Raw genomic sequence first — 127,746 nt, 5'->3', positions numbered from 1 at the left:
GGGATCCTGGTTAAGATGTTACATTTTTCCTACCGTGGGTACCTATATTGTTCCGGCGCCAGAATAACGACTAAACCGACCGTGTGCGCATGTGATTTCTCATATTTTCACCGCGAATGCAAAAAGATATTTTGCCATCAATAAGTATTAAATCTACTGTGTGTATAATTCATCAAGTGCCCCTCCTTCCTGACAGCAAGGTTGGATCGGATCCTGACTGCCGCGACAGAAGTACCAGCAATAGAGGTGCCAAAACCTAGAATAAGGTAGGAATTGCAATCATTGTATTTAGGGTTCTGTAGTAAAGTGAACAAAGGATAACGCATCTCGCGAATCAGCAATTTTCGAGCGTGCAACTGCTAACGGGCAAGTGGCGCGATCAATGTTACTACATTAAATCACGTCTGAAGAAACATCTCCTTTCTCTCCCTTATCTCTCCTCCTTTCCTCTTTCCTCTTTTTTCCTTTTTCCAATTGAGTAATGGTATTGACTCAATTTAATTTATATACAAATACGTTTATTTCTATTTTTAAATATCTTAAGCTTTTTTTTATCTTTATTTTCTGTTGAATATGTTTCAACTTGAATAATGAAAATAAAACTGTTATTTTATTGGTTGGTTGGAAAAAATTGCCATTTGGTAATAAGCCCGCCAATGTACAGTTAACATTTTGTACAAAAAGTTAAAAAAACAAATGTAAAAAGAAGGTCATAAAACTATTACTAATCAAAAGTTCTGCAGTGAATGTTTTTTGTGTAAAGATAATTATATTAAATATAACCTACCAGCAGTTTTGTTCTACAGGTCGCGTATATTATAGTATGCATGTTCTTAACCCATTAAAAAAAATTTATACGCACGACCCTCTAATCTAACGCGGATTTTGAAAAAAGATAGCTCATTTTGATAATATTTAGTATAACCTTTTTAAAATTCTTATGGACTTCATCTTTAGAAAGTCGATTCCACTAGATCGAGGAATATCCATCTCCCCCTCCCAAAAACTCTACGACCTAGAGTATGGCGATGGTGCGGTTATAATTGACGACGAGTCTTTAGGCCACTGTAGATAATCTAAGTAGGTACTTCGCATGCATGGGTTTAAAAATCAATCATACAAAAACCCGTGTACTGTGTAATACTTCGTTCCTTGATGATCAAAATCCCCTGACTCTATGAAACCAAATCATCAACCAAACCAAAGCCATATACTGCGGATACCTTCTGAAAGCCTTAACCACGCTTGCCTACTTTACAAGGCATCGGGTTCTCGACGTCCTGGACGTCCATTGCTGACAGTTTGCCGGCAGTTTATTTCAGAACTTCGGGACGAGAACCTGACTTAGGAGGAAGAAAGGAGTTGGGGGCCAACAGAGATGCATGGAAGCTCTTTGTGGATACCATATGCCCAGCTAGGAAGCGGACATGAAATGATGATGATAAAATTAACATCCTGTAGATTTTAAAAGCCGGCCAGCTCTAATTAATCGACCAGTACCAGCGCTGATCGGAGAAAATCTGGCTTGTCTCGTTTTCGTTGTGTGGCAGTTAGTGGTGTGTTATGGCGATTGTGGATACCCTTTTTCTGGTGCTACCAGAGATGTCCATAGTTCTATCAAAATGAAAAAAACATTCATTGCCTATTATTACTATTACTGTGTAAAATAACTTATATGTTTTGACTCTACGCGTGACGTCCAAAAATGTTATTTGATATTTTAACTGTAGAAAAATAAAATTCACAATTTTTTAACGAATTTTTTTGGAAGATTTCATTTTCTATTGCTGACAAGATAAAAAATAAAATCATTTTTAAATAAATTCGTTAATAAATTTTGAAATACTGTAACATTTTATCGCAGTGTTCAGTTAAAATAATTTATAACGCATTAAGCTCTCGGCAATAAAAAATGTTATGCTCAGCCAATAAAATCAGTTTTTTTTTTTATGTTCAGCCATTCAAATACGAACGTCATAAAAAAATATGAACCCAATAGAACAGAGTTTTTTTTTGTCCGTTTTAATATAAATGATCATTTTTTTATTTAAAATATTTCAATCTAAATAAAGGAGTTCACTATTCACAGTAACCACTTTTCGGTAGTTTTTTAAGGTTTTTATTTAAGAAGAAAAAACTATTATCGTTTTTGTTATGTACTTAAATATTTCCGTTTTTGGTGGTCTTTTTTTAACGAGTCGTAAATAACTCACGATTAGAAAATTTAAATCATATCGGGGCAGAGCGAGGTTCGAACCTCGGATTTCTGATCCGTAAGTACGCAACACTAGCCACGGGACCATAACCCGATTGTTAACATGCGTATCTTAGAACTATTAAAATGCTTTATTTTTATTACATTTTTATTTATTTATATTATAAGCTGATTTATTTTTTTTATTATTTTTAGCACCACAACAGGCCAGGAGCCCCAATTACAGTGGTGAATTATATCACAGAACACCCAGGGTTGAGAAAAATCACATTTACTTTTGTGTCCTCACCGGGAATCGAACCCGGAACTTTCCGTGTGTGAGTCAAGCGTCTTGACCGCTACACCACGGAGGCCGCCTTTTTATATTAATATTAATTTGAACTCAATTAATTCTTACTATTACTTCATTCTACTCAAGAAAGCTACTATTTTATTTAATTTTTTAATTATGGTGTTCCTTTTTTAAATTTTTATTTGATTTATGTTTCATAATGATATGTAGGTGATGATATATTTATGATAAACAAATTTTGTTATAAAATCTTGTTTTTCTAATATTTTTTTCTTCATTTTATCCTTCGTGCTATTGGTGGGCATAATATGTGTCAAAATTACCATAAAATATAACTCCTTGGTATAAATAAACATTCGTGAAGATTTTATAAGTTTTTTATGTTTAAAAGTAGCTTCCTGTAAAATTGCATTTTTCGAGATAATACGTTATTTATTTTATTTATTTATTCACACTTATTATCAAAATACAATTCCATATTCACTTTGCCCAGCTAACAAGGGTACATACCCCGTTCCAAGCTAGGCAATTACATTTTAATATATTATAATACTTAACAAATTAATATAGAGCACAGACAAACAAAATATAAACTTATTCGGATACACATTTTGATTCATATACATACAGACATACACATATATACACACATGTATATATAAATATACACATATATACATATGTACATACACACACACGTTCATACACGCATGCGCATACACATACATACATTCATAAAAACATAGACAATTTATTTATGCGAAACTTCATGGTTGTCATCTATAAATATATATTTTTTAAATTATTCTTTATTTTTTATATTTTATTTTTGACATCCAGTAAGGTTCTCCAATCCGTGGCATGCATCAACTTTTCTGACTCCCTACGACCAATGTCATGAAAGAGCGAAGTCAACACCTTCCGTAACTTGACAACACTCCCGTCTTTCCACGATTCTGGCAAAAGGTTATTCTTGCAAAGAAGCGATATGCTTCAATTAAAGACAATTTGTTCCCAATAATGGCTCAAATAAAACTAATTATCGGTTTTTTGTCTCATGTGAGTTATGTTTTTTTCATCCCCTCCCTGATCCAATTGAACGTAGTTATGCAGAAATCAGCCAGTCCACAATTTTGAAAAAACGAGATATTTGTGTTATCGGGTGCAGTAAGGTCAATTCTACATTCTGCTTAAATCGGTCAAGCCGCTTTTATACAAGAAACTGTAATGATCATCTTTTGAAAATAGTGTCTCAAAAACGGCATTTTTTTTTTTTTTTTTATTTATTTAACTTTTTGGACATAATGTTATTTGTACATTGGCGGGCTTATTGCCAAATGGCAATTTCTTCCAACCAACCAATAAAATAAAAGTTTTATTTTTATAATTCAAGTTACAGAACATATTCAATAGAAAAAAAAAGATTAAAAAGTGAAAAATATATAAAAATAGAAATAAACGTACTTAAATTATTTTTATTATATTAATTATTATTAAACCTTATTTTTCAATTCAATTATAATTTTTCAATTTGCAGAAAACACCCACAGCTCTAGAAAAATTATACGGTACTTTAAAACTACTACTTAAACTAGTCAAATACGTAATTAAATACTTTTCTTTTAATTATCTTTTTTTTTTATTGTTTATCATTTCATCGCGTTGAGGAAACAAGGTTCTATGTAGATTATAATTTTTTTGAGACATTAAATTTTGAAATAAAGACATTATTTTATCTAATATTTCTTATTATTATTATCTTATGCAACTTAATAATAATTAAGGACTGATTTTGTTTTTTTTTATATTGATGCAGATTGAACCGATATTTAAATATAAATATAGTAAAAGTTTAACGTAAAAAAACATATTTAGTTAGATAGAACCTTATTTCCCTAACGCGACAATTTGTGAAAGTCAAAAATTTTTTACACAACTTACACTTTTTTTAAACTTTTATTTATACTTGTACATCCTTTTTTTATACAGAATAATGTTCCTTCACGGGGGTGTCCCGTGCCGAGGGAAACATTTTACAAAATGTGAAACATGCCTAAGATTAGCTATTTAACAAAGTTAACATAATTAAAACAATTAAAAAAACGTAATTAATCCAATAAACCTAATTATCACAAACATAATAAACTAAAAAAAAAAATAATCAAAAAAAACATAACCAATTTATACAGACGAATAGAACAAATTTCATACACAGTACACACATTTTACCTATTTGGCTTGATCCACTCATCGATCCGTGTGCAACCCACCTCCACTATCCATTTTTTGATAGCGATTTTATATTTTGAGAACTTACTAATTGTCCTTATGGATAATAGAAGTAGATTGTACACTTTAACCGAGTAGTAGGCCAATTCTCTTTGACCGAAGGTTATTTTTAAATTTTTTTGCAGCATCAGGGTGGAGTATCTAGTAACTAGTAACTCTTGTATTTGTAACGGAAGGTACAGAATAATGTTTACGTGCGTATAGTAACAAAGCTTTTACATAAAGTTGTTTTATAGATTTTACATTAAGATTTCCAAATATACCGAGGGAGCTAGTTCTGATTAAGACTCTTAAGATAATTTTTATTAAAGCTTTTTGTGCAATTATTATTTGCTTGATCGGTGTGTCATTTGCACATCCCCATCCAATTATCCCATATTACAAAACTGTTTGAGTTATTGCGTAATATATTTTTATAAGTTCTTTCAGGCTAATTATATTTCTTATAGTTTAAAAAAGTAAATTTGATCAATTTGATTAGTTCATCTTAAATTCCCATTTATATAAATTCCCAAATATTTAATTAAATCTATTCTGTCCAACAATTTACAAATACATTTAATATTCGGAGTTTAGTTATTATAATTACAACTGTTATTCACTCTTTTTACAAACATACCATTTTCTCCGTTTCACTTTTCTACGGCTTGCTGCTTTCTGCATAACTACGTTTAATTGTCGTACAAAAATATTATTTTAGAAGTCTTAAATTATTTCCACAAACTTCCTCGTACATGCTTCCAATACTATAAATTTAGATATTTTAGGCTTAGACATTTCAATCCGGGCAGAACATGGCGATATAACTTTCCGTGGATTATTTTCCGCGGTTTCGTCCCGTATTTATATTTCTGGTGTCGCCATTTTGTGCGCCAATTTCACCCGCTATAAATAAAATCAGCGAAGCCACTTCAAGCGGAAAAACTCGACGAACTTTTCCATGCGATTCATCAATTATTCATATCAATTTTATGACATGGGAATCAAAGCTTTGATTCTGAGGGATTAAGTATTCAATTATAGCAATTGAAATCTATGGGATTTCAAATAAGGAGAATCAAATATATAGTCATTGTCACATTTTTTTTCCAAAAAAATACCGAAAAGTTCAGTACCTACTTTTTGTAAAAATTAAAAATCAATTTTTAAAAACATTTAATGAAATGTTAGACCACAAAGTAAATGCTTTGAATATTAATAATATGTAATTTAATGTTAATTTTTTGTGTTAGATACTCCTTACTATTTTGCAATATATTATGTGATTTTTTGAAAAAAAAAACAAACCGACACAAGCGTTGACTTAGAGATTACACGACTGCGAAAACTTAAACATGTTCATAATTGTTAATTGTGATCGCTTAAATGCTTGGCATGTTTTTAAGCACGTCAATAGTTGTTTGTGATTGAGCTACTGGAGCTTAATTACAGATGTTTATCACGTCGATTAAAAGTCCTTAACCAACACTTGTTCATGAGAAATTATTATCGCGTCGGTAATTACCGACAAGTGCGGCCATTGTGTCTGAGCCGCGACTACAAAAGCTATCTTCATAGGTATATTTAGACGGTAAAAATAAAATCGATATTTTTGTACGAAAATGTCTTTATTTAAAATTAATAAAAGCAACTTTGTTTTAAACCACTTTTTTTTCTACCGACCGGTTTTAAAGCCATACAAACTTTTTTATCAAGGTAATTTCTTTATTTATTCAATGCACAATTTTATCATAGAGCACAATTTTATTTTTTTTATGTCCCGACTTTCGTGTTAAGTCGGGACTGCGGTATACTGAACTAATGAACTCTTTTATATTTTATATTATCCATGTTTTCTAAATACTACATATGAAGCCAATAAATCCAGTATTTTTGTCTTGTAAGGATAGGAAGCGTAATATAATTTGAAAACGATCTTTAAAACTTGACAGGAGTGGACTAAAGGAAATGTTGTCAATTAGTTTTGTTTTTATGAATCGCCTTTTTTCATTTGAATAGTTAAAAATAAGTTGTTTATATTTATTCTACAATAATGATTACCACAAAGTTAGTGCTTGAAATATACAATTTATATGTTTGAAAAAATTTTAGGTCAAAAGAAAATTGTGCGTATTATATTATTCAAACAGATGATTTTACTTTGTAGATAAAATTTAAGATAAATTTTAATTCTTTTGCTGCCAACTTGACCACTATACTAAGAAGCCGAGATATTTCCACTCAAATTTCCTAATTAGAATTTTAGATATAGACTATTAAGGTTCCGGTTCTATTTTACAAACTGATCCGTATTCTTTATCAGGCTGAACATAGATAAAATTTACTCATACGTCAGTTCTGTTTGTTAGAGTGACATGATTTGATAAAAATAATAATTTGTATATTTTATCATTTCCTATCATTTTAATAAAATGAAAGATATCAATTTCAAATCTTTCCCAAGATGAGAGTTATACACAAAATTTAAAAATATATCATTACCTTGAGACAGAATTTATTTTCTCGTGAACGAGAAAACATGAGATTAATTTTAAAAATTCAGCGCTTTTGAAATATGACGTAGGCGCGGTAACAAATCTTCCATCGCATTTATTGATTTCCATCAAATGATTGCATAATAATTTGTATACAATATTGAATTAGATTTGTCAATACTTGAACAGAGATGAAGAATCACTTTTCGAAGGGAATTGGGAATTCTAGGCAATCAGAGGTCATATATCACAAAATCTTTATTATAAAGTAGGCAAGCGTGGTTAAGGCTTTTGGATAGCATCCGCTGTATATTATGGTCTTGACAGACAGATCGCTTCCGTTTCACGCTAGTTGTCAATAAAGATTCACTTCGTCTGTTTTATTATTTTAACCCGAAATAAGTTCATAAATAAAAAAACTATTATTGAACCGTGAACAGTGTATGCCACTCTTTAAGTACAAGAGCTGGTGTCTTTTTAGGAAGTTACAGTTATAACATCAACATAATGAAAAGGACAACTCGGCAAACCTACCAATACTGTGGCAACAATACTTCGACATCATATGGTAAAAATGCAGTCATCAATAGACTTCACTCTCTAGGCAATAAGTACCAGGACATTGGTGACTCATTCCACATGAAATTTATTACATATAGAACGGCTCTTTTTCTTTATTTTATTGGTAATAGTTCTAGGTAACTATTTGTTACTTTTGTTAAAAATTTGTTTTAAACTTCTTTATTAGTGTTTTTTTTATCTTTTTTCGTTTCTTTTCTTGAATTAATTTACAAGTAAAAAATATTTCTCTTTTTATTTTTTTTTTACATCATTATATATTTTTATACATAAACATATACTATTTACCTAAATATTAGTTTTCAATAATAATACATATATATATTTTTTTAATGTTATTCAAAATTGTCTTCTTAGTGTTTTTATAACTGGTTCAAAGTATTTCTAATACTAAATTATCTTTTTTTATCGATAATTCTATAACTGGTAATATTTTATTATTTTATTTAGTTTATATTTCTTAAACTTTCTAAATTAAAAATATTGTTTTAAATGCTCTGTATTACTTATGCTTACATGTATGTATATTTAATTGTATTTGAAACTAATATGTAAAAGGCACTAAGTGCCGTTTATTTCAATAAAATAAATAAAATAAAATAAAAATAATATAAGAGGGTATTGAAAGCAAACCCCAAAAATGGAAAATGAGTTATTGATGCCAAAATAAACTGTACATAAAAACCTACCTACTTAAATGATAGCGTAATTTAAAACCGTCTCTAAGTCTTCCAAAAACAGATTTTAATTATACTACTTGTCACCGTAAACTAAGCATTCTCCATTGAGTTAGTAAAGCATAATTAAAAATCGAACATCTTTACGAATCTTGGCGTCATAATTATTGTCGATTCCAAACATGTCGCGTTTTAGAAGGGACATATTTTTTAATAGTTTGATTTTTACAGTTTTGCATGAAAACATTTCCCTACAATATCCATATTGATTTTAAAAATACAACAAATACTCTTAATCCATTTCACTTATTCGTAGAAAGTGATATTTACCTATTATACCATTTACTGTTTCAGAATAACAATAATAACATATTTTCAATAAAACTTTCGTATGTATAGACCACACACGAGTGTAATATTACGACACAACTAGTTTCGGGTATTCTGATTACCCATAATCAGGTGTAACTAAAACCTGTATAATGTTGTGATGTTTTGGCCTTAAGGTTCATGTTTCCGGCCCATATAAAATAAATAACAACCACCTTTCTAGCCATACACCAACTGATTTAAATAGGAATAATTGATCGAAAATGTAAATTTATTCGATGTGCGTTCTTTTGTGTTCCAAATTATTTTGAATTATACAATCGACTTAGCGCAAAGTTGAAACAAGTTTAAAATGAATTTCTTCTCCTGTAAATTTTATTCCAATTTTAATCTTATTTGTTCAGTAGTACGAGACATTACTTTTAAAAGCGCTGGGAAACATTTCTATGATTACAGAAACATGAAGTTTCTGCCGAAGTAATTTGAGATTTCAAAGGGTTATTTTCCACCATTTAGATGTTTAGACGAAAACGAAGGGTTGTCAGTTTATGTTATTTTTAAACACGTTAATAAATCTTTGTAAATATATTTCAGACATCTATCAGTCAGCGACAGCCGACTGTTTTCTGTTAGTAATTAATAAATCAAATAAATTATTTCACCTACTAGGAAACGCCTGGATATAATTACTTGTTCATTTTTACACTTCGGTTATATTTTTCAACTTTTATTTCATTGGTTGGTTAGAAGAAATTTCCGTTTCGCCATTATTCCGCTATTATGCAAATCTACAAGTAGAAAAAACAAATAAATAAAATAAAATAATAGCTTAAAATGTATACAACTAATATTTGTAGTGACCGTTAAAATGTTATAAATTTATGTAAATAATGTTTTTTAGGGCTATACCGCAAAATTTCAAAGAAACATTCCTAACGGTAAGCTTTAAAAGAAATCCTTTTAAAAAGATTTTTTTTTAAATATGTAATCTCAAAATGGGGTAAATCTTTAATTTCTTAGACTAGCATCCCTTCTATAAACCCCTACCCCTCTTCAACAAAAAACTGATATAAAACCGTATTTGACCAATGAAACGATACGCACTAGACGCGGACAAGTGAAGCGGCTGGGTAGAAGAGGGTTGGGGTTTGTGGAGAGACTGGTGGTCCAAGAAATTAAGGACTTACTACATTTTGAGATCATGAAATATTTTTTTTTAATGACTTTTTGAAAAAATTCATTAAGATTTTTTAAAGCTTACCATGAGAAATGTTCCTCTGAAGTTGTCCGATCTGGCCAGGACTTTCAGGAAAACCCTGTATAATATGTAAGTTTATAAAATAAACCAGCCATAAGAAACTGTATCCCAGCGTATAGTCTTCAAACTCAGTGGGTAACCTTTTTATATATTTTTTTTTTCTGTACGTGTGATGTCACCGAACTCCTTCTAAACGGTTTAACCGATGTACGTGCGGTTTTCAGAGAAATATAGATCTTTGCGCTGTGCATGTTCGTAAATATTAAAATCTTCAATCTCATATGTAAAAAAGAAGTGAGGAGCATAAATGTTTTATTTATCAATCTACCAGGGTTGTATTTGAGTAGAATGCATATAAAAAAAAAACAGAAAGAAGTTGTTTTTTTTGTGTTTAAATAAAGTTTGTTTTTGAATGTTTACAAACAACATTCGCTTTTTACGGATCCCAATCAGATTTTTTCCTTACATTCTTTATAATATCTTCATATTTATTTCTTTTTACTTAACTTTTGATAATACTAAAATAATATTAATTGACATTCAATACATGTTTGAAAATGGCATTCATGAATAAAGTGCACCCCTGTTGGAAGGAAGAGCCGAGTTCGACATTTGCAAAAAGAATTCTTTATTTGAAAACTAATTGTTTTATGTTTAAGAATTCAGCCGTTGTCAAGTACCTAGGAACCTACTTAAAATCAATATTTGAATGGTAAAAAAAATCCGTTTTTAATTTAATAATAAATAAGTACCTTAGTACCTACTTATCAATGAAAAGTCTTTTTCCATGCTAATAGCAAGCAAGCCAACGTTCAAGTAGGACAAAGTCTGTCAAGTCCGCTAGTTTATTATAATATGAACGTAGTTATGCAGAAAGCAGCCAGCCATAGAAAAGTGAAACTGAGATAATAGCACCTTAGTGAAATGGGTGAATAAACAAATCTACACAACAGTTGGAATGTTTTTGACTTTAACAAATGATAAACGATGAATGTATTAGTTTTTTTTATATTACAAACAAGAATCATATTATATGTCTGAACAAGCTTTAATAATTTTTAAAATTTGTTAAATTTTTCTAGTACTGTGGGTGTTTTCTGCAAATTGGAAATAACGTTTTTGTGATGGAAACCATTTTCAAAAGGTGATTAAAACAATTTTTTGAATGAAAGCGGTCGTGTTGTTTATAGCAGGACACAGTATTGACCTTACTGCACCCGATAACATAAATATCTCATTTTTTTCAAAATTGTGGACTGGCTTTTTTCTGCATAACTACGTTCATATATTATTAAAAATACTGAACAAACGTACTTCTGCATCACTGGATCTGGAAAAAATAAAGAAATTTAAAAAACTTTTTTAATTTTAGAACGGAGCAGGTTCATAAATCAAATCATGAAACGAGAGACGATGCCGCGATTGTAAAAAATAAAAAGCTATTTCAGTGAAATTTTGAAACATCCAGAAGTGGAATAATTTCAAATATTTACCCAAGAGTTGGCAAGTGAGTTAATATCGCTACGTAATAGAAGAGTTATATTATAATATCTACTAATAAATACATATTTATTTTTAATGAAAAGTATTGTCTATCTCTATTACTGTTGATAAATTTAAAGAATTTAATGACTAACTTTAGCCTTAAGGGAAGTTGGATACAATAAACGTTTTCTTGCGCGCGGTAAAAATTTAAGCTTTAATTTGTAATGCAAAGTTTCCTGAAAATGTACGAAAAAAAAAATTGTTAAAAACTTCTTTGAACGACGTCACTGGTTTATATGAATAAACCAACGATGAGAGGGTTATGGAAGATTTACGGTTTGCTTGCCGTGAATGGACCAATCGGCAGAACTGATCGAGATTAAGCGGAGGATAACCTCTGACGTCACACGCGGAGGTATTTCAAAAATAGAAAACTTGAAAAAATCGTAGCGCTGATAATACCATACATAAATATTTATTTAAAAAAAAACTTGGTTTAGTTTAATAGTAACAAATATTTAAAAAAAATGTATTTACGGATATTTGTATTTGCAATTATGGATAGTATGTTACTTTTTTTTGTAATATAATATTATATTTTTACATATTTTTTTTTTTAACATTTTTTTTTGCACCACAACAGGCCAGGAGGCCTAATTACAGTGGTGAATTACATTACAGAGCACCCAGGCTTGAGAAAAATCACATTTTAATTTTTGTTTTCTCACCGGGAATCGAACCCGGAACCTTCCGTGCGTGAGTCAAGCGTCTTGACCACAACACCACGGAGGCCGTATATACTGTATAATGAATGAACAAATAAATCAACTGCAAACAGAACAATAAAATAGTGAAAATTGACGTGCGGCGCGGCGTAGCTTTTAATTGTGATAAAAATATAATAAAAAATATAAATTAAATAAAAATATAAATTATTTAAGTTCAAATAGCTTAATGTTGAAACATAGTGTATCTGTTTTGAAAAAATGTAATTATAAACAATTTCCTAAAATGCATTTTTAATTGGTTTTGAAAATAACATGTTTTTTTAGTCAGTCTTCGTGCACATCACAAGTATTGTTACAATTTACGTTGATGTTTTGATGAACAAAAAACAAACATTTATCTATTTATTATTTATTTATCTGGCGGCCTCCGTAGTGTAGTGGTCAAGATGCTTGACTCACACGCGGAAGGTTCCGAGTTCAATTCCCGGTGAGAACACAAAAAATACATTTGATTTTGCTCAAGCTTGGGTGTTCTCTGATGTAGTTCACCACTGTTATTGGGCCTCCTGGCTTGTTGTGGTGCAAAAATTAAATAAATTACTATTACGTTTACGGCTTAAGCCAATTATAACGCTTATATGAAACAAAACATAAATGTTTAAGAAACTGAATAAACAGAACATAAATTTATTAAAAACGGGAGGATCAATCCCAAAAAACTCCAAGATTTACGACGATATGACTTATCTACACGTTCTGGACATTGGGGCATAAAAACACAAGTTGCTCTTAGAAGATTTGACAAATAAAAAATTCTGACTTCTGGTGACATGGTTGGGAACATAAAAAGAAATTGATTGCAACAGAGATGGAGCATCTCTTGTATCATCAAGTATTTTTACAATGGATGTACTGTCCATCTCGTTGCAATTATAATATCAATGCATTTTCCTATGCACTTTTTGGTACGGTTAAGAATTTGATGACGACGCTTTTAAAAACATGGTATTTTTATTTCTGAATTGGTTTTAATACAATGTTAAAATATGTCCAAACGCTAGCTGACTGGATGGATTTCCTTCCAAGGGAGTAATTCATCTTTAAATTTGTTGCAACAGAGAGGGAAAACATTTTGAGAAGGGAATATGAAAGTCTAGGCATTTACAAAGCGTATTTGTGTCGGCCTCGTGATGTAGTGGTCAGTATGTTTATCTACCATGCAAGAGATCTTGGGTTCGATTCCCGACATGGTTGACATGAAATATTTATTTAAAATTGTGTTTTTACACTTGAATATTTTATAGTATCTGGACTGGTAAGACTGATCATCTTTTTTTCTTTATTTTTATATAAATTTGGACCCCTGTATTTAGTAGCCTTACGTGTCATGTACAAGGCTAAGGTACTCGGAGAAAAAAAAGTTTTTGTTTGTCTTGGAAATGGGATGTTCGATCACCGATTTCGGTTTATTACCTTTATGAGTCCAATCACCATTGTTGCAAAGTTCAAGAACAATGGCGCGTGATAACTACTTTTAACTACAGTGTGGATATCTGTTAAGAATATTCCATCTTTCCTGTATTCTGCTTCAAGATTATGGCGTTGCAAACTGAAAAATGGGCACTGAAATAACAGATGTTCTATACTCTGTGAAGAAATATCATCGCATGGACAATAGTCATCATTCCTTAATTTAAACCTATATAGACAACTTCTCATAGTTCCGTGTCCGGTAAAAATTTGGGTCGTTTCGAAAGTACTTTGGTGATGATGACGGAAGTTTGCTGCATCAGCCAGCGTTGGTAAAAAACTGATCATCTTACCTTCATGTTTAAAAAAAATTGTCAAGTTTCCCTGTGATTAGTGTATCAATGCAGTGTTCTATGCACCATTAGGTGTAGAAAAGGAATAATGAATGAATGTGGGGCGTCAATTCACTTACTAGGCAACGCCTAAAAACATTGCCTAGTAGGTGAATAGTTCAGCCAGATGAATCTCACCCACACGATAAAGGTTTCCGCTCTTTTACTTCACAAAAATCAACAGATGGAAGAGTTAAAAAAATGAGGATGTTAAAACATAGGCAGAATGGCAAATGTTACACAATGAATAAATTAGCCACTTAAACTAGCCAATGACAGGTCATAAGCCCTGTAAATGCCCAGACTTCCATATTCCCTTCTCAAAAATGTTTTCCCTCTCTGTTGCAACTAATTTAAATACGGTTAACTTCCTAGGGAGGAAATCCAGTCAGTCCGCAGGCATTTGGACAGACTCAAAACATTGTTATATTAACTACCCGGTAAAATAAAAGTAAAAAAATAGGAGAATTATTTTCAGGCTTTGCCTAGTAGGTGAATTGGTTCAGCCGGATGAATCTCGCCCGCATGATAAAGGTTTCAGCTCTTTTACTTCACAAAAGTCAACAGATGGAAGAGTTGAGGAAATGTGGATGTTCAAACATAGGCAGAATGGTGAATGTTAGACAGTGTGTAAAGCCTTTTTAACGCCTCGACTTCCGTATTCCCTTCTCAAAAATGTTTTCCCTCTCTGTTGCAACAAATTAAAAAGGTTTTAAGACACTTTAGATAATTGGGAACATAACCTGGTGCATTATTACGATATATTAGTATAGTTTGTTAGTAGTTGTTCATCATTAAACCTAGCCGTAGTTTAGTTGAACAAGCAATTTCACCAAGTAGCTTGTTCAAAATTTCCTACCGGCAAGTTTGTTACATTCTGAAATTATTTACTTAAAATCGATTTCTAAATTACGTATTGCGCTTACATAAAAAATCCCTGAAAATAAATTTTATTTTATTTTATCTTTTACTTATAAACTCGTAAAAAGCTTCTTTTTTTTATAAATCAAAATATTTTCATAAATGGTACATCTTTTTTTATTCTAATACAAATCTTTTATACACATAGAATCAACTAATTAATCAATTAAATAATATTTTTAATCATATCATCAGAAGAAACAACATATTAAGAATTACAACTTTAGGCAAAATTATTTAAATGATCAATCATCATCATCACTAGTTGGAGCAAATGGTATCCACAAAGAGCCTCCATGCATCTCTATCGGCTGCCAACTCTTTTGCGTCCTCCCAAGTCTCAGAAAAAGGTTCTCGTCCCGAATTTTTGACATAAACTGCCGACGAACAGTCAGCAGTGGACGTCCAGGACGTCGAGAACCTGATGCCGTAAAATAGGCAAATATGGTTAAAGCTCTCAGGAGGCATCCGCTATATATGACCTAGCCAACCCTATCGCCTCCGCTTGACGATAGTTATCACCGGAGTTTGCGTATTTTTTTATTATTTTTTTATATTTTTTTTATTTTATTATTATTAATTTGTTGGGGATATCACAGTAATACATATAACAAAAATACAACAAACAAAATATACAGAGAATAAAACCAATGACAGATATCCACAGAAATATACGTACAACACATACTAGTGTGTTTGTGTGAGTGTAAGTGAGTGAGAGGGTGGGTGTTATATTGGAATGAGGGTGGACATGTGTGTACATATTGCACAAGTGTCAAGTGTCGAAAATATAAATATATTAAAAATATTAAGATTTAGAGATAAAATATAAAAAAATAAAATAAAATAAGATAAAATAAAACTTTATTATTAAAACTAAGTATAAGACAAAAAAGTATGTTTTAAGACGCGCATTTTAAATATTATTTTTTTACAATCAACTGGATCAATAAGGGGAAAGTTCAAATTATATTCACTAGCAAAACGTATAAGTGAAGAGTTCTGGACATAGTTCGTACGAACTGCTGACACATGAAATAGAGAGCTCGACGTGTGACGGGTGCGGTAGCCGGGGACATTTAATGATAACTCCGACAAAAGAGCCGGACTATCAAGGCGTCCACTAAGTATGTCATGAAGCACCCCCATGTCCAACAGTAGACGGCGATCTTCTTAAGTAAGCAAGTGGAAAGACATATAATTGAGATCGGTATACCTGCATCTCCAGTTAAGATGTCTAAGAAATGTCCATTGAATTTTCTCGAACTTTACTTTATGTGTGACATATTGTGGAGACCAAACAGAAGAAGCATACTTGAGCAAACTGCGAACATGAGCAAACATTTGTTTTAAAAAATCAACATCATTATAATACCAACCAATTTCAATCAATAATAAAAAGAGGTACATTTGAGTTTTCCAAAAAATCACTGTACCTGTCAAATATTATTTTATGTTCGTATTTTGTGTTACTACATGTTTTTTCCTTATATTATTTTTTATCGAATGCAAAAAAATACCTTAGAAATTATTTTCAATTTTAAGTTTCAATTTTTTTTATTCATTTAAATGTACATTAGAAAATGGAATAACTTTATTCATTCAAATAGAAATAAGTATAATAATTAGGTAAAATTGGGTATATATTAAAAAAAACACATAAATTTACTTAATATCCAGAGAATAATATGTTAAAAAAGTAAGATAATCGAAATACTCCCTCAGAGACGGGAAAAATGTCAATATCCAAAGTAATATTGTTCCACATAGAGATAGTCCTTCCAACAGGCATGACCATTGGCAGGTTGGTACTGTATATTAGAATGTGAAACAGTCTATGCTGACGCTGTCTAAGGTAATTATCCGGAACATAAAAGCTAATGCTCCGCATAATTTTAGGGTTGTCAATAATACCGCGCAACAATCGAAAGAAGTGCGTTGTTAAATACACATTCCTTTTAGTCTTCAAACTGCTGTAACCGAGCACCAGTGGGATAAAGTCATGGATAATATCCGCACTCCCTCATGTAGAGAAACCGAAGAAGTTTCTTCTGAACCTTTTCCATCATGAGAGAGTACTTCAACTCACACGGTCCCCAAATCATCGAGCCACTCTCGAGTCTACTTCGCACCAACGAGTTATAAAGAGTTCTCAGTACTCGTGTACTACCAAAAACCCTGGCAGTACGCAAGACGAATTCTAACATCTTCAACGAACTACTACAAACTGTTTCGATCTGATCATGAAAAATGTCAGGAAACTCATAAAAGTTATGCCTAGATCTTTAACCTTCGCAATCCGCATAAGATTCTGCTTCATCATCTACTTCATCATTGCTAACTATCTCAGAACAGTTTTTACCTAAGGAGATAGCTAGAACCATACTTACATTTCATAAAATGTATTAATTTTACCTTTTATGAGTATTAGTAAGAATGAAACTGAACTCAATTATCTAATAAACATCGATCTTGTTTGCACTTGAATTTAAAAATTAAAAAATCGTTGATGTTTATAATTACTCAATTCAAAAATCTAAATATTATTTAGGCGTTGCGCGTTGCCTAGTTTTCGGAATAATAATTTAGTCAAATGAATCTCACCCGCACCAATAAAGGTTTCAGCTGTTATTTTACTTTACCAAAGTAAACAGTTGGGAAATTTAAAATATACGAACGTTCAAAAATAGACAGTATGGCTAATATTACACAGAGCTTAAAGTGGCTACTTAATCCAGCCAATGACAGGTAATAGGGTCACTTTCAAGAAATGCCTGAAACATTATGGCCAATTTAAGAAATTGAGGGTGTATTTGATTAATCTGGTAATATTTCTTGCAAGATAAACAATTTAGCGGACCCAGGTGACGTAATTAGAGAAGGTCTAATTACAGAAATATTATCACAGTGGCAAAAAAGCGCTGAAGTACGGTGGCAATGGAGTTTTCGCAAGAAAAGCTTTTACTTTTCAAAGCTTTTTTATGAAAGCTTCTTCATCTTATCGTTCATTCATTTTTCCATTTTTAAGAAAACACTTTTTTGCTATGAAAAATCTTGTTCTCACTTTACGGTACCAATATCTTTTTAATTTCATTGCAAAAAGCCTTTGTTACGGTGTTGATTAGTGGTGTAGTAAAATGTTGGCGGCTCGGCGCCGTGCCGTGTGATCTTTTTCAAAATATTCGTATTACGGTTCGTACTCAAACTTGCAGTTTTTGTCTAGATCTGGACTGCGAAAGACGTATTCTCAATAACAAGAGAAGAATACGTCTTTCGCGGTCCATGTCTAGACAAAAACTGCAAGTTTGAGTACGAACCGTAATACAAATATTTTGAAAAAGATCAACTGCCGAGCGGGTGCGTCGTGAGCCGACCCGGCGCACCGTACACGACACGGCGCCGCGCCGTAACACGGTACGGCGCCGCGCCGTGTTGATGTGTCTAGACCCTAACCTCTGGATTACATAATATACCTCTGGATCCTGGCTCACTTGTACGTACTTATGCAGAGAGCAGCCAGTCCACAATTTCGAAAAAATTAGATAAAAAAAGTTTTCGGGTGCAGTAAGGTCAATTCTATGTTTTGCTGAAACAGCCAGACCGTTTTCATATAATTAAACTGTAATAATCAACTACTGAAAAAAGTATCAAACACAAAAACGGCGTTTCTCAATTTGCAAAAAACTCCCACAGCACTAGAAAAATCTGACGGTACTTTAAAAATCATTAAAACTAGTTTAATACATATTTATTTTCTTGTTTGTAATGTAAAAAAAGTAATGTATTCATTATTTATCATTTTTCGAAATCAAAAACATTCCAAATGTCGTGAAGATTTGATAATTCACTCGTTTCATAAAGGTGCTATTATCTCAGTATCACTTTTCTATGGCTGGCTGCTTTCACTTCGTCTCTACGTATTTGTTAATTTATTTTAGGTTAACTATTCAAAAAATCCTAGCAAATTTGTTGATACTTAATCATAGATGTCTTTTTTACTTTTAGAAAAAATATAGAACAACTGTAGAAGAACTGTAACATTTACATAAGTAGAATAATCTAGGGAGATAAAATTATGTGTTTCAATAAATGGCTGTTTTTTCCTCAGTAAACCCGTATAAAGTCATGATACTATCCGGTTGTGTTGTTTCCTGACCGCATTCCATAAATTTTATCTTTGGGAACGTAATTATGTAAAATATCTTATTAGGAAGAAACTTTTTGTATGTTGGAGGACTTTTACGGGACCTTTATCAAAGCTAACCCCAATAAGGGCGGCCGCGGCCCTCATTAGAACTATTCTTGTCACAACTCTCCGTGGTTATAGTGGCATTATAGAATTGTTAACCAGAGAGAATTTACGTTATTTAAAATATATATATACTCGTTTATGGTTATGTAACAAAGATACATACTTGAAAATAAACTATTTGTAGGTGAATATCGATACAATTTCATATGCAAATTTGGAAAAAAAATATATTCCTGAATAAGCGTAGACTAGCTGGAAAAACTATTTTTTCAAAGTGGTTGAGGTTTTATTGCTAATACATAGAATTACACAAAATAGCCTACATTTATAAACTATTGTGCATATTATCCAGATGTTCATTAAAATTTGTGTTTATGTAATATTTTTTAATTTTTAGTATTCTTTAATTCGTGTCATATTTATGCTTCCACTTCTTATTATGTTGTATCCTAACTCAACTCAGCCTCATAGAGTTTGGTATACGTTATTTTTATTTTATTTTTGTAACATGTATTTTTAAATAAATAAATAAATAAAAACAAAACGTTGGAGTAATTGTTTTCTTTTTTTGTAATTTCTTACACACACCTCAATATGCAAAATAAGTTGTTCAGTATGGTGAACTAATTAATTAAGATTTATTCCTATTAGATTATATAATCCATTTGAAAATACCAATGATATTTTTTTAATATTTTTTTCCTGACTGCTTTTTTTATTTCTTTTGTTCGTTTTATTACATTCAGGGTTGGTCTCTTCTATTTGACCTCCGAGGAGTCGACACCTAGCCTGACCTCTGACTTACAACCCAACAACAGCCCGCGTCATGCAACAGAAGCCTTTTAGAAATAAAGGAAGATCTAAATAACGCAATCTGTTTTTATTTAGAAGAAACATCATCACCATAGTCCGCTGCTCTAACAATCTTCTTCCCAAAGAAAAACTTTTTTTTAAAAATGAAATTCCAAGCACATCAAAATATCTCAGTGTTGCGTGTCACACATATTTACATACTTATAAAATGTATACATATTATGTTTATTTATGTAATTGGGAAATTTACATTCAGTATTATTATTCGTTGTAGGCAGGCAGCCTTTGCTGATGCGCCTATATCTCGTGTACCGCTTTTTGTCTAAGTTCTTCTTCCTTAAAAAAACATTCAAACGGTTTTTGAACTGGCTGACCGAAATAGAATGGACAACTAGGCTTAGCAATTTATTCCAGTCTGAAACTACCCTGCTGGAATGGAGGTTTTTCTGTGGATTGAGGTGGAATTGGGAACGATAGAGCTTCCAGTCATGATTTCGTTTATAGTTAGGATTTAACTGATACATGGCATCTCGTGCAGGGGGCTGTCATAGTAATCATTGAGTATCTTATAAGTTTCTATCTAGTCCCCTCTCTTTCGTCGTTCCTCTAATGATGAAGTCCTAATGCTTTTAATCTACCGAGGTAAGACATCCTTTTGAGTAATTTGGAGATTTTTATAGCACATCTTTAGCCTTTTTCCAGTAGCTCAATGTCTTTAGTAAAGTAGGGACTCCATATTTGATATCCATATCCCAACAAAGGTTTTGTTTATTTTAAGAAATATCTCAAGAGTAATATTTTTGAACGCCTTTTCAATCAAATAAATTATCTTAATAAAAATATTTTGAAATTTTTAATTGAATGTTTTAATTTTCTTAACATAAACAATTGATTAATGTGGTTTAAAAATAAATATTTTTAATTTTAGCTTAAACTTAGTAATGACCTGGATAGTAAATGACTTTTTTTAAATATTATGTTAATAAAATTTTAATAAAACCACTCACCGTTTTTTGTACCGTACTCTCACCGTACTTTGTTTTATTTTGTGATGTCATTTTTGTTAGTTTAATTTGGAGACGAATTCTCAGGCTTGCGGTTTTGATTAACTAAGACATAGGGTTTAATAAATTACCCTTATTATGTCACCCTCGTATTACGTTTCATGGTTAACACATCACCTGTACTGAATGTAAGCTGAAAAGCCGAAATTAATTTCACAGAAACTCCGACATAATTAGCGGTGAAATTCTGAAAATTTCCTTCCTTCAAAAACTTACAAGATTTATAAAGACATTTAAATTATTCACTCGCACGAAAATTTATGTTTTAAATCTGGACACGTACATCGGAATCTGAGAAAATATCAAGAGACCAAAAAATCTTGAAAATCAAGTTTGATATAAATCCGCCTCGTGGTGCAGTGGTCAGCGCGTTTGCCTTTGTAGGTTACATGGTATGCAAGAGGTCTCGGGTTCAAAATCCGAAATCCTCGGGAATAAATAAAAAAAAACTGATATTTTATTAATTTACTTGAAAATCCCATTCCATAATGAAGCAAACGTCGTAAGTATACTTAATAATGTTTTATCTTGAGAGTAAACGTGGTCTGACGTATTCTCGTATTTTCACCCTGAATTATGACACAATAAACATTTACCATCGGCGTGTCTCAATACTTTTGAATTGAATAGTTTGCTATGGGAACGAGAATCATCCAAAAACCCATAAAAACGTCCTGTTTTATCTGCGGTCAACGGGCGCGCGGTACACAAATGTGATAAACGTTTTTGAAAAATACAAAGCGTACTAAGACAGAAAATTTCATTTTGATGCTCGATTTTAAAAAAACTTACAAAATCGGTTCAGTTTTGAGGTGCGGAAAATAGGACAGCAAAGTGTCGATTTTAGTTAGGCATAAAAGCTATTGCATCACATGTTATTATAATTTAATTAATGTTACCGTATATTTTATTGTTAATTAGTATGGCTTAACACGGACACAGCCTTAAAAGCCTTAATGAGTTTTTGAATGTGTAAACGAGTGTAGGTTTGAATTAGTAAATAAATAAAGATTACAAGCCAAGATTCTTCATTACTCAATTATTAAATTATTTTCAATTGACTACTCATAAAAAAAGAACATATTACAGGTTTTATTTTTAAATTGTACATATATTTTTTATGTTTTATGAAATTGAACATGTTAAATACTTAGGACTAACAATAGACATACAATTAACATGGACAATTCATATCAAAATGACATAAACAGACTACAAAGACAACAAAATAAAATATTAAAGTTAGTATACGACATTCCCTTTTTAACTGCAACTAGAGAACTTTTTAAACACACTAAGCAATTAAATATAACTGAACTCTTTCAACTAGAATCATTAAAATTTATCCATAAATTAGCCACTAATGTAATTGTAGACGAAGAACTAAAACTTGTAAAAAATTGTAGTCAACATGGACATAATACGAGAATATCAGACAAATACATATACAACTTTCTAAAACAAGACAAGGACAATCAAGACTAATGAACCAGCGACTGAAATTATACAATAAACTACCAGGCAAAACTAAACAAAAGACTCAGACAAACTTTTCAAAAGAAGTAAAAAATATTATTTTGAACAACAGAGTATGAATGAAAAATGTATATATTTTTTTATGTTAAATGAATGTTATAATCCTTAAGGGTTTATAAATAAATTTTCAAATAAAAAATAAAAAAATGATTCGGGTTCGCAAAGCGTAAATCCCTCGCCACACACAAAAGCCTGACTGTTTTTTTGGCAAGACTGTCCTGAACTATACATATTTTTGTGTTTATGTTTAGGTTTTGTGACTTTATTAAGTAATGTATTTTTTTATAAAATGCCTCTTAGTGTTATGAAAATATTTATTTTGATAAGAATTTTTAGTTACTATTGGTACGCAGAACCGTTTTTAATCAAGAAATTTGATTGTCACGAAATTTAAGTGAGAATTTGTATTTTTTCTGTAAGCACCACGGGATATCTCATTTAATCTTCTTAATGTTCGCCAAACGAAAACACGTCATTCAATTTAAAAATAATATCCTTGAAAATGGCTTTGTTTATATTATTTTCAATATTGTAATAAATTACGAAATTCTGGAAAAACATTTTGATAAATTGAAAAATATTTTTTTTTTATTTATTAAACTGTCAGCGTAATATATGAGTGTTAATGATTCGAATGTTAAGCGTTTTAACTAAAATAATAGATAACCCTCAGAGTAATAATGCGCCAAGTTACAGAGGAGCCCAAACGTAGAATAATCATTCTATGACTATTGGGTATTAAGTTAGCTACAGTTCGCAGAAAAACAATGGGCCGTACTGAGGGCGAAAATTTACAAATGGATATTAATTTGCATTGTTAATACTTATAAATATGTACCTGTGTATTTATTATTGCAGGGTTATTCCAATTTATTTTTCTATAATTCGCCTTTAAAACAAAAAAAAACATGTGTGTTTTTATTTTGTTATTTATTTATTCATTTTATTCACAATGTACTCATATTAAATTTATTGAGACATAAATCCCAACTTCATGGAACCAAAGTCCTGTGTTGAGTTTGTTTGTTTGTCCGTCACATTTCCGAAACGGCGAGTCATAGCGGCCTGAAATTTGGACACGTCATTTTAAATGCGATTTCAAGGTTAACGTTGCTATTTTCAAGTAAAATTTGAATCAACCTCTACTTGATAAAGACTCAAACTTTATATGAACGCCTAGTGCGTCCCTGACATATTGCCCATAATCAACTGTCATTATCAACAGTAAACATACTTTAATTCACAAATTTATCCCCTTAATTGAGAAAAAATATTATCTGAATTAAATTTGTTGATATAAGGAATGTTTTTAGGCAACATAGTATACGTGTCGGGACAATAAATGCTAAAAATCAATGTAAATCATAGGAAAATATTCGAAATCAATTACCTGTGAAAACTGTCTGCTTTAACACCTTTGACGCTCTTACTGTTGTAGTCAAACATACTGCAATTCACAATTTTCAATTTTTATTTATTCAAACGTAAATATCCAAGTTATTTACCAATTCAGCCAAGCACAGCGACAAAAGCATCCGATAGGACCGTTACACGTATGTTTTCAAACAAAACAAAATTGTCGCCAATTTGTTGCTAACCAACATCGCTTGCGTCCTATGAAACAAAGTAATAGGGCTTTTCTATAGGTTGACGCATTATTACTCTGAGAGATAACCAACATTTTGGTACGTCTACATTTTTATGGACAAATATTAGATTTCATTGACCCTCGAAAAAAAATATATCAAGATTGAGATTAAGTTTAAACTATAACATGTCAACGTAATCAATGAGTATGAAAGCACATTTTATTTGCACCGGGCATCTATTTTTTAGCCAGGAGGCCCAATTACAGTTTTGATTTAAAACACAGAACACCCGGGCATAAAAAAAATAAAAAAAATAATGTCCGGGAATCGAACCCGGAACCTTCCGTGCGTGAATCAAGTATTCTGGCTACTTTTTTATGTTACAAAAATGGTTTCTAATCCGAAAGTTGTCACCGGCAATATGCACGATTCATATACTTGTCTGAAATGTGAAATCTGGTACAGAAAAAAATGGTGCAGAAAAACATTTTAATTACACCACCGGTAGTTTTAGTCCCTTGACTGGCACTCAAAACGTAAGACTGATCTAGAAAATAATATTAATATAATCTTATCAATTGAATCGGCATTGACTTCGTAACATTTCATTATAAATTAAAAACTATTATAAAACTTTATTATCTGTGTTACACAATTTTATTATTTTACAAGAACACTGCTACCTGACTTCAGGTTCCATCACTAATTATTATATATAAATTTGTTTGTTTGTATAGATTCGATAATGAAACCGTGAAAAATGTTCTGTACTATTCGTTTTACATCACTCGTTGATGGGAAGAGTACTCTCCCGAAACTTTAATGGCGTTCTTGTGAAAGAATAAAATTGTGTAACACTGATAACAAACTTTTATTTTCATAATAATATCAAGGTTAGCTGCCATTGGGGTAGCAATCAGGGGTGCAGAAAGGGGAATAATGATTTATATATTTTAATGTTTAAGTTAGTTTCGATTAAAACAACGCAAGGGTTGTATGTTGTCTTCGTGAAATTTTAATTCTCAAAGTTAGGCTAGCCAAAAAGGCTTTTCTTCTACCTGTAACTTATCTTATTTCCAATATTAAGTAGATCCTTATTAAATAAAGACGCTTCTCTCTTCGTAATGCCTACTTCGGCGTAAAAGCTTCCCACCCTCGATTGTTAGGAGGGTGCATTTGTGTTTTCGACAGAACTTTTTTAATTGAGCTACCCACTTTGGAAACTTAATGTTCTTAAAGCAAAATTTTATCTAACAATTAAAGGAAAATTTAAATTAAGGTTCTATTAAATATTTGTACATAATCACTTACCGACTTTCCTATGTCTACCGGTTTTGAGACGTACCCGTCTTTTCGTCAGGACACCAATTACACAATTATTAAAATATGATTTTTCTCAAGCCTGTGTGTTCTGTGATGTAATTCACCAAAGTAATTGGGCCTCCTGGCCTGTTGTGGTGCTAAAATAAATGAATAAGTACAACATCTTTTAACGAGAACATGCAAAACCCACAATACATCTTCACCATAGTTGTTGCATTAAAATATAAAACCAACACGACATGCATTTTAATAAGCACGTGCACTGATTAGAACAAACATGCACCGTTTATATTCTGAAAATATTTTATGTTGTTTAAGAAATAGTTGAAAAAAGGGAGACGGGATGGAAGGAGAAGCTTAAGTTTATTAGGTTTATGGTGACCATTACAATGGAACATCGTATAACGGGCTATATTGAAAGGTTGTTTGAATATTGAACAAAGGAAAATTATTTTTCAAAGCTTTCCTAATGTGAAGTATTTCCATATTATTTACTTTTAACCCTTAATTATTTGTTTGTAAGATTTCAACTCCTGTATTTTTATTAAAGTCATGATTAAAATTGATTAAGTGATTTGCGAATTCGTAATTAGTAAGCGGTTTTACACAAATATTTAATAATATACGAACTATCGGTGGCTTGTTTAAGTGGCCACTTTACGCACTGTGTTATATTTATCTTTCTGCTAATGCGTAAATATCCACATTGCTAAACTCTTCCATCTGATGACTTTTGTAAAGAATTGATTAATCGTTGCCCTAGTTCTTGATGTTCAATTTAACAATTTTAGAAAATTGAGTTATGAATGCCAATATTTTCATTATATTATAACGCGTTCATGTGGTTTTTAAGAAAACTGTTATCGAATAGGATTTTGAGAATTTTTTGAGTGCCAATCTCCACTTACTTATTTGACTATAAAAACAAATGAAATGTCTTTCGTAAAATTTTTAAAATAGTCTATTGAACAAACAAGTTTTTTATTGCTTTCTTCTTGGCATGAACACTTGACCAATTTACTACTATGCTCTATTTTTTATAATTTTTTTGATATTGTTTTAACTTGGCTGGAATCCCACTCGTCCATGCGCTTTGTAGCTGCACGATGATTGGTTATCTAGCTTTCATATATCAACTTTAAAATACCAAAATTTTGTAAATGGGGTCTAGAATTCCAACCGTCCATGCGCTCTGTAGCTGCAAGACGTACTGGGATATTTATTAATTGTACAGCGCCCTTGAGGTGATTTTCACAAAAATGGCGCTATATAAATTATCCAACTATATATATACAATAACTAGAGCAACGTAATGTCATGGTAATTCAATTTGTCTAGGCAGATGAATAATACAGTTTTTGCTATTTTCGACTCGATTGCTGCTCTCGGGCAGAAATCCTAAATAAAAAATCGTGCTGAAAAAGTATGTATCATTGCGTAGTGGTTGACGTGTTCGCCTACCATTCTTGAGGTCTTGGGTTCGATTCCTGACAGGTTGTTTGAACTGCAATATTTTATTGTTCTTGGACTGAACCATAAGACTGATCACATTACTTTCACGTAAAAGATTATTGAACTACGCTACACTTTTTCCACCAATACAGTGCCGTATGCGCTAAGGAGAATGATGTTCATTTCTACTACTACCATCGCGTCATTTTCCCGTAGGGGTAGGTAGAGAGAATGGACCGCCGCACACGTCTATCCTTGCATACATTCTTAGCTTCTACCACATTCATACATCTTGTCATACATGCCCTTCGGTTCTGTCTGCTTTTGACATGACCAGACTTAAGATTTTGGTTTATCTAATCATGCCACGTCTTCCTTGGTCGTCCTCGTTTCACGTTGCCGTTCATTTTCGCCATGTATACTTATTTTACCATTCTTTCGTCGTCCATTTGTTCTACATGACCAAACCGTCTCAGAGACCCTACCCTTTCTTAATCTTATCAACTATACTTGACTCAGAATTACACTTTCGCCTGATTTCATCATTCGTAACCCTGTCATACATTGATTTCCCACACATTCGTCTAAGCGACCACAAATACGTATTTAAATAAAGATGTCGAATTTCAACCGCGTTCACTCGTTTTTCATCCTTCCTCTGCCAGTTCCATGTTTCACTTTCATACATAAGCGTTGGGACTAAAACTCCGTTGTGCACTACCAGTTGAGCTTCGATTGACTTATTTTTATTAGAAATTACTGTGTTTAATGCGCCGTTTATTTTGTTACCCGCATTCATTCTTCTTTCAACATCCTTTTCTACTCTTCCATCTCTTGAAAACATGCTTCCCGGATACACAAATTCTTCTACTTGTTCAAGACATTCGTTGTTTACATTTATTATGCAGTCAGTAACCTCACTTCCCCATTCGAATTCCATCACTTTCGACTTACAATGATAATTATGTATACATTTTTTAACATAGTCTTAATTTAACAATATTTTAAGTTTGTCCAAATTTTTGTAGACAAGGACTGGATTCAACCACCTGGGAAGCTGAATATATTAACATATTACAACAGAGACGAAGAACATTTAAGGGAAGGTAATATAGAAGTCTAGGCATCTACAGGGCTTATGACCTGTCAATGGCTGGTTTAAGTGGCCACTTTACACACTGTGTAACATTCACCATTCTGCCCATATTTGAACATCCATATATGTTGCCTGGTATGTGAAATAATTCAGTCAGATGAATCTCTTCACAACAATAAAGGTTTCAGCTCTTTAACTTCAGTAAAATCAACAAATGGAAGAATTTAAGAAATATGGATGTTCAAACATAGGCAAATGGTGAATGTTACACAGTGTGTAAAGTGGCTACTTAAACCAGCCAATGACAGGTCATAAGCCCTGTAAATGTCTAGACCTCCATATTCCCTTATTTGAGGTATTCTCTATCACTGTTGTAAATTGTTATATGGATGTGTTATTTTGTTATTTGAATTCACTTATCTATATTGAGAAAAAATTGATTCTCATCACAGTATCTTGGGCAGATGTAACTAAAAAGGTTTTGCCTAAACGCATGAAATTCCTAGCTAGTCGGAACCTGAAACAAAGAACCTCTGTACTTGATATAAATTAAGTTTATTTTATCTTGGAAATACTAAATCTTCTTAGAAGGGTACCTTTCTCTATAACGTGAAATCGAATACATTTTTCCCCTCCCTGTGCTATTTATAAAAGGTTTAGGATAAAATATAAGCATATGAAAACAACAAAATAACTTTCTAAATACGCCAGTTCTCTCTACCCCCTGTTGCCGTGGTAACAAGCGCAGGAACTGTGGGAGGGGGTGGGATATGTTAAAAATAAATAATTCAGCAAAGGTCCTCCCCGCCATTATGCCTCTGAGTATTATTTTAGTGATAATGTTGTAGACGAGACCTTCAAATATAAGTTTGCCTAATGGATGGACATTATGAGTGACATTTTTTTATTTTTTGGTAATAAATTGAGAAGGAATATCATTAAATAAAATAAAAATAATTAGTAACATATTTTTTTACTAACTTAGGGGCAAGTCGCACCAAAAAAATTGTGTGACTAAAATCGTAGTATAACCTTCATCGATTGATTCATCATTTTATATCTATCTGAACCGTATATTGCGTAGAGCACTTCATTTGTTCATTAAGTCGTTAAAAGCGTGATCATAGATTGTTTCATATTCCAATGTACTGGACCAACCTGCCGAAAGTTATGCCTGTTGGTAGGGCTACCGCTATGCTGAACAACATCGCTCTAGATGTTAATCTGTTCCATATTTCCGAAGTGGTTTTCCGGAGCAGAGTTCTCCTACTACTTGACAAGAGTCTCTTAATGTATTTTTTGTTTTTTATAATAATTACGTCTCGAATTTTAGTTTGTAATGTATGTATTATTTTTAATACATGAATTGAATTTTAATAATATCAATCGTCAAACACCGAAATCTCCTGACTCTGTCAAACCATATCAGCGAAAAGATAGAGAGTTTCAAAGAGGCTAGGAGTAGCAAGCGCCACATTCAAGAGCATGGAGGTTTTCTGAGGTTCGGATATCCTCAGTGAAAATCGAATGCCGCGTATATAACGCCTATTCGTGACACCTCACAAAAATTGAAAACAAAGGTTAACTAAAATATTCACACTTTACTTTGAACAGAGGAGAGGAGAGTTGATAGGATTGAAAAAAGAAGGAGAAAAGAACAACTCAAACATTTAGATAGTGACATTTCAACCTTGATTTAAATGTGAATATAGAAGAGGTGGCGTCTTTAACACTAGTGGGTAGATTATTCCACAATCGACAATTAAGGGGATAAATAAAATAAAAAATATAATCAAATGTAACCAACAATGTTAAATATACGGAGCTAAAGATAAAAAAATATAAGATTACTAATGAGGAGAAAAACAAAGTCTCAAAACTCATCATACAAGGTATTGAAGATGGACAATGAGTTACCTGAAGAAACAAAAAAAATAGAAAGCATTGAAATATTTTTAATTAATTTTTAAAAATACGTTCTTAATTTTTTTTTATAAAAATTGTAATAATATTAAAAATCTATATCAGTCCTTATTATGTTTTATACTAAATTAATAAAGCATAAATAAATAAATAAACGCGCTGGCGGTACGAGGTGGACCCATCTCCACTCGATTTCCTTATTCAGAACTTTTATATGAAAACAGCTATCGAGTCGAAAGCACTCGTCCAGGATTTTGGCTCTTTTAAATACACAAAACGGTATTCTTAATCCGCCCGAACACAGACAATTAATCAATTACTTAAAAGTAATAATTTAGATGCGTAAAACAAACAAAGATAAAACGTCAAATAAATCTCTTTTTATGAAACTAGTATGATCTCGGCCAGCCAATGACCGATAATCAACGATGTAATTGTTGACTTCCAAAACCGTTTACCTCCCCGTTTCTGTCGAGATATTTTATTATTAATGTTTCAAATAATCTTAGTAAAGAAATGATACTTATGACAGGAGACAGGGTGACGAAGAAGGGTCCGACACCCTTCAAAACGTTAAGTAACACTTAAACTAAAGTTATACGTTTCGCAATAATTAAAAGTGTTTCGAAGTGAAAGGGGATTAAATTACTTAGTAAAATAAATCTTTTGAGTACATTCAGTTAGTTATTGTACTTTTTTTTTCATAAAAAACAAAGCATATTATAGAATTAATACAATGGTTTCAATATATATATTTAAAATAACACTTTTGAATTTTAAAAGGCAATTTCCAATCTTCAAATTGTAATACCTAAATAATACTATGTTGATTTCAATTGTTTACCGTTTATTGACTTGTATCTGTATTCTAAATAAGTTTTTTTTTTTTTTTCTAATTTTAAGATTATTTTAATATAACCTATACGAAAAAATGTACTCCTGTTCTCCACTGCAATATATTTATGTATTATTATGTATCCCCATGGATGGATGCAGAAATAGAGGAAGACCGAGAAAGACATGGCATGACCAAATCCAACAAATACGTAAAGATGGACATGTCAAAAGTCGGAAGATCGGCGCGCGTGCATGAGAAGATGTATGAATGTAGAGGAATCGAGATCTGTATGCAAAGGTAGAGTGTTGTGGCGTTCTATCCTCTCTGCCTACCCTTACGGGGAAACGACGTGATGGTTTGTTTGTTTGCCCATATATTTTCTACTAAAATGTTTTTTTTTTTTCTTTCTCTTCTTAATTCATTTTTATATTTTGCTCCTTTTTTGTGTAAAATGCATTTCTGTCTTCATATTTGAAAATGCACTTCTGTTCTTTCCACATTTATACTAAATATGTAAAGATGATAGTTTTAATATTTTTCTTTTTCTTTTTAAAATCATTTATATATTTTTTTGCTACTTCTGTGTAAAATACATGTCTGTCTTTATTTGTATAAATTAATGTAAAAAATGTAAAAGCCTAAAAGGCGTTTAAATAAATATGTAAAATACAAATAAATTAAATAAAATATATCTGTGGTGAAAAATATATAATATAATGTATCCTTATTACATTTAATGAGTGTAACTTTTATTGTAACGTAAACGTATATATAATTGTATATATATGCGTATATATCAATATGTGTATACTAGTGAGTCAATTCTTTATTTGTCTGTTCTTTCTATTAGCTTGTATATTATTATTATGTTTTAAAATGTAATGAGGAACTTCAGCCCTACGAGAAATTGGATACAATAAATGTTTTCTTGCGCGCAGTAAAAATTGGAGCAATAAATTGTACTACAAACTTTTTTGTAAATCTACGAAAAAAATAATAAAAACTATTTTAATAAAAACAAGTTACTTTAAATGACGTCATTGGTTTGTATAAATCAACCAATGATAAGAAAGGTATGGAAGATTTCCGGTTTGCTTGCCGTCAATAGACCTATGGGTGGAACTGATCGAGAATAAGCAGAAGAGAACCTCTGACGTCACACGCGGAGTTATTTCAGACATACAAAACTTGAAAAAATCACAGCGCTGACAATACGATATATTAACATAGAAAAAAAAAATTTGGCTTAATTTAATAGTCTATTAACAAATAAAAAAAATTAAAAAACCACTGAACTTCCCCATTGCTTAGCTTGGAACGGGGTAGGTATTTACCCTAATTACCTGGGCAAAGTTTTTAACAAAAAATTTATGAACGATAAAATGTAAAAACAAATAATTAAAAATAACATAACTCTCTCGGGAACAAACACTTCAATAACCAAAATATACACTACTACTACCACCATCACGCCATTTCGCCGTAGGGGTAAGCAGAGCCACACACGTCTATCCTAACATACGTTTCTAGCTTTTCCGCATTCATACATCTTGTCATATATGCCCCAAAGGGCCGAAGTTCTGCCTGCTTTAGCTATGACCAGATTTATGATTTTGGTTTATCTAATCATGCCACGTCTTCCTTGATTGTCCTCGTCTCACGTTACCAAAATTTATATTTATTTGTTATAACTTTATCAAACATCAAGAACCAATTATTCTTAATTTTTTTCATTGATTATTGAGTTTCTAGTATTTTCTTTTGTTTTATACACATACTTACGGCCTTACTTATAAATATAGTATAATATTACGCCTAGGCATAGTGGTAAAATTAGGGGAAGAATACCATCCTTATTCTACCACAATAATAAGTATGGTATTTCCATCTTTATTATGCCACTATGCCGAGGTGTAACTTTGTTAAGTAAAGCCTATGCATTTTTTTAAATTTTAAATTGTATATTTTTATTCGTTTATTGTTTATAACCTCTGTTTATGTAAAAGCCCTTTAGGCGTTAATAAATAAACAAATAATAATATCCGTGCTTAGTCCTTGCTTTGGTGTATCAGTGTTATTATTGTACATGTTAGAGAGGGTGGTTTATATACAGGGTGTGTGAATTTATGTATGTATGTGAGAGGGAGGGTGCGTGTGTGTGGGTTCGTAAGTAAAATATGTAAACACATTTATAGGGAAGAGGATATAGGAAAGGGCATGGTAAGAAGTTAGATTCTTAAAAAATATATTTATACTTTCAATGTGATGTTAATATTGCGGGGTTATTACTACATAAAGGTGAGTGGACGAGTGTGAGGGTGCGTGGTTGGTGGGTAAGTAAAAAAAAAATGCATATTTATTGGAAAGACGGTAGGTATAGAAAAGGGTTTGGTATGTTGTTTGATTGTTAAAAAATACGTTAACACATTCAAAAGTTAAAAAATAATATTATTGAAGCCAATGCGAGTGATATATTATATTTGAATAATAATCAATTCAAAAAGGAAATCAGCGACGGCATGCAGGCATTTTAGTCGTGGGTGAGTAATGATTGGTAAATACAATATTATTTTAAATAAAATAAATAAAACAACTTTGTTTTTAACCACTAATTTTTTTATTTTTTTTACCTACCGGTTTCAGAGCAAACAGTCTTCTTCGTCAAGGTTTTCGTAACTAATGAATTGATTCCTTTTTTATTTTTATAATGTCCACTAAATACTACACGTGAACTCAATAAATCAAGTCGTTTTTTCCTTACACGGGTGGTAATTTGATATAACTATTTTCGAAGTAAGACAGGAGAGGACTAAAAGAAATATTGTTTGTTTGGTTATTAATTATTGTTTTCTTATTATAAATCGCTTTTTTAATTTCTAAGATTTTTGAAGTTGTCTAATTTAAATATTTAATTTTTAACATGAAGTACTTTTAATCCAGTGTCTTTATTGAAGTTATAATTATTTTATCAAATGATTTGCGAATTCAGAAAAAAAATATATATATGGGCATCTTAAGTGTTTTTACTAAAATATTAACGTTTCTTTTAGTTTTTCCAATGTAGATTGAATCGCAATAATTTCAATTTAATTGGCATATCCCAGATTTATTATATTTATAGACTTTGTTTTTGTGATTTTGAATATAAGGTTAATATTATGTACAAACTAAATAAAAATGTTTTCCAAATTCTATTTTTGAACAGTATAACTTACTAATGACATATTACGTATATTTTTTATAAGTTTGAAATCATTTTTAGTCTAGTAAAGTAAATATTATACTATAACCGTATTATTATGTGTATGACTCTAGATATAAATAACTAATTTTAAAACATGAAAAAACTATTTTCTTATCCTCCATGGATACTACAAATAGACAAGTCTTGCATTCAAATCACCATGACATGATTTTTAATGTATCACGCCTTCCCCTTTTGTAGCATTCATGAAGATAAAAATATGTATTTTTAGTGGGTAACTTAAATATTCTGATTTTGAAGATACCTAGTTGATTTCACCCCACTTTGTTTGGACAAACTTCGTTCATTCTGCATTTTTACGTCTAGAAAAAATCTTAACAAATTAGCATAAAATAACAAAGTGGTTTGTACATACATAATTAGTAATAACGTTCCTACCTCTCTAATATAGTGAAAACTCATGTTTGGAGAGTTTACGGTTTTACATTTACATTCATACATATATAAATGGTATCTATACACACATGTTTTATATTTTATTTACATTTCATTTACTATCAAAAACAGATTCCTTAAAATTAGATATTATATTCTAAAATACACACAGTTTCCCACTGAATGGAGTTCAAGATAGGGTGGGTCTCGTGTGTGTTTTTTTTAATTTAGATTAAAATGTTTTAAAACTTGGTATTGATTTTAAGATTTCTGAAGATTATCAATGTTTTTTTTTTGACATATGAATAATGATTTACAGATGCAGTTGTAATGCATCTGTGTAAAGTTAAATTATTTGGAAATCTAGAGTTTCGAGTATTTTGTAAATAAGTAGGTTTTTTTTCTTTGAAAATTTGTATAATAAATGCTTTTCTAAAGATGTCATCAATTGAGGGTATACCTAGTTTTATAATATAATTTTAGCGGTGGTTTTTTGAGCAATTAAAAGTGGACGTAAAAAATTGTCTTGTAAGCTCCTCCCCAGCCTATGATTCCATACTGCATAATAGACTGTATGATTGCATAGTAAAAAGTTTTTATATTTATAATTTAAATATCGTTTTTATTTTTGTATCCATATTTTTTTTATAATTTAGGATATATGCATATTTTTATGAATTTTTTTTGTCATTGTATACCTGATATGAATTAAATATTATATACATTTCAGCACGACACAATTTTTTAACTAAAGAGCTGAGATGTGTTCAACCCAATGCAACTGATTTGCATTTAGTATTTGAAAAAAACAAAATCTACAAATAAATGCAAAATGTAAACACTTATTTATTACGAAATTTTTATCCAGAATAACTGTTTTTAATAACAAAAAGAAATACGTTCTTACAGCTAAAAGTTCGTTATGCTGTTCCGTCACAAGTATGGCAACCTCGCACTGTAATGGCGGACATCGAATCAAATATTTAAAATGGCGTCGTGTTTGCTACTAGCGGCGTGCATTTCAGAACAGTTGCTGGTCTATTCTGATTTTACACGGAACACCACTATGCGCATTTGTGTACAAAAAGTAATATTGCCAGTTTTGTAAAAAAAATACACTATTTCTATAGAGTTTCCATCGGTTTGGTATTTCCAAGATGTAGGGAAATTTCAAATGAAAATGTAAACTAAACCACGTAGTCAGAATGACCTTTTTTAAAAGATAAAGTATGAAGAGCTGTAGATGTATTGGTATCAATTAGATGCTGCACCAAGCACCTGACTTGTGTTCCATCCAACATAGGTTCCGGAACTTATCTTGTATTCGGTGGAAAAGGGCGTTTTTCCTTGTATTTCATTTTGCTCATTAAATTTATTCAATTGTCTATTTTATTTAACACTTATTTATTTGAACTTGAAATGTTTAACAATAAAAACGCCTAATTTTGAGAGTTAAAACGTTACATTTAACCTATTTAAATTAGTTTCGGTTTCTGGCGGAACTAAAATAGAAGCCGAAATTCGGTTTTGATTTCGGCTGAAAATCTTGTTTCGGTCGGACACTAATAATATCTTAATGATTACGTTTTTTGTGTATAAAATTCTAGGCATTTTATCGCTTTATGATCTATCTTAGACTGGTTATAGAGATCAATTTACAAACCTTTGATGTTCAATATTTTTTTATGAAATTAAAGACAAGTGATACTTAATCCACAAATTTGGAATATCCAGTGACCGGTTTCATTGCTTTCGCGACTCTTCGAGACTGGTGTCTTCACTATGAAATTAAATGTATTTATATAAAACAAAGGTAATAATAAAGAATTTAGACAGTAAATTAAATTTAATTGTTTTTGTTTTTAGGATCATTAACACAATTTTTTGGGTTAATTAATAAGTTTATGTAATGATATTTTATTGAGTTTAAATATTGTATATACATTATTTTTACCGTCCCATCCTGCATGAGTTTGATTGCCGTCAATTATGATTTATAAAAAGTAAAGGATAAAAAAGTAATTAGGAAAATTATTACAATGGGTATAGTAATGAAGAATACACATGTGTTAGCTGTCATTACGTAATTCTAGGTCAGGCTTATTTTTTAATCTGTTAATTTCGATAATTTCCCGCTCGTCAAATTTATGGCATTGAGGTGCACCATTAATTAGTTTTACATTGTTTTTTAAATGTATGAAATGCATATGTTCTATTAAATAATTGATAAAATTTGAATTATCTTTATTATTTGATCAGGGTTGTAGTTAAATTAAAAGTTAAATTAAAGTATAAACTTAGAAATATCCACCAAAAACGGAAAATGAGTTAGTTATGCCAAAATAATATGTATGTAAAAATCCTACCTACCTAAATAATAGCGTAATTCAAAAACCGTTTTTAAATCTTGCAATAACAGATTTTAGTTATAATACTTGACACCGCAAACTTAGCATTCTCCCTTGAGTTAGTGAAACATAATTAAAAATCTCACAAGTCTTTTTTAAAGTTTTTCGCAAATATCTCAGTTACTCCTTCAATGGAGATTTCTAAGTTTGCTTCTTACACCCTCATATGTTCTTTTATACGTGTTTTAAAGGCTCTACTTGTTTGGCTTACGTAGCGTGTATTTTTACAATCATTACAATTAAGAAGGTAAGTTCCTCAGTTGGACTTGGACACTCGCCTCTTTTTCAGGAATTTTCACTTACAATCTTTGACATTGGTGACTCATTTCACATGAAATTTATTACATATAGAACGGCTCTTCTTCTTTATTTTATTGGTAATAGTTCTAGGTAACTATTTGTTACTTTTGTTAAAAATTTGTTTTAACATCTTTATTAGTGTTTTTTTCTTTTTTCGTTTCTTTTCTTAATTAATTTATAAGTAAAAAATATTTCTCTTTATCATTTTTTTTTACATCATTATATATTTTTATACATAAACATATACTATTTACCTAAATATTAGTTTTCAATAATAATACATAATATATATTTTTTAATGTTATTCAAAATTGACTTCTTAGTTATTTTTTTAACTGAGAAATTATCTTTTTTTATCGATAATTCTAAAACTGGTAATATTTTATTATTTCATATAGTTTATATTTCTTAGACTTTCTAAATTGATAATATTGTTTTAAATGCTCTGTATTACTTATAATTATGCTTACATGTATGTATATTTAATTGTATTTGTAACTAATATGTAAAAGGCACTAAGTGCCGTTTATTTCAATAAAATAAAAATAAAAAAATAAAAAAAATATTCACCATTTATAGGTTCTTAAAATATCTATATATATAAAATGAATCGCCGTTATTCGTCTCGCAAAAAGTCTCCAGGGTTACATTGGACTAAAGTGCAAATATTGAAAAATTTGGAGGATGTTGTTTTCTTGTTTATTCAAAAAGTTGGTTTTCTGACGTTTAAAAACATCAATTATTTTGAATGAATACTGAGTTGATAAGTTTCCTTAAAAATTCTTAATTTTTACATATTATCTTATTTTTATTGGAATTTTAGTAATGCTTAAATAATTTTAACTGAAATTTGATACATTTTTTAAAAAACGTATTCTTACGCAAAATGCACCACTGTTAGTAAGTAGCGCAGATTTTGACATTTGCAAAAAAAATCGATATTTGAAAATGAATTATTTTATGTTTTGGAGTTCTACCATAAACACGTACTTAGGTACCGAGTAAAATTCAATCTTTGAATATTAATAATTTTTAGTTTTGGAATTCAATCATTAACAAGTACCTAGGTTATATTACCGATGAAAAATATTTTTCACGCTTTCGCGACACAGTAATTTTTATATTCTTTTGGTTTCCAATCAAATGTCAATGTCACGTCAAAAACCGAATGACTAAATTTGCGTTGAGCATGAGTTGAGTGTCATAATTTTAGAATGCTCAGGGTAAAACGTGGTCTAACTTTTCTTCATTAACACGTATTCTCGTATTTTCTCCATGGATTATGGCACAAGAGTAGTGATTCTAGCACGACGAAGACTCTTAGCCAATCACACGTGGAGATAAAACGAAAAACAAACCCTTATTACGAATATTTAAATAGCTCAAAAATTACAAAATAAAAAACGTGTGTCCTTATTTACGAAAAATGTTTGCTCAACCAGCTAATAGCAGGCAATCCAACATTCAGGCAGGACAACGTATGTCGGGTCCGCTAGTAATTAATAAATATTGTTTATGTACATGAATGGTTTTTGTAATTTTTTATCATAAACTTGAAAAAAATATAAAATTAAAAATCGTTGAAGAATTGCGTAACAGGGAATCAGAATAGGTACTGCAGGTTACCTGTTCGGGAGTGTTTGATTAAAACAAGAACGTTCCTTTTATTGTTTCCCTCCTGCTCCTACTTCTGTATTCCGGGTTTCCCTTGTTTGGTGTTCAAATAGGATATTCGAGAACTTCATTGTTGTTTGCATACTGAGAGCACTCGGCGGACATTTTAAACAAAACTACTAATTATTATGACCTGTAATTTCAGAATTCATTTTGGAAAAGGGTTGTAGGTAAAATGTCACATTAAACAACTCGACTTCTTCATTAATTTGTTCAGCTTAAAATGTACTTTATAGTTTAAACCACATGTTTAAACTTTTCAAAAGTGTCTATTATACGGTGGAGATTTTTTTTTACGTTTACTTATTTTGAATATTAGATTTAGAGTGTCCAATTACTAAAACACCCACACTACGTCATTCGAAAGTAAAATTTCTGGTCTACTAGATATTATGTGTGCTTTTATGGAATATTATTTTTTTTTATTACAAGCTTCAAAAAGGTATATCAAAAATACGAAAGTGAGCATTTTCGACACCTCATTCTGTTAGCGTTCAACCAATGGAATATTAGAAAATATTAGAGACAGGTGCCGTGGCGCAGTTGGTTAGACGGCCAACTGTGAAACTGGCGTCGCGGGTTCGATTCCCGCCAGTTGCAAGAAAAAATCCGAGAAAGATCTTTTTCTCAATTGGTCTGAGTGTTGTGGTGTATTTTTCATTACCTCTTTCCAAATCCCCACAATCCCACCTGCTGACAAGCCTCAAAATAAAAGCCTAGCGTGTTATTCCTTTTTTTTTTTAAAGATACCAAAGCTGCTCTCGATATTTGGGCAGTGTACGTTGAAGATGCTATGAATGAAATGGTACTTCGTCGATGGTGTTTGCGTTCTCGAGTTTTCAAATTCATCGAATTTTTGGCGCTGGAACTTTACTCCGCGTTCAATGCTAATTTAAAAAATATGAATTTATTCATTCAGACAAATACATACGTACTATCCCAAACTCTATGAGACCAAGGGCCCTCTGTGTTGAGTTGGGTTACAACATAATGGAGCAAAAATTAAAATGTTATATTATTATATAAACATACATATATTTAAAAGAGCATCTGGACAACACGCTTAGTAGTATATAAATCTATGCAATATCTCGCAGCAGTCTCCTGCAAAAAAAATAAATAATTAAAATTAACGTTCCCTCTTGTATTTTAAATAGGCTTCTGTGATAAAAAGAAGCCACCTGAATATTTTTAAAATTCAAATAAATCGTAATTAAAGCAATTCATATTCCCTGGACTGGTACCTAAAGCGTAAGACTGATCATCTTACCTTCATTTATAAAAAAATAAACAAGATACGATGCGATTGGTGTACCAATGCACCATTAGGTGCGGAAAGGGAATGATGATGATGATGATGAATTAAAGCAAACATTTTTTGGTGGAACAATTTTTTTTTATTATTTATTTATTTTAAAGAAACAAACAGTCGTCAATGAAATAATATCATTTTTTTAAAATACGGTTTACAGACAGACCAGCAAAGTTTCCAAATAAAAATCATACATATTATTTAATTGTGTTACAACAAAATGATGTGCTTATGTGTATTTGTATGAGAGTAAGTGTACATGTGTATTTATGTGTATTAGTGTGGGAGTAAGTGTTCAGGTGTGTGCATCATTAAATAGTAAGTGAGATCGTATCGCAGCCAGAATTAATAAGTCTTAGTTTATTTTTAAATAAATTAGGGGGCATGTAAAATATATCAATAGATGAAAAAAACATTATATTACTATAATGTTAAGATATATAACGAGCAAAAACGATAAAAGAAATAGTGTTGTGCATAGTTAGTGCTACAAACTAGCTGATGGAATAAATACTTATTTCTTGTCACGCGAAAGGGGACATTAAGGTTAATTTTGGAGAGTAAGTTAAAAGAGTCTACTTTATTATTTAATAATTTATGTAAATGGCATAATTCAGATACAGTGCGTCTATTTTAAGGGTAAAAAATCCGTTTTGTTTGGCAGATAAGCTGTAAGTACAAAGCGTTTTGTTGTTGTTATAATCTAGGTATTTTAAAAATTTTTGTTGAACATTTTCAATTCTTTCTATGTTTGTTATTTATTGTGGGCTCCACACAACGGAAGCAAACTCCAAATTACTGCGTACAAGAGTGTTGTATAAAATTTTTAATGTATTTGGTTTTTTAAAAGGTTTGGAAATTCTTACAATGAAGCCCAGCATTTGGTAAGCTTTTTCAACAACAGAATTTATATGAGACCCGAACAGCAATCTATTATCAAGAATGCGTAGATATGTGTGCCATGGGGTACTTTTACCCTTGGCCTAGGTACGGTATCGATGGACTCACCTCAAAACTTGAATATACAGGGTAGGTAGTGCTTCTTTGTGATCGCTGAATATACTGATATAGTGAAGATATGTCATTTCAATGCGTAGATATGTGTACGCGTCCCGTTGGTACATATCGATGCGCTTACCCAAAATTTGAAGATGTATGGTCGATAGTGTATTTTCGTGATCGTTCGGGAGATTTTATCTTTAACTATACCTTCCGATTATAATTGTCCCCCCCCCCCCCAATTCCTTAAGGTATCGCGCTATTATATAACAGGTAAGCGCCTTAACACCCTAAGGCTTAATTATTAACCAGTGGTCCACCTAATTTAATTTTATACATTAAACGCCCGGAGGGCTTTTACAATAACAAATAGCTTAAATAAAAACAAGCTTACAAATAATAGGTGAATCGGGTTGTGGTCCCGTGGCTAGTCTTCGCCTCAGTTCTTTTTTATACAACAGACCTAAGCTCAAATCTGCAGAAATAGAGCTTTTAAGTTTTTTTTTACGAAATAAGTATTAATAATGACCCCAATTTAAGACAATTTTAAGAACCCCTTAGACAATAAAAAAAATATGTATGTAAATAAAGGCTTTCTCAATACTCTTGTTTACTTTACTTGATATTGATAACTCTTAAAAGACTGTGGTAAATAATCCCTTTGCGCGCGGTGATGTAACGTCGTGTTACCACGAGTAATTTACTTATTTTTTGCTTTTTTTACATTTTTCTAAATATTATTTGAAAACGTAAATTATACGTACTTTTCTTTTCGCTCCTTATATTTAAGTTAGTAGAAATTATTATAATACAACTATGTAGTGTTATATGTTTTAATGTAAAGGATCTTTATTTATTTATTTATTTATTAACGGACATTGTCCGTGTATACAATTTATAAGGTTTAATAACACAATAAAAGAATAGTTAAAAACATTTAAAAAAAGAAAAGAAGCATTGACAAACATAAGGGACATCGAGACAAGATCTGGGCTATTTATTTAGTGCTCGTTTAAATCGTTGCAAACTTAAACCAAAAAAGTCCAGATCTTGTTTTGAGTTAACAATACGACAAAGACGGGTCATTGGAGAATTAAGGCCATAGTTTGTTCTATGCTGATCGATGAACAGTACTTCATTGTTTCTCAATCTTCGAGTCGGAATATTGAATTTTTCTTGCCCCAGTAATGATGGAACATCGATTATACCATTTAGTATGCCGAACATATATATGGAGTCAATATTAGTTCAACGTTTTTGTAGACTAGAAATATTTAACATTGACTCTATTTCAGCATAAGAATAATTATCTCTCTTTAGTCCAAGCATCCACGCTATTTTTCAAAGCAAGCGATGTTGGACTGATTCAATGTGATTTATGCGATTGACATAGAATGGAGACCAGACCACGGAGGCATATTCTAGAAGAGGGGGAACAGTTGAGCAATAAAGAGTTTTGATTGTACGGATATTAGTAAAATCAAAGGATATTCTGTTAATGAAGCCAATTAATCTTTACCGACAAGCCATAATTATTGGCTTGGTGAGTCCTATAAAAAAAAAAAATTTTTTAATGTTTTAAAAAATAATAAAAATGTAATATTGTATGTAAATAATAAATAAATAAAAAAAGAGAGAATATTCTAAAGTTCAGACATTTGGGAAAAAATGCATGGAAATTAACGGTATATTAATGCCTTTTTCCTAATTTATACAAATAAACGTATAATTTAGCCCTGTTTTAGCAAAATAAATTTAAAATCATAAATTCACCGCTCATATTACACACGTGCGTCCTCTATTTCTGTCATCAACCGACTGAATCTGTTTTACACAACAATCGCCACAGAACAGCGTCTCTGTCTTCCTTGTTATGAGTTCTATCGTCGTGCTCTCTCTTGTATATGTGTATAGATGTGTTGCTGAATTAACGGAAATTCATTCTTCGCGTAAAAAGGATAAATATTTTTCGTATTAACATCCAGCATAATTGTATAAGTTTTACTTTCCGAGTCCGGTGCGAAAATGTCCATTTTAGATTGCAAAAAATACGAGTTCATCATTTTTTTAAATGAGAGAGATATATCAAGTCTTGTGTTTTATGTTAACTAATGTGACATCACAGCCACACAAGAGTTAAAAATGGTCTTCTGAACGCAAACGGACTAAAGTGACGTAGTGCTGCGGACTCACGGATCAGAGGTCCGAGGTTGAGACCCCACTCAATCCTAAATTGATTTCCATTTTCTAGTTGTGATTTTTTACAACTCGATGAGAGTTGCCATGAAAATTTGAATATTTGGATAAATTATTAGAACGCTAATATTTCTTTTTCATTTAATAATGAAGAAGAAAAAAGTTGCTGTTATGCCTACAACTCAAGATAACAATTTTAATGATTATTTAAAAATATAATAAATATATAGAATGTATTTCAATCTGCATTGGAAAAACTAAATGAAACCAATATGAGAGTGCCTAAATAATAATATTTTTCCTGAATTCAGGAACCGTCTGATAATAATCAGTGAAAATAATCGTAATTTAAATAAACACGCTGAATTTTTAGTTCTTTCATGTAGAAAACAATATATTAACTCGCGTTTTCTATTGTTTGCGGATGACTTAAAACAATAGTTTATGAATACACAAAGGTGACATTTTCTGACAATTATCGTCTTCTCCAAGCGGATACATCTAATATATCTGAATGGGGAAGGCGAAACAAATTTAGGTTTAATGTTTCCAAGTGTTCGGTCACGTCTTTCACTAAGGCCTAAAAAACTCTTTTTTTTCGCTTCAAAATGAATGACCAGAATCTGATACGAACATCGAATGTTAAGGATCTAGGCGTTAGATTTGTGAGCTCTCTGACATTTCATGAACACTTAGAGACAATCAGTGGTAATGCATTGAAAATGTTAGGATTTGTTCTGCGTACTGCCAGGGTTTTCGAAAATACCCGCGTACTGAGAACTCCTTGATGCGAAGTAGACTCGAGAGTGGCTCGATGATTTGGGGGCCACATGAACTGAAGAACTCTATTATGATAGATAAAATCCAAAAGAAGTTTCTGAGATATCTCTACATGAGCGGGTATTATCCTTGGCTCTACCCGACCGAGTTTCTCCAGGGTATGTTTGGCTACAACAGTTTAGAGACTAGAAGAAATGTGTATATGACTACACATTTTTATCGATTGTTGCGCGGTATGATCGATAATTCTGAGATTATGATGATCATTGGTTTGCACGTTCCTGATAATTACCTAAGAAAGCGTCAGCAAAGATTGTTTCATATTCCGATATTCAGGACCAACCTGCCTATTCTTATGCCTGTTGGAAGGGCTACCGCTATGCTGAACAACATCGCTCTGGATATTGATCTGTTCCATGTATCCGAAGGGGTTTTCCGGAGCAGGATTCTCCTACTACTTTGACATGAGCCTCTTTCGTGTATTTTTTTTCTTTTTTATAATATATACGTATTAAATATATGTTTTTAATGTATATTTTATTTATAAAATAAATAAATTTAATTTAATATTATAATTGGCCAACTTGGAAATCTTAGAAATTAAAAAAAGTGATTAGAAATTAAAAAAAGTGAAAAAACAATAAATAACCAAATAAACAATATTTCCTTTAGTCTAATCTTGTCTAGTTTTGAAGATCGTACCTATCTCACTTTACACTTTCTATCTTTGTCTTTAAAAGAACAACGTGACAAAAAGACTTATTAGCTCCATACGTTTTGATGTAATATTTAGTAATCACTGTTAACATTAAAAATTATAAAATTCGTTGCTTAAATATGCCTTGATTAAATTAAAATTGGGGGATCAAACAAAGTTATTTCATATATTTTTTTTTACAGTAAACATATATATATATGTTTAATAATATACGATCATGTATACAAGCGTGAAATTCAATTTAAACAATGTGTAAATAAATCACTATTACGAAAAAATAATTAAAATAAGTTACTTAACATCAAAATAACAATCAAGGAAAATTATTGTCTTTGAAATAAAATTTTTTACTAAAGAGACATTATTTTAAAAAATGTTACTGAATATAGAATAACAACGAAAAAACATAAAAAGGAAAAAAATGGTTAGCATACTAACAATGAAGATCAAAGTACTTTTCCTTTGTAGGTGGTTTATATAAATTTGGAAAACAACCCTTAATTCAATTATTTAATCTTAATAAATCTTCGTTCTCCTCTACTTCGATATATATTATCAGAGGCCTGAATCCCATTAGCAGCCCTCAGAAGGACATTAGGGTACAATTTATATCTCTATCACGGCCTATTAACATAATCACAGTTATATTGCATCTTAAACCAATTTATTTAAAATATTCTAGTGGTTCGTGGGTTATTTTTAAATGCTGTAGGATAAAATATATAAATTTACAATATTTTTTAAAAATCAAATTAATTTTGATACAAAAATACAAATATGCAAAACGAAATTCACGTTTTTACTGTGTCCACTTAAAATCTATCAATTTTGAGTTACAACAGTCTTCTCCTTAGTGTGCGACATGTGTTGTGCTTAAAATATTATTATGTTTTTTATTTATCATTTATGTATGTATGTACTCGTATGTTTGTGTATATTTATGTATAGTATACATTTATGTGTGTATGTATATATAATTTAGATAGTGAATTTTGAGCATAAAATTATAATGTAGCATTGGCAATGTTATTCATTCCTTATATGCATATTAAATTTTAACGTCTAAACGCTCATTGGGATATTACAAAATTAATATTTACAACTAAATAAAATTATATAATATCGAAATTATAAGGAATTTAAGGAAAAACCCTGATTGGAATCCACCAAAATCGAATATTGGGTGTTAACGTAAAGATACAAACTTTTTTATGTATTAAAAGTGAGATCCTTTCGTTTTTGGCAGCATTTGTAGTTGAATGCAGCCCTACGGTGCAATTCTGAACCGCTCTCGCGGCCGTAGAAAACAATTTTATCTTCTTTTTTTTCCATTCAAAATACGCGAGATAAAGGTGTTTTTTACGGCCCCGAGAGCGTTTGAAATATCGCTCCTGGTGTAAATAAACAAACTTAGTAACTATGGGTACGTTTTCGTGTTACTACTACTTAAAATATTTAACTCTATAGGGCGTTTCTATGTATTATATGTCAATGGTATTTGTGTGTAAAGTATTTCATGAATAAATACCTATATTTATAGCAAAAACAAAAATCACCAAATTTTCCCGTGTGCGGACCTGCTTCGAATCTTAAAACAACTAGATATTTCAACAAAGATGGAAAAATTAGCTTTGATTTTTATTTCTAGGTCATGGCGCTGTCTCCCAGTAGGCCAACTCCTTCTCCATCCCCTAAGAGCCAGAGTCTACAGGCCAGGATCATGAAGAATGACCTCCTCTTGCATGAGGCGGTCATCAAGAATGATCCAGATGAGGTCAAGAGAATCCTGACTGAACCATGCGACGTTAATTCAAGAAACAATGTGAGTATTTGACCCAAGCATTCGGGGGTTAAAAGATTATCATATAAGCAATATTCGTAGAGTATTGACTCAAGCATTCGATCAATAAAAAATAATGATATAGGTTATGTTCATAGGATATTTGATCTGAGCTTTCAAGCATTAAAAATAGGCAATACGTAAAAAATATTTTACTCCAGCATTCGAGCATTGAATATAAGCAATGTACATAGAGTAATTGTTGACCCAAGGATTCGAGCGTTACAATACAATCGATAAAATAGGCAATGAACGTATATAGAATTTGAGTGAGAAACTCCTTAATGGTTTTTCAAATATTTGAGGTAGTTTATTTAAATGTTGTTTTTTCATCTTTTTTAAATGCTTTTTTATTGCATGTCTCTTTTATATGTTGATATGACATGTATTTTTAATGATGTTATTGATCTGTACTATATATGTTTATGGTGATATCGATTGTTAAAGTGTTACACATATATTCGTCCTAACTCAACCCAGGACTTTAGTTCCATGTATTTTGGATTTGTGACTCAATTAAATGTAACATAAATAATTTTAAAAAAACAATCAAATAAATAATATAAATAAAACATATGAAATAAATAAAATAAACAAAATACACTAAATAATGAAAAAAAAAAAAAAAAAATAAAAAATAAAAAAAAATAAAATAAATAAATAAAATAAATAAAATAAATAAAATAAATAAAATAAATAAAATAAATAAAATAAATAAAATAAATAAAATAAATAAAATAAATAAAATAAATAAAATAAATAAAATAAATAAAATAAATAAAATAAATAAAATAAATAAAATAAATAAAATAAATAAAATAAATAAAATAAATAAAATAAATAAAATAAAAAAAATAAATAAAATAAACAAAATAAATTTCAAAAAATAAAAATAATAATTAAACAAAATAAATCAAATAAAAAAGAATGAAAATAAAAATTAACAAATAAAATAATAAAATACAATCAAAACAAAGTTAATAAAATCGATAATAAAATATTTAAATAAAATAAAAATAAAATGAGTCAAATAAATAAATAGAGTATTTGATCCGAGCATTCGAGCGCTTAAAATGTATTTTTCATTACCTCCTTCCATATTCTCTCTATCCCACCTGCTGACAAGCCTCATAATAGATTCTTAGCGGGTTATTCCTTATATATATTTTAAAAATATAAAAAAGTGAATAATAGTTGACAGTATTTTTGGTTTTATTTTATGAATGTGTACTTTTATTACTTATGTTGCAATAAATTGTGCTTGTTTCATCTACATATTTAACTGTTTTTATGTAAGCTATGTTTTTCGTTTTTCTTCGTACGATATTGATTTAATTCTTAATACTATCTAAATTTATTACTACAGAGAGAACACTTTTGAGAAGGGAATATGGAAGCCTAGGCATTAACGGGGCTTATGACCTGCCATTGGCTGGTTAATGAGGCCACTTTGCACACTGTGTAAACATTCTTATTTCTTTAATTCTTCCATCTGTTTTACTGTTTAACTCAAAATATTGTATCGCTCTTATTGTTCGTGTTTTGAGTGGGTAAAATGATTTTGAGTAATTATTGGCAAAACGCTGTGCAACATTCACCATTTTGCATATAAATGTTAAGACATCCATATTTCCTCAACTCTTCCATCTGTTGACTTTTGTGAAGTTAAAGAGCTGCAACCTGTATTGATGTAGGTGAGATTTATCTGGCTGAATTATTTTACCTACTAAGCAATGCCTGAATTATTTTTTTTAGATTTTTATACTACGTAGGTATTTGTATATACAAAAATATACAAAAACCTACTTTGAGGCACCGGGCACAACATTTTTTTATAATTATTGTTGTTTATCGCTTGGGTTCTAAAGTGCAGAGAGTTAAAACTGAATAAAATAAAAATATCCGAATACGTCATTCGCTCTCCGTAAACATTTGCAAACAAATACTTCACTCGAGACTCAGGTAAAAGATATTTACAAAGTTTTGTATGTCCTTATAGGGGGGTCGTTTTCCATATAATGCCGAAGTCGTGTATCGGAGGAGGGTAGAAGTTGGTCACATTTACCAAACTTATGAGAATTAACAAAGTTGTTTTCAAGTCGGAAACTCTCGAACCACGTAATCGCGTTTACATCGTCAAAATATCACGATCTGGGTCTTAAAAAGTTATTGAGTTTACAAAAGAGTGAAATTTCTTTAGGAAATAACTGACATTTAATTTTTTTAATTGCTATACCTTAAACAAATAAATAATATAACAGTTCTATGTTTTATTTTATTTTAAAATCTTAAGTCAAATAATTAAATCAACCAGGTTGTAATCCCGTGGTAGTATAGTGGACTCACGGACCAAAGGTCCGAGGTTCAAATCCCACTCCACCACAACTCGGTTTTCATTTTCCAGCTCAAGTTATTTACGGCTTTTAGGAAATGATATGTTCTGCTTACGAGGAAACTTGTCCTAAAGAGGACTATACACTTGAACAGTCCATTCAAATATTTAATACGCCTTGTCTTACGTGTGTGTAACAATAAGTTCGTCTCGTGGGGTACTGGTCATGGTCAGTGCATTTGCATACCATGCAAAAGGTCTTGGATTCGATTTTTGATATGAAATATTTATGTAAAACTGTGTTTTTAAACTAGAGTATATTTTAAAGTCCTTTTAAATGTATATGCAGTACACATTTATGTTTTGCCTAAAACTGTTATTATTTTAAGACATTTAATTATGTATTTACCTACTTTTATGCAGTATTTCATCATTATTTATGTACATCTGTAAAACATAATGTCATTTGAATCTGTTTTTAAATGTTTTGAGTGTGTCCAAATGTTTTCAGACTGGCTGGATAAGCCATAACCCCTGTAAATGCCTAGACTTCAATATTCCTTTCACAAAAATGTTTTCGCTCTCTGATGCAACAAATTAAGATGTAAAAAAAAGTAAATTTATTTAAATAAAATAAATAAATGACGTTTACACTGTATAATATTTAAATGATTATTGTTGTTGGCTAATTTATGTACCATTTTTGGGAAAACCACCTTGTTGTGCGTTGTGCAATAAATCAATATCCCAGCACGTCTTGCAGCTACAGAGCCCATGGATGATTAGGATTTTAGTTCCTCGTTTCCAATTATAATTTATTAAAATTATACTAGATAAGAGCTAAATTACTGAACGTCTTGCAGCTACTGAGCGCATTTACGGTTGAAATTCTAGACCCCATTAAATTTTTATAGATATTTAATAGTTGATAACATTGACATATCAAAGCTACTTTACATATTGTCTTGCAGCTACAGAGCCCAGGGACGAGTGAAAATAAAACGAGAAATAATAAACACTGAGCATAGTAGATAGTTTTTAAGTATTCATGCTGAAAATTCAACAATAAAAAACTAAATAAATACAGCACCTTTACAACATTACGGTCAACAAAACGAATAAATCCAAAGGGTAGCTGCCGGACATGTGGCTAACGAGCTGCTTGATGATTCCTGAGAGAGGTAGATGCGCGTATGTGCAGTTACAGAGAGATAGTAAATATTGTTTCAATGTTTTGGAGTCCATTTTATGAATCTGAATTGTTTTTTTTTATGATAGGTTTATAACATTTCCACTCAGTTATTAGTTAATATTAGACAAACGCGTGTATGAGAGTGGTATAGTTATTAATGTATCATGGTGTATGTTACAAGTAGGTGGGTATTTAATATATTTTGTTTTTATCAATTAACATAAGTTCACTTTTAGTAGCACTGATGTAATTAATTATGGAGTGTAGTTTTCCAGATAGCTAAATTTGGGTACTTTTGCGTCACATTAAATTAATACATTCTTAAAAGGTTTTAATGAATTCACGTACTTTTTTATGATTTTAAAGTGCCAGGCGCACTGTTGTCTAAAAGTTTCCGTTCTTCACAAACTCCAAGAGTACAATGTCAAAGCGTTTGCCTCCAATACAAGAGGTTTCGAGTTCGATTCCCGATATGGTTGATATGAAATGGTGGCCTCTGTGGTGTAGTGGTCAAGACGCTTGACTTACGCACGGAAGGTTCCGGGTTCGATTACCGGTGAGAACACAAAAATTAAAAATGTGATTTTTCTCAAGCCTGGGTGCTCTGTGATGTAATTCACCACTGTAATTAGGCCTCCTGGCCTGTTGTGGTGCAAAAAAAATGTAATGTAATTTAAAAAAATAAATATTTATTTAAAGGGGTGTTTTCACACTAGAATATTTCATAGTCCCTGGACTTGTACCTGAAGCGTAAGACTAATCGTCTTACCTTTATGTTACAAAAACAATCAAGATGCGCTGCGGTTGGTGTACCAATGCAGTGCCCTATGCAGCGTTAAGTGCGAAAAGGGAATGATGAAGATGAAAGTTTAAAACAATGAATTAAAACGTTTTGTATTGTGGCGGGCAACACTAACAAACGTTAAGTTGGCAGACCTGAATCCTGCTTTGGTCCGAAACGCGTAGTCCACTGCAACATCAGCTCGGGCAAATCTACAAAACACCGCAAACCGAAAGAATTCAGTACATTTCCTCTTGACAGTTCGTGTTGCCTTACCGCGAGCTCTTCATCAGTGCTTGCTATTGTAAATTGCTTATGTACGAAATACAGTATGTATCCTGTTTGTAATTTTACTTAATAAATATCTGCAATGCAATCTGTGAATATCTTTCAGATTTTACACTCAAATCAGCTCACCATCCTCCATTCATCCTATAAATGGTGACCCCGTGTTTATAAACGTATAATTGACAATCAATATCAGCCCGCTACAATATCATAAAATGCTCGAATTTTAGTTTTATATATGTCAAAACATTTAAGTTTGTAAGTGATAATTCTTGATGGAAGTTCTTTGTAATTTATTATATAAATAAAAGACGAGTGATACTTTAATCCACAAATTTGGAATATCCAGTGACCGGTTTCAACGCTTTCGAGACTGGTATCTTTATTAAGGAGTTTAATGTATGTATACAAAACAGAGGTAAGGATAGATACCTCTGTTTTGTATAAATACATTGAACTTCTTAATAAAGATACCAGTCTCGAAGATGTCGCGAAAGCGATAAAACCGGTCAATGGATATTCCAAATTTGTGGATTAAAGTATCACTAGTCTTTTATTTATATAATAAATTATATTTAACATGTAAAAGCCTTCTGGGCGTATATTGATAATGAATAATATTTTTTGGTTAATGTTGGAACCTCTTGCAATCAAAATTCGTTTTTTAATTTATTTTTTAAGGTTTTTATCCATTGTTGCAGTACGGCAGAGCTCCGATCCACTGGGCGGCAAGCAGAGGAAACACGGACTTAATCCAGATGCTCATAAATGCCAAATGTGACATAGAGGCCAGAGATAAGGTGAGAGAATATTTGATCCGCATAATCTGATTGTATGACGTTGTCTGACACGAGACTTTAATGATAATGAACCGCGGCTTATAATATTACGTCATCACCGATCAAAATTAAACGGCCGAAAACCTTATTTTCATGTGGAAATAATATGAACTCAACTATGTTATTTTCTATAAAATTATGTTTAGCAAACTCGTAGATGTATTTTCTTTAATTTGTTTATTACCATATACGCCCAGAAGCCTTTTACATGACAGATACGAAATTACAATTCAAGCGTTTCATTACAAAAGTTAATATGTACATAGATCTAATAAATAGTATTGAATAACATTATTAACATATTATAACAGAGATGAAAAACATTTAAGAGAAGGTAATATAGAAGTCTAGGCATCTACAGGGCTCACGACCAGTCATTGGCTGGTTTAAGTGGCCACTTTACACACTGTGTAACATTTACCATTCTGTCCATGTTCCGCCCATGCCCTTCTCTACAATGTTCTTCATCTCTGTTAAAATATGTTAATATTAACAGCTTCCTAGTTGTTGAGTTGAATCTAGTCCTTGTCTACAAAAATTTGAACAAACTCAAAATATTGTTGATAAATCCACCTGGTCCATGAAAAAGCATAAAAAATAAAAAATTAAAATTTCAGGCGTTGCCTAGTATGTAGGTTATATAATTCAATTAGATGAATCTCACCCGCATGAATAAAGGAATCAGCTCTTTAACTTCAAAAACATCAACAGATGAAAGAATTGAAGGCATATAGATGTTCAAACATGGGGAGAATGGTAAATGTTACACAGTGTGCAAAGTGGCCACTTAAATCAGCCAATGACAGGTCATAAGCCCTGTAGATGCCTTGACTTATATTACCTTACCTCAAATGTTCTTCATTTCTGTTAAAATATGTTGATATTAACAGCTCCCCAGGGAGTTGAATCCAGTCCTTGTCTACAAATATTTTGACAAACTCAAAATATGGGTGAATAACATTATGCTTTTATTACATGAATAAATAATATAAACTGTTACATATTAGAAGGTAGGTTTAGTATAAATTAAAAAAAATAATAATTATAACAGTTTTGGGCAAAAAAGAAAACCATACGTAGGTATTATTGTATTTAGTACAAAAATCAGACTCGTAGTAAAATGTTCAGCACGTTTGCCTACCCTTCAAGAGGTCTCGAGTTCGATTTCCGACATGGTTGATATGAAATATTGATTCAAAATGGTGTTTTCACACTAGACTATTTTATAATCCCTCTACTGGTACCTGAAGCGTAAAACTGATCATTTTACTTTCATATAAAAAAAATATCAAAATACGCTGCGATTGGTGTACTAATGCAGTGCCCTATACACCATTTGTCGCGTAAAGGAGAAGATGATGAAGTAACATACAAAAAGTCAGTGATTTTTACAGCATTCAAATAGTGTAAGAATTTTTAATGTAATAACCGACTATGGAAATTGAAACACATCAGTTTCTCCATACTCGTTTCCGAGCCGGTGTAGTCTGACGATTGGAAAATTTACAAATAATGTCTACCAGATGACACAACAAAGGAAAACTGCGATCTTGTACATCTATTTGGCACTTTGATACTTATCAGTCATCCATATTCAGTATTTAATCACTAGATAATAATATCCAGAATACTCTAATCCTGTTTTTCTTTTCTTCCTGTTTATTTTTTATTCTTGAGTAGGAGTTTTTCTATTTTTGATTTTCTAGTTTTTCTTTGTTTTTATTTTTTTCTGTAAATTTTAAGTAATTTTAATTTTTGCTTATCAACTATAAAAACTTATGAATCCGTATGACTTTTCTATGTATACATGTTTCGAGACGTACCTACCCGTGTCTTCATCAGGACACCAATAATTAAACCAACATGCAAAACCTACTATACACTTTCACCATAGTTGTTGCACAAAAATTTAAAACAAACACGGCATGCATTTTAATAAACACATGCACTGATTAGGACAAACATGCACTGATTAGATTATGAAAATATTTTTCGTTGTTAGAGAAACAGTTTTAAAAAAAGAGGGGGCTTGAGTTTATTAGCTTTAGGGATTTGTATGTTGGTTTAATTGGTGTCCTGACGAAGTGACGGGTACTTCTCGAAAACGATAAACATAGAAAAGTCGGTAAGTGGTTATAAACAAATATCATAACATTTAGTAAAATGTTTGCCCACAAAATTAATACTTCAAATATTAATAATACTTATTTATCTTTTTATGAATAAGTTTATAAGTAGGCTTGTATAAGTGTCATATTATATATTAAAGTTCTATAATTTCATATAAGAGTAATAAAAATAAAAGTCTTTTTTTAAATTTTTTCTAAATTGCGGTTTCTGGCTGTAGTTAGAGCTAAGGTTTTATTTTTTTAAAACGATTTTTTTTGTCAATAGTATTTTTTTGAAGTACAAAAAGTGCACTTATGAAGAATAAATATTTAAAAAAAAAAACAAAATAAAAACGGATTCGGAAATTGACTTATGCTTTCACAATTACTAAAATAAAAAATAAAAAGAAATGAAATATTTAACGAAGTGTTCAGAAATAATTTTCAAAATAATTTTCTTATTCCGTTGTGAATATCAGAATTTTTTTAACGCGGGTTCAAACATCTCTAAATTATGTTTTATTTCTTTTCAGAAATAATATTTACTTTCCTTATAAATCAAGACCTATTTTCTCGTCTGAGGTAAATAATTAGATCTTAACTCAAAATTAAACTTTTCCGCCGTTCTTTTCCGCCGTCAACAAGCGGAAGTTTTTACACGGATAATTTTACCGAAAGATAAATTCACGGAAAAATTCTCAAATATTTACAAAGTTTCCTTGCCGAGTGCTAAAGATATTCGTGAGTTCAGGTCTATCTCACTCTTTCCTGGAATTAATTTATCCAAGTTTTCCTCCCTCTCTTTCTTTAGAGCGGTCCTTTTTGTGGGCCACGTTCTGTCACTTTAGTAATTAAATGTACCATTAAATCACAAACCTGAGTATTCCGTACCTAATACTGGTAAGTAAAGTTTTGCTAAGTAAATTATTTAATTAAAGGTTATTTTTTTTTCAGCTTTAATTAAATATTTTATTTTTGTATTATATAAAAAAGAACACATACATATAACATTGTTCACATCAATAATATTGATAGAAGATAAATTGCTATATTATTTCAGTTATATTTTTTAAAAATTAGGTTATTCAAATCAAAAAATAGAAGTTTACAATATTTCTACAAAATACAATTTTTTATATAATTTTTTTTTTTTTAAGTTTCCTATTACGTAAAAGAAAAAAAAACTTGTGTACATAATGGGGAGTGACGTCTCACGATAATTTGTTTATTTTATTTCTAATTATAAGTATTTTTAGTATAACCTATTGATTACAAAAAAATAAATAAACGGTGTTTTCAATCCGTGCTACATAAAAATAAAATTATAAATATAACTTTTCACTAAGATGAAAACGCATGAAATGAATTTAGAATAATTAATTGTATTTTAAAAATCAATATGGATATTGTGGAGAAATGTTTTCATGCATAAATGTAAAAAAGAAATTCGATAAAATACGTTCGGCCATGGTTGTTGTGACGTCAAGATTCGTGATATTGTCCTCCTCAAATTTCAATATTAAGGAACAAATAAACATGAATCGTGACGTATTTGTGGCGTGGGCAATGAAATGACCGTTTTCGCGGTCCGTTTGCAAAAAAAATTTTACTGGATTGTATTTTATAGACCTTATTACGATATGTCCCTATTGTAATCGCGCCACTGGGGGTACGATCTACGTTTCATCATGTAGGTGTTGTAATTGGCTGAGGCCGTAAATGTAATAAACAAAATTATGTTTTCAGAAAATGCTAAATTACCATAATAAATAATAATTCTAGTGGTAACAGGCGTTTATTTTTTTACATATTATATGGGAGTTACAATTGACCTTGTAAGCCTTCGCGTATTATATTTTTTAGATTTCATTTTCTGGCTATCCATATCTAAATGGTAGTTTGAGGGAATATTGTTTGATGTTTACACGCCAACCGACTTTTCCTTATTTTATCAGGGTTAACATTACATTCAACAATAAAATAACCTAAAGCAGTACTAAAAAACATAACAAATCGACGGGAAATAAATAGAAATTCGAAGAAATATGACATAATTATTGGCACTTAAAACATAAGACTGGTCATCTTACCTTCAAGTGACAAAATATATTAAGAAATGTTGCGCTTGCTGTTCAAATCCAGTGCTCTCTATTGATATTGATGACTTTGATAAAGTTTGTATAGGTACGTTATATCTTTAATCTTCGCAAATTTGACCACATAACAGAATACCGCACGCAACTACCCCGGCTCAGGCATAGAATAAACATTTTTGGCAATATTTTGAATAATCCCACTTCGCATGTTTATATAGCATGGACTATCTCTTCGTTTTTACTAGAACGTTCGTTGTTACTACAAAATAAACCTTTCAAAACCCATTCACCGATCTTATTTCCTTGCGTCCACTTTCACAGTAGTGGTCGCTTGATTGTGAAATGATCACGATTGAAATGTCACTTTCCGAATATTAAAATTTTTCCTTTCTCTCCCCCTTCTTTTCCCTCTTTTCACCGGCCTCTCTTCATAGTATAGTGAAGATATTTAATTTATTTATTTTTCTAAAAAAAAATCAAATGTTTTGTTTTATTATAAAAATATGCCTGCAATATGTTCACATATACTACTGATTTTGTCAAATCAAACGGTTTCGGTTGGAAGTAAAAAACAGCTTTAAGGCAATTTGCTTACTATTATATCGTCGTCCATCTTAAAAAGGTTTTCTCGAATTTTTTGATTTTTGAGACCATTTTTTCAAGATAAATTAAAATTTTATAATTGAAGCACTAACTTTGTGGTTATTCATTATAATAAAGTAAATAAAACAACTTTGTTTTAAACCACTTATTCTTAGTAATTATTTTTTCCCAAACGGTTTCAAAACAAACAAGCTTCTTCGTCAAGGTTTACGTAACTAATGAATTAATTCCTTTTATTTTTATCATGCTAACCAAATACTACACGTGGACCCAATAAATCAAGTATTTTTCTCCTTACAGGGGTGTTAATTTGATATCAATATTTTCAAAGCTAGACAGGAGAGGACTAAAATAAATATTGTTTATTTGGTGATTAATAATTTTTTTCTTGTTATGAATCGCTTTTTTAATTTCTAAGATTTCTAAGTTGTCTTATTTTAATATTTTATTTCCAACACAAAGTACTTTTAATCCAGTGTCTTTAGACTTTTTAGGAATTTGCTTGGAAAATTTTCGCCTTTAAATATAATAAAAAAATAGTCTTACTATATTTTGCTGGTTTTTTAAAAATTATTTTAAAACAGTATGATGCCCATTTATTACATAAATAACAAACAAACAAACCATCACGCCGTTTCCCCGTAGAGGTAGGTAGAGAGTATAGAACGCCATATCACTCTATCTTTACATACTGACCTCGCTTCCTCTACATTCATATATCTTCTCACGCACGCACGCCGATTATTCCTACTTTTGACATGTCCATCTTCAAGTATTTGATGGTCTAGATCGTGCCATGTCTTTCTCGATCTTCCTCGTTTTCTGCATCCATCGACATTCGCATCGTAGATCCTTTTAGCCGTTCTTTAGCTGTTCATTCGCTCTACATGTCAAAACCGACGCAGCACCCCTGTCTTGATTCTGTCGATAATGCGTGTATCAGCCTTACACAGTTCACACATCTCGACATCTGTGCACTTATCATACATTATTTTACCACAAATTCGCCTGAGGGATCGCAATTCGACAGTATTTAATCTACCTTCATCATCATTTTCTAATTCCATACTTCACTCCCATACATTAGAGAAGCCCTAGAACTCCATTGTGAACTGCTAGTTTAGCCTTCTGCGATAAACATTTGTTTGCCATAAATAAAACTTATTTTTGGTTGAAATATTCATAACTCAATTTCGAAAAAAAACTAGATACGCCTTTTTAAAAGATGGACAACGATATATATAAACTGTATATGTGTATATACATTTTTTTAATAAATTCAATTATTATAATGATTGGGGAAGATGCACAAATATTTTTTTACAGAAGTAGAAAAGAAAATATGAAAGTTTAGGCATTTACCTGTCTTTAACTTGTTTTAGCGTCCACTTACATTTTATTATTATTATTCTTTTTAGTGCAAGTTCCATTATTATCTACAATGGTGACACGTATTCAAAAGATCTATTTTTCGTATGAATTCTTCCAGTATTAGCTTTCATCTGCCGATGCCGTACGTACTTTCTCCCAAATTTCAAAGCTCAATACGCCAGTAAGCTCACAGTAGGTAGGTAATATAAATTAAATTAGCTGCGGTCAGTGCGTTTGCCTGCCATGCAAGAGGTCTCGGTTGATATGAAATATTTATTTAAAGGGGTGCTTTCACTCTAGAATATTTCATAGTCCCTAGACTGAAGCGTAGGACTGATCATCTAACCTTCATGTAAAAAAAAAAAATTGCGAATGGTTTATCAATGCAGTGCCATATACACCGTTGGGTGTACAAAGGGAATGGTGATAAATATAAATTAACGAAGCCGAAAAGTTTCAAAGTTCCCAAGAAAAGATCGGGAGATCTGTTGACCTTTTTTACTTATTAGCCATTTTAAAAGGCAGGTGTCCGCTCATGAAACATTTTTTTTATCTCTTGCCAGCTTTCCGATATCTATTTTTATACTAATAATAACTGTCTCTCGAATTTAATGAGTCACAAAACATCAATTTATTTTCTTTAATTTATTATTTAGTATATTTCTAATCAGCTATTTTATTATTATGAATAACATACATACATAGAGCAATTTTCGAATTTTAATTTGTGGATTATTGGATTATGTTATTATGTAGTATAGCTCACCCGAGAACCTAATTATCTGAGGCCCGCAGAGCCAATTTTCTGAGGTCCGTAGGGCCGATTAAATGAGACCCTGGGGGATGAATTTACTAGCACGTAGCAGCCGCCGAGTTAACTGTGATTTTTTTTAATTACAGATTCTTCGCTACTCAATTTCGATCGCTTTCTAACCAAAAATTTTGCGTAGATCTAAATATGAGGTTTTGGTAGCATTATTTTGAGTGTCATATTTTTTAATATTACGTTTCGATTACTCCAAAAAAAAAACAAAATTCTGAAGCCCAATGGGGTGATATTTCTAGATGCCCCAGATCCTAATCAACCAGGGCCCGAAAGGCCAATCAACTGAGACTCAAAAGGCCGAATTTCCATATGAGTTTAAGTTTATTTTCTTAGACGCATTCTTTGAAAACATGTTTTGAAAAGAAAATGAAGGAATTTTTTACTTGTTCATTTTTTTATCCTCAGATAAAACGACAGAATAGGCGGGAAACTCACAAAAGGAGTTTCCAATATGGCGGACGGTAACGCAACAAAGGCTATCGTGAAAACATGGTCGGCCTTAGCAAACAACTTTATTGTGTTTGTACAAAGAATTATTAAGACAAACTTATTTATGTCGCCATAAAGTAACCGGAAATTGATTAATCATGTCGCATCGTATTTTTTTTTTATAATTTGGAAATAAAATATCGTAAATGGTTATAAATACAAAAGCAAGATTATGTGTATTCCGGTATTTACATTTTGCCATCAATATATCGTTATTTGTAGCCAGTGGTGCATGGGACACAGTATAAGAACATCAAATGCATCCCGTGTCAATTCTATGCAAATATTTGGTCATGATATATCTTTCTCGATAAAATAAATTGTGAGGCCCCAAAGAGCAATATTTCTGGGTGCCCGAGATTCTAACCAAGGCCCGGAAGGCCGATCAACTGAGGTCCGTAAGGCCGATGAAACGAGGCCCGGAGTGCCGATTTCGTTCTGCGTACTATCAGGGTTTTCGAAAATACCCGCGTGCTGAGAACTCTTTACAACTCTTTGGTGCGAAGTAGACTTGAGAGTGGCTCGATGACTTGGGGGCCACATGAACTAAAGTACTCTCTTACAATAGAGAAAATCCAAAAGAGTTTTCTGAGATATCTCTACATGAGAGAGTGCGAGTATTATCCCAGGCTCTACCCGACCGAGTTTCTCCAGGGTATGCTTGGCTACAACCGTTTTGAGACTAGAAGGAATGCGTATTTGACTACCTATTTCTGTCGATTGTTGCGCGGTTTTGTTGATAATCTTGAGATTATGATAAGAATTTGTTTGTATGTTCCTGATAATTACCTAAGACAGCGTCATCATAGATTGTTTCATATTTCAATATGCAGGACCAACCTTCCGATGTTTATGCCTGTTGGAAGGGCTACCGCTATGCTGAACAACATCGCTCTGAATGTTGATCTGTTCCATGTATCCGAAGGGGTTTTTTGGAACAGGATTCTCCTACTATTTTGAAAAGAGTCTGTTAATGTATTTTTCGTCTTTTTATAATATGGACGTCTTAAATTTTAGTTTGTTTTGAACATTTTATTTTTTAATAAATCAATTGAATTGAATTTATAAAGTTTATATTTGAAGCACTAACTTTGTGGTTATTCATTATAATAAAATAAATAAAACAACTTTGTTTTTAACCACTAATTTTTATATTTTTCACAGGCCGGTTTCAAAGCAAACAAGCTTCTTTGTCTTTGAAACCGCTCTGTGAAAAATAAAAATTAGTGGTTAAAAACAAAGTTGTTTTATTTATTTTATTATTGAATTTAGTTTATTTTATTTAATTGAATTGATTTCATGACTCTCGAAGGGTGGAATTTTTCGTATTTTTCATGTATCAACATTGGCATCGTAAATCTTTTAATCGTCCATACACGTGCTTTGACAGAAGCCGTAATGTTGTAAGATGGCGTGAAATAATTCACAAAACGCGGTTTGCATGCTCATGGCTAGCGATTTGAGAATGGCCCAGAATGTTCGTTGTCACAATAATTATTACTGGAGTCTACCCACGTCCATACAGATAAGTAATGGAGAATAGACAAATACATTTGGGAATTGTTGGGAATTTCAGGAAATGTCAGTAAAAAGAAGGATGAGCCAAGGATGAGTGGACCTTCACCCCACATCCTTTCAGCTACAATCATCCTTAATATTTTTAATATTATTGAATATGCTTTTGAATTAAAAAAAATATAATTTTTGGTACTTGCTAACTGATACATAAGTTATATAATGTACATTAATGTCTCGACACGGATTTTGCTCAGTGATGTGTTCATACAGAATTTAAAATATGTACTATGAGTAATACTATCACACATTTTTATTTACATTTTTTATACTTGCAACTATACTAACTTATATTTTATTTTTTCTTTATAACTGTCCTGAACTGAAAATATTATAACTGTCCATTGTTTATTATAGGAGCAAAAATTCATTAACATTTTCTTGTATACCCCACGAACCTTTGTGGGATTTTTTTGTTTACTATTTTTCTTTTTAGATGTATTTCGTTAATATGTAATTATGCTTTATTTTTTAATACTCTGTTTTATTATTATGTTTGATTGAAATATTTGGGTTAATCATAAGAATGTTTATATTTCTATTTAAAAATATAATAAAAAACATATCCCTATACTACCAACACTTTCCTAATTCAAATTGTTGTTGTCCTACTGTCCTGTAAACACGTGACAATGTGTAAAGTGGTTCTCTGATAAGTCTTTATCATATAGTCTATGAAATACTGTCGAGTAAAAAAAAATATTTCAGTAGAAACAAAAAAAAAAAAAATATTTTTGAATTCCCCCAAAAACAGTCGATCTCATTGGCCACGCCCTTAACTCAACACTGCCTAATGTAGACAATCTGCTACATACCGATAATCAGTGCACTCGTATAAAAGTGATTTCAAAAATCTTTATCACTCGGCGACTAATGTACTATATTGTAGACATACTAGCTTTCATAATTTATTTGAAAAAATCGCCACCAGGTCAAAATTTTTTGATAAAATTTGAAACGAAAAAAAAAAGTCAGTTGCACTTATTCTGTCAAATGGAGAATTTAGTTAATGTTCAAATGGTGATTTCTTTGTATTTTTGAAAGGTTTGAAGTTATAATTCTGTACCTCAGAGGCAGACGGATGCAAATCCAGAATTTGATGAAATGACATTTCGATTTTCTTATCTAGTTTATGATCATGTCTATTGATTTTGAAGAAATTTAAGTCTTACAATGAAAGAACCAATGTATTAAGATACTGAAAATACAAACTAATGCAATAAATTATTAGAAATCATCAAGAAAAACTAATTTCTTTGCGCTTTTGTTGAACATTTGACATTTGGATTTTCATCCGTCTGCCTCTGAGGTACAGAATTGTTTCCGCAACTTTCATTATTACATAAAAAGATGTTTTCAATAATTCAACACAACTCAATATTCTTGTAATTTTAATATTTTTTCCCAGTATCAAAAAACAAACACAAATGTATATTTTTAGTTAGAATTAAAAAATTGGGTAGTAAAGGGTTAATACGTCACGATTTACGTAAATTTTGAAGTTCGTTTGTGGCCGTTAATTTAAATAGAACATCGTCACGAATTTCGACGTCACAATCTGCATTAGAGAGACCACGAAGATAGAACACATAATAAAGAGAAAAAAGAGACGCTATTTTGTAGCCACCGTAGTCAGTGTTGTGTGAAACAAATTCGGTCGGTTTTTGGCGGTGATGGGGGACGCACGCGAGAATTAGCGACGAATTTTTTATTTTTTTGCTATAATTAGGCTAAATTGTTGGTTTATTTTTATAAATTATAAAAAAGGAATTATTTGCCTTCATGCTTTTTTTTCAAATGTCTAAGCTTTAGAATATTCCGTCTTGTCCTTGTGGTAACACGATGTTACATCACCGCGCGCAAAGAGATTATTAACCATAGTCTATAAAGAGCTAATAGCCTGATACTTTACGGATCTGGGCTTGGAAGGGAGATTTAGCAAAATGTAAGCTCTTGCCTTCCACACAGTAGCCAGGCTCTTTATAGACCTGGGCTTGGAGGGCGAGAACTATTCACGGGGACCCGTCACATTAGATCTTCACAGGTCGCAGTGACGTCAGAAGTTTGCATAGCACTGACCCACACCAATAAGAATAAGTTTGTAATATTTCCCTATTAAACCTGTCTCAGATTTGCACTCTCGTCTGATCTTAACATTTGTAAGGCTGTCATACATTGATTTCTCACACATTTGTAACGCTATACATTGATTTCTAACACATTTTTAACTCTCTCATACATTGATTTCTCGCATATTTGTAACGCTGTCATACATTGATTTCTCACACATTTGTAACGCTCTCATACATTGATTTCTCGCATATTTGTAACGCTCTCGTACATTGATTTCTCACACATTTGTAACGCTGTTATACATTGATTTCTCATACATTTGTAACGCTGTCATACATTGATTTCTCACACATTTGTAACGCTCTCGTACATTGATTTCTCACACATTTGTAACGCTGTCATACATTGATTTCTCACACATTTGTAACGCTATACATTGATTTCTAACACATTTTTAACTCTCTCATACATTGATTTCTCGCATATTTGTAACGCTGTCATACATTGATTTCTCACACATTTGTAACGCTCTCATACATTGATTTCTCACATATTTGTAACGCTCTCGTACATTGATTTCTCACACATTTGTAACGCTGTTATACATTGATTTCTCATACATTTGTAACGCTGTCATACATTGATTTCTCACACATTTGTAACGCTCTTGTACATTGATTTCTCACACATTTGTAACGCTGTCATACATTGATTTCTCACACATTTGTAACGCTGTCATACATTGATTTCTCACACATTTGTAACGCTCTCATACATTGATTTCTCACACATTTGTAACGCTCTCGTACATTGATTTCTCACACATTTGTAACGCTGTTATACATTGATTTCTCATACATTTGTAACGCTGTCATACATTGATTTCTCACACATTTGTAACGCTGTCATACATTGATTTCTCACACATTTGTAACGCTCTCATACATTGATTTCTCACACATTTGTAACGCTCTCGTACATTGATTTCTCACACATTTGTAACGCTGTCATACATTGATTTCTCACACATTTGTAACGCTCTCGTACATTGATTTCTCACACATTTGTAACGCTGTTATACATTGATTTCTCATACATTTGTTACGCTGTCATACATTGATTTCTCACACATTTGTAACGCTGTTATACATTGATTTCTCATACATTTGTAACGCTGTCATACATTGATTTCTCACACATTTGTAACGCTGTCATACATTGATTTCTCACACATTTGTAACGCTCTCATACATTGATTTCTCACACATTTGTAACGCTCTCGTACATTGATTTCTCACACATTTGTAACGCTCTCATACATTGATTTCTCACACATTTGTAACGCTCTCGTACATTGATTTCTCACACATTTGTAACGCTGTTATACATTGATTTCTCACACACTTGAGATCGCATTTCGATCGCTGTCATACATTGATTTCTCACACATTTGTAACGCTCTCATACATTGATTTCTCACACATTTGTAACGCTCTCATACATTGATTTCTCACACATTTGTAACGCTCTCGTACATTGATTTCTCATACATTTGTAACGCTGTCATACATTGATTTCTCACACACTTGAGATCGCATTTCGATCGCGTTCACTCTGTTTTCATCCTTCATCTGCCAGTTCCAAGTTTCACATCCATACATAAGTTTCGAGACTAAACTCCTTTGTGCACGGCCAGTCTATCTAGTCAGCGTATTATAAAAAGTGTTTTAAATTAGATTACGTTAATGCGAGTTTGTTTTATTAGTTTCAGACATATACGAATGAAAAATATCATAGAAAAACAACATCCATTTCCACGAGAGAAATAATTTGATCATTCAAATGTTTATACATTTACCAAAGCAAAGGAAGAATCCTTTTGTCTGCCTTTACAGGATTGAATAAATCCAAGTGTATAAAATAACAAAACAGATAAATAATTTCAAATGGAATAATAAACCAGCTGAAATCTTTTGTAACAGAAAGGAATAATACAAGAAATAAATGTTGCTTGTTATTTTTACAACCCCGTAGGCACAAAAATAAGTTTAACCTTTATATTCTAATGAAATCATATTCATACTTTCTCTATTTACTCTCAGAGGCATACGGCACTGGATCGGCGATTAATTGCAAAATTAAAGCAATTATTTGTACCTAATTTAAATTAATCAAATATTTTTAAAAATCTAAATTTAACAAATTACAACAGAGATGGAGAACATTTCAGAAAAGACTTTAAAATATTTCGAACAATGAAAAATTAAAAATCTTAAATTACGCTTTAATTTCATATTCAATCACATATGCTATAACAGGATGGGGAGAAGTCTTGGACGTGCATTGAAGCTCAACAAAAATTACACACAAAAGTATAATTAAGTTCATGTTCAAATAACAGACTATTTCCTAGTAATAAACTATGCGTAGAGAGTGGACTCCTTAGTTTTAGAAAATTATATTTATTTCAGTGCCTGAAATATGTTCACATAAATAGGGAATTATTTTACAATAATTTTAATCGGATTATCCGACACTGTACTGTCAGTTCCAGGATGCAGAACTAAGTTCGCACTGAGGCACTCCTTACATGTTGGTCCAAGACCCTTCTATCTTCTACCTAAGGAATAACAAAACATTAAATCACTGATACCGTTTAAAGTAAGTTTGAGGTCTTGGATTAGCATGGAAAGAATAGATAGACACCTTCTAAATAAATCCTGTTTTTGTAAAAATAAATCCTGTTTTTGTACTATCATCATAGGTTAATCTTGTTTTTTTTTCATGGTTATTCTCAAACCATATTTATATGCTATAAACATATAAATCTTAAAAAAAGGAATGGCACACGCTCAGACGCTAAAGTCTTTGTCGGCATTTTTTCCAAATTATTTTATGGCTTAATTTTAAGGTGTATATTTTGAAGTGTATTTTTGTAATCAAAACTCTATGTAAATATATGTACGGAAAAATATTTGGCAAATGCTCATAAGCCTTGGATATGCGTAGTCTTCCATATTACCTTCTCTTAAATGTTATCCATCTCTGTTGTATTTTGTTAATCTTAATGACTCCCTAGGGGTTGAAATCCAGTCTTTAGTCAAAATTAACAAATTACAACAGGGATGGAGAATACCTTAAATAAGGAAACATGGAAGTCTAGGCATTAACAGGGCTTATGACCTGTCATTGGCTGGTTTAAGTGGCCACTTTACACACTGTGTAACATTCACCATTTTGCCTACGTTTAAACATCCATATTTCTTCAATTCTTCCATTTGTTGATTTTAGTGAAGTTAAGGAGCTGAAACCTTTATTGTTGTGAATAGATTTATCCGACTGAATTATTTCACATACTAGGCAACGCCTGAAAACAATTTTTCAATTTACAAACTTCTTCTTGGACCAGTTGGTTTCATAACAATATTTGAGTTTGTCCAAATGCTCACAGACAGAATACTGGATTTCACCCCTTCGGGAGTTATTAAAATTAACAAATTACAACAGGGATGGAGAATACCTTAAATAAGGGAATATGGAAGTCTAGGCATTAAAAGGGGTTGTGACCTGTCATTGGCTGGTTTAAGTGGCCACTTTATACACTGTGTAACATTCACTATTTTGCCTACGTTTAAGCATCCATATTTCTTCAATTCTTCCATTTGTTGATTTTAGTGAAGTTAAGGAGCTGAAACCTTTATTGTTGTGAATAGATTTATCTGATAGAATTACTTCACATACTAGGCAACGCCTGAAAACAAATTTGTCAAAATGTATAAAAAACAAATGAAAATACTAGACATTCGATTATTATTCTAAAACTTTAAATAAAAGTAATTGTTTTTTGAATTTTGGTAAAGTTACAGCAAATAAATGTACATTTTGGTCATCAGTGTGTTTGTCCCCGGGTGAATGAATTTTCGGGAACCGGGAATTAATCAATAAATTTTACATTTAGTTTAAGTTTTTCTGGTTATTTTAAATTTGAAAAACTCACGTTAACACCTATTACATAATATTATACTACATAAAATCTATTTTTACACCCATTGCGCTAAAGAAATGTTCCAGGAAACGTAAAAAACGCGGAATTAAATAAAACCGTCTTGAAAAAAATCTTCGTATATCTCAATAGCTTTCTTCTTTGTTCAATATCTTTCAACTAAGTACTCGTTGCCCTTAAGGTTCGTGTCGAAAAACATAACGGCGTGCTTAAGGATGTTAAGGGCGCCTTTATTTTACTGTTCGACCCCCGAGTCTGTGTGAACAAGCGAAAAATGGTTTGAACTGAGAAAAAAGTGGCGCCATTAAGAAAAATGGTTTTCAGTTACATTTAAAAATTAATATCCCTAACCTAATTTATATATTTATTAACGCAATAAATAGTTATGTTTGCGTTTAAAATAAACAATAAAAGAGAAGAGAAATAAGGTTAAAAGGAAATACGTTCTGACTTTTCTTTTTTCTTTATGGCACTAGAGCAGTATTTTTTATAGACACTATACATAATGAGGAATTCCAGCCCAACCCGGAATTAAATTTTTAAAATGTTTTCATGTAATTAAAATAATGTAATTAAATAAAATTTTGGAGTAGGATGAAATATCTCAAAAACGCACGCAAAAATAAATAAAAAATGTTAAAAATAGAATTAAATTTAAAATCGTAAATAATGACGTCACTCGTGTAGTATTTTCGGTTTCCGCTTAAAAGCCCCCGCACCTTTTAAGGAACGTTTTGACCATAGAAAAGAGTAAAATTTGTGATTGAAAAGTTTTGACATTTCAACAGCGTTGCCAGATCTACGTTCGTAAAAACAACCATAACATAGAAATGAGCAAATTACGATCAACTAAATGAAGTAAAGCAATATTCCATAGATTCTTGTCAGTTTTGTTATTGGCTGGAGAAATACAACTTACCGCGGTCAGTGAAAGTAAGAACGCCAACCGTTTCATGACGTCACTACTGAAAAGTGACATACTGATTACAGTCATTTGGCGCGGTATTTGATAAATGTTACTTTAAAAAATCATATCTTTGTAAATAACGCACAAAAAAAAGAAAAAAAAATCTTAGTTAAAAAGTACGCTAATAGAAAAAAATAAATTAGAAAACAGTGGAATTCCTCATTACCATTGGCGTTTTCCTATACTTTTCTTTTTTTGAGAATAAGACCATCCAAAAATCAATAAAAGCATTTTTTGTATGAATTTTTAGTGCGTAGCATTCAGAGTGGTGCGGTGGTGTAGGAAACTATAGAAGCCACATACTCACTAATGGTTGAGAGAACACAAAATAAGTTTCTCCGTCACCTCTACATGAAAGAGTATGGATACTACCCATTGCAGTACTCGTCATTGTTCCTTTTAGGTACGCTTGGTATCACAAGTTTGCGGGCTAGAAGAAGCGTTGCCTTGCTTATGATGGCCTTTGAACTTTTAAACGGATTGATTTACAATTCCAACATTTTGGACCGCATAAAATTATATGTACCGAGCAAATATTTAAGAGCTAGGCAACACAAACCATTTTTTCTTCCAGAATGCAGGTCAAATTTACCGTTGATAATATCTGTGGGGAGGATAGTTGGTCTGTTGAACAGCCTACTTAGAGGGGTGGATCTTTTCCATGCTGAGATTACCAACTTTAGACTCTTCCTCTATAACTGTTTGTAATAATGTGTATTCATGACTTATTGTTTTTTTTATAGAACATATTTTATGTGCTTTTTTTAAAACGAGTTTCCGTAATTACCTAATAATGCATTCAGTTAAGTTCAGTGCCGAAAATCTACGTTTGTTCTTCTTGTTCTTCTTCTTCTTCAGCCTTATTCTCTCCACTGCTGGATGATGGCCTCTTCCAAACGTCTCCATTCCTTCCCATCACCCGCTTTCATCATCCATGTTTTACCGGTAATAGAAGCGATGTCGTCGACCCGTTTTTTCTGTAGCCTTCCAACACTTCTTTAGTTTGCCCATGGTCTTCACTTTACTATTTTGGGTGTTCACCTGCCATCATTTTGTCTGGCCTAGTATCCTGCCTCCTCCCATTTCGATTTCGATGCACGATCCATGATATTTACGTCTCCGGTTCGGCGCCTTATTTTTTCATTTCTTATTCTGTCTCTTAGACATACGCCGAGATCTTTGCGTGCATTTTAATTTCTAGATACTTTTTTGTGTTACTGACATGGTTTATAGTCCGTATGTTGTCACCGGTAACATGCACTTGTCTTTTTAAGCATATAGGGACTTCTTTGTTTTCAAAATTTTATTTTAGTTTGCCGAAAGCAGCCCAATTTCGCCCTATTCTTCTTAGTAACTCCACTGTCTGGTTATCTTTACCAAGTTTGACTTTGTGTCCAAGATATATGTATTCAACGATTTTATTTTTGTCAGTGAAAATGTCTCTCTCTGGGCTCATAAAAGCATTGTTTTATTATATTATTGACAATATTTCGAGTTCGTCCAAATTTCTGTATACAAGAACTGGATTCAACTCACTGGGGAACTGTTTATATTAACAAATTACAACAGCGATGAAGAACATTCTTAAATGAATTCAGTTCTTGTCTGCAAAAATTCGGACAAACTCAAAATATGTTGATAAATCCACCTGGTCCATGAAGAAGTATATAAATTGAAAAAATAACATTTTTAGGCATTGCCTAGTATGTGGGTGAAATAATTAAATTAGATAAATCTCACCCGCATAAATAAAGGTTTCAGCTCTTTAACTTCTCAAACATCAACAGATGAAATAATTGAAGAAATATAGATGTTCAAACTTGAGCAGAATGGTGAATTTTACATAGTGTGTAAAGTGGCCACTTGAACTAGCCGTTGACAATTCATAAGCCCTGTAGATGCCTAGACTTCTATATTACCCTCTCTAAAATGTTCTTCATCTCTGTTGTAATATGTTAATTATTATATTATGTTTGCATAACAATGAAGAAGGTTATACAAATATCCAGAAAACAAAATCAAATTGTAAGCAAACATATTGGGCAGTCACTATTCTTACTAATTATAGTAAAAAACCTGTTCTGATGTAGACAGCATAACAAAATAAAATAAAATACAGAATATATTTTACTAGATAGGTCTAAGAAAATTAAAACAAAATTGAATAATTACAATATCTGAGTTTGTCCAAATGTTTGTAGACAAAAGACTGGATTTCACCCCCTCGGGAGTCATTAAGATTAACAAATTACAACAGGGATGGAGAATACCTTAAATAAGGGAATATGGAAGTCTAGGAATTTTTTTATTTATTTAACTTTTTGTATATAATGTTATTTGTACATTGGCGGGCTTATTGCCAAATGGCAATTTATTCCAACCAACCAATAAAATAAAAAAAATATTTTTATAATTCAAGTTACAGAACATATTCAGTAGAAAAAAAATTATTAAAAATCTAAAGAAATATAAAAATAGAAATAAACGTATTTGTTTATAAATTACCTTAAATCAAAAAATTTAAAAAAAAGGAAAAAAGAAAGGAGGAGAGATTAAGGAAGAGAAAGGAGGAGAGATTAAGGAAGAGAAAGGAGATGTTTGTTCAGACGTGATTTAAACAGAAATAATGTGGTAACATCTTTGATGGTGGATGGGAGATGATTCCACAGTCGAGCCGCATGGACACTATATGAGTTAGAGAAGAAAGAAGAACACAAAAAGTGGCCACTCAAACCAGCCAATGACAGGTCATAAGCCCTGTAAATGCCTAGATTTCCATATTCCTTTATTTAAGGTATTCTCCATCCCTGTTGTGATTTGTTAAATTGAATAATATACAAAAGTACGATAATCTTTAAAAAAATATGGAACATTAAATGTACATTGTAATTGGCAGTAATGCTGTATTGTATATTTAAATAAATAAATACAAAAAGTATTTCAGCAATTCGGTTTTTCCGGAAATTCGGTTTTTCCGGAAATTCGGTTGAATGGGACTATAGTGTGCAGAAAACATTTCGTTAAATCCTTTGTCATTTCCGTTTGTTGAATTTTACCCAGTTAAATATAGCACTGCGGTTTAAGGATCCATTTGATGGAATTTAGACCGATTAGTTACTATTGGTTTTGTCGAGTTGGTGGGAAAATACACAAGCGTTAAGGCTGTAGTCGGTAAGTTGAATCGTACGGTTTGCCGCCGAATGCGTAAAATATACCGCTTCAAGACAAAGCAATCAAAAAAAATATCCTGTTACATTGTATGTTCGTCAATTTTTACGTACTCTTCATACTTTGTTTGACAAAATGAGAAAGACAGAGATAGATAGAGTTTTTGCGTGATTATTTAATAGGTAAAATCTATAAATAGCACTCCTGACTAGCGTACTGCAGAGATAATGTAGAATTGTACAACTATCGGATAATCTGTGACATATGTTGATTTCTGGCTTCTGGGTAATTATGGATATTTGTATTTTCGAAGTTGACAGATAACACTGTTATGTTTTAATGAAAATGCACCATGTCACTAAAGTGAATGCCAAAAAAATAATGCACTTCATAATATTGTTTTCAAGAGAAAAATTATTTGATCTCATCAAATTACGTAAGTAAAAACATTTTTTGACAGTATGACATTTTATAATATTTTTCCTTTAAACTGATAAGTTTTTTTGAATTTGCACTTGATCATGTATTTCGTAATAAAATTGGAAAAATATGGTAGATAAATTCTAAAAAAATTAACAACATATAATGATAAAAGACTCGGCCAAATACCTAAAAATATTTTTATAGGTTATGAATGTATTGTGTATATTATTTTAATTGATTTTATTTTCTTAGTTACTATTTAAGTTCAAAACCATGATAACTATCAATTAAGGTAAGCATTGCATTTAATCTACGTAAAATTTATAAATACATTTCATTCCAGGTGCAACAGACAAAAGAATAATGCAAAAGAATAAAGTCAAAAGGGTGCCTACCAACTTTTACACTAAAAACCTATAAAAGCACATTCAATCACCTATCTAAGAGTTGTGTATCAAGTTCTATATAGTAAAGCATGTATTCCACTCAGAAAATACTAAAAGGATGTCTACATAATCTTACATGAAAAAAACTAAAACGGTAATTCAAGCATTTTAAGAGTTTTGTGCATAGAGTGGAAACCTTGTATTGACAAAATACTGTAAGCGATTATTTTAATATGCATTGAGAAAATATAAATATGCTAAATTACTTACATAATAGTTTTATTTCTATTTTTACACCTATGTGAGAGTGACGTAAAATATTTTTAAAATTTATACAAGTGTTTTAAACCTTTTCGAAGTAAATAGAATTTTGGATAGATCATCATCCCTATCACCTATTGGTGCATAAGGCATTGCATTTGAAAACAAAATACAGCGTATTTAATAATATATAACATGAAGGTAAGATGATCAATCCTGCAGTCCCGTGCCAGTCCAAGGAGAATTAAATATTGCAACGTAAAAACACATAAAAAAAATATTTCACTTAACCCTGCCAGGAATTGATCGTGGGACCGCTTGTAAGTAAAAATAAACAAATTGTGGAGGAAAATTTCATTTTTATTGAAAAAATACTAAAGTGCAAATGGTTCAAAAATATATATTATTGGGAAGAACCAGTAAAGAATCCCAATTTTTTTGATAACAATAGATCGCTAGTTATTTTATGAAAAATACATTGTGAAAAAGAACTAAGAATATATTTCATGTTACAATGGTCTTGATTTAGGGGGGACAGGTTCAATCAAAGTTGTGTATCTGGAAACAGAAATTAAAAAAATAATAAAAGCAACATCTACATAAATTAAAAAAAAAAAAACCATCATAGTTGAAAGAGGGCGGAATTTCTAAGCTGATTTAGGTAAATATTTTTCTGAAACTAGTGAGTATAATTTAACTTTTACTGGTTGATGGGATGTTTTCGTTAAACAGCTTTTTTTAACAATTTATGACTTTATTGGGGGCAACTTTTTTGTTTTCGATAGCCTCGAGAACATTTGGTGGATCTCTGATAGGCATGGATCGTGTAACTCGGGGGTCAACAAGCTCTGGAAGCAAACAGTTTAAATAAAAAGATTTTAATTTTATGTTGGGCTCCGGTCCACACTCCAAAAAGACATATATTTTTTTTAGTAATATGCAACTGTCCTTGAACTTGGTAATACCAATCGTGATTCTGATTTACATAATACTCGGTATGGTTTCTATTTCTTTTCCAAAACTTAATTTTACCACTGTCGATGGCGGTTTCAACAGTCATAGTCATATTAGAAGCAGACGATGGACATTTTATTTCTATAATGATACCGCCATGATCCGTACTAATGTTATCTGGTGTGGCGCCTAGAAAACAATATTCACTATCAATAAACAGCCCACACTTCTGAAATTTGATATTTTCTTGAAGGCTTAATTGGTTTAATGCGGTCAGTTCATAATCCTGACCATATTTAATAGAAAAAATATTACTTAGCGATTTACTATATGGCATACTTTTAACTAACCCTGAACAACTAATTCCTATTCTTCTTTTACAAACTTTACCAAACCATGACGCAGTGAGTAAATTTCTACACTTTTCTAACCATTCCCCGCTATCTGATTGTAAAACCGTTCTTCTTTCTATCAAATTTCTTTCAGAATGATCGCCGATTCCATACCACTTGAAGATCCTGAGTAATTTTTAAACCATTCATGTTTTGGTGCCTCAATATTCTTATTAGTTGCTCTGGCACAAATCACACAGTATTTATTATAAACACCCATATATAGAACTTTCCCCGTACGAAACCCTACTATAGAAGCTGCGCCCGAGTTAGACGAGTAGTTGGTTTTGTATGATCTCTTAGACCAACACCCGTCAGCCACAACAGTTATCATTGGTATACCATTTTCATCAATTTCACCATTCGCAGTAGCCAGTTGTCCCTCTTCTTTCGTTGCCTCCTCCATAACTTTTAGTTTCGCAGTATCCCACCATTCACACACTTTCTTATTGATCTTCAAATACTTCCATTTACTCATGCAAGGAATTCCAACAGCAGCAGTCAACTCTTGCAAACCACTATATCCAGAACCGATACTCGATATTCCAGACACAAACGATTCATTTAAACTCATTTCATTCGATCTGTCCTTGCAACAATTTACAGAAAAACATAATCCACACATATTACATTTTAAATTTAATATGGAATTAAAGCCATGCAACTTTTCATCCACAATCACCATATTCGTTCCTTTGCAATCAAACATGGAAGAATGAGAAAATATTTCCTGGATTTTAGTGAAAAATTCCTGGATGTCCACAACTCTCCTGCCTTCCAACTTAAAGGGGTGTAATGGCTGTGCTAGCAGTTCTGGAACTAGCTGTTGCGCCTGAAATAATACAGATTAATTAATAATCATAATCCAATTTAGATCTCATTAGCTATTTTAATGTAAATACTTAAAATATTCCTACTTCGATATGAATACTAACCTGACAACCGTCATCTTCTAGAATATCAGTTGAAAGATATTTCGCTGGAACACCCTAAAACATTTCAATTTGCATATTACCCAAAAGGCAAATATAACCCTACTTATTGATAGTCAATATTTAGAAAATAAGGGTTATAATAATTATTATTTGTACTTTTTTATTGTGAATGCAGACAATTGGTAGAATTCTTTGTACTTTATTACTTAATTAATTATTGTACTTTATTTTTTTTAATATATAAGAGCGTATACTGTGACGCGTTTCGTCTTGTTAGGACATTTTCAAACGACGGAATGCGTCACAATATAAACTCTGGTCTTTTTAAACAAATAAAGTAAAATAAAAATCCAATAAACGTGTTTTATTTAGGGATACATTACCAAATTCAAACTTATTTGTACATTTATTATTGTTTTGTAAAATGTTGTAGGAATTTTATTTATCTAAGTAAATAAGACAATAACTTACAGTGTATTCTCCACAGGCCTTAGTTAATTTGAGCTTTTTTGAATCCTAAAATAAGCAAATAATAAACTGTTACATTTATTTGTAATGGTGATACAATGATTTATGTAAATCAAATGTCTGTCCTTTGTATTCTAAATTTTAATACTAATAAATTAATCAAATCCAACTTACATTGCATTTCTCCTTTGGAAATTGGGATTGATTTAGTTTTCGTTTGGTTTTTTCGTTGGTTTTTTCGGCATTGTTATGATAAAATCGGTCACTTAATATTCCAAATTTATGGATTAAAGTATCACTCGTCTTTGATTTCTATAATAAAGTAATTCTGATTGATAGAAAATATTATTAGTCTGAGCGGCCGGCTAAGCAAAACGTCAAACCATCACAATGAAGTTGGCTGCGTTCGCGACATTGTAATAATTATATGGCTGTTTTGTGTACACTTTGTACATAGTACCTACCGAGTGCTGGTATGTCCTAGATAAATGTGCAATTTGACCGTTTTTGTGTACGAGTAAAATGACGCCTTTAATTGTTATTTGAATATGACGTGAAATTACATTTTTGAATGATTTATCAAATTCGAACAAACTATTCATTCAAAAAATAACTTGGTTTTGATCCTGGTTTAAATTGTGTTAGAAGGAACACAAAAAATATATGTTTCGAACTAAATTTTGTTTTGAAAAAGGCATTAAAATTTTGAGCATAGAAAACACGTCCGTCTGCGGCCGCTCTGAGGGCCGATCTGAATGTAATAAAAACCCAAATAAGACATTGTTTAAAATTGAATATTACAACTAGAATTATCGTATTGAAAAAAAATAAAAAAATACAGTTCTATAAAAAAAGGTTTTAACTAAACTATTTCAATATTTTAAATTTTTTTATGGTATTACTGATTGCATAATTTTACGTAGAAATAAAGGAAAAATTTATGTGATTTAAAATGCTTATATTTCTTTTCAAAAACAAAAAAATAAGATTCTGCCGCAGCCATCTCCTTTTTAAATTTATTATCTTCAAATCATTTTTAAAAATTTAAGTTCAATACTTAGTCTTTATTGAGATCCCAGATTAATAAGCTTAGTCTAAATTTTGAAATTGCGTAATCTGCCGGTCTGAAAGTAATTATATATAAATAAAAAAATAAATTTAAAAAAAATACAGTTCTATAAAAAAAGGATTTAACTAAACTACTTCAATATTTTTAAATTTTTTATGGTATTACTGATTGCATAATTTACGTAGAAATAAAGGAAAATTTTACAAAAATTTATGTGCTTTAAAATGCTTATATTTCTTTTCAAAAACAAAAAAATAAAATTCTGCCGCGGCCATCTCCTTTTTAAATTTATTATCTTTAAATCATTTAAAAAAAAATCAGTTCAATACTTAGTCTTTATTGAGATCCCAGATTAATAAGCTTAGTCTAAATTTGAAATGGCGTAATCTGCCGGTCTAAAAGTAATTATATTTTAGTTATATGAAACTTTGAAGTACATTTTTTGATAGAAATACCTATAAAAAGTATTGTTTTTATCTCATACATAATTTTTAATTTTTTTTATTGCGCGATTTTTGACAAACATTCGTTTTAAAATGGCAAAATCGTATGATTTCCTAATTTTGCGTTCGTTTTACCAGACTACAGCCTTAAACACTCTCATATAAATAGACTTTCAACACGGTAAATAATGAAAGGAAAATCAGGTTGTTTTTGTACAACTAATTCGATTCTTTGAGAAAATGCTGAAAATTCCCTCAATGTATTGTTTAATATGTATTATAAATGCGAAAGCGTGTTTTTCGTTTCCCTTGTGTTTCTTTCACGTCGCAGCTAAGTAACTGATTGACGTGATTTTTTGCAAAGAGATAGCCGGAGCTAACAAGTGTCATAAATAACTTTTCGTCCCTAAAAGATAAAACTCCCCTGGAAAATTCTTCAACCACAACTATAATACAAGATACTCTAATAGAAATCTGACACTAAGTGAAGGAGTCAACACTGTTCTGGCATCGAGACAATACTATTACGTAGGCAAAAAGGTCCATGACCTTTTGCCAGAATCATGGAAGGACGGGTATACACGACACCTCGCCGTGCATACAGTTGAACTGTAGATAGGGGTGATTCTGCAGCTGCTATTTGACCGGCTATCTCGGGTGAGATAACTTTCTTCAGGCTGAGTCTGCGGCGATCTTCTATAAAGGGGCAGGCGGCGACATCGAAGGCAGAGAGGGCGTAGATTAAATAAAAACGCAGAGTCTTGATTTATACACAACATTTATTCATAAAAAAGGTAGAGGTTTTATCAACAAATTTGTACCGTGTCACGGTCGGGCACGGTGCGAGACAGCATACATAGGCCGCAAAGGAGAGCGAGAAGGGGTCGGACTTTCCCGGCTTACATCGTAGCTCGCTCTCCCATTGGCGGGACAATTTTATATATTGTTTTTACTCTCATACTTATGAGGTCCGATAATTCCCTCGGAATAAGTTTCACATATGAAACGAGTATGTAGGCCTCTTTCCCGTATCTTAATTAATGTCCAAATGATACGGGGAAAGATCCTACATACTGATAAAAAGGGTGACATGAGTTTCAATGGGATTGGACAGGGTCTGATTCCCCGCAATCCGATACAAATATGTGGCTAGGGTCTCGATATTCTAACTTCTGCCCCTGCGAGTGACATAATTTACCGTCTTTATTTAAGGGGCAGCTAGTTAGATTACAAATCAAGACTCCTAGCCGAAAATAAACATAAAAACCCGACATATACACTCTCGTCCGAGCGCCATTCGTCGCCCTGGCGGCCACTCGGGAAGCTTCAGTCGCGGCCGGGGGTTCGACCGCCTCTCCGTGCTCATTTCCACTATTTTTTCCGTGCTGCTACCATTTTTGACCTCGCTCTTTCATGACATTGGTCGTAGAAAGTCAGAAAAGTTAGATGCAAGCCACAGATTGGAGATTCTTACTGGATGTCGAAAATAAAACATGAAAATAAAGAATAATTTTAAAATATATAAATACAGATGACAACCAAGAAGTTTCGCATTATAAATAAATTGTCTATGTTTTATGAATGTATGTATGTGTATGCGCATGGGTGTATGTACGTGTGTGTGTATGTACATGTGTATATATGTGTTTATTTATGTGTATATGTGTATGTATATTTTTTGAAATGTGTATACGAGTAAGTTTATATTTTATTTGTCTGTGCTCTATTAATTTGTTAAATATTATCATATATTAGAATGTAATTGCCTAGCTTGGAACGGGGTATGTACCCTTGTTAGCTGGGTAAAGTAAACGTCAATTTGTATTTTTGATAAAAGGTGTAAATAAATAAATGAAATTAGAAAAATTAAAAAAATACACATCGAACATCAGCATCGTTTCTTCTCTCATTCCCATCAGTGCGGGAGCTCTCCTAACAACTATCAAAATTTTACAGATATGATGATTGTATACATAAATCATTCACTAATTGTTATAATATGTTTTTTTTTCAGTATGGGATGCGACCACTGCTGATGACGGCGTGGCATGGCCACTGTGATGCAATGAAACTCCTCTTAGAAGCAGGGGCTTGCATCAACTCAATTAATAAGGTTTAATTTACTTTAACTATTAATAGCAAACATTAGTTTTAGGTCTAAAACTTTACAAAAGGTGTTGAACAGTAATAATTTGATGTATAAAAGTGGTTTCTAGAGATTCCACGAATATTCGACTACTATTCGGCATATTCGCCTAAATTTTTAAATACGCTTTCGCATTCGTAAATTGTAAAAATATCTTCTTTAAAAAAACTTATTTATTTAAAAAATGATGTTGTATATGGTTATAACAGATCAAAATAATATGATAATTTTTGTAAATTGTGTAAAACCGTCAAAAACTATCGACGTGCTTAAAAACATGCTAAGCATTTGAGCGATCACAATGAACAATAATGAACATGCTTATGTCATCGCAGTCATAAGTCGACGCGTGTGTTATATCTAATACCCGTATGCGGAGACAAACCTCAAGGTGAGGAAAGTACATTCTATTGTCTTCACCTTCGGGTTATTCTCTGCATTTGAAATTAGAATGTACTTTCCTCACCTTAAGTTTTGTCTCTGTATACGGGTATAAGTCAACGCTCGTGTCGGTTTGTTTTTTGTTTTTCTCGAAAATAAATACAGTTTACTGGCGAAAAATCGGCGTTAACTACAGAAAATAATACAATATATTGCATTTACAAAATATTAAGGAGTTTCTAATACAAAAAAGTGAAATTTAAATTACAATTACCATGGCGACTGCTTTTCTTGACATTTGGCTTACCAACCGCCGGCTAAATGCAATAAATAGCATGATACATAATAAATAAATTAATAAAAATAGCAGTTTTAAAATATTTCCTTATGTTTACACTGGTGAAATTCAAATATGTGATTGCGCAGCAGGATTATACGTCGCGAAACGTAAATATTTTGATATTCAATATTGGGTCCTCACGGATGTTGCATTGTGATTGCAAATACGATAAACAACTATGATGAGGATTTGTTATCACGTCGATAGTTATTTATGATTGCGCTACTAGTTATCAAACAGTACATGGTAAATATGTGTCAAATTATTGTTTTTAGATGTATTTTATAATAAGTTGCAGTTTGTGCACCGTCTCCAGAGGGATTTTTTAGCACAGTCTTTTAAGGGTGAACAAGGATAATACGAAATTCAAATTTTAGCAGATTTTCACAAAACCCTCTCAAGTTTTTTCCTCTATATCTCCAATTTATTACTTCTGCATAGTTCCCTACTCAGGGGTGCTTCTCATAAGGCGTTTAATGCACAATATTACTACCCGTTAACTTATGGTAGGCCGTAAAAGATCTTGCTTTTAGGGTAACAAAACATAAGGGATAAAGTAAATTATTTTTTACTGTATCTCATATGTTTTCAAGTATATCGAAAACGGTCGGTACTACAATTTTTAAAAAAATTTTGTTCCTTCGTCAACTTAAAAGTAGTTTTTCTCAATACTGTGGATTATATTACTTCTCAGTTCTAAGCTTTAATTTATTATTCATTTATTTATTTATTTTACAGAAACAAAAGGTCAACGATGGTTTAATAACATAAAAAAGACACGGTTTAATGACAGACCATCAAAGTTTCTGAATAAAAATCATACATATTAAATTGTGGTACAATAAAAGGGTGTGTTTATGTGTATTCGTATGAGAGTAAATGTAGAGATGTATTATTTGTGTGTATTTATTTCTTCATATATACGCCCAATGGACCTTTTTAAGGACATATTTATACATGGAAAATTATTATAAAGAAAAGTAGAAAGACACAATGGTAAATAGAGGTGTTTATAATTGAATTTGATTTAGTGATCGTTTGAAAGAAGACTACTTGTTATCAAAGAAATCAAGACTGGTATGTTTGTTGGCAGACCTAAGAATTCTGGGCATAGGGGAATGAAAACCATAGTTAGTTCTATGGTTATCGGTATGAAAGAGTATGTTTTGTCTGAGGTTTCTAGTTGGGATATTTAATTTTATTGATTTCAGTAGTTCAGGCGCATCAAAGAGTGAGTTGAGAATTTTTAATAGTACTAGAAGGTCGGATTTATTTCGACGGTCTTGAAGAGATGATATATTTAAGCTAGTTTCTCACTCATTATACGTATATTGGTTTCTAAATAGGCCCAACCTCCAGCCTATCTTTCTCAAATATCGATGTTGAACTTATTCAATATTCTTATTGTGAACGTCATAATTTGGTGACCAGATAACATAGGAATACTCCAGGTGCGGGCGAACTAGGGAACAGAAAACAATTTTAAGAATATTGATATTTTTTAAGTCAGTTGTACTTCTGTTAATAAATCCAAGAAGTCTTAAGGATTTATTGATAACATATTCAATATGAATTGTAAAAGAAAGTTTAGTGTCAAGTATAATACCTAAATCTCGTATACTAGACACAGATGATAGAATTTCTGTGGTAGTAAGTGTTCATTTGTGTGTAAGTGTGAGCATCATTAAATAGCAAGTGGAATCGTATCGCAACCAGAAAGAATGAGTGTTAATTTATTTTTAAATAGATTAAGGGGCGTGTTAAATATAGCAATAAATGGAAAAAAAGCATTATAGTTAGAGCAGTCCAGAGCTTACTTCTTCCACTCCTTGACTACTCGGATGTATGTTATCCAGATGCTAACTCTAAATTGCTTGATAAGTTAGAACGATTGCAGAATATTTGTATTCGTTATATCTTTAATCTTCGTAAATTTGACCACATAACCGAGTATCGCACGCAATTACACTGGCTCAGTATCAGGCATAGAAGTAACATTCACATTCTATCACTTCTTCACAATATTTTTAATAATCCGACTTCGCCTGTTTATCTGAGAGAGCTCATCGAACCTCTTTCACAACACGGACAATCTCTTCGTTCTAGTAACGAGAGAACCCTTTTAATACCCTGTCATCGCTCTAATTTTTTTGCCTCCTCTTTCACAGTAGTAGCCGCTCGATTGTGGAATAATCTACCCACTAATGTTAGAGACGCCCTTTCTTTATTTACATTTAAGTCAAGATTGAAATGTCACTATCTAAATATTTAAATTGTTCCTTTATCCTTCTTCTTTCCTTTTCATCCCCTCTCCTCTCTTCATAGTAAAGTGTTATTTTTTTTATACATAAATTTATTTTTGTTAATCTTTGCTTTTAATTTTTGTATAAAATTGTAAGATTCAATATGTCCATGTATTTATAATTTTCTCAAACTGAACGGTTTGGGTAGGTAGGAAGAAATTGCTTTAAGGCAATATGCCCGCCCTTATATGTATATTTATTGTATATGTATATAAAGTGTCAAATAAATAAGCAAGAATGATAGAAGAAAAAGTGTTGTGCATAGTTAGTGCTACAGACTGGCAGATAGAATAAATACTTATTTCTTGTCACGTGAAAAGGGACGTTAAGATTAATTTTGGATAGTAGGTTATAACTGATTGGGAGCAAAAATAAGAGGGTATAACTGTTAACTGTCTTCTGTATGCTGATGATGCCCTGCTTCTTGCTAGCAGCAAAGAAGATCTGCAATTCTTGGTAACAAAAGTCTACGATGTATGCAAGAAAAGCGATTTGCTAATGAAAGTTGAAAAATGGAAATTGATGGTTTTTGAAAGGGATGAAAATATAACCAAGTATGAGGTCAGTGTGAACGGAGATATTTTGAATCAGTTATAAGAATTTGCGTATTCGGAAAGTGTGTTTACTTTTGATGGAATGACAGAGAAAAATATTAAAAGGAAGGTGAGTGCCGGGAACAAGGTAAACGATGCACTGAAATCTACTTTGGCAAACAAATTTTTATCGCAGGAGAGAGAGAGCATTGAGATGATACTTTTGACATATGACTCGCAACACACGTGGCGCTTGACGCGGCCGTTTTTGGCATTACTAATTTCTCGAACAATTGGCCAGTTGATATATCAATCGTTATGAAAATACCTAATACTGACTGAATTTTAAACTTTCATATGAGTTATGTGTTTAATCAATGGATAATATAGCTACACAATATAATAAATATCACGAAGTTACGTCGTTTTGAGTTGATTTCCTAGATGAAAGTTGCTGTGTCACACAGAACCACAGAAAAAATAGTAATTTATTGTACATATATCACGATTTAGAGCTGGATTACATCCTGCGATGCGATGTTTTGGTCAATATGTTAGTACAAAGCTATATTTAATGTGAATTGAAAAAGAAAAAAAAAATCCTCAAATAAGTCGAAAATATGAAAGGTTCGATTTTTTGCATTCCCTTTCCGCACCTAGTGGTGCATAGGGCACTGTATCGATACACCGAAGGTGATAATTCTTACGCTTTAGGTGACAGTCTAGAGACCATGAAATAATCTAGTGTTTTTATTATTATAGATAACTTATATAGCACCATTTTCGTAATATAATACCTTAAGGGCGCTTTACATAGTGTTTCTATAGATAAATAAATTTAATTGGAGCTTTTAAATTTGTAATTTAATTAAAACAATTTCTTTTGTGGACACATGCTACGGATTTATTCAAATGATTTAGAGTAAAAGTGAATTTTGATTTTTTTCCGAAACATCACTTCACTTTCTCAGCCTCGCACATCTGCTGGGAGAGCATTCCATGTCATAAGGCTTGCGACTGCAAATGCGCGTTCACTAAATTTAGTGCGCTGTTTGCGTACAGGTATAATAACTTTTCCTCTCGCCGTAGACGTAGCTGGTCTAAGCGTGAGACGCCGGTCAGCTAGTTCATCTGGAATGCATAGTTCCCTTAGATATTCCGGAGCAGAGTTGTGCAGTGATTTATACATACGCCAACAGAGTTTGTATTCCACTCTCCATGGAGAACGTAGCTAGTGTAATTCCCAAAGTAGTGAAGTTGAAACACCATTTTAAATCAATATTTCACATCAACCATGTCTGGAATTAAACCCGAGACCTCTTGCATAGCAGGCGAACGTGTTGACCATTACGCCATAAGGCCGACGAAATATTTAATATTTAAACATACCTACTACTTTAGTTTGTTGGGAGAGAATCTTGCATTTAAAAAATATTTTTAAATTTACAAAAACTGTTATTGGGTTACAGTGAATCATTTCACATTGAGTCACAGTGGATAGTTTTTCTTCATAAAAATAAAAAGTTGTATTTCGTTTCCAGTTTCATGTTTTGCAAAAAGCAGATCCAATATTAGAAGGAAGAGCATCAAGACGGAAAGGAAAGTCCATTATTGCAACCAATACCATAAAAAAAACTCGAAGTAGAAAATGTGTTTTTTTATCATCAAAGCGCGGTATAATTAATAATTTACATAATTTACAATTTTTTTTTTCAAAAGATAAATTTGCGTTCTTATAATTTACGCAAATATTTAATTTTGAGAGGCATTTTCAACGAGTTGTACATAACTCACTATTAGAAAATGGGAATCAAGTTAGGGTAAAGTGGGATTTGAACCACGGACCTTTGATCCGTAAGTCCGAGACACTAGCCACGGGACCACAACCCGATTCAATTCTTATCTGTCGTTCTTCAGTTCTAAGGGTCGTGATTGTTGATATTTTTCCTAGCCATTCCAAATAACAAACATTAAAATTAACAAACAAATAACAACATTTTGATTAGTGCATATTCGGACATGGTGGTATCTGCATCTTCTTTAACTCTGCGTGTATTTTTTTTTTTCGTAAATACTATGTTTACTATGGTGACGGTAAAGCTGATAGTGTATTTTGGTATTTGTATGCAGACATAAAAGGTCGGGGAGTGGTTAAATACTAATATTGACCAACATTCATTCATTCACATGAGACTCGATACTCTTTGATGGTGGAGAGAGTGCAGAAAAAATTTCTACGCTATCTGTACCTAAAAGAGTGTGAATATTATCCTTGGCTCTTCCCAACCGACTTTTTACTGGGGATGCTAGGCTATCAGTCATTATGGAGGAGGAGGGACGTTCATTTGGGTGTTCACTTTTTCCAGGTGATCGGTGGTCGCATACATAACTCAGAATTCTGATGGATGTAGGTCTGTTCGTACCTGATAACTATCTTCGACAAAGACAGCATCGATTGCTTTACCTACCGCGATGCAGAACTAACCTGCCAATGGTTATGCCGGTTGGTAGAGCAATCTTGCTACTAAATCGCATCGCCTCGGATGTCGACATATTTCACGACAGTGGGCCTTCCCTTAGGAAAGCACTTTTCAACTTTTAATTTTTCTTTTTACATTTTGTTATATTATTTTAATAACATAACTATCTACTGTAATTTGTGATATATTATTGTATTTAGAATGAATTGGGTCTTTTTTCTGTAATGTTCTAAATATCTGAATAAATAAATGAAATGAAATGAAATAAAAATTGTGTACTTTGCGCTTGGACAAAGTGTATTGTCGTACGGTATCTTAGGATGGGGAGGTGCATCATTGTCTTGTCTCGACCTGTCATCAAGTGTCAAAAGTCTGTTCTTAGAGTAATAAATAAAAAACCGTATTGCTATCCTCCAGAGCAACTCTTCAAGGAATTTAATGTTTTGGACGTTAGACAATTGTGTGCTAAAACAATAATAATTATACATCACAATAATAAAATTGACCACGTCTTAACAGCATACAATATATCAACTCGTAGTGTGACGTCACAGAAACACACTGTACCGCGGACGAGAACTTCTTTCGGACAAAGATCTTTTAGCTTTATGGCTCCTAGAATTTATAATTATGTTTAAGATATTTTATTCACCCAACACGATGTAACTTCTATGCAAAAAAAAATAAATAACCCAGTGGCTTATTAAGTTAGGAAGAAAATAAACCGAAACCTTATTGAACTACATTGCAAGGTAAATTATATTAATATTAATACTATCCACGACAATATAAACACTATACAATACAATGACAAGGATAAAATTTGAAAAAATACATATATATGTATGTGTATGTAAGGGTGTTTATGTATATGTGTGTGTATATATGTATGAATATTTATGTGGGTATGCGTATGTATGCATATGTGTATGTATATATGCATGTATATGTGTGTATGTGCGTGTATGTATGTGTGTGTGTGTATGAATGTTTATAAGGGTGCACACGCGTGTGTGTATATATATGGCAATATAAATAAACATATATGTTGGTCTGCCTTAACATGAGTTTTCTCCTACTAGGCATTACATTAATATATTTATATATGTATATATATTTTAAAAATAAAGGTTTCAGCTCTTTAACTTCTCTAAAATCAACAAATGGAATAATTGAAGAAATATGTATGTTCAAACATAGGCAAAATGGTGAATGTTATACAGTGTGTAAAGTGGCCACTTAAACCAGCCAATGACAGGTCATAAGCCCTGTAAATGCCTAGACTTCCATATTTCCTTATTCAAGGTATTCTCCATCCCAGTTGTAAGTTGTCAATATATTTTATTGTTTCTCTAAGTTCTATACGTTATTTGCGTGGAATTCCTCGTAACAAGCGACACCTGGTAATTGCAACCGGAACAAATGAGTTTCCAAGGAAACAGTGAAGTGCAACTTTATACAATTAGCTGCATATCCACTTTGTGCGCTGTATCCATTATCATCTCTTCCGGAAATGCAATTCTGCTCTTTTAAAACCACCCTGCACAAGCGCAGCGTTGCAACGTTCCTACTGAAATGTTGAAACTGAAACGTTTTGAGTAAATGCGCGGTTAAACAATTTATGAAGAAGAAATTTATCGCAACAGAGAAGGAAAAGTTTTATGAGAATGGAAAAAGGAAGTATTCCTCTCTGTTGCAATAAATTTATATCTTTTAAACTCTCTAGAAAGTGAAATCCAGTCTTTTCTACGAACATTTGGACACACTAAAAACATGCTGATTAAACCAACTGGTCCAAGAAGACGTATAATATAAAATATTTAAGTTTGTAAGTGAAAATTCTTGATGGAAGTTTATTGTAATTTATTATAGAAATAAAAGACAAGTGACACTTTAATCCATAAATTTTAAATATCCAGTGACCGGTTTTGTCGCTTTCGCGACAACTTCAAGGCTGGTATCTTTATTAAGAAATATACAAGTAAATAATTTAATTTAATTTACTTTCATTTAATTTTTTATTTTAGTTTATTTTATAAAAAAAGAAATATTTGCGTTCTTATGATTTACCCAAATATTTCATTTTGAGGGCCATTTTCAACGAGTTGTAAATTACTCACTATTAGAAAATGGGAATCAAGTTGGGGTAGAGCGGGTTTCGAACCACGGACCTTTGAGCTGTGAGTCCAAGACACTAGCCACCGGGACCAAAACGATTCTAAATTCTCTATCCTTACCGCTATTTTGTATTAATACATTGGATTACTCAATAAATATGCCAGTCTCGAAGATGTCGCGAAAGCGATGAAACCGGTCCATGGATATTATAAATTTGTGGATCAAAGTATCACTCGTCTTTTATTTCTGTAATAAAAGTATAATATAAAAATATAAAAACCTTTTCAGGCATTCTCTTAATAATAAAGAAGTACGTACGGTACAGTGGTGTTTTTTTTTTGTTTGTTAAGAAACTATCAAACTAAGCCAATTTAAAAAATATTTTCAAGTATCGTATTATCCGAGCTTTTATTTTTTATAGTTTTGTAATTTTAAAATTACTCCGCGTGTGACGACAAGTTGTCTTGTGAGTACTACTGATTGATAAAATAGCTTTCCGTTTACCGTAAACCTATCACAACACTCTATTATTGGTTGATTCGAAAGAACTACTGACGTCGTTCAAAGTAGTTCATTTTTATTCAAATCATTTTGATAAATTTTTTCATACGTTTTCAAGAAGTACAATTGTACTATAAATTTAATGCTCTTATTTTTACCGCGCGTAAGAAAATATTTTTATATCTAATTTCCCTATACTTCCTCATTCAGTCAGATGAATCTTACCCACATCAATAAATGTTTCAGATCTTTTACTTCACAAAAATCAACAGCGAAAGTCGAAATTTTTGTCAATAAACGAGTTATCTTTGAAATTTTTCAATTGCATGTATCGGGATTTTAGTTAAATATTTCTCTACTACTTTAACTGCCCCTTTCACTGGGAGTTCAGCAATTTATATGGAAGGCCTTCGTCGAATATTGTCATTCATCTTCAGGACATGAGACCGTAGTACAAATACGAATGGTAGCAAAAACTGTATTACTGACAGAATGCTTTGAGTCAATAAAACAAGTTCCAAAACAATCACATTTGAAGCTTTTTTATCATTTCAACGCATTATTTCTCCCACAATTTTCTTTTATTTTAATTTTTTTTTAAACTATAAAAGAGTAATTTTTTTTCAAGGCACAGCATTAAATTTCATATCAACATCTACCACCTGTATTTTTAAATATTTTAAATATATAAAGACTGTTGACTGAATGCATTCTGTCAGTATCGCCTCAATTTACTTGTATCACAAAATCATATTGATTTATTCATTTATTTTTTTAATTATAAACAAATATTAAAATTAAAAATCATTTGACCTCACTAGGGGTTACCCGTGCCGGGGACACTTAAAAAATATACTTTTTTTTTTTTCACATGAGAGAATAAACAAAGAAGACTTAATATACAGAGCTAATTAACATAATGTTCAGACAGTTTTAAATACTACGTATTTCAATTCATATTTAATTTATATACACATTTATTATTTATATTATAAAACGTACAATAAAAGAACAAAAAAATAACATAAACTATATATTTGTGGAGCAGATGATTCAATTTGGGTTTGGGCGAATGACAATCCATTATAGTCATTAAAAAAAAATATATTATCCGATTGGATTATTGGATTACAAAAATCGACAGATGGAAAAGTTTTTAAAAATGTGTACGTTCAAACATCGGCAAAATGGTGAATTTTCAACTTAAGCCAGAGAAAGACAGTCATGAAACATGTAAATGTCTAGACTTCCATATTCCCTTCTCAAAAATGTAAATACTGTTTTATTTGAATGGCTTAAAGGAAAATGCGTAATTTTTTTTTTAAAGAAATATTAGCGTTATTATGATTTATCTAAATATTTCATTTTTCGTGGCCATTTTCAATAACTCGCCATTCGAAAATGGAAATCGAGTTGGGGTAGGGTGGGGTTCGAATCTCTGGCCTCTGATCCGTGAGTCCGCAACTCTAGCCACGGGACTACAACCTGATTCGTTACCATATAATATATCAATCAATAATCAAATAACTGTGGAGAAGCGCTGATTATGGTTGCAATGAAATAAAATGTTCACAAGATGTTCTAGGTACGATTCCTGGAAATAGAAGCAAGAAATCTGACTTACTAGAACGCTAAAGCTTATTTATATCCGGGGTGAGCAGTTATATTCTCTTTAGAGCCTCTATGCCGCGCGTAATGGGATTTTTTATGGGTAATGAAAAGACGGGCGCATATAAAATTAAAAGTACACGTTACCGACTAGACAATCTGTAATAACATGCAAAATAAAACCATAAAAACGGAAAGGAAAAAAAACATAAAATTATATGCCTCGCGTTCATATTGCCGCCACTCGACCAACTATTTTTGTTTTCATTATTATCAATACTCAAAGAATTGACTTTCTGGTCCACCTCATTCTTATTCTTCGTGGTGGGGTTCAGTGCTAAGTAAGCTCCTGACGTCACTGCGACCTGTAAATATCTATTGTGACGGGTTCCCGTAAATAGTTCTCGCCTTCCAAGGCTAGGTGTACAAAGAGCATGGCTACTGTGTGGAAGGCGAGAGTTTACATTTCGCTAAATCTTCCGCTCCAAGCCCAGATCCGTAAAGTATAGAGCTATTGGGTAGGGGGCGAACTCTTCAACATCCTTAGGTTTAACCAGTGGTCCCCCGAGGATAAGGCTCCTTTTATGATGTAAAGCATCACATTTACATAGAATGTGTAAAGGTGTTTCCTCATCTGCACTGCAGAACCTACATCTAGAAGTTTCGGGAAGGTTAATTCTAGCAAGGTGTTCATTCAATCTGCGCCCTGTAAGAGCTCCAGATATAACCCTCACTTGATTTTGGCCGAGCTTTATCAGGTCAAGAGCAAAACCTTGCGAGTACCCTTTTTTCAGTTCCTTCGCTTGGTACTTTTTGCCAGACTTTTTAAAGGTTTCAGCTCTTTTTCACAAAAGTCAACAGTTTGAAGAGTTGAGGAAATGTGTATATTCAAACATGGGCAGAATGGTGAATGTTACACAGTGTGTAAAATGGCCACTTAAACCAGCCAATGACAGGTCATAAGCCCTGTAAATGCCTACACTTCCATATTCCCTTCTCAAAAATATTTTTCCTCTGTTGAAATAAATTTAAATATGAAAACAAAGTCTGCTATTTTTTTTTTCTATTAGATGTATAATGAATTAAGTTATAATGAATCCTTTTTAAATAATCATATGAGGATATTAACATATTAAAAAAATATTTATCCTTGCTATTAAAAACATACTTTGCGCTTTGTTAAAATGAGGAGCAAAACAATGAGGAACTTCACCCCTACGGGAAATTGGATACAAAAAATGTTTTCTTGCGCGCGGTAAAAAATTAAGCATTAAATTGTAGTGCAATTTTTCGTGAAAATGTACGAAAAAATAATAAAAAATATTTTAATCAAAACGCACTATTACACTTTGAACGACGTCACTGGTTCATATGAACCAACAAATGATATGAGAGCTGTGAAGGATATACGGTTTGCTTACCGTAAACGAACCAATCGGTAGAACTGATAGAGAAGAACCTCTGACGTCACATGCGGAGTTATTTCAGAAATACAAAACTTTAAAAAAAATCATATCGCTGATAATACGATAAATAAAAATAAATGTTTTTTTTTGTTTGGTTTAACTGTCTTTTAACAAATAAAAAAAGACACATAATTCCTTATTGTTTCAACGTATTTCATACTCATAATAATAAAAATACTTTATAGTTTTATTCCACTTTTATTTATTTATATATTTTTTAAATATTTTTTTACCAGTGATCGACATCGTCAGACTGGTGTCGGTCATGACGAAACCCGGTCACTGGTAAAAAATTTATTAAAAAATACATATATAAACAAAAGTGGAATAAAACTATAAAATATTTTTATTATTATAATTAAATTCAGTTCCGCCAAGAAACTTCAGTAGAAAAACTCAATTATTTCATAGTCCTTTGACACTTGAGAATTCTTTGAAGCATTTTTTTTTTTTTTTTTTTTTAATATTTTTTTATTTATTTATTTATTTATCTATTTACCTATTTATCTATTAATCTATTTATCTATTTATCTATTTATCTATTTATCTATTTATCTATTTATCTATTTATCTATTTATCTATTTATCTATTTATCTATTTATCTATTTATCTATTTATTTATTTATTTATTTATTTATTTATTTATTTATTTATTTATTTATTTATTTATTTATTTATTTATTTATTTATTTATTTATTTATTAATTTATTTATTTATTTATTTATTTATTTATTTATTTATTTATTTATTTATTTATTTATTTACTTATTTATTTATTTATTTATTTATTTATTTATTTATTTATTTATTTATTTATTTATTTATTTATTTATTTATTTATTTGTTTATTTATTTATTTATTTATTTATTTATTAACGGACATTGTCCATGTATACAATTTATAAGGTTTAAATATTACAATAAAAGAATAGTTTAAAACATTTAAAAAAAAGAAAAGAAGCATTGATAAACATGAGGGACATCGAGACAAGATCTGGACTATTTATTTGGTGCTCGTTTAAATCGTTGTAAACTTAAACCAAAAAAGTCCAGATCTTGTCTTGAGTTAACAATACGACAAAGACGGGTCATTGGAGAATTTAGGCCATAGTTTGTTCTATGCTGATCGATGAACAGTACTTCATTGTTTCTCAATCTACGAGTCGGATTTCAACACTTTGTGACGTCAATTTAACTTAAATTCTGTATTAAATCAAAAATACGTGTTTCTTTATTTGAAAAAAGCTGTCAAAACACCCGGTATTTTTATATTTTAAAGAAATTGAGTTAAAAATGGTTTAAACCAAAGTAAGTATGGAAAATATGTACATAAAATACCTTTACATCTAAGACATTCATTAGATACTTAATACATGTCTAAATTAGATTTTGCGGTTGATGTTATATTGCATTCTAGTCTACCGCGCAAATCCGTATCAAATTAATAACAATGCATTGTGTATTGATTAATCTAGTGCTTTAATAACTATGTTTGCACGAGAGACCCATATATAAGTGAATATTGGTTGTCGTAAATAGGTCTAGTAAACCCCATATCTACTCTTTGTAATTTAGTTAGTCAGTTCCGAACAGCCCAAGCCGATATAAAGTCTGTTCTCTATAGGCAATTACTTAGGAATTTGGATCTTAAGTCGAGTATATAATATAATGTAAATTAGTGCTGTATGAACAGGGTAATTAAAACAAATATTAGAAATAAATAAAAATTAGGTATGCTTTTAGTTCTTAATATTGTTTATATCACTTTTTAAATTTATATAATTTCTCTAATGTTTCTCTTTGTAAAGGAAAAATAAGACCTGCTGACAAGCCGGTTTCGCCGTTTAGTGGGTTTCATTATTTTCCTTTTTTTTATTTTCTGTTCATGTTCTTCTTCTTTAATAAAAAAATAAAATTAATACAGTTTATTAGCGAAAAATCAGCGTTTACTATAAAAAATAATACAATATTTTATTGTACTTGCAAAAAAGTCGGGAGTATCTAATACAAAAAAGTAAAAATTAAATTACAATTATGACTATGGCGACTGTTTTTCTTGACATTTGGCTTGCCAACCGCCGCCCCCGGCTAAACGCAATAAAAAGCATCATAAATAATAAATAAAAATTTTAGTTTTGGAATATTTTCCATATTTACACCGGAGAAATCCAGATGTGTGCTTGCGCAGCAGGATAATACATCGCGAAACGATTGAATATTTGTTGTTCGGGGATGTTTCATTTTGATCGCGAATTCGATAAACAACCACGGTGAGAAATTGTTATCACGACGCTTATTAGCACGTCGATAGTTAATTGTGATTAAGGTACTGGTTTATTTGTATCGACTGTCCTTGTCTCGTTTTAGAAAGTTGTGTATGAATGTTGCGTCTGAGGGGTTGATGGTGGCTGTTAGATGGCCAACACATGTTTTAATTTGAATTGTTAACATATATTTTTAGTTTTTTACTGATTTAATTTTTTAAGATCCTCACGACGTTTTTATTTTTTTTTTACTATGCATTTTTTTATTACATCTTTTGCTTTATTTTTTACTGTGTTTTTTTTTTCTCTTTCTACTTGGTATTTTGCTATGTTTTTTTAAATATGCTTTTTGCTATATACATACCTACATTTATTTTATAACTATGACTTTAAATTTGTTTCTTACTATGTGTTCTGTTTTTATTTCGCATTTTACTGAGTTTTAAAATATTTTTAAATACATATTTATATTTTGTTAATGTTTTTTACTATGTTTTTACTACATTTATTACTTTGTTTTTACTATGTTTTTGCTTCATTTTTTTACTACATTTTAACAATGTTTTTACTCCATTTTTATTTAAAAAAAATTTTGTCCGCTATTTTTATGACTGTTTCTATATATTGACAACAGTTTTTTCAAAAAAAAATTTTACTGTCTTAGAACTGGGTTAATAACTCTAAGGCAGTCAAAGCAACTTTGTATAAATTATAATTTTGCGTATGTAATATAATATGATAATAAAATAAAATAAAATAAATATTGTTACGATATTCTCATACTTTGTGTATAGGCGACAGTTTATGGATAAACAATTATTTTAAGGCGTAAACTAGTTGAGCTTTTTAACTAAATAAGCAGCTTTTTTATGGTTCTGTAAAAATAACAAAAATGATTTATGCAGTGTTGTTACTTACAGGACGATACGTAATCTTCAAGAAATATAGGGGTATAAAACTGAATATCGTTTTGATAACCCTGTATGTTACGAGTTTTACTGCCAATTAACTAGAAATACGTTACAAGTTAAATTCAATTTATTACAGGTAGACAAAGGCTTTTAAAGTGATTCGATTTTCGGAAGTTGTAGAGAGGTTGTCGAAAGGGTTTATGTGAAAATTTGCTACGAAAAAGCTTTGTGAAAATACATAAGTCGTTTTGTCAAAATAAAAACTAAATTCTAATCGACTTGTTAAAAGAGTATAAAACGGTTAAGTGCAATTTTTTACTTCATTTTGGGATTAAAAAAATAAAGTTGATTTTCTTATATATAAATGTAACTAAAATGTTATTTTTTATATAATTTTAGTTGACTTAATCGTTATATCAGCCAGTTTAAAAGCATTACTTGTCTTCGTTACTAGCAAAAATTTCATTGGAAAGGTCTTGACTTTAAAGGGCAATAAAACCCAATGGATAATAATTTCATTTTTGATTTGATATAAATTTGATAATAAATGGCATTTTTCGTCATCATGCCATGTCCGCTCCCTAGTTGGAGCATATGGTGTCCACCAAGATCTCCGAGGCATCTCTGTCGACTGCCAGCGCCTCTGCATCCTCCCAAGTCACGTTCGCATCCCTCAGTTCTGAAATGAACCTGATGCTTTATAAAGTATGCAAGCTTGGTTAAGGTTCTCAGGAGCCATCTGCAGAACATGGCCAAGTCAACCGTATTTCCTCCGCTTAGTGACAGTTGTCACCGGAGTTTACTGCGTCCGTTCTCTTATTACTTCATTCCGCACAAAGTCAAACCACCGCACACCCAAGATCCTTTTTTGATACACCTATTCTCAAAAATCAGTATTTTGCTGTTATGGGTCCTAGTTAGGTGCCACGAGTCGCATCCACAGAGAAGGATACGTGCTATGCAGGCGTTATATAGGCGGAATTTGGTTTTCGCCGAGTAAATATCCGATCTCCAGAGAGCCTTTATCCTGTTGCATATGGCGCCTGCTACTCCTAGCTGCACTCCCAGCTCTTTTTGAAAGCTGCCATATTCTGTAACTTATAGGTACTCCCAGATATTTGAATGTCTCGACCCTTTCGATGTCGTGAGATTTCGAGCATCAAGGCTCAAAATGTTACACAGTACATGGGTTTTTAAACCCATGCATGCAGAGTACTTATTAAGGCTATCTAGAGTGACCTGGCACTTTTAATAAGACTTTTAAATATATATATATAAAACCATAAAAATAAAAATAGTCCAGAAGGAGCGTAGAATCATATTTGAATACATCGGACTGTGTCCAATAATTCCCCCATTTAGACACACTTTCACCGCGCGCATACTTGAAGTCACCGAGTAATATTGCCAGATCGCGAAGAATATAACCATAACACAAATGTAAGGTAAAAAAAACAATTAGTCAATTTTTCTAAAATTTTATTGTGCACTCGGAAACATTGATTGACACAACAGATTAGATAAATAAAGGGTCATTTAATAAGGGTAATTGAATTAATGAACTTTGAACTTAAAATATAAAACAAATTTTATTTTATAGATAACGGATATTTTTATATCATGTTAAATAATATTTAATGTATTAAAGATAATGTTGGCCAAATGTCCACCACGGCGTTGTTTAATCTAAAGTTCAATTTTCATTATTTCTCTTATTATATGAGCAAAGTAGGGTAAAACTTCTTACTACCTTGGCAACACTAACGAAATTTCCATTTTCTTTCTTTGACAATCTGACAGATGGAAAAATAATTCAATTTTTAAGTAATGCATTTGTAACAAACACATTCATTTGATAATAACACATGAAATGTGATTGCATCCTGTTTCTTTAAGATCCTAGCAGTATTTCTACACTTTTTAAGGACACAACACCGCATGGTTAAATTCGAATCAGAAGTTGCGTACTGAGCGACGTCTACAAAGAAACTAATGGGTCAAAACGTAAACCTACTCATTTATGAGTAGTTGAGTCGCCCTCTGTTTTATGTACGTATGGGGTTTCTAGACTTTTCTTAATTCTATGTACATAACTTTTTTTCACGTACATATAATATAGGCAAAAATCTTTAACTATTCATGTATATACACAATGTTTTTGACGCGTCATAGTAAAATACAAATACAACAACTCGTATCCAAGGAAAAAAATTAAAGTAGTAATATTTTAAGTAAACAAAGTTTTAAAAATGAAATACAAAAACACCAGCGAGCTAAAATACCTATGTGCTTTAGCATTTGCTTTGTACTACACACATTTACAAGTCTTATTACAAAATCATTTTTGTGAAACCGTCTCTTGGGGCTGAACCCACAGCGACAAAGTAATAAAGTATAATACCAAAGTCGGGATACTTGTAACCCACCGGGTATTCTTTTACATGATTTTTCACCTCTATTCGAGAGTTGTGCTGTTTTTTTACCAAAAAAAATATGTCCGTAAAACAAAAACTCCCTCCTTTAATTAAAAAATACTCTTACGTACGTTCTCTCAGAGGAATAGCTTCGACAATGTAATATCAAGTATTTCAAATACCATGGTGTTTTTTGAGCTTTAAAAAAGCTAAGTAATTATGTTTTCAATCTCGTTTCATTAAAAACATGGATGGGATTGAGCAGCTTAATGCTTTTATATATCAGAACTTAAATTTCTTTGTTAGATTTTTTTAATGTTTGTAACAGTATTACATTTATTATAATTTAATGCATGCAAAAAAAATGTTATTGTGTATAAATCCGCATTTTCTGTGATTGTTTATATTTATTTATTTTTAAAGGAAAAAAAATATTTGCGTTCTTATGATTTATCCTAATATTTCAATTTTGGGGGTATTTTCAACAAGTTTTAAATAACTTGTAGCAACACTATAGACTTCACACGTGACGTCGCGCGCCAAGTCCGATTGACGGACACGAGAGAAGCGTTTTGGCTGGTGACAAAAATTTGATTAATTATTAATTGTGACGATTTCATATTTTTTCTTATTGGCTTTATTTTACGTTTTACAAATTAGATTCCTAGAGTTATTATTAAGTATTTCCATTCTCTATTATATTAAGTTTAGTTAAGTTTATATATTGTATCTTTTGTATTCATAAAAGATAATAAAACTGTCAATACAATCTTTTACTTTATCTGTTCATTACATGTACCATGTTAGTCTGAAGATTTATTCAAAACGAGGCGTGAAGTAAAAAACGTTCTCACGAGACGATTTTTACGGAACGACATCAACGCGGATAAATATTTGGCAAGGCAGTTGGCATAACCCGACGTTTAGTAGGTAACTAACACCACCATAAACTTAATATTAGGAACTGGGAATGGGACACTTACCACAGGACCACATCCCGGTTCAAAATTTGTTTTTTATTCGAATTGATTGATACTCTCCTAGCGATATATTGTCGTTACCTACAATTTGCAATTCGACGTTCAAAGAGGAAAAACAAATAAATATTGAGGATATAAATATTCATATCGGAGAACCTAGTTAAAAATGCCAGGTCATCTTAATAATGGTTTTTGTATCTATCATGCGCGGTCCATTCATAGAACGCATGGAATCATTGGTTCTCCTAAATTTAGACAAATAATGTTTATAAAATAGCATGTTTAATACATTACTTATCAGTCGTAATGCTTTATATTTAGATTACTCTAAACAAATAATGTAATAATAATTGTATTAATAGTCGCGATAAATTGCGGAGGAATTTTAATATTGCCTTGTAAAAAACATAACCTCCCAGCGCGTCCATTTACCAGCGCTGTCATGCGCGTACTACTTGCTACTGGCTGGCTGGGTGTCAATTTAAAGAACAATCGCGATGGAAGCATATTCGAAATTTCGTTCCAGCGCCGTACTGAACGCGCAGTCCGGGTGCAGTCGCAGACTTTCACTGAGCAACGGAATCAATCGAAACATACCAATATATTATTTTCCATGTAGTTTACATGTGATGCGAACGCAACGTCGCACCGCGCCGCGCAGCCCAGATGCGATTTTGGTATTTTGGCGCTGAGCATAATATTATAATTAATATTTGGTGATTGATTGTTTCAAAATAAAATGTAGAATTTAATTCAAACATTACATCAATATATTATTGATTTCTTATAAGCAAAAAGTTTATAATCTACTACATATTACATGTTGATTTTTCGGGTTCAAATAATGACCAATTCTTTTTTGTTGAAAAGTCATGTTTTTTAACAAGATAATATATATTTTGGTTTCACTGCATTTTAGTCAAATAAAATATAATGCCACAAAAACTTCGCAGTTACTTATTATAATATATATTATAGTTAAGTTGGATGATTTATTACTAGATTTGTAAAATTATTGTTACTATTTCTAATCATATGTATATAATATTTAGTTTGTCTTTAATTTCTTAAGACAGTGTATATTATTATGTACCATTTACGTTTATATTAATTGCTTCCCTAATCAAAAACACCACCGCACGACCTGGTATCTATAATCGAAGAACAATAATTATTGAACCATAAAAAACTTACGTATTATATTTTTTTCATAGCAACAACAAACATTACTGATGTGCGCTGCAAGAAATAAAAGAGCCAAATTGGAAGTACTTGAGCTAGTTTTGAAAGTTCTAGAAGGAAGCGGGCACGAGCCAAAGGTAGTTCGAAGTAAACAACACAGGCCAAGTATTCCATAACTCTTAACGATGAAATAAGTCCACGAGAAGATCAAGAAGCATCACAAGAAAAAATGAAAGAATTCAAATTAGAAAACTTGAAAGCAAGGACGAGGGACGCAGAGAATGAGACAATTCCAGGACTCGATGCTAAAGATGTTGAAGGACATAGTGCACTACACCATGCGGCTCTGACAGGACATTTTTGTATTGTTCAGCGGTTGGCTATAGCAGGAGCAGACGTTAATTCTACCGACAAGGTAAGAACACTAGTTAATGTGAAAGTGTTTAAACACATTTATTATTTTTTAGTTAAAAAAACTAAACACAGGCTGAATGTTGATAAGCTTAAACAAATTTGGATAAATCATCAAATAGTTTTTGGGCATCCAAGATTGAATATTGTTAGAGTTATATTTGACAAGACTATTTGAAACTGTTCTTATGAAGTTTATCATGATGGTATGGTCATTTGATTTAATTTGAATGCATTATGAAATTTTATGAAGAGCACATGAGAGACATATTATCCGATTATTTAAATCAAGACATTTTTTTAAATTTAATATAATAAAAAAGTTACATGTTAACAAAAAGAAATACATAATAAAGCAAAAGTACAGAAACAAAAACCGAAACAAAATACTACACCAAAAAAGAACCAACCTTTTGTGCTTGCTGTGAGATTACAATATTAATAATTTAGGTACAAAATATACATATATTTTAGGAAAATTGTTGCAGAAATTTATTCTCTGATATGCATAAATTTGTTCAAAATGTTTAGTTTTAAATTTTGGCAAATTAATATAATATTAGCGTCTACGTGAATAATTTAATGTATACATTTTTTTTATTCTCTTTATATATTTTTTAAATTGTTTTTTTTTATGTATATTCTGTCAATTGATGGAACATTAAAAATTTGAAATCATTCTTTTGTTGCGAATATTGATGTTTTTTTTTATTTCACTTTAATTATTAAACTTTGTACATGTTTTTGTTGTTTTGATCTTTTGCCGAATTTGACTCGTTTTGATCTCATTTATCAAACTTGACGACGAATCAAAGACACGTTTCTTTAATTTTAGCTTCTTCATACTCCTCTTCACTCCTCATGCTCTGGTGGTCATCAAGAGACCGTCTTGTGTCTCCTGGAATGTGGTGCTCATTCTTTTGCCAAGGACGCTGCTGGGGATACACCACTCCATGCGGCCACCAGTTCTCAGCACAAAGATATCGTCAAGATGCTGCTGGAACACGGCAGTGAACCGGATTGGCAGAATGATGTAAGAAGCACAAAATAATTAGTTTACTTGTTGAATTAGAAAAATGAGTGTTCCCATATGACACAACTGAATCCAAACCAACACGCCGTTTCTTAGTGGAGCCATGCAGAGTGGATAAAACACCACGTTACTCTGTATGCACACTTGGTTTCTATAATTATACGTCTTTTAATGCACAAACCACGATTACTCTGACATTTGATATGTCCCTCTTTAAGTATTTGTTGAATTTAGAATTGTCTTTCTCGGTCTTCCTCGTTTTGTGTATCCGTCAAAATTCGCATATTAAATCTATTAAGGCATTTTTTGCTGCCATTTGCATTTCGACTGCATTTGGCGGACTTTCGTCATTGTTTTTTTCGAATTCCATACTTTGCTCCCATGCACAAATGCAGCAGAACTCCATCTAATTAGAATTTAGATTTGGCAAAAACTGATTTAGCAAACTCACATACTACTCGTACGTAATCAATGTAAACTCATAATCATACAAATAATTTGACCTACACGAATACATTCAAAACTATACATACTAGGCATAATTACAAGATATAAACCAACCTAAATTATTTAGATACTGAAATCATTCCGCACTTCATTCTTAAAACTTGTAGACACGCGCATTGTGTACATGGCTTCGATTTTCAGGACACTACATAATTCCGTAACTTGGATCTAAGATGGTCAATGTCAGATTTCATATGCCCATTTAATCAATCGCACCTTTTAAAAATATGGTGAAAAGTGGGTCATGGAAAGAGATTTTCTTGATTTCTTTATCTAAATTGTTAGCAAAATATGTTATTTTTTGTTTTTTATTTTATTTTTTGTACTAAAACATTTATATTGGTATTACTTAGGTATTATCATTCATAAGCATTTAGGAAGGCACGATCAGGTTAACGAAGTTAGTCGTAAACTTTATAGCAGTTTGCACTCACTTAAAAGATTACAGAATTTCTTGCCAATTAATGTTAAGCAAACATTAGTCCAGAGCTTACTTCTTCCACTCCTTGACTACACGGATGTATATTATTCAGATGCTAGCTCTGAATTGTTGATAAGTTAGAACGATTGCAGAATATTTGTATTCGTTATATCTTTAATCTTCGCAAATTTGACCACATAACCGAGTAACGCACGCAACTACACTGGCTCAGTATCAGGCATAGAAGAAACATTCACATTCTATCACTTCTTCACAATATTTTAAATAATCCCACTTCGCCTGTTTATCTGAGAGAGCTCATCCAACCTCTTTCACAACACGGACTATCTCTTCGTTCAAGTAACGAGAGAACCCTTTATACCCTGTCATCGCCTCTATTTTTTTGCCTCCTCTTTCACAGTAGTAGCCGCTCGATTGTGGAATACTCTACCCATTAATGTTAGAGACGCTCCTTCTTTATTTACAATTTAAGTCAAGATTGAAATGTCACTATCTAAATATTGAAATTGTTTCTTTATCCTTCTTCTTTCCTTCACATCGCCTCTCCTCTCTTCATAGTAAACTGTTATTTTTTTTTATAAAATATATATATTTTTTTAATTTTTGCTTTTAATTTTTGTATAAAATTGTAAGATTCAATATTTCCATGTATTTATAATTTTCTTAAACTGAACGGTTTGGGTAGGTAGTAAGAAATTGCCTTAAGGCAATATCCCCGCCCTTATATGTATATTTATTGTATATGTATATAAAGTGTCAAATAAATAAATATATTGTGTTTTTTTTACATATGTGTATGCAAGTACGTGTCAGTATGTATTTGTAATTTTGTTTTTAAAATCGTGCTGTCACGTAAACTGATTAAATCAATATTCACACATACAGGCTATACCTAAGTGGATTTTTTTAATTACTTTTTTTCTGTTTTTATTCACATCTACTGAAACCTATGTAATGATTAGAAGAAAAAAAAAATGAAAAAATATATATATATAAATATATTTTTATCCCACCATTTTGTAGAGAGTTGATTTCGATTAAAAAACTTGTATTTTGAATTATCTTTTACAAACACACATGAGTGGTAATGTCCATTATTAATATTTATTATCAAAGACATCCAACAGTTTATTATAATGCAAAATGATTGCTAAATAATCATTTTCCCGTAATTATCACGATTTACGACATTGATCCAAGCTACAGAATTATTGAAAGGAATGACTATTTTTCAAACTTCATTATTATTATATCACTTATCCGCACCGATGGTGTCTAGGGCACTACATTGTACATTAAATGAATTGTAAGGTGATCCATCCTACTCTACAATGAAATACTGTAGTGTAAAACCACCTTTCAAATATTGATTTTTCAAACCATTTCACCTAATATTCGGTATTTAACCCCTGTTAGCTAATTCTTGAAATGTTACGTTAATCTTAAAAGAGCAAATCAAGGGAAATATATACATATATTTTTAAAACTTTTATAAGACCTTGTTAGGCTGAGACGAGCACTATGGACGATATAAATTAAAGAGTTCTGCTTTGGTTTTGCAATGCAAAGCGAGTGGAACGCAAAAAAACGGGTAAAAACATTGATAGATACAAAAATCGAGGAAGACCAAGAAAGATTTGAAGATGGACACGTCAGAAGTCGAAATAATCAGCATTTTTAATATGTGAAGATTAATGAATGTAGAGGAAACGAGATTTGTATGTAAAGACAAAGTAAAGTAGGTTTATGCAGAACACCAAAAAATACAAAAGAGTATCTAAAACTTAGCCAAAATTTACACTGTTGTCGTGTGTTGTGCTATTAGAGCAGAACACATTATGGAAACAAGTTATTTTTTGTCTTTGAAACAGAAGCTGTTTGTTGTACGCTGATTATGCAGTATTTTAGCAAGCCGCAAAGAGGATTTGTAACAAATAATCTCTAGAATGCACGATGTATGCCTGGAAAGTGAATTAGTGATGAAAAAAAGTAAGTGAAAGTGATATATTTGAAAAGCGACGTAAGGATGCTGAGTGCATAATAATTAGAACAATGTATAATATCTCGAACAAGAAAAAGAAGGATTTGTAGATCTAGGAAGTATGTTTTCAAGAGATGGAAGAGTTTAAAAAGATGTTGAAAGAAAAGTAAATGCGTAAACAATCACACTGTTAGTAAAAATATGTCATTCGAAGCTAGACTGGCAGTCCGCAACTAGTTTTTAGTCTCAAAACTCGCGTAAAGAAGTAAAACAGAATTGGCAGAGCAATATCGAAAGTAGAGTGAATGCGATTGAAATGCACCAGTTCAGGGACTAAAAATTTTTTATTGCTGAAATAAAAAATTAAATAAATATTTCATGTTGGGAATCATACCGTAGACGTCTGGCATGGTAGGCAAACGCGCTGATATGATTACATGATTTTCTTGACAATACAAATAGTTTTTCCTGCAACGGTAGCCAAAACGTCGGATCGTGTCCAACCAACACCCAAAAAAGACCATACATTATGATTTATTTTGTTTTTACAGAAAGGGTGGACGCCACTTCACATGGCCAGTAGTCTGGGGTGCAGGGGAACAATAGAGTGCCTTCTTCGTGCTGGGGCTTCAATCAATAAACAAGATGAGGTAGGTATAATGAAATCCATTTAAAATGTTGAGGCGTCATACAATTATGAGGTGCAAGTTGTGTCCTTTTTTTTCAAATTTAAAAATTAGCACCAAGAGTAAAACAAAATGGTAAAGGTTATTCGTCATTCGAAAGATAATTTTGTTTGCTTTTATTTTACGTGTTATTTTATAACGTTACTTCATTATTTTATTTAATTACAAGCCATCAAAAGAAATGTCAAGTAGAAGTATCCGACCACTTTCGATACTTCTTTCTGTTTGCGTTAAATCGAGGGAATAGAGGATAAAACAAATAAAAATCGAATACATTTTTGACTAATTTGTTTTAAAGGAGAATTATCGGGGTCTGTATTAAATAAGAACGTCTTTCAACAATATTTTGCGTATGTCCAAATGATCGCAGGCAGACTGGATTTCCTCCCTAGGGAGTTATGAAGATCTTAATTTGTTGCAACGATGATAGCAAACATTTTTAAGAAGGTAAAACGGAAGCCAAGGCATTATCTGGGCTTTTGACCTGTCATTGCACAAGCCCTGTAAATGCCTGGACTTCCATATTCCCATCTCAAAAATGTTTTCCCTCTCTGTTACAACAAATTTAGATGTAAATAACTCCCTAGGGAGAAAATCCAGCCTGTCTGCAAACATTTGAACACACTTAAAACATTGTTGTAGTTATTTTTAATTCAATACACTGCTACACACAACAACCTGAACTTGAACAGAATAGAATGTAATGATCATTAATTAGAATAATTTTATTATAATAATCTTATAAATGCGTAAACTTCCTTATTTTCTTTTCCATCTCTGTTGACATACTCATATAACAATAACTTCTAAGAATAATTAAGAACAATGTTTGAGTATGTCCAAATGCTTGCCGGTTCAGCCGGATAAATCTCACCCACGTGATAATGGTTTCAGCTCTCTTACTTCACAAAAGTCAACAGATGGACGAGTTTAGAAAATGTGGATGTTCAAACATGGGCAGAATGGTGAATGTTACACACTGTGTAAAGTGGACACTTAAACCAGCCAATGACAGATCATAAGCCCTGTAAAAGCGTAGACTTCCATATTCCCTTCTCAAAAACGTTTTCCCTCTCTGTTGAAATAAATTAAAATAATTAAGGAGATGAAGCTGTGTTTTTCCACTGACAACTTTACAGCTATGGATTATTTTTTTGTTATATACTATTTAATGTGGCCACTTAAGCTAGCGAATGACAGGTCATGAGCCTTTTAAATGCCTAGACTTCCAAACTCCCTTATCAAAATCATTTTTCCTTCTCTGTTGCCATTGATTTTAATCTCAATATTACGTTGCTGTGTTTGTATTTTTTTTATTTTAGACCAGCCAACGACTGGCCATAAGCCCTGTAAACTCCTGGACCTCCGTCATCTCCTGCTCAAAAATGTTTTACCTCTCCGTCGCAATAAACTTCAATTTTATATAATTTCTCATGGGTGTATTTGATGAAATTTGGTTTTGATTTTCAGGAAGGTAATAGCGTTCTACACATTGCCTGCCAAACTACTCACATTGATGTGATTGAATTATTCATATTAAAGGGAGCAGATTTAAACTGCCTGAATGCGGTGAGTCTGAATTATTAATTGCCACCATCTCTAGTGCAAATCAAAAGCCATTCATACGAGAGTTCCACGAAACAAACATGGAACACTGTTTTCTTCTGACTTCAAAGTTTACTAAACTTGTAGAATTATTGAAATGTTGCGCTGTAAAACGTACAAACTCGAGTCTCGGAATTTCTTCTTATGGATATTGAATCAATACCTCAAACCAGAATTGAGAAATAAGCAGATTCTGTTTATTTTGTAATACCACTTATAATTGAAATTGCGGCAGCCATCTTAAAAGCTTATACATTACATAAGTACGCATGATATTATACTTGAAATGGATTATTAGTTTTTAGTTCCTGTTTACCTTTATTTATATTTCTTCATTAGTGTACACGGCACAAATGCCTTTTATAAACATGAACAATACATTTAAACATTACATTTTTTTATTACAAAATTGAGAAATTATACAAAAACAATATAGTTATACATATTACACGGTTTTTATACATTGTACTATATTATAATACTATGCGATACATTATTATTTATTTAAGGTTGTAAACTTTACATGGAACTGCCCAAACCTATTAGCACTTTTTAACTTCAAGGTACCTGGACGAAGGACTCTCCAAGTACCTCCGTTTAGTTGCAACAATTCGCGAACCGTATACTCATAAAATGCTATTCTGAATCGACTTTACGTACTCGGCAATTACTATTCCGACGTTGCTGATATTTTTCACATAAAGTACAGTTTATATAAATCAACTCTATTTCATCATTTCAAAGATGGTGAACGGTAATTTCCATTTTTTAGATTATAGTGCTTTCTATGTTTACTTTTGTATGGGTACTATTGTGTTCCATATTTAAGAGTATATTTATTTTTTAAATTACTTTAATTTTTATTATTATTAGTATTTTATTGTTTTTTTTTTTGAGAAAAAAAAATGTATTTAATATTCTTATATTTTGTACCTCTTAAAGAAAAAAATATGATGATTATTTTCCTTTTAAAATTTTATCTGCACACATTGTTTAATTTTTTTTTTATAGATGTAATATGTTCTTTATACGAAACTGCTCTATTATAATAATATTTATGTAACATAATATTTTTCAATTTGATTTCTATGATTTTCATATTATATTGAAGTGTTCAATAATTTTAAATATTATTTGTATCTTTGTAAGACACTGCGTGCCGTGTATATTAAATAAATAAATTATACTTAACATACTTAGGTATGAAGATAAAACACAAAGATAACGTAGTAAATAAAAAAACAAATTACGGACAAAGGCATTATACTTTTCTGGCCCCTAAGCTATACAACTTTTTAAGCAAGGACATATTGGTGAACAAAATGAAAAATAATATTTTCAAAGCTAGAGTCCATAAATGGATTGCTAAAAAGACTAGACAGGAAGCTGAGCAATATGTTTCATATATAAGAATATAATTTTAGTTTCTTGAAAATCTTTTTTCGTTTTATCGATGTAGGTATATTTTTATTTTTTTATTTCTTTTGAATTTTTACACAATTGATGTGAAAGTATGTATGTAAGTAATAATACACTGACACTCCGGAACGTGTCTGTGGGCCAGTGGAGTGGCTACATCCATGAATAAAAGTAAAAATATATTGAATATTGTATGAACATTTTTGTTAACTATGTATTTGTATTTTATATTGGATTAAATAAATAAATAAAATTTAAAAAAATAAGAAATTGTAAACGGCAAATTTTTTTAATTCTTAATTTGTTGGTATTTTTGCAATGTACATTGAATACCCTAGGTATACCTAGGTGTATTATAATACAAACCGTCTCGTGCTTAAAGCTTAGAGGTTGACAAAATTTAAAAATAAAATACAATAAAACTGAAAATTTTAAAATTAATCTTCTTATAAAATTAAGTAAAAAAAATAATGAAAACTTTAAAAATAAAAAATCTACTCATACGTATAAATTGCACCTTTAGAACGAAAACGACTCAACTAAAAAAATCAGCTTTTTGGGAATCTGCAAAAGAAGAATGTAAATTGTGAGACCTTCGTATTCTTTCGTCGATTGTTTCGTATTTTTCGAAGTAAGCACAAAAATTTCAGTTGAAAATTATACCCCAAAGTATTTATGAATATATAAAAAAAACAAGACATTTATTTAATAAGTCATTATTAGATTTTAATAAACAAACAAACAAATGCATTTTGATAAATAAGATAATGACATAATTTTACTTGGTCGCTATATGTTTGTCTGCATTGCTTCCTTCACAAAGCAATATAAACACAATATTAATAGCGTCGCTTCCGTGCTGACACACAACCTAAATTCTGTTTTTTTCTTTCTTTCTTTTGATTCTTGGCTTTGTCCTATTCCCACCCGAATGTTGCGTTTTTTTAAACGCAGAAAGATAGATAATAGATTTAACATCTACTTATTCTTACATTTCTTCTCCTCTTTTTACAAATTAACATATATATTTAAATAGCAGTCAGAATCCTTAACTATTTCTAGCAGCCTATGTCCTACAGACCACACATCTTTCCTTCTTAACACCCATGAGCCAACAAATTGAGTAAATAATCGTGAATTCCTTCTGTTTTGACTAGGTCAGGATTTCAGGTTGGTCATGTAAAATCCATCAGACCGTCCGACATTACCTTCCTTTCCTCACCAAAGGACAATGCCATAACACGTGTTCGGACGTTTTATTTAACGCACCGCGTTCTCAACTTAGTTAAATAAAGAGAGCAAAATAATGGAGTTTACCCCTAAATTCTCCGTGACCTGAAATAATAGCAGCTTCGTAATAATATCATGTTTTGATTGCATAAATTTTATTTGTATTTTCAGAATTCCGAGACGCCGATGCAAGTGGCGGCGTCTCGGGGGGACGCCGCCACGTGCCGCGCCCTGCTAGCAGCGGGGGCCAGCCACGGCTTGCCCCAAGGAGCCGGCGCCGCCCTCGGAGGGCTGGCCGTCAGCCCCGCCAGCGCCTCCCCCGAGGGCTCGCCCCTTCTGGCCGCCGCGAGGGGCTCATTCACGGCCATAGTGGACATGATCATTAAAACGGCGAGGCTGGATTGCCCAGTAGAGGTGAGAAACATTAAAAACTTATATTTTTAATTCAAAAACATTTTTAACTTTGTGGCATACGTCGACCGGTTTCAAGGTTTCAATCTCATCATCAGGATTTATACTACCACTTGCATAACGTGGGTAATTCTAAGCTAGTAATGTAAGTCCTGATATTATTATCAGAACTTACTAAAATATTAAATCTTATGATTCAAGCCCCAAAATCGGTCGATACAAATTTATAAACAAATGAATCAAAAACTAAATTTGTTTATTTTAATATTTTCATCGTCTTGTTAAATGCTGGGCATCATGGTCTAGTAGGGTGTAAAGCACTTTTCATCATCATTTACCTTTTGGCATCTAGCGATGCATATCTTTGGCTTTGTTTACCAATACAGGGGTCTAGGATAAACAATGTTTTGAGTTTATCCAAATTTTGGTAGACATGAACTGGATTCAACCCCTAGGGACCTGTTAATATTAACATGATACAACAGAGATGAAAAACATTTTAGAGAAGGAAATATAGAAGTCAAGGCACTTACAGGGCTTATGACCTGTCATTGGCTGGTTGAAGTGGCCATTTTACACACAGTGTAACACACACCATTTAGCCTATGTTTGAACATCCATATTTATTCAATCTGTTGATTGAAGTGAAGTTAGAGAGCTGAAACCTATATTGTTGAGAATAGGCTCATCTCCTTGAATTGTTTCACGTGCTAGACAACGCCTGAAAACTATTTTTGAATTTTCAAACTTCTTCCTAGACCAGTTAGTTTTATTATTATGCCAGTCCTGTAAATGCCAATACTTCCATATTCCCGACTCTAAAAATTTCTCCATTCCTGTTGTAATTTGTTAATCTTAATGAATCTTTATGACTTGGTGGTGAAATGCAATTTCTTTGTCAAACATCTGTACAAACTCAAAATATTGGAATATTTGTTTTCTTTAATTTGTTTTTTTTTTAAATCTTTTTATTTTTAAAAAGTACATTTTTTAAATTTTCGCTATAAAGCCTTCATCTTTTCATGTCTTCAATGAGGAACTTCAGCCCTACGGGAAATTGGGTACAAGAATGTTTTCTTGCGCGCGGTAAAAAATAAAACATTAAATTTTACGACAAAGTTTCTCAAAATTTACGAAAAAAATATTTTGATAAAAACGCACTGCTTTAAACGACGGCACTGGTTCATATGAATAAGCCAATGATATGAAAGCGATGAAGGATATCCGGTTCGCTTAGCGTAAACGAACCAATCGGGAGAACTGACAGAGAAGACCTCTGACGTCTCACGCGAAGTTATTCCATAAATACAAAACGCAAAAAAATCATAGCTCTGATAATACGATAAATAAAAATAAAAATACAATTATTTTGGCTTAGTTTAATAGTCTATTAACCTTAGAGTAATAATGCGCCAAGTTATAGAGGAGCCTAAACGTACGAAAACCATTCTATGACCATTGTGTACTAAGTTAGCTACAGTTCGCAGCAAAACAATGGACGGTACTCAGGTCGAGAATTGCCAAATGGAAAATAATTTGCGTTATAAATAATTTAAAATATGTACCTGTGTATTTATTAATGCAGGGTTATTCCCATTTATTTTTTAATAATTCGCTTATATTTATTTTATAAATTGAAAATTCTTGTGTGTTTATTTTTTTTTAATTTACTTATTTTATTCACAATGTACCCATGTTACATTTATCGAGACATAAATCCCAAATTCATGGAACCAAAGTCCTGTGTTGAGTTTGTTTATTTGTCGGTCACATCTCCGAAACGGCGAGTCGTAGCGGCCTTAAATTTGGACACGTCATTTTAGATGCAATTTCAAGGTTAACGTTGCTATTTTCGAGTAAAATTTAAATCCACCTGTACTAAAAAAATACTCATACTTTATATGGATGCCTAGTGCGGCCCCGACATATTGCCCGTAATCAACTGTCATTTTCAATTGTAAACATAATTTATCCCTTAAATTGAGAAAAAACTGTATTTGAAGTAAATATGTTGATATAAGGAAAGTTTCTAAGCAACATAATGCACGTGTCGGGACAATAAATGCCAAAAATCAATTTAAATCATGGGAAAATATTCGAAATAAATAACCTGACTCTGACTCCTTTAACACCTTTGACGCTCCTACTGCTGCAACCAAACATACTGCAATTCATCATAGTCGATTTTTATTTATTATAATGTTTATATCCAAGTTATTTACAAACAATACCAAGCTCAGCAACAAAAGCATCCGATAGAAACGTTATGCGTATGTTGTCAAACAAAACAAAATGGATTTCCCCCTTTTTCAGTATTCATGGATAAGAAAGAGTTTTCTATGAAGTTAAATTATATTGCGCCTGTCAACGTTTCGGTCTGCAAGTGACATTTTTCTGTATAGAAAAATTCATACATTAAAATTGTATGCGCGCCGAGCTGTACAATTTCAAAGTTGAGAAACTATTCACAATTTCAAAGAAATAAAAAAAGACGCTTGAAAGAAATGTGACTGCTTTCAACATTTACTAAAATGATTATTTGATTTATCAGCATATAAAAACAGAGACGGAGATGGCTGAAAATACTCAGACCACCATAAGAACATAATATAATATAATTTGTCATATCTCACGTATGCAAAAAATCATTCAATAGTTAAATATCACGTTTATCAAAAACATGTTTAAAGTAATATAGTTCTGTTTAATATTGTCCAGTACAAAAATTAATATTTTTCGTCAATTATTAGTAGTATGAAAAATACTTTTAAATTTGTAATTTTGAATTCCCGCAAAAACGGTCATGCCATTGGCCACGCCCCTAATACGTCACGATTCATGTTTATTTGTTCCTGTTGATGTTGTTTGTGAAATTTGTTCATAACAATATCACGAATCTTGACGTCACAACAACCAAGGCCAAACACGACGCATTTTTCTAGCAACGTATTTTTATTAAATTCCTTTTTTTATGTATGAAAACATTTCTGCATAATATTTGTGATTTTGAAAATACACTTAATTTACCATTTCATATATTTTATCAGTATTCGTAGTATGTGATATTTTCCTAATATTTTTTTTTTTTCCTTTCTCTCCTTTTAAGTTGATTATTTTTATTCATTTTTGTTTTTACTTTAGTTGACGTTTTTATCTTTTGAATTTTTTAGAGTTGGCTCAGCAATATTTAACCATTTTACTGGAATAAAATTTATTTTTATTATTATTTTATTTAAAAAAGAAAATATGGAAGTCTAGGCATCTACAAAGCTTATGACCTGTTATTGGCTGGTTTAAGCGGCCACTTCAGCAGTTGGAAGAATTGAAGGAATATAGATGTTGAAATATAGCCAAAATAGTGAATGTTACATAGTGCGTAAAGTGGCAACTTAAACCGGCCAATGACAGGTCATTTTTTTCATTTTTTTTTTTTTTTTGCACCACAACAGGCCAGGAGGCCCAATTACAGTGGTGAATTACATCACAGAAAAACCAGGCTTGAGAAAAATCACATTTTTAATTTTTGTGTTCTCACCGGGAATCGAACCCGGAACCTTCCGTGCGTGAGTCAAGCGTCTTGACCACTACACCACGGAGGCCGCCATAAGCCCTGTAGATGCCTAGACTTCTTTATTCTCTTCGCTAAAATGTTTTTACAAAAATCGATCACCCTGGCAATACTTACTAACTTTCTACCTTGTTTTAATCAATAATAATCTGACAGGTGGTAAAATAATCGAATTCTTAAATAATATTATTTTTGAATATGCTATTTACACGTGAAATGTGATCCCACTCTATTCCCTTTTCATCCCAGCAGTATTTTGACACTAAAAAACGACATTTTACACGGCATAGTTGAATTCAAATCGGCAGTTGCTTACTAAGCTAAATCTACAGAGTAACTAATGGCCAAAACGTAAAACTACTAATTTATGAGTAGTTTAGTCGGCTTTAGTTTGATGCGCGTACGCGGTTTCTGGACTATAATAATTCAATGCCATATATATTTTTATTTTTAAATAATTAACCAACGCATTGCATAATAGCAAATTTGCCGTCCACTTTTTTGTATAAAAATACGGTATTAAATTTGTTGAAGTGTGGACTGTAGTTTAAATTGTTAAAATAAAAACGCTATCTTTCTGTTTCGACCTCTTGAAGTTTTTTTATGACTTGTAGCTTTACAACAATGTCTATAAAATGTATTGTCTTAAATGCAGCAAAGTGCGATCATATGTTAAATGAAAGCAAAGTGATCAGTCTTACGTTTCAGGTACCAGTCCAAGAACAATTAAACATTGCTCTTTAGAAAACCATTAAAATCCATAATTCACGTCCGTCCCGCCAGAAATTGAACCCAGTAAAATTGATTTGAAAAATAATGTTTTGTTTATCTGTGTTAAAGTTATAAACCATCGTAAAAAAAATATTTTTTTTTTTTTGTTTGTTTTATCATTTTTACCTTTTTATTGAATTTTACTGTGTTCATTCTATTTATTTTATTAATTGACGTATTAAGTTCATTTAACAATGTAAAATATATTTCTTTATAATATACCTACAGAGGTACAATTGAAATTAAATACAACTAAAGAAAATTAAAGCTAAGATAGCAAATTTAAAAATAATTACTACCCTAAGTCAAGATTTGGTATGTCTTGGTGATTGTTTTAATCTAGAAAGACTTACACCAAAAAAGTCCAGATCTTGTCTCGAGTTTACAATGTGACACAATCGGGTGTCTGTGCTGATCAAGGAACAGCACATTATTATTTCGCAACCAACGGATCGCAACATTGAATGCCACTTGTTCCAGTAACGATGGTACATCAATTAAGCCATTTAGTAAATAAAATATTTGCTCCGTATAAAGACAGCATAGCATGTGTTAGGGTAAATGGATCATAAACATTGTGGTTTGACATTCATTAAGGAGTCAAATAGGGGTGTGTAATGTCACCATAGCTGTTCAACATGTATATCGATAACTGCATGAAAGAACTGAAAGGCTTAAGAATGGAAGCAAAAATGGGTGATTTAACTGTCAGTTGTATTTTGCATGCTGATGATGTCTTGCTTCTTGCTAACAAAGAGGAACTGCAACTCTTGGTACCAAAAGTCTACGATGTATGCAAGCGAAGCGATTTGCCGATGAATGTCGATAAATCGAATGTGATGGTTTTTGAAAGAACTGAAAGTATAACTAAATGCGAAATCACTGTGAATGGGGTTACACTAAAACAAGTAGAGGAATTTGTGTATCTGGGAAGTATGTTATCTAGGGATGGAATTACTGAGAATGATATTGAAAGAAGTGTGAGTCCCGGGAACAAAGTGAACGGTGCACTTAACCCTTACGCTGCTACGCAGTTTTTCAAGAATCTAATCAGAAATCTTATTATTAACACATTTTAAAAATATTTTATCGAATACGTTGTTTTCCAAACACACTACTGTTTTAAAAATTAATAGCAATTCCAAGAAAAATCTTCCATTTCATAAATATCTAATTCAAGCCCAGTGGAGTGAGCGAGATAGACAATTCGTGCCGCAAATAGACAATTTTCGTACAGCGGTTGTAAACCCTTTCTTAATTGAAAATAAAAACAAACAAAACTGATCTCGTACAGCAATCTCAAGGCGCATTGTTTGAATAGTTATTATTGAAACGAAATAATAATGATAGTTTTTTGCTTATTGCGGGGCAAAGTGCTCTGTTATATATTATCAAACCTACCACTTCCATCAATGCATGCTAAACAAAAATTGTGTAAAATATATCTTGAAATTAGTTGCAACAGAGAGGGAAAACATTTTTGCCAAGGGAATATGGAAGTCTAGGCATTTACAGGACTTATGATCTGTCATTGGCTGGTTTAAATGACCACTTTACACACTTACAAAATATTCACTATTTTAGGGGTACGTTTACACATCCACATTCATGACTATTTTTACATTACCTCAACTCTTCTATCTGTTGACTTTTGCAAACTAAAAGAGCTGAAACCTTTATTGATGTCGGTGAGTTTCACCTGGATAAATTATTTCACCTAGGTAATGCCTAAAAATACTTTAATTTTTTTATGCAAGTTATTTTAATCAACAATATTTTGAGTATGTCCAAATGTTTGTAGGGAGTTATTTAGATTGAAACTTAAAAGTAACCGGTAAATGTACTAAGAAAAGATATTATTTCTTGGTAGATGATAATATAATTTTAAAAAATAATGTTTTTGTACAACTGTCTCACAAATTGATATCTCTTCTAAGAAAAATATTCCGTTTTACTAATAGCTAGTTCACGCATAATGGATTGAGCGAGATAGACAACAGTTGCCGAAATTACAAACAGCTTAGGTAAATTACATATTACATATTTTACATTTGAATATATTTTTAATCTTACTTTGTTACTCTAACTAATAATTTTACTCTGCAAAGCGTCCTTTTTATTGTGAATGAATTTACAAAATATATCATTCAAAATGATAACGGATAGTGAAAGTGATAAAGAAATAATAGTACCTCACCGAGAAACTCGGAGGCTTAGCAGCTAAACCTATTCCGAAAGTGAATTAGACAATAACGATCATTTTTTAAGCGATAGTGATAATAATTTATAATATGACTCTTACGAAGAGCACGAAATCGAAGAAGCTTTTTCTAAAGTATTTTTGGATCAATATCGAGCTGATATACCTCATTTACGTTTTGTTTGTAGAATAGAGTTTGTATAATAATAATTACGTTTTGTTAGTAGAGTAATAATAACTACCTAATGAACAGCTAAAACATTTGAATTTCCCATTGCTGTGGGCACCCATTATAATAAATGAACAAATGATTTTTTTAATATTCAAACGTCCTAATTGACAATCATTAGGTTCCATGGTGAATTATTTTTATGTTTTATGGCTCTTTAGCTATTTGTTTATATTCTTAATTATGGGGTTTTCCGGTGATATAGGGACCTCACTAGATAAGAGTTATTATATTAAAAGTAAAGTATTTAATTAGTTATTGATTACGGAAGTACATCAATATTTTCTTAATTATTGGATCGGGTTTAATCGCGGGAAAAACACCGAATGCAATTATTTTCTTCAAATATTATATAAGTGATTAAAAAACTAACTATTAACATTAATTTATTTTTCATTTGACTGTTTTTGCAATGTAAAAAAGTTCACTGTTTCAGGTCCCGACTAGCTAGAAGTTTTCTGTGTTTAGTCGTTTCTCTATTCTTAAAAGCACTGCGAATTTAAACATCATAAGTAAATTTATAATGAGGATGTTTAGTGGTTTAAAAAAAAATTGTTATTAGACAAAGCTTTTTTAATTTTTATGTATCGTATTATCAGCGCTACGATCTTTTAAATTTTTGCATTTCTGACACTAACCCGCGTGTGACGTCGCAAGTTCTCTTCCGCTTCTTCTCGGTTAGTTCTGTTAATTGGTCCATTGACGATTAGCAAACCGGAAATCTTCCACAATCCTCTTATCATTGGTTGATTCATATGAACAAGTGACGTCATTCAAAGTAGTTCGTTTTTATTTAAATATTTTTTATTCATTTCAAGAAACTTTGCCGTACAATTTAATGCTCAAATTTTAACCGCGCGTAAGAAAACATTTTTTGTGTTAAATTTTCCGTGGGGCTGAAATAGGTACGAAACTAAATGATAACCCGTCGAATAAGTAATTTGTATGTTTTGAAAATGTTTTATACCACTGACGGTTAAGTGCAACAAGCAGTTCCCGAATTCATTTACCCTTTTGGGGATTATGACGTCAGCATCAGTCTAGTTGGAACTTTATGATAGGGATTAACAACAACGATATATCGTTGTTTAGCAGTATAAGGGTTAAATAAACCTTGAAAAATAAACATTTGCCGGAAGAGGCAAAATTAGCAGTTCACAATGGAGTTCTAGTCCCGACTCTGATGTATGAAAGCGAAATACTTATCTACTTGGAAAAAACAGGGATGAAAGTAGGTTAAATGCTATCGAAATACGATCTCTCGGGTGAATGTGTGGTAAAACTATGTACGATAGATGCACAAATGTCGAGATCCGTACATTATGTAAGGCTGAGATAAGCATTATCGACAAAATCAATAAAGGAGCTCTGCTCTGGGTTGGATAAGATGGACAGCGATGGAACGGCTAAAAATATTTAAAATGCTAATGTTGATGGATGCAGAAATAGAGGAAGCGAGATCTATATGCAAAGATGGAGTGATGTGGCGTTCTATCCTCTCTGCCTACCCTTACAAGGAAACTGCACAATGGTTTGTTGTTGTTGTGTTGTAAATAAAATATAAACATGGAGTCAATGTTATTTCTACGTGGTTATAAAAACATAAAAATGTAGCCAGTTAGAATATTTTTAATTAAATCATGAATAAACAAACATATTGGGTGAAATTTCAAATTAAACATCAAATGTGTAGTCAGATTTAACGGCAAGTCCCAATTCCCCTGCCCAGTTAAGCTGGAATGCCAATATAAAAAGGGGAAAGAGGGACAATAGAGAAAAAATATTTGCTACCAGGAGCACAGAACACGGGGTAGATGTGCGCTGATATAAAAATGGCAATACTTTTACGACGCGCTGCAGTGTGTACGTAATATGTATGCCACCCTGATACACGCGTTGCGCGAGCACGGAGACCCGCCCCGACTAAATAATCGAGAGGAAATATCAACCCCTACGTGGGGTAGGACGCGCCAAGTAGCGGCTAAACACGACCCTTTGGTGATCTGAACTACCGGGAGCGCATGAAGTTGTACGCGAAGCGAGGAGGTAAATTTCTGACATAGGGGTGGCCTCTCATCCATACAATAACTTTGCCGTTTCCCCTTCTAGACAGGCAACCCTTACAAATCTACGGCACTTCGCCAAACAGTATTTTTTACACCCGATTTTTATTCTTCGTTCGTTGGACTTTTTTGCTCGGTGTTTTTATTTTGTTTGTGCGGTTGTTCGGTCGGCGATCCCTCCGTACTTCGGGCGTTGCGAGTTTGTGGGCGTTTATTTGTAGGCCATTCATCCCCTAAGAATAGGAAATAATAAATTGCGACAGGGTTAGAAAATTGTTGCGCCATGATGTATCAGGAGAACATAAATCACAGGGGAAGGAATTCACCGTATCGAAATGTTATACTTACCTGCGCGCTCCATTTTGTTTACATACATGTTCCAGCGTCGTATTAAGTTTTATTACGTCTTAAAAATAAATAAAAGAGCGTTATTTTTTTTTTCCAATAATAAATGTAATTTTTAACATATTTAAAAAACCAAGAGAAAAGATTCAAAGTACGAATTATAAAAAAATAAAATTATGTATTCAAAAAGAAACTTCATTGTTTATACCCAATTACGATTTTAATAAGAAAACAATTTTTCTTGGTGGGTTGTTTTCAGGTACTTACAGTAAAACTTTTTTTAATTCATTGTAGAAATATCGTAGAATTTAATAATTATTTTGAAAACATAAGTGGGAAATATCGTAATCTACGAGTACTCTTTTTAGATACTGTTAAAAGCGTAGAGGAATAATTCGCTCCTGCTTAAAGAGAAGCCCTTTACCTCTAATGCATAGAACAAACGTTTTTAGTTAAATAACAAACATGTAACGAACGGTTTCGGCTTGCGCTTACAATTCTCGATCTGAGTACATACGGCCCTTTGTATTGCTGTATACTGCAGCTAACTTCGTTGAATCATAGAATTATGTTTGTCCATAGGCGAATCTATAAGCCAGTGGCGTATTATTACTCTAGGGTTGAAAGCAATTTGGAAGAGAAGATTGGCTAAATAATTTATTTCCGTTTATTGCCACTTTTCGATCACCTTCCAATTTACGCTACCTAAACAAAATACATTTTATCAAAGGGATTTTCGTTTTGCTGAATTAAAAAATTAATTAATGAAATTGATAAAGCGATGCCATTACCATTATTCTTTAATACCGTTAAATTATATTTTTCAGTAAAAAGTTTTTCTCGCTAATATTTTAATATTCATGATAAGTATTAATAATATCGTTTCATTCCACGTGGCAAAAGTTTAATCAGAATTCGACTCAATTTGTTTTTAATGGGTCGTTTATTTGTGCTACTTTATTTTTCCCATTGAATAATAGTTTTGAGTTAATTTATATAATTTATAAACAAACAAATTTATTTACATTTTTGTATATCTTGAATATTTTAATCTTTTTTTCTTCTATTGAATGTGTTCTGTAACTTGAATTATAAAAATAAAACTATTATTTTAATGGTTGGAAGAAATCGCCAATGTACAAACATAAATATGTTGGTACATTTCCTGATTTTTACTTATTATTGTATCTTTTGGCTTTTCTTATGTTATCTTTAATTTTAACTAAATTTACATACTCATATTTCACTGCTGCACTTGAATGTAATTTCTAAAATATGTAAAAGCCCGTAGGGCGTGTAAATTAATAAATAAATAAATAAAATTAAAAAATTAAAAAAATGCTTTTGGCATAAATAATGATACTGTTTAGTTTCATGCGAAAAATAAATTTCACTTATTATTTGGATGTATTTTAAATATTATTTTCATACGCATTAAACTATCTCATAAAACATCCTGGCTTTATGTTATTAAAATTCAATGTAAAATTTAGCCGAAAAGGCGTTTGAAATTCAGGTTTTTAAAGCCTTGTAATAATAGTAAATTGAGTAAAATATCATTCCCGAGAATCCTTTTGTAATTTGGATACCAGGACCAAGTATTCCCCTTCCATTATTTAATATCAATGAGAACAGGTAAAAGCTAAGGAAAATCCTTCCGGACAAACTTCTTCCATTTCGTCCTATCCATTCCTTTGTAAGGGAATGGAAAAATTTATTAAGTGTGTAGAATAATGTTTAAAGGCCTTTGTCTGCTCTGCTTCAAATGGAATACGCAACATCACAATAATGTATTCACGTTATGTTTTTTGTTTGAAATTCAATTTGGTTTTCGACACATGTCAATTTTTTTACAAATTTCATTTCGAATATTTTATTTCTCAAATACATTTTTTATCTCGGCTTTTAATGTCGGTTAAACGAAACGTTATTTATCATTGAAAATATATTCTCAGAATACATTATTAAATATTCCGTTTCAATCAAAGGATCAAAATGATCGGAGTTGTAACGATTTTCAAAGGGGGACTGAATGATTGAAAACATTTAAAACTGCCGCATCAAATACAGATACTTATTGAAAAAAATTGCATTTAATTATACTCATTTAATGAGTGACTACTCATTATGACTCATTTAAGTTATTGTTAATTAACATTATTTTTTGGTATGTGTATTTTTGTACATACACAAATCTGGATTTCTCCCGAGGGGGAGTAGGTATATATTATTTTTTTTATAAGATTTATAACATTTAATAAGATATATACAAGAATCAAAATGGTACCAGTGTCGATATTCGCTAAAGCGGAATGGGGAATGTTGTAAAAAACGTAAAGTGGCCACTCAACCCAGCCAATGACAGGTCATAAGCCCTGTAAACGCTCGAATATCGATAATCCTGAATTTGAAAAAAATTCTACCTCATCTCTGTAGGAATATTGATAAAAAAAAAATAAAAAAATAAAAATATTGTTAATTGTTTATCATCATAATAATTTTGTTAATTTCTATTTTTTTAAATATGTAGGTATAATCATTCAACATTAACATAGCTAAAAAAAAATTCGTAGAATAATACATTAGACAAGAATGAAATTATGCTGAATGCTGTCGAAATGTGATATCTGTGTGGTCAAACTATGTACGATAGGTATTAAGATGCGTGCATTATTAAGGCTGAGACAAGCTTTATCGTCAAAATCAAGAGTACTTATCAATCTTACCCACATGATAAAGGTTTCAGCTCTTTTACTTCACAAACATCAATCACGACATCCGACAATCATTGATAATTATTAAGCCTGGTATAAAAGTATGTCCTGGTATATTTTGATGATGTCTTAATAGTCATGGATTATCAATTGAAATCAATCAATAAAATAGGCATAATTGTATTTAAATAATTATACATTTTTATCCGATTATTTTTGTACTACATACCTACTCTTTGTACAAAAATGTTTAATGTGCATTTAAAAAGAAATACTTCCATTTTTTTATGATTGTCTGAAATATTTTGATTTAGTCATAAATAACCGCGTTACATAAATTGAACACCATTATTTTTGTTTAAAGTATTAACTTTGTTGTCAAACGTTTAAAGTAATTTTAATAAATATTAATATATAACCACTAATTGACTTTTTATGTCTGCCGGTTTCGAGTTTTTTTGTGATTCACTGTAAAAAAACCTTTAAAAAATTATATTCCTCTTATAAATAATCAAATATCGTTGCAATATAGCCCATCTTTTGAATTAAATAATTAACTAATTATAAAACTTTCAACGTCTTAGCCCCTCCCCTCCCCCTCCCAATCCCCCAACCCAACTCATTCTCCAACACATCACTGAATATTATTAACCTAATTTCTAGTGCATGTTCAGACTCGATGGTGTTTGCATCCGTAATATATATGTGTTTTCATTAATAAGATAATAGTAAAGGTGAAAGTGTATCCTAGTATTTGCATGTAGGTGTAATGAGTGTTCTGAGTCCTGACAAAGAGACGGGTACGTCTGGAAACCGGTAGACATAAAAAGTCAGTATATAGTTAAACACTTATATTAATTTATTTTTCATGTGGCATATCAAGTGTCCCCGACGTCGGCACTTACTTCTAAAAAAGCCTCTCTGTCTTGCGCTGCTCGGAACAACTCTTGCACACATCTCATTTTGGTCCAGACTCTTATGTTGCGCAGCCAAGACGTTTGCCTTCTGCCAGGTCCACGTTGTCACTCAATCTTGCCTATTAGTATAAGTTGGAGGATTTTATACTTGTCTTCATGCAGGATGTGACCCATATAGGAGATCTTAGGTTCAGACTATATAGACATATAAATTTTAACAGCTATGTTGCAGTGAACTCTCCTCATGACGTCTACATTGCTGACCAAATCTGTCCACGGTATATGAAGCATTCTTCTGTGAGGCCACATCTCGAATCCTTTCAACCGGTTCATAGTGTGTACTTTCAAAGTCCAGATTTCTGAGCCATACAACAGAACAGACCAAACATAACACTTAACCATTCTCTGTCTAAGATTTTAATTAAATTTATCATTGCAGAATATTATTTTCAATTTACCTAATGTTTACACACTGGTTAATGATTATTTTAATCCCAGTCAGTGAAAAGTTCACTTCCCACTTTTCCACTATCCAATGGAATATATTTATATCATAAACTTTTGGATTATCTTGTTTCTGCTTAGACATATTTGGATGTTAAGATTGCCGAGACTACCTGATTAGAGATTAGTTTCAGGCAGCTATTTTTGCGCGACAAGAAGCATTTTTTTCTTTATCAGGGAGACTTATGTCCTCGGTTGCGGTGTGCGGCTGGGAAGAAATTTTGCGGCATGAGATTGCTAGAAGTTATTCAATTGTAAACCTTCTGTAAGAATCTACGTGGAAACTCACGTAGATAAATAACATCTAAGGCTTCCTTACAAACAGAGTTTACAACAGAATTAGGCCTTCGGCTGTTCCTAGTTAGAAGCTAATAAAGTATTAACAAACAAACTTTCAAATTAAACAGCGAAGAAATTTCTTATGCTCGTTATAAATAATGTTGATGAAAAGTTTGTGCCAGAATTATTTAGTTTACAACAGTTGTTATTAATTTGTTAACAATACCGTAAAACACAACCGTGTTTAAAATCAACGGGATTTCGGATCAAAAATCATTAATCTTCTATACATACTAAACATAATTTCAAGATATTGAGGCTTGAAGTATAAACTCTAGGTATTTCAATAATACTACTACAATTTGCACATTGTATGATACACTAGTCTGCAGCATACTAGAATACTGTTCCAGGGACCCTTCTGAACCAAACCACATCCTTGAAATAGAAAAGGTTCAAAAGCAAATTTTGTGACACTTATATCTAAGAAAAGAATTTTCTTTTCTTATTATTTAATAATTATCCATTCTTGTACCCATCATTATTTCTAGCAGCGATGCTGGATCAAAGCACCCTCGAATCCCGTCGTCAAATTTATCTTGGGAAACATTTCTATGAGCTGATTTCTGGAAGTATATTTATGTATTTATACTTTTACATTGTTTGTATTATTTTTTTGTACAGAATAATGTTACATTTTACAAAATGTGAAACATGCATTAGATTAGCTATTTTACAAACATAATAATAACAATTAAAAAAACGTAATTAATCCAATTAACCTAACCATCATTAACATACTAAACATTAAAAAACTAAAATAATCATAAAAAACATAACCAATTTATACAGACCAATAGAACAAATTTCATAAACAGTACACACATTTTACCTATTTGGCTTGATCCACTCATCGACCCGTGCGCAACCCACCTCCACTATCCATTTCTTAACACTTTGATCACCGGCCGAATACACATAAAATTTACCCTGTGCCCGGCCCATTTTTGTGAAATTTCATGCTTTGTGAAGGGTTTCTTAAAAGTGCAATAATTATGAAAATACTAGGTTAAATCAATTGAAACTTCTCATATCTATTTGAAATAATTAAATAAGTAATTTTTGTGTGATAGTTTTGCCAACATTGGCAAAGGCCAAAAATCCATAAAGATGGAGAGCCACATTGCGCATTGCAATGTTCGCACATATACAGGGCCTCAGTCCTTTTTCTGTGCTTTGTATCCCGGAGCCGTGTAAACACGTGATTATAATAACCATGCGTTGTGTCCCGGTCCCGTGTTTTCACGTGGTTTACCAGCAGCAAAAAAGGAAAAATAAAAGTCACTAAATGTCAATAAAATGCACTTTTTAAGACAGCCGGTAAACCACGTGAAAACACGGGACCGGGACTCAACGCATAGTTATATAATCACGTGTTTACACGGCTCCGGGATACAAAGTGTTAATAGCAATTTTAGATTGTGAGAACTTACTAATTGTCCTTATGGATAGTGGAAGTAGATTGTACACTTTAACCGAGTAGTAGGCCAATCCTCTTTGACCTAAGGTTGTATTATATACTGAAAATATCATTTTGTATGTTCACAATAATTATACCATAGCGATCTCACGCACTGTTTTACACATCCAGAAGCCGTACAAATGCAGATAAAAAATCATACATTAATAGGGCAATTCGCTTGCTGAATACTGTATCTATTTTTTCGTACATATCGGCAGTTTAGCAGCTCTCTGCTTTCTGTTTCTATTTGAACCGGGTTGCGGTTCCGTGGGTAGTGTCGCGGACTCAGAGATCAGAGGTCCCTATAGTGAGTTATTTACAGTCTGCATTACGTAATGGGTCAAACAGCCCGCAAAGTAATGCAGATTACCATTGTCAAATAAATAAAATAAAAATTATAGATGTATTTTTTTCTGTTCGGGCAAACGAAGAATGATGTGAAAGGATACCTGATTTGACTAAAAAAATTATTATACAATTACTGAAAATTATTTAGATTTGGAAATCACAAACATTAGGCAGAATGGTGAATGCTATGAATTCTGTAAAACCAGTCAATGACAGATCCTAAGCCTTTTAAATGCCTAGGTTTCCTCTTTATCTAATAATGTCTTTATTTTGGTTTTAAAATAATTATTTATTTCGTCTTTGTTGGGATAGTTTTTCAGGAATTTCAATGAACAGTTTTGAATTAAATAACATACATTTCGTCACTTTCGATTAATATTAATCAGGTTGTGGTCCTGTGGCTAGTATCTCGGACTCAAGGTCCGTGGTTCGAATCCCACTCTACCCCAATTTGATTACCATTTTCTAATAGTGAGCTATTTACAACTCGTTGAAAATGGCCGTCAAAATTAAATATTTGCCTAAATCATTGGAACGCAAATATTTCTTTTTAAAAAAAATAATAATAATAAAACGTCTCCATGGGGTAATGGCTAAGGCATCTAATTCACGTATAGAAGGTTCTAGGTTCGATTCTCGGAGAAAACCCAAAAAAGAAATGTGATGTTTCTCAAGCCCGGGTGTATGTACTGTAATTCACTATGTTGTGGTGTAAAAAAATATACATACTTTATAACTACAATGGATACAGAAAATAGTTCCATTTTTCCCTGCGATTATTATTTTATTCTTTGAGAGAATTTTTCAATTCAAAACTCTTTTTATGAAAATTATTTGTGAGGATTGCCAAAGGGTAACTTCTGTTATTTTTTAATCAATCTATCCAAGAAACGACTGTACACTTTTTCCTGTTTGTATATATTGTACCTCGATACAAATGGATCGTTATTGTGGAAAATATAAATACATATATGCGATATTCTTTATTTCCTTTCTCTTACACATGTATAGAAATAGTGATCCTCTTTTACTAGAGTAAAGTGGTTTGCTCTAATGCATAATATATATAACTGTTATAATACCCTATAATACCCATAATGCTCAAATCAGTCGACCATATATTAGTATGATCCATTATTACCCGCAGACCAGTGGCGAACGGTTATTTTATTTACAGGTAAGCTATAAAAAACTATCATATATTTGTACCTACATATTACGTAATCGAATATAAGTAATATCTTCTATAAATTGTTATTTTTTCTGTGGTTTTGTGTGATATAACAACATCTCTCATCTTTGAAATCATTATTAACTTCGTGATATATTATATTACGTAGCTATATTATCCATTACTTTAATAAATAACTTTTATTAAAATTTATTACAGACAGCATAATGAATTCAGAAGGTAGTAGACAGTACGCATTGTCTCATTACGATTGAAATGCAACTAGCCGCTTTGTTCCAGAAATGAATATTTAACTTATAACTTTTAAAATAACGATTAAACTAATATCTACAAATATCTATCATCTGTCATCTGGTCTCTTTTTTACAATCTTAATCATATTGAAAAGATTAAAATTAATTTACTTAATTCGTTTATGAATCTATTGCCAAATAAAATAATAACTTTTCCGTATGGCCATCATTTTGCCTCGCCAAGTATGCTACCCACTGCCAATTTAATTTTACTGCACGATCTATGATATCGACGACCCCGGCTCGGCTTCTTATTTCTTCATTTCTTATTCTGTCTGTAAGACATACACCGAGCATCCGTCATTCTATGGATCATAGTATGCATTTTAGTTTCTGACTACTGTTCTGTGATACAGACATGGTTTTCTAGTCCATATGTCGTCCCCGGCAATATACACGATTCATAGACTCGTCTTTTTAAGCATATGGGGACTTGTTTACTTTCAAAAATATATTTTTAACTGTAAGCATTATAATATCCAAAACAAGTCTGAATATTGGTGCTGGTAGCGTTATTTTGAATTACAGATTCTACTTTATTATATTTCGATCGCTTAGTAACCTAGCTTTTTGTGTTGATAAGTATTTACATCTATTTCTATTGTGTGTTGTCTTGGAATTGGTGACCGTAATTATCTATATACCTGTGTAAGTATATCGTAAAATGAATCATGTAAATTAATTATGCATTAAACTGAAAAATGCGTTGTTACTTAAAAATCTCTACTTGCTTAAATATAAATAGGATGTCATAATGGGAAAATTGAAAACGAGTCAATTTTTAACCGAATCTTTGTACGATTTTATTTTGAAAAATACCTAAATTAAATTAAATGTGAAAACTCGATAAAGAACGAGCATAGAAATGAAGTTTCGAAGGTATAAGTATTTAAATTATTACGGTAATCCAATTTCATTCTGGGTTAGAAATCATTAATTTGCCAAGTAAGTATCTATGTGACCCTCGGTGCAACGTGAAACAGTGTGTGTTCAAAAATTGCAATTGTATGCGTTAGTAGTCTGGAACTATTTTGACGATTTTTTTTCCTACGCGCAGGTTATGTGCCCTTAACATGAATATTTTCTACATTCAACCTTTCCTGAATAAAGATTTGAATTGAACCGAGATATAGTGAGATATTTACAACTCGTTGAAAATGGACCTGAAAAATTTAAATACTCGGGTTGATCATAAGAATGCAAATATTTCATTTTTTCTAAAAAGAATACTGAACCATTCGTAATCGACCTTCTACTTGTTAATTTTTGATAGCTGAATTTCGTGTTGTATTTAATTATTATTTTGCTATTTTAGGACCAAGAGTCTGCCACCCTCAAAGGCTCTGGATCATCTGTGAAGCCTATCATCGCCATACCCCAGAGGAATTGGAGAAATTCTCAGGACGATATGGGGCAATTGAGTGAGTGAAATAATTAATTAAGATAAATAAAATTTACATAATTTAATCATGTTCAAAGAGATGTAAAATTAGCTTTTACTTGTTTTCCGTTGACAAGCCTATTTTTTTTATTTATTAATTATTTAATAAAGAAACCTTGCGGTTTATATTATACATCTTCGGGTAAGTAAGTTTTTATTTTAATTAATAAGTTCAATTGTTTTATTGGTACATAACTAATTGTGACCGACCGAAATAAGATTTTCAGCCGGCCGAATTAATCTAAACCGAAACAAATAAAATAAGTTAAAAGTCATTTTAAAACGATAAAAATTAGGCGTTTTTATTATTTAACCTTGGGAATTTATTTAAATAAGTGATAAATAAAATACACACTGAAATGAGAGGCATAAGTTTAATTATTAAATTAGATTATTTTTGGTCGGCTTTTATGTTGCACATGTAATCAGTTCTTCGCTGTACGCTGTAAGAACTTAGACTTATGAACTGTAAAGGAATTTCAAAAATCCAAATATGAAAGATCTTTAACTCACGAGAACTTACAAGTCACGAGCGATAAAATGCACCTAAGTACAGCTTACCCACCACATACCGCACACCGCATCTGAGGACATAAGTCTCCTTGGCGGTGCCCACATACACGGAAAATTTGCTCGTTGTCAAACGAGAAAAGCTGCCCGAAGGAGCTCTCTGAAATCTGGTAGCCTTAGCATCTTTGTGCTGAAAGAAAGTAATCCAGAAGTACATAATATGTACTTCATTGGATTGAGAAGAGAGGGAAGTGAATTCTTCACTGACCGGGATTAAATTGATTGGACATGATCAATTCGCCGAAATGATTACAAAACTTTTTAAAAGCCTTGAAATTCTTTTTAGAAGCCACCAGATCTGTATATCCGACAGGACCTATAATAGGGCCACGGATAGTAGCGAGAAGCTCCATTCGGTAATCATAGAGAAGGGGAAAGGGACAAGACCACAGGATGTGTTCAGAAGATTGGTTAGGATATCCGCAGCAGCACGAAGGGGAGTCAACAATATTAAAAACAAATAATTTTTGATTAAATTTACCATGACCTGATAAAAACTGCGTAGTCCAGTGATCGGGGATAACCCAAGAA

General features: G+C 31.7%; 2 protein-coding genes and 1 long non-coding RNA gene across 3 annotated transcripts; 2 read left to right on the top strand and 1 right to left on the bottom strand.

Annotated features, from left to right (window-relative positions):
- Positions 1–46,734: 46,734 nt before the first annotated feature.
- Positions 46,735–126,625, top strand: LOC148280311 (uncharacterized; the record flags this gene model as incomplete). Its single annotated transcript, XM_088228567.1, has 10 exons — positions 46,735–46,845; positions 52,158–52,256; positions 78,920–79,018; positions 98,567–98,681; positions 98,741–98,949; positions 99,781–99,978; positions 103,460–103,558; positions 105,065–105,163; positions 108,020–108,262; positions 126,520–126,625. Coding segments are annotated over exons 1-10 (1,369 nt in total), but the record flags the coding sequence as incomplete, so codon positions are not given.
- LOC148280313 (uncharacterized) lies at positions 71,573–72,657 on the top strand. Its single transcript, XR_015822646.1, has 2 exons — positions 71,573–72,010; positions 72,341–72,657. It is a non-coding gene; the product is annotated as an uncharacterized LOC148280313 (long non-coding RNA).
- LOC148280312 (uncharacterized) lies at positions 72,984–75,995 on the bottom strand. The gene is made up of 6 exons (XM_088228574.1): positions 75,858–75,995; positions 75,568–75,705; positions 75,397–75,441; positions 74,926–74,979; positions 74,722–74,822; positions 72,984–73,202 (listed from the first exon to the last, which is right to left on the bottom strand). The coding sequence occupies exons 1-6, from the start codon at positions 75,993–75,995 to the stop codon at positions 73,154–73,156; spliced, it is 525 nt and encodes a 174-aa protein (XP_088084700.1). The 3' UTR covers positions 72,984–73,153.
- Positions 126,626–127,746: the final 1,121 nt, after the last annotated feature.

This window comes from Micrasema longulum, unplaced genomic scaffold (genome assembly GCF_059751315.1).
Source record: "Micrasema longulum isolate JH-2025_06_02 unplaced genomic scaffold, ASM5975131v1 h1tg000595l, whole genome shotgun sequence".
Taxonomy (NCBI): Eukaryota; Metazoa; Arthropoda; class Insecta; order Trichoptera; family Brachycentridae; genus Micrasema; species Micrasema longulum.
Note: the sequence above shows the minus strand (reverse complement) of the source record. Positions and strands in the feature narration are given on the sequence as shown.

Excerpts from the sequence above, each read along its gene's own strand:
- LOC148280312 (XM_088228574.1), bottom strand. The coding sequence starts at position 75,995 with ATGAATAGTTTGTTCGAATTTGATAAATCATTCAAAAATGTAATTTCA. Across the intron at positions 75,706-75,857 it reads CTAGGACATACCAGCACTCG|AAATCAAAGACGAGTGATAC; the intron begins GTAGGTACTATG and ends ACTTTATTATAG. Across the intron at positions 75,442-75,567 it reads TTCCAAAGGAGAAATGCAAT|GATTCAAAAAAGCTCAAATT; the intron begins GTAAGTTGGATT and ends TGCTTATTTTAG.